Below are 125,202 nucleotides of genomic sequence, written 5' to 3'. Positions count from 1 at the left end.
TGGCTGATAATCTGAGGCACTTCAAGATAAGGGTGGAAGAGGACCTCAAGAGTTCAGTCAGCCAGTTTTCTTTCATCAGGGAGATTAGTTAGACATGCACTTCTCTGGGGAGATGTTTGCTTACCTTGTTCTTCAGATTTCCTGGTGCTGGAGATTTCCATGGTCCTCTGCAGAACAGGACTGCTTACTGAAAAGGGAGCTGGGCCCTACCATTCCCCAGTGACTGTTGCAAGTATAGGGGAGATCATAACCTGTATTAATGCGGATTTAGAGGTCTGTCTGATGCTGAGATCCTTATGGAACTCAGTGTGCCCCATTCTACACAGACACTTGGCTACACAGTTTCTTTATTTATTAAAAAAAAACCAACTATATTATTTGTGAGTACTTTCACACAGGATGAGCCAGGGTGTTCCTCACTGGTTTTTTCACTGGGTCAGTGGGCACATGGAAGTCTCTCTCCACATCTGTGATGCTGTAGGTAGAGAGGAAAAATGGAAGAACAAGCTCATCTCGTGTATTTCTTCAGCAGCTTTACAGAAAAAAGCAGTTTAGCTAAGGAATACAATTCAGGGCAGAGTTGCCTGAAGTGATAATTGATACTTCTGTGAAAACATAAGAGCATCTCTCAGTGCTGATCACAAGACTAAACTGTTAATGAAATTTTAAGAAGGAAATAGAGAACAAAAGCAGAAACATCCCTGCCATATGTCTGTATACACACACACACAGAGTAAATATATATATATATATATATACACAGAGTAGATACACACACACACACACACACACACACACACACACACACACACACACACACACACACACACACACATACACACACACACACATTTTGTATGTAATTGCTGCATGCCCAAATGTCAAGTGCCATGTGCAGGCCTGGCCTCACAGTGTCAAAAAGGTGTGATAAAAGTGGAATCAGTACCAAGAAGAGAGGCAAGGAGCAAAATATTTTCTGCAATAGGACACACTAACTTTAAAAAGTGATATCTGGGGTGGTGGGTGTGATGGCAATCTTTGAAATCACCAGCAGAGCTGAGAAAATTAGAAGAGACCAACTATTCACTGTCTGTCAGCAGACAGGAAATATGGGAACATCAAGAAAATGATGACATGACAAGTTCAGAAGAGTCTCCTTTTAAGGCTCCTTTTAACACCCTGTGTATAATTACCCTGTGAAACTTATTGCTTGAGGATGCTGTGGGTGCCAAAAGTTTAGATTATTGTAAAAGAAATTTTTAAAAATTGCAGAAAAGGCTACTAAGCACTCCTTGGCTCAGGAAGAAGCCCTACAGCCAAGGACTGCCGGAGGTCAGGAAATTCAACACTGAGATGTTGCCTTCCTCTGCATAGATTTGTATGTTTTTCAGGAAGGAATTTGCAGATATCTCTGTATCCTTAAATGCCCTTTATTAACTTGTCAATCATATGCAGTCTTAGGAGAGAACTTTTCTAGAAATACAGAGGGGGTAAGAAAGTCGTGAGGAGGCTAGGGAATCATCTCTGTCTGTTTCTCTGCCCTGAAATAACCCTTGACAAACTTGTGGGGCCATGCTGAGGTGAGGGAGGACTGCTGCCCATTCTGCTTCACCAGCTCCCAGCTATGCCAATTACATTAGCTGCTGCCCTGAGGGTTTCTCCTCATCTGATCATGCTGTCTTACAGTTCTGACCTGGTTTTGACATTTGAAAGAGCAAGCAAAACCTTCCTCGCATGTGACAGGTGGTTTAGCTGCCACCAGCTTCCTTACTGTTTAATGACTGTGCTCAAATGCCCAGCCAAGGCAGTGTTGGATATCCCTGAGTAAGCGAAGGATTGCAGAGGTGATGTGAGGTCAGGCTGCCTTATTTCAGCAGTGCCAAGAAATCACATCCACCCTCAGCACTCTTCCGTGTGGCCACAGGCCCCCTCTGTGTGTCTCATTTATAAGTTGTTCTGCAATGTGGTCTAGTCCTGTGTTCCTCCAGTTGTGGCTCATCAGACATTAAATCACAGCAAAATTCCTGTCTGGGACATCCTGCCTCATGTGAATACCTCAGCCCAGAAACATGTACATGTGTACAAACCAAGAGCATTGGGACCTAGAAAACACATTTTTGCACATCAAAGTTGAGCCCACGTATTTTTCTGCTGTAAATAACAACCACTGTGGTACACACAGTGCCTGTTAGGTTTGGACTTGTTTTTCCTAAAAGGTCATGCTATCCTTCAGTCTTGAGAAGCTCAAGAGCGTGGGTGGGAGCACAGTACACACCTGTGAGGCAACAATTCCTTTGTGTCAAAACTGGTGCTTACAGCCCCTCCTCTCTGTGATGGCAGTCTGTGCATAACCCTCCTGTCTCACATTCTCCATGCATGAAATGAGGCCAGCAATGTTTATCCACCCACTGCAAGGCTTCATAGAACAAATCATTACTACTCTATGGAGATAGGAAACCAGGAAGAAATCCCACTGAAAAAATTAATACTGTTGGGAGCAAGTGAATGCAGAGAAATCAGGGAGGCGTGGGGGTGCAGCTCTTACAGCACAAAGCAAATGATTCTCCTCTGAGAACAGCATGAATATGGAAACCATGCAACAGATGCACTATACTGAGCATCAAATATATGCAAATTATTCTGATCATCTTTTTGGTGCATTTTCTCACTATTCATGGGCGGATTTGTACTGAACATCCTAGAGAGAAGCTGCTTTTGGGGAGAGTGAATGTTGCATACAGAGGGTGAGAGCTTGCAGGGTGTGATGTGCTCGTGGTGCCCAGAGCTGTGGGGAGCCCCTAAACAGCAGGATAGAAATTGGTTTCAGAATCCTCTGGGGCAAGGCAAAGGGGTGAGCTCCAGCCAGGCATATAAGAGCATTGCCATGAAAATGGGGGTAGTTTTTCTTTCTTTCTGTTAATCTGAGTTTACTATCCACTGCTTTGGATTTCTGCTGGTGGCCAATGCTATTTAAAGACTTGGCTTTCATCCAAACTCCTCCATTGCATGCTTCACACAAGAAGCACAGACAGAAAAATAGCAATTTCTCCATTAGTTTATTGAACAGGTCTGCTGCTGCTGAACACAAAAGGCACTATTTCAGTTTCTGCATGCAGTCCTGTTTATAAGCAAGCTGCTTTCCTGAGGGCCAGCTTTTTCAGAGGAACAACTTGATCATTTGTGGGTGTCTTTACTACCTGGAATCTGACCTAGGCAGACAGAGGCTCAGGGCATGATTTTTATTTGGAATTTTTTTTTTTTTTTTAGAGCATTTCGCATGAAAAGTGCAAACATAAAGGCCAAGTCTTCTGATTTTTGTAGCCCACTGAAAATTAAAGACCAGGAAAATTATTTTCATAATTTCCTTGATTTCTGATTATTTTCTCCATTCCTGAACACAGCCATGATGTTTGGTAATTATATTGACCAAATATGTTTCTTCATTCATAGTTTCTCTTCTGGAGTAATGCAGTCATAACATATTATTACTTATTTCCATAGATAGGGAAACAAAACTGTGGAGATCATGGATACATGGATATTCAGGATGGATAGTGAGATCTTGCCATGATAATAATATTTCAGTGGTGCAGATGATGAAGTTTGGTCTGCAGAGAGGTACAAAGTTTGTTTTCACAGTGTGGCATTTGGCCCAAGTTACAAAATGTTAATCTTGAAAGAGAAGCATGAAAAAGGGCTGAGTTTTGGACTGACAGTGGGGAACTCCCATGTCAGCCTGCTGGAGCTGGGCTGCTTTCTAGGGTGTTCAGGGCTAAGCCTGTAAGTATGTTTTTAGGAACCAAAGTACTTTTCTTCCCAGCAGAGGCAGGAGCTTCCTGTGATGCTCAGATCTTGTTCTTGGCACTCAATTTGGATTTCCATTTTTTGGTTTCAGTCCCTTTATTCATAATATGTACATGTGGGCAGTTACAGACCACACAGAAATACCCTGAAGAGTCATTGCCTCAAGGAAGAGGACTCAGTATTACAAAGCATATAGGAATTGCACCCTCTTGTTCAAGCCCAGTGACAGACATGTGATCAGCACCAGGCACTGTTACAGCCTTTTTTCACAGTCAGTGCAATTCCAGTCATATTCAGAGTTCTGAAGTCTTTATTTGGTTTTTTATATGATTAACGTGAAGGACCTGCTAGTTTAAAAACGAACTAAGACTAGCTATAAATTTACCAGCAAAGCACACAGGAGAGAATGACAGGTTTGTATTATCACCACAACATTTAAACAATATATTATAATCTATATATCTATCTCAAAGACTAAACATTATATAAAAATGCACCCAATGTTAGCTACTGTTAGCTTATATAAAAAAAAATTATGTGAAAAACATGAAAGCTACAGATTGTATATACTGCACACCTGGACTTGCATATTGAACTCATGCAGAAAGTACTTTAGTCTTTTAATACAAATGTTCAATAGACATCTGAGAACTAAAGACTATTGAATACATGAGTTCTGGTTTTGCCTAGTGTGTGAAACAGTAGTAATATTGAGCAGGCTGTAGTTGTTATATTTTTTAGTCATGTAGTTTGCAAGACAGAAGCTGGGGTTTTCAATACAATGTTTTCTTTTCCATGCTCTGGCAAGTGACATCATGGCTTTGTTTTGACTTAGTGCAAACACCAATTCTTATGTTAATAGTATATAGTAGGAGGAAATGAAACATTCATGTGATTGCAGAAGTGAAATGCAAAAAAGAAAGTAATTATTTTTTAATACATGGGCACAGCATGACCCCACAGTAAGGTCACACTGCCTGCTCTGGCTCCAGTCTGTGGTCCCGAAAGGTCTCAGGAAGCTGATTTTGGAACCTGGCACAAACTGGCTCTGTCATGTGCTACTTGGGGAAAAGTTCAGACATACAAATCTGGGCTTATAAACAGAGGCAGCAAGAACTCAGATGCAGTTCTGACAGAGGAGATTTATTATAATCTTTTTATCTGTCCCACTGCCCTTTTGCCTGCCCTTTTGTCCGAACTTTTCAAGGTTCATGTTTGCAAGAACCTCTTCAAGTATGAAATAAGGTTGGGAGTGGGGTAGAGAGTATCTCTATTTGTGGGTGTGTTCTGTGATGGAAAACATTTCAGAGTATGCTCCAGAAGATTTTAAAATTGAGACGTTCTGGAGCCAAGCTGGACCAAGCTTTAAGTATGAATAAAACCAACCAATCTCAGTCATCAAAAATGCAGAGTGACGACAACTGTGCCTTGCACCATTGACTCCTCACCCCAATGGTCACAGTCAACTCAAATCAGCAGAGCAGAGCCTCTGTGAGCTCAGAGCACTGTTGGAAGACACATCTTTGTATTTACTGTGCCAGTGTCACAGGATGTCTCTAGGTGTAATGTACACTAGACAGGATAAGCTGCTTCATAAATTCAACCACATCTTTCGCAGTGCTGGTGCACATGGAGTATTTTGAGATTACTGTGTCTAGCCTAATATTGGAAAATCAGACCCTTGGTTCAGGATGAGCAGTTGGTGTCCTTACAAGAATATTTTGCTCTTGATTTTCATTCAAGGCTTTCCCTCCCCCATTTTTATGACAATAAAAGTTTTGGTCTGAGAACACAACAAAGTAATAATTGGCCTCCCACCACCACCCTCTGAAACTAAAATGGCTTTTCAAGAATTTTCACAGTACATTGCTCACAAGGCTGAGGGAGATCAGCTAAAACTTGGAGGCAAACCCAAGTTCTTAGTGAGCTTGTAATTCATTAACATTTATATGGCCATTTGTTTCTGTGCATTCCAAGTAAACAAAACAGGGAAATTAAAGGAGAAAGAACTGAATGTCAGTGAGAAACTCCAGTGCTTGATGCCATCTTGTCAGCAAATGGCAAATTTGCTCCAAACCTTGCAAATGCACTCTGGGGTTGCTGGAACTGTTGAGAGAGTGGATGGGTGCTGCAGCCTGCCTGAACAATTGTTTTCCAGAGAACTGGTGTATTCTGCAGTGGATTTAGAAGATTTATTACGAAAAAAACAACACGCTAGTCAGTTGAGCTTTCTGGGTATAATGATTTTGACCAAGAATGTTAATTAATGAAAATGCAATAATGTTGTTCACTGTTTCTAAGGCAAAACAGTAAAACAAAACATCTGTGGAACTGGCAGGACAGCTTTGATTGTAAGTATTCTGATTCTGATTTTCCTGCTGCAAAAAGTGCTGCACTTCTGACAGCATGCCAAGAATTCATTCCTAATGCCATCCTCCTGCAACACGTAAAGGAAGTTTCGAAGGCCTTACTGCTGCAGCAGCTTTGTCTCCTATCACAATTGTTAGGGGATGACAGCACAATGCAGAATTTAAGAAAATTCTTAGAATGCTTTCTGGGCTGGTTTCCAGAAACCTGTGTTCATCTAAGTTTAGAGGGCTTTGGGGACATAACTAATCTGATTCTTGAAACCTGTGAAGTCAGGTGTGTTAACTTTTACATGGAAAGGACAGACACATAACTTTGTGCTAACATGGTCAGATGAGCTCAGTTTGGGAGCTAATTCCTTCTGCACTGGTGACGTGGACAGTGGTTAAACAAAAATCTTTTTTGCTGATTAGAGACTTGCTGAGCTAATTGAACAAGCTCTGTTCAGATAAACCAGACGGAGCTGCAGGAGTCTGCACACCACTGTTATTTTCCCCACCTAGTCTTTTAATCACACCATTTAAATGCCTCTACCATGTACTGGATAGTCTGGAGTGAGTAAGATCATCTACACTGTACATTTCATTGCTCACACTTTCACCTCTCCCATTCCTTTCAGATGCTGTATACTTACTGATCAAAAGCCATTTTCTGGGGTTCCCCTATTTCTGGAACTGCTTTTGTACATCAGGGTTTTGAAACAGAGAACAGACTGTTTATAATCCCCAAAATTCAATGTTACAATGGAGTCTGCAGTGAAAATCAACATCAGAAAAAAGTGCTGTTATTTACATATTGCTGAGATACATTTGGGAAAAGGTTGTGTAGCTTCTATAGTTACCTCATTTTCATACACATACAATTACCTCCATTAGAGAAGCCTTTCAGGTAGGGACTGTTATTTAAGATATACAAACAATAAAACCAGTGGATCTTTTGGAATCACATAAATCCAGGATGCGCAAGAACCACAAGAGCTGGGCTAGTTTCCTATAAAATTTACAGATATAACAAATCCACAAAGTTTAACTCCATCCAGGGGGAGGTATATAATCTATTGCTAAGTCCTGTGCTGGGTATCCTGAGGTGTGACTGCATAGTGCTATGACCTTCCAGGATCCCTCAACAACTCCCCCAGGAAGTAGAGACAATCACTCAATCCCCAGACAGCTTCCTTAGAACATTTCTTCTCTCAGAATCCTGAAAGTGTCAGAAGTAGCTTTCACCTGTAATGCTTTCCTCTAGAACAAGCTACCTAGATGTCTTAGTCCTCATGGCAACTATCACTGAGCTAGCAAACCATCTGTTTTCAAAGCATCACTTATTCTTTTCACCTTCAAAAATCCCTCGTGTCATTTCAGACAGTCTAGCACAAGTAAAACCTTCTGCACAATTTATATAGGCCTGTTCTCCTCATATCTCTTGTCTCAACATTCATTTGCACTATCATCTCTTGTTCATCTTTGTTACTCTTAATTGCTTTTTTGTCTTTCTTCTCCCTATCTTCTTGCTGGCTTTGCATTTGAAATGCAAAGCAAGGAAGTTTGTAGGCTGGTTCTTTGATTAGGCAGAACTGGATTCCCCATGGCCTTAGAGCTGAAAGAAGGCCAACCCGTCTCTGGCATGAATTGAAGTCTGCATTTTCAGCTGTGTTGCAGGAGGCCATCCAAAGTTCTTCAAAGAGGTTCCAGCTGGCAGCCTGCAGGCTGAAAGGTGGCTCTGCCTTGCCTCTGTTGTCTGGCCTTGAAGGTCAGAAAAAATTGTCAGCACACTGTGTGAAGTCTGGGCACTAATGCCACCTCCTGTTCTTACTGCAAGCCAGACAGGAGGCCAGAGGTATTAGGATGGGGTGTTAAAGGCAGGATGCATACTGCAACCCCTCAGGAGTATTTGCTCTGCCAGATACTTGCAGCTAAGTCCTGTGAGATGTTGAGACAGTCCAATATTTCAATGCTTCCATCAGGATGAACCCACTTTAAGTCATGCAATGCTGCTTCTTCTGCTACACTGCTGCTGCTGCCAGTGTGAAGCCAGTTCAGCTGCATCACTTGGCAGAAACCTGGGGTTTGATGGTGCATTCTGTAGTTAGTGAGTTGAACCCACTCATAAGTCAGATGAGAGCAATCAGCAGCCTGAGCAAAGGGCCAGAACTGTGCCTGGGAATGGGAGGGGCATATGGGAAGGTAAGGGAGCATCTGCCTTTTTGGCAGAGAGGTGCCACATCAGCGCTGCCTTGTTGCAGAACAAAGACCCTTTTTACAGCTGTGAGGCACACTGCTCTGCTCCCTGGTGCTGCCTCCTAAGGCATGAGCGTGTCCAAAAGCTGGCATCCACTGAACCAAGTGTAGGGAAGAATAACTCTGGGAAATGGAGGGACATGAGCATGTCAGCTGCCCTATTTCATGGAAACCCAAGATGTCTATAACTGTCATCTGTGCTTCTTCAGCCTCTGAAAGACAATTGTTCTCTCACTCTGCCAGGCTTTGTTACTAGGAGCAGTGGAGATGTGAGTTGCTACGTGGTTGTTGTGACAGACAGCTACCACAAGGACAAAATCCTACAGCTGTTTATCCCTGCTGTGCAGAATAACCTGTCTTGCTCAACGTTAACAGCAATCAGCACATCTCAGCCAAACACTGTGTTAGTTCTGGTGTTGTCATCCTGTGGATCAGCAGGGCTGCAAAGCAGAATACTTCTTCAGAAAGCATCCTGCCTTTTCAGAACTTTTTTTCCCTAAAGTTATTTAATACTTCATTTGACAAAATTTTATAAAGTATATTTTTAAATTTCAAAGGAAGGATATGGCATTTGGATACTGATAGTAAAAGCAAGGTTACCCAAAGCCAGACTGAAGTAACCAGAAGAAAAGCTGTATTATTTGGGTAATGATTTAATGCAAAGCATTCTGTAAACACTAGAGGAAAACCATCAAAACCTGGGCATCTGGAAAGAGAATAGTGAGGTTCCTTTAAGAAGTAATAGCACTGAAAGCTTGAAATTTTGCTACATAGGAAGTTCAGTATTCTGATCAACCTAAATCCTGCATTGTGAAGGACATGACTTGGGGTCACCTGCCAGTACATCTCCCTGACCATTGTCTTGTTTGAGTCATGTTTCTTTTACTGTAGAACTACTTCAACTGCAACTCTGCTTTCACAGGATAGTCCAGTGCAAATAGGTATCTCCCCCAGCAGAAAATTCCACAAATATATGCTTCCCCCAACAAATATTCCCTACTATCCCCAGATATTGAGTACTGCCAGCAAGGGGTGTACTGAAAATGGCAGAAAACACACCATTTGTGAGATGGTTTTTGGTGTCATGTCAACCTCTCTGTCATTCATTCAACATTGAATCATCTCCCTCGTGGGAAAGGTTAGGCTGTATCTTACACCATATTTTGTGTGATTTTTACTAGGACATAGAAAAATATTTGCTCTTCTTTGTGTTGCATCTACCAGCATTTAAATTGACATTGTTTCTTCTAATTGCTACTTGCTTAGTGCAGTGCAATGTTGGACAAAAGCCTCTGTGAAGCAATTGTGACTGATCTTTATTTAGCAAGGACCTGGAGGATCACCCTTTGAGGTTGGAAAGCATTTTGTAGTAGTGAAAAGCCTCCTATGGTGCCTTCCTATCTGAGCTTTATCAGCTTTTCATTTGTTCATTCAAATAACATCAAGCCCAACACTGTCACGTACATAGGAGTTATTATCTCTGTATGGAGTCTCAGAAAAGAAGACAAATCAATTTCCCAGGACCTGCTGCAAGATTGCAACACTTTCAGAAAATTTTGTTTGGTTTACAAGTTTACATTTACTAGAACTGCTTTGCTGGGACCTTATGCTGTGTGACTCTCATCCACTCAAAGCCTGGAACTGCCCTCTGTTCCTTCACCCTTTACCCATTAAAAACAAATAACATGACCCTTTTATATCCACAAAACAATGACACAGTAAAGAACTTTGGCTCCTACCAATGCCAGAGTCCAAATCAGATTATAAAAAAATACTTATTAAAAAAAAGACTACAAAATAACATTTACTGTTACTTCTAATTTCACTTTCCTTTCTCCCTGGTCTCTGCACAGTAGATTATGTTACTAAGTTAGAAACTTCAGTTGTCTTCTCATTGTACATATGCTAGCAGCTGGGGGAGGAAATGTCATTGAATAATTACAGACAAAAAGGGCTGGAGAGATCCTTGAGAGTCCATCCCAATGCTTTGTCCAGGTAATCCAGATTGTAATTATGTCTCAAAAACAGCTGCTTAACAGTTTTTAAAAGTTGTTGATGATGAAGGTACTGCAAACTCTGCAGTTATCCTCATCTAGCACTGTCCACACCATTAGAAAGTCTGTTGTATGTCTAATATAAGTGGTGGAGAACAGAGAATTAAATTCCTCTTTATGGACAACTTTCAGTCTTGAAGATTATGTTATATTAATCTTTTTTAAAGACTCTTTCTTTCACTTTTTCATTACAGATTGTGTTTTGTATTCCTAGCCTTATTTCCCTAGCTCTTCTGTTCAGCTGTCCTGAAATGCACCACGCATAACTGGATGTGGTGCTCCAGGCTGAGGCTTTGCCCCTGGAAAACACAATGGAAGTACTATTTGTTATGTCTTACAGTTTTACATGTGGCAATAGCACACTGAGTATCTACTTTCTCAACAAAGTCATCTGCTGTATGATTGAGGGTCAGATGAAATGTTCTTCAGAGACAAAGTGCAAACAATTGAAGGTGAGGAGGCTGTGCCAGGGCAGGGAGCTCTTGACTCCCATGTCCTAGGCTTGCTTTCATCACTCAGCCAATGGAACATGAAAAATGCAAATCAGTTATGTAACTAATAATTGTGAAAGTTTCCAAGGGAAAAAGGTACCTCTCCCGTGGTTACAGCTAGCAACAAAATGACAAGGCAGTTAGAAAAATACCTGTAGCCATCTGTGTCTCTCCACTAACCATTCATATAAACAGTAGGAGATTTGGCAGACCTGTCTTCACCACTGCAGAGACCAGAAGTGAAATGATTTTCCATTTTAAGCAGCAGTGGAAGTAGCAAAACAGGAATGAATGCACAAAAAGCAGAGGTCCCCAGAAAAATGGTTTGAGGGCTGTCTTCTTTTGCTTAAAAAAAAGAAACAAAAAATGTGTAAGGAAATTTAGGAGCAGTAAGTTTAGGGGTCTGGGAATTAATTAATTAAATTGTAGCCCTGGGCAGCCCCTTGGGAAAGAATTGGCGCTTGGATAAAGCTGTTGTAAGACTGTGTAATCAGTAGCACATGTGGAAAGATGCTGAGCACCTAAGTCAGTGCTGGTATGACGCAGATACCAGGTTCAAGGCATCTTGCCAAAAGTAGTCCACTGTCTGTTGACAAAAGCATTACATACCTCATACGTGTTATGAATCGGGTTAAGAATACAACAGAATACTTTATTCAGAGGACCCATGCAAAAGTCACCAGTAGCAACAAAAGTAAACCTGAATTCTTCTGTATTCAAAAGTACACAGTTGAGAAGTAGCAACTAGGTTGTTAATAAACTAAGAAATGTGATTGGGTGCAAGATATAACATGTGAGCAGGAGCTGATTTTCATCAGAGGTAATAAAACCCATCTGCCTACAGAAGGAGTTGCCCAACTCAAGATCAGAGTGGAACTAAGGTCCTTCTTAAAAGGAGGCAGAAACTTGAGAAGTCAGAAAACCAAAGTGGCTGCACCAAAGTGCAAAATCACTGAATGTTAGAATCAGTCCAAATGATCTCTGTGCAAAAAGAGAGAAGGGAGCCGTTCAAAGTTTATCTGAAGTAAGATCGTACCTGCTGTACATATAAAACCGGTAAAGTACTAGCCGGGTACTAGGAGTTTCAGGAGGGGGTTAGAATGTGAATACCAGTTCTGAGGTGGGATTTTGTAGCTAGGTTCTATGAGGCCCACCTGCAAAGACAGTTTGCAACATTGTGATTAGAGCATGAGCTTTGTAGGCTACCCATCCTTCAAGGATGGAAATGTAACATTTGTGGGAAGTCTGTAATGGACTCGGATTGCTCTAGAGAACTATCTTCATTGTATGAAGCTCTTGTGGCATACCGGAACCCAAATTTTGGATTCCTTATGCTTTATTGAGGATTGCATGCAAAGCCACATCCAGCTTCTTAATGAGGGCTGAGTGGGTGTCACTGTCTTTCTCTACAAGCCAGTAAGCATAAGTAAAGGTTCTCAGCCTCCAGCCTTGCCCCGAGATGGGCGCGGGGAGCAGTCCGGCAGGGTGTTTTGCCCTTTGCGGGGTAAGGCATGCCATCAGCCTGCAAGGCAGCGGACTGACAGCGGCAGCAGGGCTGCACCGTGGGGGTAGGTCCCTACAAGCACTCCTGGCAGCTCTTCAGTCAGAAACAGAAAGCACCGAGTTGCCAGAACACTCTGCCTTTAGGGGCAGCAAAAGAGCTGATTCCACTATTTCCCAGGAAGCCCTGGGCTCTGGACCAGACTACTTCTGGTTCTCATCCAGTGTTCATGCACGGGTCACTGCCACCCGTACAGCGGCTGAGACCAGAGACCTGCCCTTTTGGATAGCGCCTCTCCTTCTGGACAGGCACTGCATGGGGTTGAACAAAGCCGTGTAAAGCATATATACTGAATCCACCATTTCTGCCCTGGTAACGCAAAAAAACATAGTTAGAATGGCACAGAACTGTGTAATACTACTACAACTGCTGAATCACCCGTGTAACCGTTCTGCCAAAAATGTTGAAGAGGGTAATTTAAAGAGCAAAGTAGCTGTTTAAGCCCACCCAGCCCCTTTCTGTTCCTCCACACAGCAGGTAGATAAAGGCTCCTGTGCCGCCTCAGGAAAGCTCAGCCCCGGTACTGCTGCGGTGTCGCTGCCCCCACAGGATCGTAAACCGAGGGACAAAATCAGTGTCCTTATAGATAATGGCGAGGAGAAACTCTAAGGGCCAAGTGACCTGCTCGTTAACCGGGGAGCGCTGAAACGCCCGACGCAGCCGCTCCATTCTCCTGGGCCAGGAATGCTAATGGAAAATGCCGGCCTGTTCCGCCAGCCCAGCAGCCCTCCAAGGCCAGTGGTGAGGGGAGACCTCTGACGGCAAGGTCAGCGTGGTTAATATTTTCCCCGGATAATTACAGCCGGCTAGGCCTCCCCCCCCCCCCCCTTCAAACCCACTGCGGCTTTGCACGCACCCCTTCCACACCCCGCTCCCGGCTCGGCCTCTCGGGCCAGCCCGCCCCGGGGCGGAGCCCCGCCTTCCCCAAAAGCCGCCGCGGCCGCGGGGAGTGACGCTGGGGTTTGGGAGCGGCGGGGTCGGCGCGATAGGACGTGGGGGTCGGGCAGGGCTTGGCGGTGAGTGAGGAGGTGGCGGCTGCTACTCTCAGGTCTCGGAGGGTGGGAGACTATTTTTCTTGTGTAATAGTCGTAGTTGTTGCCACCCTAGACCCAAATCCGCTTTAAATAGTTAAAACTGCTATAAGCTCGAGTATACTGTGTGCTTAATACGCTAGCGATGTTTTCAACCAACATGTAATTCGATGTGGGAATTTTCAAGCCTGCTCCTCGTCGGGGAAATATCGAGTTCTTTAAGTGATTCGTTCTTTCATGGAACCCGGGCTTTTGGGTTTAGTCCAGTCATGCTGTGGTTAAAAGAAAGAGGATTCTCTTCCGACCACTGCAGAAAGTGCGTGGATGAATCTCTGTATTAATTCAACCCCATGTTCTGTAGGGTCGAGTATCCCCTCTGTCATCGTTGATGTTCAGGGTATGGCAACGTGTATTTTGTAAAGGCAGTATCTTTCTAGTAAAAGTGGAGACCTTGATTTTTTTCTATAATGATGGCTGGATTCTCTTTTTAAGTAGTTTGCCACTCACTCAGCTGTTACAGAATTGTTCTGAGGAGACACTTATTATTTTTATTGATATAGGGAAGAAGTTCTGACAAAGAAGCAAACCAAGAATTTGGAATCTAAGCGGGAAATGAGACACCTGAGGTCATGGGGAGAAATTACTGGATGGTGTGTCTTTTTGGTTTTTTTTTTCCCTAAGAAAAATTCTACCTCTTTGCTTTATCTTTTTCTTCTTCTTCATACTTCTTCCTAAAGTATGGATATCTTGAAGAAGGGGGCTGAAGGTTAGAAGTTGAAAGATTCATATGGTTAGTTTAGCATACTGGCAGGAGTTAAGATTTGAAAGCCTTTCAGATATACAGACCTTGACCTTCACCTTGGGATCTGTCAAAAGAAGAGTGTGCTATAAAATTTTTGCATTAGACTATCCTATTTATATATTTAAGTTTCAACTTATATTTGTAAATCTGTGTGCAAATTAAAAACTTTATTTGATTGTGCTCAGAATAACCATAGAAAAAGTGAGTAGCCTTCAATGCCTAGGCAGAGTGAAATATGAAATGAACAGAAAAAGGATCTATTTTTGTTTTATTAGATTTGTGATATATGAAATCTTGTTTGAGTATGTTTAGGGGGCTTAACTGTCAGTTTTGATGAGTTTCTCAGGAGCTGTTTAGCAGATAGTGGGCAAACTGAGCTTGGCTTGGTCTCTGTTAATTAAATGATCTGCCATTAATCATGGCAGAACAGGATTATGAGGAACTTGGAGCTGGAACTGGTCTCCCTTTGATACAGTGTAAATCCATGTGGCTCTGTCTCCTTTGTATTGAAAAACTGGCATGGTCTAAGCCTGTGTGTCCAGACCTCTGTACTGCACTCTTTTTGGCAGTATAGTAGGGTGACCTTAGTTGCCTTTTTTTTTTTAATGATCTTTGCAGCAGTATAAAGAATAACAAGGATTTCTGTGCATGTAGGTGTTGAATATGCAAAATTTTGTGATTTTTAGCTTCTTTCTTTTCCTCGTGTGACAGAAGAGCCAGGTAACTAAATCATGAAGTAAATTTGATAAAAGGAAAACTAGAGCTGCAGAAATTGTTCAGGCCTGCTGAGTGTCTGCAACTCTGAAAATTCATTTAGGTGCTGGGTTATTGGCATTGCTAGAGGAAGCGACTAAAGAAGGTTCAGCTGTACAAAAGGCAGGGCTAAGTAACAGGTATTTGTGATATTTTCCAGTTAGGCACCACTGGTGATAAAGCAGGGAAGAATAACAGGGAGTGCTAATGGTGGTATTTTCAAATACAACTTTCCCTTAAAATTAATGGCAAAAACGGCTGTAGAATGCAGTGTTTAGGGGGATATCACAGAAAATGGGGAATGAGAACTACTTATATTGAATATTGTGAGGAAAAGATGTTGAGAGACATGCTTGCTTTTGGGAAGGGCAACCTTGTGCTGGCTGGACTAGTTTGGTTTTTGAAGTTCTTATCTCTTTTCTAATATAATTGGATTAATTTAACATCTTGCAAAGCATGTTCTATTGTTAATTGCAAATTGTGGTTACTCTGTCAAATTCAATAATTGACACAATTTTCACGTAGCATTCACAAGAATTAATATTGTGAACATGGGTAGCAGAAATAGGTCTGAATGGAAGCAAAATGGTGTATACACCCTTATTTTCTGTCCAAGTGTACTAGCTTAGCTCATGCTAAATAATGTTTGTGTCTGGAAAAAAGGAAGTTCTGTAATGACTGTGGGCTGTAGTCAGACTAGTTTAGCTTAGTAAAAATCCTTGGAGGCTATTCACTGCATGCTCCTTAACATTATGCCTGGGAGATGACCTGCTTTAACCTTTTCATGGTGAGGGAAGTGGTGACCCAAACACATAGCAGGCACTGATTTGAACTCAGATGATTTTCTGTGATATTCCTGTCTTTCTTCTGATTGTCAGGTGTATTAAATGTGGTTTTTTTACTCTTACTTTTTTTTACTCTTTACTCATGTTTGAAAAGCCTGTTCTAAATGGATCAGGCACAAAGTTTTAGCACTAAGTGTTAGCATGGATATTTATGACATGTACTTACAGTAGTGTTCAATCTTCCTCTTTCACAGAAAGAGGAGCCAATAATGCCAGCACTGAACTGGAAGCCCTTCATCTACGGAGGTTTAGCATCAATCACTGCAGAATGTGGTAAGCATTTGCTTTAATTGTTGATGTGATTTTCTTTACTTGGATAGTCTCTAGGTAAAACAAGTTTGGTTCCATGCTGCCACTGACACAGTGGTATATGGTGGTCTGCAGCATAGAGTTGTTTGCTTAATACTGAAGGGTTTCTCTTATCTCTGTTGCAATGTCAGAACACTCGTGTCTGTAAACTCTCATCCCTGGTGAGTCTTGTTTACTATACATATTTTGCCTCTGTGTTTTATTATTTGGTGGTGTTTGATCTGTTCCTAGACAGTGGTCATAAGTAGATATAGCTTCTGCTTTGCTGCAGTAGACTAGTTACACTCTTAACTTGCAGATTTTTCTTTAGCTTTACTCAGTATGTATGCTGCAGTTTAAATAATCTTTTCTTGAATGTAAGTGGTTGCTTAGATTTGAATATCTAAATTCAATAGTGAGCAACACAGAATAATTGCTGTAGTGAGACAGCACATCTGATGTTTTAGGCCTCCTCTAAAGACAAACCTTGAATATCAGCATTTTTGCAGAGTTGTATTTGAAATGCATGTCTATGAAAGTAAAGGAAATCTGGATTTTCATTGTAGCAGGACATGGTTAGGCATGTGGTGGGCTTGCATGAAAGGTCTGTCTAGTAAAATAGAGGCAGTATAAAATTACACTTAAAACTACTATTTTTTGTTTTCATAGAGTAGTTTGGGTTGGAAGGTCATCTGTTCTAACCCCCCTGCTCTGAGCAGGGACATCTTCAATTAGATCAGGTTGCTCAAAGCCTCGTCCAATCCGAGTTTGAATGATTGCAGGGATGGGAAGGGTTTCTACTTAGGAAATTTGTACCAACTTGAGTTTGAAACCCGTCATTATTTCACTTGACTGAACATGGCCAATAATGCCAAAAGGTTAAGGAAGACATACAATTCATGAAAGCTTTGCTTGTCTGGTAAGCCTCATTTAAACAGATGTAGTTAATCCTGACTCCTGTTTGTACTTAGGTGAGAATGGAATGTTGATGTGGTCTTTTCCTGGATGGATACAGTTTCTGAACCCTTTCATAAGGGGAGCATTGAGAATATGAATTGAACATAACATAGCAGTAGGCTACAGGAAAGCAGTAACAGAAATAGGTACTGCTGCTATTCTTTTTCAGATACTGGGCAGAAGCTGCATAGTGTGTCCTACAGAATTTATTTGCCTTCAGTGATGTCCTCTTCAAAGGTGTTGGTAGGATACATGTGCAAACTCAGTGCTTGATTGGGATTGCTAAGTCCTGTTCAGTGTGGCTGCTTACAACCAGGCAATGCTCTGTTGCCTGAAAATACAGTGAATGTGAACACAGGAGCAGGCAGGGCCCTTGTCAGGCCTTTGGAAGAAACAAGGTGTTAGAATGTGAATCACTTCTTTTAAAGAAAGTCTTGGTAGGAAAAGCTTCTTTCCCATGGGAGTACTTTTACATATTATGATACATAATAAATGTTGCTGTTTCCTGTGTGATGTTCTCTGTTGTCTTTGGTTAGATAGGTACTTTGTTAATTTTCTCACTGTTTTTTTTCCTTTTAAGGTACTTTCCCCATTGATCTGACCAAAACACGCCTCCAGGTTCAAGGTCAAGTTAACGATGCCAAATATAAAGAGATCCGCTACCGTGGAATGGTGCATGCACTGGTCAGAATATGCAGAGAAGAAGGGTTGAAAGCCTTATACTCTGGGTAAGATTAATTGAGCTGCAGCAATGGCTTATGAACAGTCTATTGATGTAATTATAAGCCCATTGTATGTGAATTTTTGGGCTTCAGGATTGCAAGGTATTTGGCTAGCCTTAATCTGGAAGTTGGTGGACCCAGCTTTGATACCTTCAGTGCTGCACACTGCCACAGCATTTCATGTTTCAAAAAAAAAAACCCCCTCAAACAACAAAACCTACATGAAACAAAATACCTAAGCATAAGGTTGTTCTCTATAGTGCTGTTATAGTTTTTCCATCTCTCAGAATAAAAATTGGATTTACCTTTGCCTATAAATGAGCATGCTTTACTTCAAAGCATGCAGGATGGTGGGGGAACTACATTTTGGATATGACTGCCAGCTATTTTATAGATTACAAGTTGAAGCATGGTCTAATAGTAATAATCCTTTCATGTTCTTGCAGGCTCTATTTAAAAAGAAAAACAAAAACCAAAACCTAAGAAGCTCCAAAGCTTGTTTTGTTTATAATGAGTTTAAATTGTTAATTTAAATGAACAAACCTTTCTTTGCTAGCTATCCCTGCACTAGGAAGAATTTTCTGATGAGTTTTTGAGATCTTGAGCATAAACATAACTGCTGCTTGTTTTCACAGGATTGCACCTGCAATGCTACGACAAGCTTCATATGGAACTATAAAAATAGGCACTTACCAGAGCTTAAAAAGAATGTTTGTTGAGCATCCAGAAGGTGAGTGGTCATTGTCTATTTAATTGAGGACTGATTTGCTTGAAGCTGATTGTTTCCATTTGGCATATTACTGTAGCATTTGAACAAGTCTACCAAGAAGACATTCCTTACACCAGCTACAACAAAGTTACTCAGCAAGAGTAACTCATCTGAGCAGGTTTCCTGGCTTCTGTAACCAGCACTCTCTGGTTAAATGAGTGGAGGCATCATTCTGTCCTAATGCATATTAAGTTTTGTAAATCTGCAGCTAAAATCTTTGTTTGTGAAACAGATGAAACCCTCATGATGAATGTTCTGTGTGGTGTTCTTTCGGGAGTAATCTCGTCATCTATTGCCAACCCTACAGATGTCTTAAAGGTAATTATGTAGAGCTTGTCTTAGTTTTTGTTCTCTCCTGAAGTAGAAGCAGTCTCCTGATGAATCTAGGATTTGTTTTGTAACCCTATTTATTATCATCTCTTAACTTCTAAAGAATCAGCAACATCCTCAATTCTTGGAACCTGCTTCTGGTCCATAATAATCATTTGGAAGTATGCGTGAGGAAGGTGAAGGCTGGGGAGGTAGTTAGACCCACATGTTTGAGTGTGGGGGGAGAATAACTTCTCTGTGGTGTTTGTGTGGAAGCCACACTGCCTACTTCATCTGTACTTCTTGGTAACACTGTTACACTTGGATGTTGCTAGAGCTCAAAATAAGTGAAGATTAGTTCAGAGAGGAGCTCCAGTGAATGCTACTTGTACCATATGATTCCTTAACACTAGAGAGGCTTTGCAGACCTATCTTCCAAGGAAATGGCATTCCAGCATCAGTCCTTTAAAGTGAATTTGTGAAACAATCACCTCTTTAAGAATCTGTTAGCTTAATCATAGTCACTTACTTGAAAGGGTTGATGGGTTTATCTTATAAAACAGGAGCTTCTGACTTAAAAAGCTTCTCCTAATGAAAAAGTCAAGAAAACTCTGTTCTCCTGAAACTACTAAAAAGCTCTGTCCTTCATAGTGCTAGTGTGGTTATGTAGTGGCATTTCAAACATTAGCTTGTATTTCAAGTGTGGCTTCAATTAGTTACTTCCTAAAATTATATCCACTTACCAAGTCACTTGTTGACAAACTTATATATGAAAGTTACCTTGATAGGTCCCTAAGGATGTTCTTATAAATCTACAGGATTGAAGACCATGGTTCTCAGTGGCTGAAACATTAATCTGTTTAACCTTTCATTTCAACATATTCCTGTGAGAACACTGTAAAGAACATCCTGCAGAACCCATCTGCCTGTCTTATCTAAATGGAGCAGTGTACCCATACAGAAATAGAAGTGACTTAATGCAGCTAAGAATTCTACCACATACTACTTCAAAATTAGCAGCTGCATTTGGATAGTTAAGGCAAAAGATTGCACTTTTATATAGTTATGATAATGTCAGCTCTTGCTTTTATACTTGAAGATAAATTGACTTTACTACTTGCAGTTGTAACTTAATAGTTGAATCTAGTTTTATTGTTTTTTTGGTTGTATTTATCTTTTAATTGTAACTTCAAATGAATCTCAGATCAGAATGCAAGCTCAAGGTAGAACGATTCAAGGAGGAATGATGGGCAACTTCATACAGATCTACCAAAAGGAAGGCACTAAAGGATTATGGAAGGCAAGTTTTTTTTTAACTGTATCTTACACTTCAACTACACTTCCTTGTTCAGTTGAATGTCATGTATTCCACCTTGTTCTTAGCTGAAATATGGAGGATGTAATGTCTGTCATTTGCCATGACTGCTTCACCGCTGGTGTCTCAGTGCTTTTTGGTGAAGGGTTACAGCCACCCTTGTGGGTGAGGATTAGCTGCCGCTTAGGAGAGGGAGGACAAATATAGGGCTCAATTAAGGTGACTGGCTCTAGGAACAGTTAAACAACCCTTTGCCTGACGCCTCTCAATCTGTATGCTCTGTCTGTTTTAAAACATATGCTAAAGAACATTTGCAAGGGAAGGAGCTGCTGAGCATCCCTTCTAGCTCAGGAACTCTCATATTCAGTCTTACGGTTTGTCTCTTGGGCCAGTGATAGTCAATGACTGTGTAACAACTGAAGAACCAAAACAGACAATTGTTTTGAAACAGCTGGAAAATAGGAATGTTTTTCCATTAGTGTGCTTTTCTCACAAAATTTCTTGATCTCCAATTTTTTTGTTCATCCTCCTTATTTCATCAGTTTTTCAGCTAGCAGCAAAGGAAATTTTGATGTTTTAGCTGACTGTTGATGCAAGAATTGAGATGTTAAGCAGAGATAGAAAATAACTTAAAGGATCTGCAGTTGCCATTCTGTGTGGAAAAGTGATTTATGTTGTTTCAGATTTGTGGTTTTGGAGCACTTAGATGTAAGACTTGTACTAATTAGCCTTATTTGAATTTTCAGTGTTCTTAACACATTTGTGATGTTTTTGCTTTGTATTGTAAGAGCTTGGCTTTTCTAACAGTGCACGAAGGTTGACTTCAAACTTCAGCTATATCCTTTCTTCTGCCAGGGAGTATCATTGACAGCACAGAGAGCTGCTATTGTTGTTGGAGTAGAGCTGCCAGTGTATGACCTTACCAAGAAGCACTTAATTATGTCTGGACATATGGGAGATACAGTATATACTCACTTCCTGTAAGTTTGTATAACTGGTTGTATATCTCATGATTAGTTAGCTCTTGCTACAGGGGAGAGGAGTACTTCGGTTTTTTTATCATCTGTCTAGATGTGTACATATACTTCTGATGTGTTTATAATTTTTAGTGTAATAGCATCTCAAATGGTAGCATGGAAGCTAATTTTATTTAGCATTTGAATTTAGCTTTCTTTTGAAATGTGGAAATTTGTTTTGTGGGTGGTCTGAATCATTCAACTGTGCAAACTGAGGTTAGAAGAAATTTACAGTCAAATATTATTCCCTGGGGCATGAACATCTTTCCAAGCATAATGTATATAAGGGCTGTATAGCAAATTTTCAAAATTATGTTTTTATAGTACGGGAAAAGTAACTTTTCACATCCATTAGCTGATTTAATTCTTTTAGTAAAAGCATTAAACAGTCATTATTACTGTGTTTCCTGGGAAGGGGGATTTCTTGTACATCTGTGTGGTAGATCAGGTTTCATTAAACCCTTCTTTTACTAGTTCCAGTTTTCTTTGTGGGTTAGCTGGAGCCCTTGCATCCAACCCTGTTGATGTTGTAAGAACACGTATGATGAATCAGAAAAGCCATGGGGGACACTCAGCCTACAAGGGCACTGTGGATTGCTTGTTACAGGTAAGTAGCTCATGTATCATCGTAAATAGAAATTGCTGCCACTAAGCAATGGCTTTGCTGTGGAGCTCAAAATTGTTCTGTTTTCCCTAGTAACTTAGACAAGCTTTTGCCATAATATTTAAAAGGACCGTGCTGTCAGTAATGCACTCAGGTGTGAAAAGTATCTACTGTTTTGAGAGACAGGCAGGAAGAAAGTTAGTGTCTGCTGCAGAACTTTCTTTGGGCGCTTGGATGAGGAGAGAGGCTCTCAGCAGCACTGTCTTGCTCAACTTTATACTATGTCAGGCTGACAGGAAATTATAATTTCATAGGTCAGTTCTTGAAGAACAAGATTTTCTGAAACAGATGGTTTTCTATGTTGCTTACTGCATAATGGAAAGCCTAGTCCAGCCAGAGGCAAGGTCAGCCTCTGATTTTGATTACTTTGATTTGGTTTCTGAAGTCTCTAACTTTGATGTGAGGTGGGACCATGATGGCCTTGTACATGGAGAAGAATGGATAGTAAGCTGTTGCTGTCCAACTGGTGACTGAACAGTCCAAGTCCAGGAGAATTTGAGGTCCATAAAGCAAACAAATATTTCAAGGGACTGCCAAATGTTAGCTACAGGTTTACATGCAGCAAATTTCTAGAGGCTGTCAAATGTCAACTGCAAGTTTGCATCTAATAAAATGTATATCTTTGTCCTGACAGACAATAAATTTAAGTTAAGGTTACAGGACTCAGCCTTGTTAGCTGAGGTGCTGTCTAGATTTTTCATAAAAAAAGAATTACATAAGTGTGTTGTGGCTTTTTTTTTTTCCCTAGACATGGAAGAATGAAGGCTTTTTTGCTCTGTATAAAGGTTTTTGGCCAAACTGGTTAAGACTTGGTCCTTGGAATATCATTGTATCCTTTCCAGAAGTGTGCAAAGTGACTAATTTAGCCATACAACAGCAAGTATTGTTTTTTACAGAATTACTCAGTGTGGGAGGTGTCATATCAGCACAGATATTCCCTTTTTTTATGAATGGAAAATTGTGCCGTTGACAGGGGTTTTTTTTAGTCAATTGCTTCCAGTCAGATGGAATTTGATTCACACAGAGTCAACACTAAAATATGATCTTGCAAAATAATTTTATGTTCTTCCAATTTCATCCCTGCCCATTTTCTTTGTTATGAGCCAAGTTTTAGTCAAAGTTGACCAGGTGAATTAGGAGTGGGGGCTATTTCCAGAACTGGGGAAACTCTTGGCATTTACTGATGCAATCTTTTTGTTTATCTTAGTCTCACAATTTTAGCTTTGTTTCAGGAGCTAGCTGATCAGAGCCCTGGGAAGTGGGTTGGTAGAAGTGTTTTTTACAATAAACAAACCTTCTTAGCCCTTCAAAGCTAAGTGATTAAAGAGTCTCAAGGGCTTTTGCAATATTTTTATGGCAGCTTTTGCAGGAGTGCCTCCTCAGTCCTGGGTTTAAGATCCTGAGGAAGATGGATGGGAAACTATTTTGTATCACCAGCCTTTAAGCAAGTTTCATTGTTCTGCCTAATATTGTGTAAAAATGTGGCCAACCTGCAGCATGGCAAAGGAAGGAACAAGAAATGGACCACAGTTGCACACAGATGCAGCTAACCTTCAGTAATGAAGGGACCAATTTTCACTGCATGAACAGGAAAGAGTTTTCCTTAATCAGCTGTGCCAGTTCTTTCTGACATATGAACAGCTGAAGAAATTGGATGCCTGACATGCAGAGCTGTGTACAGAATTCTGTTAACGTACTGTCTGAGTTTAGAGCAATGTGCAAGTTGTCTTGAGTGTTTGCTCTTTCTTGTCTGAGCTGCTGGCCAAAGGAAAAGGTCACTGCAAGACTGAATGAGAAGAACCTGGAAGTGATTTCAAGGCAAACTGGCTCCTGTAACCATGATTTGTGCACGTGATTCAGTGGATGATGTGCACTGTTTTTCAGACTGAACCAAACATGGTGGAATACCTTCTGTCAACTGTCTCAATGCTCTTGAATGTAAAGATCCGCAATGCAACTTGGTGCATCTGAGTCTCAAAGCACAGTGTTTTATAAGAGTCAAAGGAAAAGGTTTTTTCTCTGTATTTCCATAGATTTCCATAAATGAAGGAAAAGAAACTTTTTTCCTTTACAGAAATATTTATTTCTGTAAGGGAAGATAAGCAGAACTGAGGAATTGGGCTTCTCCTGCTTTCAGAAATGTATACAATTTGATTGTAATAACTTAAAGCTTCCAGTTAACTGGAAGTGTCAAAAGACATCTTTGCTGGCTTTCAGGTTGGCAAAATAACTACTGCAGTATAAAATCTGTTTCTGGTTTTGAAGCTTTCCTGTGTTCTAAGTCCTGAGATGTCTGCATAATTTTCTGGGCATAATCCAGCTTCATTAGCAAGTGTGGTTGCTACAGTTGACAGTTTTGCATAGCTTGAAGAAAGTGTTTTGGGTTTTTTTTTTCTTCCATCTATAATTCTTGATTTCAGCATAAGTGCTTCTTCAACATATTCATATGGAAATTGCTAGTAGGAATGAAGTTCAAACAAGTTCATGCCCATCTGCTGATCTTGCAGAGAAACTTTCCATGCTTCTTCCATCCTTGGGAAGAACTATGGGTTACTGGCTGTTTTACACTGAGCAGTCAGGCTCTGTCATGTGAGTGCCTATGTGGACAAGAGCCAAACCCTCCAAAAGTAAATCTACTGTAAAGACTGCTTTCCTCCTTTAAAAAGACCCCCAAGTCCAGGACTAGTGAACACTTTCAGATACCAAAGATGCTCAAGTTGCTGTTACATGCAAGGAAACACTTGATGTAGAAATCAACCACAGCTTCTATAAGCATTACCTTTAGGCTTAAAGGTATTAAAAAACTTCAGGGCCATTAACTCAATAGTTACATTGAGCGGCTCAAGTGCTGTTGTTGAATTCCAGGAAAAAGGAGTATGTGAGATGCAAATTGTCGGATGTATCTTCTGTGTTTACAGAGGGCAGCAAAGCAGGATCCATAGCTTTGGATTTTTGTGGCCTTGTGTTAATCTTTGACACATTTTTTTGTAGAATCATGCATTCCACTTAAAGAAGTTTCATTGAGATATCAAAATTGCTGTTATCACTTAAAATTACTAATTTTGAATTCACAAATAGAATTTTTAAATGCACAAGGCACTTTCTTTCCTAAGGTAAAACATTTTCTATATCTAGGGGTATGCTGATGTGCAGTGTTTCCCCTTACAACTGTTTCTGTGCTTTAATAAAAAAAGTGTAAATATTTTTGTACGCTGTATAAGTAAAGTATATGTTTTCCAAGACTATTAAAAGCATTAACATGTAAAGTCTGATGACTTGGAACTGCTTTCAGTTTTGAAGTTTCAAATACTTCAAGAAGTTTGCCAGTTTGGAGTGACAGTAAGTGCACTGTACCAGTTCATCTGTGACGAAGCTGCAGTGGTATAACTGGACAAGATGCACTGGAATTGAATGCTACATCCCAAAGGCACCAAAACAGTGAAAGAGGAGTTCAGGATCTCAGCTGAAGCTGTGAGCCAGATTGTGCCCAGGTGGCTGAGAAGGCCAATGGCCTCCTGGCCTGCATCAGCAGCAGTGCGGCCAGCAGAACCAGGGCAGGGATTTCTGCCTGCACCTGGCACTAGTCAAGCTGCATTTCAAGACTCTGTCCAGTTCTGGGCCCCACAGTTTGGGAAGGATGCTGAGGTGCTGGAGCGTGTCTGGGAAAGGGCACTGGAGCTGGGGAAGGGGCTGGGAGAGCTGGAGGTGCTCAAGCTAGGGAAAAGGAGGCTTAGGAGGACCTTTACCACTTCTAAAACTGCCTGAAATGCGGGTATGGCCAGGTCAGATTGCTCTCTTCTCCCTGGAAACCAGCACCAGAAGAAGAGGCCAAGGCCTTAAGCTGCAGCAGGGGAGGTTTAGGCTGGACATCAGGGGCAGTTTCTTCTCAGAAAGGCTGGAGTCACCGTCCCTGGAGGTCTTTAAGGGATGACTGGACGTGGCACTCATTGCCCTGGTCTCTCTGACGTGGTGGTGTGTGGCTGGCCTGGACGAGCCGAGGGCTTTTCCAGGCCAGTCCGTGACCCCGTGGATCCTCCCAGGCGCCAGGGGGCGCCATGCCGCCCGCCCGCCCCTCGTGACGCACTTCTCTGCCCCGTGCCCATGACGCGGCTGCCACGCGACGCGGCGCGGCGCGCTCCGAGCCTCCCCCGGAAGCGCCGCCCCGCTCCCGGCGTTCCGCTGCGCTCCGGGCGCCGCTCCCGGCCCGCCCCGGCCCGGCCGCCCGTCCCGTCGCCGGCAGCATGCTGGAGCCGCCGCCCGCGGAGCCGCCGCCCGCGGGCAGGGACGTGCGGGACCGCCTCAGTCTCTGGGACCGCCGCCCGCAGCCCACCGCGCCGCTCAGCGACCGGCAGACCGACTCGGTGCTGGAGCTGAAGGCGGCGGCCGAGAACCTGCCGGTGCCTGCCGAGGTGAGGCGGCGGCGCTGCCCGGCCCGGAGGGGCGGAAGGCGGGAGCGAGGGCGGGAGTGGCCTGTGCCACGTCGCCAGGCCGGCGGCGGTGACGGCCCAGACCGGCTGGGCCTGCGGGGCCGCTGCCGCTCCCGGGCTTCAGGGGGCTCAGCCGCGTCCCCAGCCTCCCCCCCGCCCTCGGGAGGGCTCGCTCTCTGGGAGCCTTCCCGAGGAGCCTCCTGCCGCCCGCCCGCCCTGCCTGGCAGGGGTTTGCGAGGCAGCGGTGGGAGCTTTCCCCTGAGAATCCACGGGCTTTCTCTGCCCGCCCTCGCTGCTTCCCTCGGACCACCGGCATTTGCCCTGCTGAAGTTGTGAACTTTAGTCGTGAAGTTCATTCTTTTGGTCTTAAATTGATCCTTACTAATGCATAGCTGCTGGCGCCAACGTTGTTTCCTGGTACGAATTGCAGGCTCTCGATTGAACTGAGGAAAGCCAGAAATAGGGATAAAAAGCTTAATAATTTGCCAGTACCATAGAGGACGTGGTTTCCCACCGTGTAAAATTCCAAACTCTGAAAAGGTGATTATTTATGAATGCTCCCTTGTTTGAAAGGGAGGTAGAACAGAGTGCTTGCATTCCTAAGTGCACTTTTCAGGAGAGGGTTTGTATTTAAACAGGGTCGTAGTGCAAGATACAGTGCCATAAAATCAAGAAAGCTTGCTCTCGGCAAGTTTCTGAAAGCTCAGAACTGCAAAAGGGAGAGTGTAAAGCAATTCCTTCCTCAAATGCACCTGTTTCATTTAATCCTTCCTGGTTGCTTTTTTTTGTGTGAGCAGAATGCAAAAAGTAAATATTGGCAGGCATCCAAAGTGATTATAGAAGGATGTCCTGATAACAGAGGATGTTTTTAAGGGTCTAAACCAGCTTTGCAACAAGGCAGGTTCTGTATTTGCCAGTGAGAACAGCAGCAAAGCCAAGATATTGAGTTCATCAGAGACCTGGGACAGTGTTGTCTCAGCTGTCCTGAAACAGCAGGCTCTGATGGATTCACCCTTCCTTCTCTATTAGACACCAGAGAAACCGTGGCTGCCCTGCTGGGGTCAGCCCTTTTTTGGGGGCAGGGTGGAGAGGTGAGTTGGACAATGTATGGCAATTGTTTTTTCTCAAATAGTTGAGATATTGATGGCTCTTTTTCTGTTGGACTAATATTACCAGGCAGGGGATTTTTACTATGCGAGTTGTTTTCTAGAGAGATACCAATTTGTACTTAAGCAGTGTTTTCTGGTTTTACCCTGCCGATGTTCTCAGGAAACATACAATTCATCATCATGTAATTGAAGAGGGTATTATATTACTTAAGTATATATAATAGTATTTTTCTTCTTGAATTAATTTCTTCCATATAGGCTAATTAATAGTCTCTGATCATGCCTAAATACAACTTATCTCAAGTTATTTTTTTCCATGTTTTTCTTGCTTAAACAAAATAATTGTGGCTAAAAAATAATTCCTGTTCAGCAGAGCTATTCCTTGTCTTCTGAATAAATTATGGCAGCAGTCTTGAATTTTCCTTGAATGTCTGGCAAAAAAACCCCTGACAGTTCCTGTGTGGTGTTTCTAAATATATGGATGTTGTAGTTGTTGGTGTGTTGGACTCAGTGATCTCAGAGGTTTTTTCTAAACTTAATGTTTCAGTGATTATCATATTGATAGGTAAAATGTCCATTGCATTTATTTCTTCAAAAGTAGATGCCTGTAATTTTCTCACCTTACTGCTTTGTATTGCTTTATAGTTGAGCTGCACATATGAAGGGATTCTCAGTGAGTTATCTGACCAAAGTTTGTGGTGTTTTGTGAGCAGCTGCCCATCGAGGACTTGTGCAGCCTGACATCCCAGTCGCTGCCTATTCTGCTGACAGCTGCGGTGCCAGAATCCACAGAGGATGTCCTTTTGAAGGGGTTTGCAACACTAGGGATGGAGGATGAAAGAATTGAAACAGCACAGCAGGTAAGTGAATGATCTACCAAAATGCAGTGATCTTCAGAGAATTCTGTTAGTTTCTGTGTGTCTTGCCTAGCTTTTGGTGGGTTTGCTAAACCTTTTGGGCTATTTTCAAGATGTATAAGGGGGAACTTGGGGGGAAAACAACACTAAAGTCTTAGCTCTGAAGTGATAGGTACTTTTTGCATTTGGAGTGGAATCTAATGTGAGAATAAGGCACCCTGTCAGTAAAGTGGTGTTGCTCTTGAAGTAGAAGAACGCACACTATCTGATGTGCAAATAAAGCCAGATGAAATCCAGATGTTCTTGTGCAAATAAAGCCAGATGAAATCCAGTCTTTACCATTTTAACTCAGTGAAGGAATAGAGTGGAGTATTTCAGTTGGAAGGGACCCTCAGTGAGGAATTAGTTTCCTAAATTAATAACTGAATTCTGAAACAGCTCTGTTTTCAACAAAAGCTCATCTTCATTTCATAGATCATAGATTTGATTTTTTTTTAATTGATTGCATGTGATAATCTATATTGTTCACACCATAAAATCTCTTCTAGTTCTTCTCCTGGTTTGCTCAGGTGCAAACACAGATGGATCAAGATGAAGGTGCCAAGTATAGGTACGTGCTCTTCCTCAGTTCTTTTCACTATAAGCAGTTCCACCCTTGAAGGACTTCATCTTGTCCATTAATGTTACCACGTGTTCACATTCAGCTGGCAGGGAGTGGGGGAATGTGTTGGAGCAGCTGAGGCTTTCCAAGGCTGTGTGCCTCACTCCCAAAGGCCATTGCCCAAGTGGCAGAGCAGTTAAGGGAATGCAGATTTCCTTCTGAAGTGCCCAGTGTATTTAGACAAATGGAGATTAGTTCTGGCTTACAGACAGGGCTGTAGACAAAAACAGTCTAAGAGCTTTCCTATGATTTTTCAATTGCTGTCATCTTCTGAGGGCAAGACTGTGTAACCAGATGTGGCTGGTGGTCATTTCTGTTCTCACCATTTGGCTCATCAGTGACTGTGGTTGTCATTCTGTATCTGCATTCCCTGCATTCCTTGACACTTTGCTCGCCTCTCGTTTTGAGTCTTGCCATTCTCATCTGGTTTTGTGTAACTGACTTTTCCATCAGGTTCAGAAGAACCCCTTCCCATTGACTTTGACAGTTACTCCTTGGGAATCTGAAGTTCAGCTGAATGGCTTAGCTAGATCTGCTTGTGGCTTTTATAGAAACTAGCTTCAGTTTTGAGACTTCTCAAACTTGCCCTTGGCCACAAGGAGATGTTGCTGTAGTCCCTCTTCTGTTTTTCCTCTGCTTTTCTTTGGGCTCTTTCTTTCTCTTTTGCTCTGACATTTGAGGACGTGATTTTTCCTAAAAGCAGAGGGTGAGGCATATACTGATCCTGTGACCTGATCATTAAGAACCTAAAAGGAGTAGCAGGCTTGCCCTTTGTCAGTTGGCATGTTTGTAATGGTGCACACAGGTGCTTAAGTGTGCCATGGATGCACAGGGCTTTGTAGGATGGCCAGTACGCTGTTGTCTGCAGGAAGCCAAAGGTGCAGAAGGAGAATGAATAATTTCTTTGCCTGTTGCACATGGATACAGGGAATTGCATTACTTGCAGCTTTGTACATGGTAAAGTAGACCTCTGAAGTTTTAGCTGACATCCAAGAGTAATTAATTTTTAATATGCTTTAGATAAGCCGAATGCTTGGCATAACATCTAGTTATTATTTAGAGTTTTTGTCGGCATTGAGCCTTGGACAAATCTGGTGACGTTAGACACCGGATCTATTTCATATAAGCCTCTTTCAATCCTCACAGTAAGTTTTGAATCCTCCAAATAATTTCAGCTACTTCAGGAGAGCAAAAGTAATTTTTAAAGGGAAATAGAAGAGACCCAAATTAACACACCTGCAAGGCAGGTAGAATTTGGCTGCTGCAGAAGTCAGTGTGTTTGTGCTGCCCATTTAGACAGTATTCACATGCTCCAGACCAGCTGTGGTGCAAGCTGCTGCTTTCTAGGTAGGCTTGCTATAAGGAATGTCAGGGAAATGGAATGGCTATTCCAGACCCTTCAGCTCTGTTATTTCTGAGATAATGAAACATCTGCTTATTGTGCACTCTTGTTTGATGCAAGTGATCTCCTATTTCTAAAAGGAGAAAAGTGGTGGCAGTGTCCCTGCAGGCAGCTGGATTTGCAAATACAGAAAGGGAAATTTTACTTCTGTTATCTGTTGATTCTCTTTTTTCTAGACAGATGAAGGATTACTTGTCTGGCTTTCAGGAGCAGTGTGATGCTATCTTGAATGATGTGAATAGTGCCCTTCAGCACCTGGAGTCACTGCAAAAACAGTATCTTTTTGTGTCCACAAAGACAGGAACTCTGCATGAGGCCTGTGAACAGCTTTTGAAAGAGCAGGTAATCTTTGATGGAAGGATTACTGGGAACTGCTAAGACATCTTAAATGACAATTTCTTTTTTGTGGGCTGGGAAAACATGTGAGGTGTGGTAACAATACATCCATTTGCTTTGGACTTAATTTTTTGGTAGTGTTTCACCTAAAACTGGGGTGTCAGGCTCTGCAGTCAAATATTCAGTATGTGTCAATATATGCTTTAATGAAGAAAGTTAGCTGAGGAGAGTTTTTGTAACTGATGCCTGACAAGTGCAAACTGTAGTGGAATTAATAATTCATATTTGCAGAAATATTTTGAGCTGCTTTCTGCAAGATCCTTAAAGTTGGGAGCTTATTTCCCAGATACTTTTTTTTTACTGATGAACTGCTGCAACAGTGATACAATGAATGTTTTTTTTCATAGTCAGACTGGGTAAGAGACAACTTTTTAAAACTCCAGTCCTGAGATACAGGATTTTTACAATTCTCTGTAATACTGATGGCCGCACTGCTGTCGTTATGCAGCATTGCCTGTGAGATAGTGACAAACCTGTAGTATATATTATTTCAAATACACTACTGAAAATAATGTGTCAGTGTCTGGCAGAAGAGCAAGAGAGCACTGCTGTATTCTGCATCTTTTGTTGTACTTAATTAGTTGCAAGTTACTTGGAGCTATTGAACAATGGTGTGTGCTGAAAGCTGAAAGGGAGGCTTAATAATTTTATACACACACACGTGTGTGTATATATGCATATATATTTAAACCACTTGCTAGGTTGATGATTTTCTTTTATTTATTGTTTCTTTAATAGTCCGAACTTGTTGACCTGGCTGAAAACATCCAGCAGAAACTTTCTTACTTTAACGAGCTGGAAAATATCAACACTGTAAGTATTATTTCATTGTTAATAGTCTTAGAAAACGAAAGCTTACCAGTCTGTTGAACTTAGTCACCAACAGTAATGTGCTTAGGTTCCTTACAATGATGCTTTGTCTTGTTTTCCAAAGAAATTGAATTCCCCTACGCTGTCCGTGAACAGTGAAGGATTCATTCCCATGCTGGCTAAGCTTGATGATTGTATTGCATATATTTCATCACATGTAAGTCATTCTGTATTTTTGGTTAAAATGTTACAACTGTGTAATTTTTTTTTCCCCCCCTATAAAAAGTTTTCTGTGCCAAATACAGGAAGAAGTTAAGGATGGTGCTTTATAAATGTAAGAAATTTTTAGTGAATATACTTATTATTCTGCTTAATTTTTTGTAAAATACTGCTTTTAGTTTGTACAAGCTGGCTAGTTACGTATTTTAAGTTTTGATAAATTTTTGACTATTACTATTTCTATTTTAAATGGATGTTTTTCTTTCTTTCAGCCAAATTTTAAAGACTATCCTGTATATTTGACGAAGTTTAAACAATGCCTTTCTAAAGCTATGCACCTTATCAAGACATACACTGTGAATACACTACAGAACCTCACAACCCAGTTAATGAAAAGGGTAAGGTGAACCAGCAAGTGGGAAGTGGAGCTGTACTAAAGAGTCTATTATAACATCAAAGACTTCTCTTTTTATTTTTTTTTTAAGGTGGGATGTGTCAGCAGATTTTTGTGAAAATAGGTCAGTGCAAACACTATGGTGTTTGTGTAGGTTGTCCAATACTCAGCCAAGTATGACAGAGACCTAGTGATCCAAAAGATTTAATAGTAGTAATAATTAAAAAATGATGGAAATTGAAGAAGATGAAGTCAGTGAATTGAAGTAGATGAGCAGTAAGCTAGTGAAAGCCAGGGATGGATGAAGGACTGTGTTAGAGACACCAGATGGCCAGACAGTTGCTTTCCTGAACCAGAGTGTGCAGCGGAGCTCTGAACTGTCTCTTGGTGTGTTGCCAAATGGGGAAGGTACACAAGAGAAAGAGGTACTGTGCTGTTTTATTTTGGAGGTAGATTGCTTTGGAGACAGAGAGAGATTAAAACGAATACTTGAAAAAAGTGTACAGGAGCTGGATGGTAATTGTAAAGCACAACTCCGAGTTCATACCATGATCATTTTAATATTACATTCTGGTAAGTATTCTTGGGTGCTCTTGGTCATGTAAATGTTCATTTATTCTGCAGTGTGTTGTGTAGCTGCAGATAACAACTGTGCCAGTTTCCCATTAGTTTTGCCAGTATTTTTTGCTTCAGTTTAAAGTTTTGACAGTGATGCTAGAGTGTCCCAGGGAAGAGACACCCTGTCCAGGTGTTTACTCCCTCTCACTCCAGGGAGATGTAGGCATAAATGTGAGCAGGGAGGTTTTTTTGGTCTCATTAAAATGTTGATAGTCTCATGCTGCAATATTCTGGCAGAGCAGAAGGGAGAGAGGAATGTCTCTTCCTATGCACTTAGATTCCTTCTCCAAATAATTGTTTTGTACCTTGTGCTCAGTTCTATTACAGGCAGACTTGGTGTCCTGAGGGATAATAAGTGAAACTAAAGATGCTAGAATTGAGAACTGGCACACCAAAAAGAAGGGAATTTTAGGCAGTGTTCATGGAAACTTGTGTAAGAGTAGTGGAGTGAAGATCTTGGTTAAGTGGCATTGAACATTTTTTGTGTTTGGTACAAAACTAGGTTTTATTAAGAAAAAAAGGTATCATAGCTTGTTTTGATGCCAGTGGATTGCTCTAACTGAGCTGAATTTAAACAAAATTGAACATCTCTGATAATGAGCATGTCTACAGAAAGAAGTGCATAACCTAATTTCTGAATTTGAGTTGCTGCTTAGGAGTTTTAAGTCAGGAAGGATGCATCTTTTAAGAGTTGGATGACCTTTTCCTTCCCATATGCATGGGGATTTTTTGGATATTTTTATTCTTTGAAACATTAAATGGCTCCTGCTACAAGTGCAGTACTGGATCAGTGTTTTTTAGTTGTGATCAAGTATTGAGGTTTCCTATTGTAACAGAACAAGACTGTCAGGACTGGAAAGGGGCTGAGATCTGGATGTTCTTTGGTGATGCACACATGTGAGTGGAGGTTTTAATGCACTTTTATGGAGGGATGATGAGGTTGCTTACAGGGATGAAAATAGGAGGTGAGGGTGGTGGAGTTTACCTGTCCACATGATGTTTCTAAAGAAGACCATCTCTTCTCTCTCACTTCAGTAGGAATAAGAGGAGGAAAGCTTGGTGCTTAAACTGAGTCTCTGCTCTGCTTTGTTAGTGCTAGAATTTGTCTTAAGTTCAGGCTGTCTGCCCCACTGGGCTGAGGAGCTGTAGGGGGAGCTGCCTCAAGATTTGATATTCTGGTTGTAGCTTGAATGCAAGCTGAAACTTAGCTTCTCTGCCTTGGGACCGGCAGATAAAAGGGCAATTTGTTCCATTTTAGTACTACATATTAAGGACCAACAATCACTACTTCTCTGGCAGGTCCAGAGAAAATTTTTGTCTCTAATGGAGAATGTCATAATTACTGAAAATTAATTCCTTTTCCTGTAGAGGCTTTTGGGTGAAACGCTTGGTTTGGGTTTTGTTCTTCCATCTGACTTTAAATTCTGAAGCCAGCATGCCTTTGTTGGTAGGAAGTGGCAAAGAGCTGTTTCACTGGAAGCATAAGCATAAACAGCCAATACCCTGTTTTAGAGCCTAATTATCTCAGCCATTATATACTAGAAGCCAAATATAGTATTTTGCTTTTTAACCAATTACTCATCTCTTCTTTCAGGATCCTTCAGCTGTGCCAAATTCTGACAATGCCTTCACGCTGTTTTATGTGAAATTCAGAGCAGCTGCTCCCAAAGTCAGAGTAAGTAGCTGGTAACTAACTTTCAAAAAGGAAGTTATGAAAATGAGGCTTGAATTTATTAGTGTGAATGCAGAGATTGCACATTGTGCAAGTGTGAATGTCCAAAGATTACATATTGTATCCATGGAAAAATACTACGAACTGTTTTCCAATTACTACAAAAAAGTAATTTACTGATAATACTTCTTTCTCTGTTTTTTTTTGAGTAGACTCTTATTGAACAAGTAGAGCAAAGATCTGAAAAAATGCCAGAGTGAGTATGTCTACATAATTTATCTTCAACAGTTTTAAGTTTTGAAAATATTTACTTTTGTTTAAGTACTGTTAAACACATTATTTGTTTAAAAGAAAGTTTTAAAAATTGAAATTTGAAATTACATAGACCTAAAGAGGGTATTAGAATGCATTTTATGTGTGCCAGAAAATGATCTTCAGGATGCAGTTACTGTTTTAATTTCTTGGCTAGGTATCAGCAAGTTCTCAATGAAATCCATCAATGTTACCTCGACCAGCGGGAGCTTTTGCTTGGTCCAAGTATCGCTAGCACAGTTACAGAATTAACCAGCCAGAATAACAGAGATCATTGTGCTCTGGTAGGTAAAGTAGTCATGAGTTGTGAAGGTTTTGTCATGTTTTAATCCTCTCTCCTCCAGGAAAAATGAACTTAACTTAATTAAATCATTTACATGCAGCATTGTTACTGTTGTCTGTGAGTTTGAATCATTAACATTCTACTAATATTTTCAAGACATACATGTTTTGTTTCTGTAAAGACTCCACCCTGTTACAAACCTCACAGAGGGGGAAGGATAAAAAAGAAGCATAAAATGTGGTTACTTCAATTTCAGAAACAAAAAAGGGACAGAAGTTGTACAGTGAGCTTTTATTTGGCTAGTAACATCTTTTCAGCCTGTAGTCTTAGGGTTCATCTCATTGCTTTTGAATTTTACAAACCTTCAGTTTAATTGTAGCTGTAATAATCACAACACAGTATATCATACATAGTAATCATACCTCTAATATCTCTTTTGATACTGATGCAAGGAAAAGAATTAATAATCAAGTATTTGTATTTCTGTGAATACAGGTACGAAGTGGTTGTGCCTTTATGGTCCATGTATGCCAGGATGAACACCAGCTTTACAATGAGTTCTTCACAAAACCAACACCAAAACTGGAGTAGGTGGTAGATGCTGGTTTTGTTTTAATGGATGTTGTATTTAGTGTGTTGTGATGTAGAAGACAATATTTTGTGGCAAACAGAACTGTGTTCAAATGGTTTGGTAAGAACTAGCAAGATAAAAAAACACCTCAATCACTTCTAGTGTCAGAATTTGATGTTCTTGTGTTTTCTTCTTTCTGCAAGCAAAGCTGATAGTTCCCCTTCTCCATAAATAATCTTTGCAAATGCTCTGTAGATAGTCTGAAAGAGGTAAAGATATTCAGGTTCTTTGAAAATAGCTGTAGAAGTCTACAGCTCTCAGCTGTTTTTGTGCAGCCTGTTTTGCACAGCCTGTTGCACTAGTGCTTTTGCTTCAGTCTGAAATTAGGCTGATGAGCTCCAGCTATTTTTCTGGAAGGATTTAATGAGCTGCCCTTACTGTCAAGGAATATTTGCATGTTGCCTGTATTTGGGCTGAACAGAAGGCAGGGTAGTGGATGCCTGACAAGAACAGTGTCCCAGTCTCCTGAGCCTAAATCTAAAAGAGGGACAGGATGATGCTTCACACAGTAATTGCAATGTAAAAGTATTGTTGAGTTTTTTACAACAGACCTGTAATGGTAAAGCATTTGAATAGATTATGCCCCTCCTCCAGTTTTCTGGTATGTTTTAGTACTGATACTTGATTTTGAAATTTGGGTAGGTCATGTTCCCTTTCTGTAAAGTTCCTAACTTAAGTGTGTTCCTATTAGTGTAAGTCTAACTTATTAATGACTAAGCAATACACTGGTTTTGAGTGTTGCAATGTTTTAAATTGAGAGCAGCTGAAGTTATACAAGTGTGTAACCTGAAAAAAAGAGTGCCCAGTACCCTCCCCATCCTTCAAAGCTAAAGGGAAACCAAAACTGCATAAAGCTTCAATAGAGATAAACCATAGTGCCAGAGTAGGCCCAGTGTTTTCTGAAGAATTGTGGTCTTGTGTGGGGCAGGCTCAGAATTGAGGTAACTAAAATAAATTTGCTTCAGAATCAGCTTAGCTATCTCAGTCCAAATCCTGGACTAAACATCCCTGATTGAAATCAAGTATAAAATGTTGTTCAGCCAGAAATGTTGTCACTAGTGCTATTCACACCAAGAATGATAGTAGACTTCTGTTTTTTTTTTAATTTTGATGGAATGGAATGTAATTACCTCCTTTCCTAAGAACTTCCCTTTTTTTTTTTGCCTACATCTAAATAAATATTTTTTAAAAAATGTTTCATATAGTAGCTACTTTATTAGGTTTCTCTTAGTGTAAAACATGACCTCATTTTCTTTTTTGCAGTGCTAAGGTGCTCTGAAGAAATTACAGCCAGGTGTCTATGTAGAGATAAGAGTTTACCAAAATTCTACCCAAGAGTAGAGATCTGAGATTGAGTATTGTACTTAATAATAAGGCTGATGAAACTTTCTCTTTTGTTTCTGCTTTTAAAATGGAGAGTTAATGTTTTATCAGGTTGCTTATAGTGCTATAGGATGCAAAGGAAGAGGCTTTAAAGTGTTTCTTCTGAGTATTCTTTCATGAGCATTTTTGTTCTCTGTCTGAGGAATGGAAGTGTCATTGCCCTATTAACAGACATTTTTTGTGAATTAAAAAAAACCCAAATTGTGCAGCAAACTCAATATCTTTATCACACTGTGATTATTTCTTGTTCTTGATGTTTATATTTCCAACTCTAACCGGGAAATTACTTGAATTTTCAGCTTCTAGCAATAGCATTAGTGCATATTATGTGATTAGTGAGGGGAGCATTGAGAATGGCAAAAATATATAGAGTGAGTGCTTTGGTGTCTTAACCAAGATATGCATCACTTTGAGCATGAAAGAAAAAAATGCATTGAGGTTGGATTTCTTCAATGGTTTTTTCTTCAATGGATACAGTGGTGTGCCACTGCAGTGATATCATAACTACAGTTAGATTGGAAAGTGTGCTCTGAGATGTTGGTAGCTATGACAGAAAACATTACCAAGCTTCTCCTCCTGCATCCCTCCTTGTGTGCTCCTGACACTGTTGAATCCTTGCAATCAGATGAGCCTTTTCTCAAGGGAAAATTTGGCTTATGATTCTGAGCTCAGCAGGAGCATTTTTTTACACAGAAGCCAAATAAACCAGGTTGCAGTGTCTTCCCTTTGTGACAGGTTGAGTTGTTGGTTGGTTTGTATAGATTTTTTTTTTTGTTTATTTGGGTTTTTAAAATTTTATTTTAAATTTAATTAAAAGCTGTAACACCATTTTTAAGCAGTTGATATGTTACATCTTTTAAAAGGAAAACTTTTCCTACTTTGTAGGAAATAGTGGTTTTATGTTTTAAACAGTCTTGTCTGAAGTCTTCTATGACACTTTTTTTCTCTCCCCCCTTTCAAAAATCTTTGCCACAAAATAGTCTATGTTTGTCATAAAATTTTCTTTTGCTTTTTGGGGATCCTGAAAGTATTTTGCTTTGTTTTTTCTTTCTTCTTAGTGAACTCTTGGAGAAGTTGTGTCTTTCATTGTATGATGTCCTGAGGCCAATGATCATCCATGTCATTCACTTAGAGACACTTTCTGAGCTCTGTGGGATTCTCAAAAATGAGATGCTAGAGGATCATGTACAGAACAATGGTAACTCATAGACTGAAGATTATTGTTTTTAAGTGTCTTCTTAACTGATAAAATTGTTTAATTGCATAGTCAGAAATTCTAGATGCTTATTTCTTTCTAGTGGATATTAACCTAATCTCATATTTGACATGTTTATGTAAAATTATTTATGCTTTTTCATTTATAGTGAAGGTCTGCATATTTGGGTCTGTGCATAGCATCATTTTAAGTAATGTACTGATGTTAGTCATGTTTTCTCTAGATTGTACTAATGCTAGCAAGCATCCACCCCATATGTATACATGCTCCAGGGTTGATCTAATTAACTTTGTAAATTAACGAACTACGTTACTTGGCCCTGCTACTGCATCATCCATGTAGAGCTTTCTGCATAATGATCATAAAGGAATGCAAACTGATTTTTTTTTCAATTCTCCTTAATGTCACATTTCCCAGATTAGAAATTGTAACTTTGGCAGAGGAGTAAAGTAGCAGTGTAGATTTTGGAGTTTTTTAAGTATGCAGAGCCTAAAGTCTCATAGGAGTGAGCCGACCTGGTGTCTCATAATATGACCAGTGGAATTATGGAATCTTTTCACAGTCTTTATTGCACCAGGCAGTAAATAGAAATCATCCTTGATACTTGGTACTTGGTGATATACTTGGTATATCACCCAGTGTAGCTCCTTGTCTCTGAAGCTGTGCCAGTAATCATGAAGAATTTTTCACTTTCCTGGAAGTATAATTGGAACACTGTTGGGAATGGGAAAAAACTTGCTGATGTAATCTTTTGGCTTATCATAAGAAGTGTCTTACTATTACTTAAATTTGGGCTGATAAAATAATTCACAAGTTTGATGTGAGCTACATTGGTTTATCTGTTTTTATCAGCTCCCAACAGTCACACCACGGGTATTGGCTGTGATGGATCCAAAGCCACCTTGCTCTGTTGTTCCCATCAAAATTCCACTGAATGTACCCAGGTCTGAAATAATTAGAACCCTTAATTCTAGCAAGGCATCTGAGGTCATCAGTGTGAGGTTGCATTTTCATAGCATAATGAAAATCTGGGGAGCCAAAGCAACCGCAGCATCGGGTTCAGTAACTCCTTGTTTGTCACAAATTTGTCTGCATGCTGCTGTTCCAAAAATACCCTGACTCCATCCGCAGCAAGCCAGGTTTTTATGGTCCTGTATGTGATACTTCAAACTTGTGTTTCTATAAGCTTGTTTTGTCATTAACAAGTTTGTGCCTGTTCTTACCTTTGTCAGCTGAGCAACTGGGTGCATTTGCAGCTGGTGTCAAGCAGATGTTGGAAGATGTGCAGGAGCGCCTTGTCTATAGGACGCACATTTACATTCAGACTGACATCACCGGCTACAAGCCCGCACCGGGCGATCTTGCCTATCCTGACAAGCTGGAAATGATGGAGGTACAACCTCAGCTTTTTCACTGTCCTTGACTTTGTACATGCAGTGTAGGTGCAGTACAGTGCCTTGCAGCTTGGGTTTCCCTGTCCTTAGGTGTATTTAGTGTTACTGGCATTTTTAAATTGACACCTGCTGACTAAATTATGGCCCTGAACTAGATGTCAATGTTTTATGTCAAACTTAGTGACAATGGCAGTAGTTCTCACAGTTAACAGTTTTATCAAAACTTGAAGCTTCTGAATTTTTATTTACATTTACATTACCTATTTAAGTAATAGGTATTACCCAATGTATTTTCTAGTTGAGCTGGAATTGAAGAGATGCTTTAGACAGTCCCAGTTAGCTGCAAGTTTGTTTTAAGAATTACTGGTCAACTAGCTTTTGGTAGGCATGTGTGTACCCTGTGCTCAGGCAGTGTGAGAGGGAAACTTGCTTTAGATAATTTAACATGTTAGCAATGGCTTCCAGAAGCCCTTTTTAAATTCTTATCAGTATTAGCCATTTTTTTTAGTTATTCCAAGCCCTTTGACTCAATGTTCCTTTTGGAATGTATCCTACTTACTTTGAAAGGTTAATGCTATATTGATGAAAGTTTCAGAATGAAACAACTCACAGAAATAAATGAATGCCCAATGAGAAACCTTTAATGAGTTTTTGACTAGAACAAGCTACAACTGCATGAAGACTACATGGAAGCAGTAAAGCATAGTAAAGGTCCCCCTCCAAATAACTCTTGCCATTCATTTTGTAATGGGAGGCCCAAGCTGTCAAAGGACTGAGGTGACTGAGGTGGCCTTTCCAACATGGACTGGCAAGATCCAAATTTTATTGCTACATTATTCTGCTTTCCACCTAGCTGCCAGAATAGCTGGTGGTGTTTAGAAAATTGTAGGACTTAGTTCCAGCTGACCAGTTGGTAGAGAAGCTGCTGTTTGATTTCAGAATCAGAACATTACTTATAAAAAGTAGAGAAGCTACTTATCTGTCTGTCTGTCTGTCTTATCTCTCTCTTCACCCTCCCTCCCTCCCTAAAGTATATGTATTTTCCTGTGGGCTGAAAGACATTAATATTGTGTGACTGTACCTTACTGGGCTCAAGTCTTGCCTGCAAATGGAAGAAACACTGTGAGAAAGTTACCAGTAGTGAGCTCATGTTGCTATGATATTGTCTTTATACACATACATCTAAAGCTTTTATTGTACTACAGTTTGTACTTTGACAATTTTGTGGGATAGCCGTGGGGTTTTAAACCCTGAAGCTAGTGAGTCTGTTGAGTACCTGCTCTTTGTACTGCAAGTTTAAGGACTAATAAGCATCTTCAGGCAATTGATTCTCTTCTTTGGTCTGTATGAGGCCTTATTTTCTAACAAAGGTCCTGTGGCCCTTCAGTTAAGGAAGAGAAAGTTCATTCCAAATTGAGAAATTATGCTGCTCTTCCTATGTCCTCATAAGACTTCAGTTTTTGCCTGGTTTGAGATTCATTTTGCTACTTGATTGCTTTTAAACCTCAAAACCTTGCTATTTAGAGAGACCTTCTGTCTTAGTAAATGAATTATTAAAATGTTAAAAGCAGGGGGCAGAAATGTTTCTTGTGCTCTTCTGCTCAAATATTAATGCAGTTCTTTGCCCATTCTTGCTGCCTCTTGTTGCTTTGAAGCCGACCAAGTAGTGGAAAAGGTTGAAGTGTGGAAATGTTGAGTAATGTTAGGGGAAGGCTTTTGGTTGAACTCCCACAGGGAATAAACTAGAGAGTACTTTTGGGCCATATGCGCATATCATTTATAGAAATAAAGCCATAAAAAGTGGTCTGTTTAAAATCCAAGTAAGTGTTGAACTGGGTTTCCCTATTTTGAACTTTTCTTTCGAGGTGACTTTATAGGTCATTATTGAGAGATCAGTAAAACAGGCAAAATGGAAAGAGCAGTGCTTTACACAGATACGTATTTGAGAATCTTTATCGTATGCAATATTTCTGCCACTGTTTTGGAAACATGTGCCTATTTCTTCTAAATGTCTTTGAAACACTGGAAGCTGAGTGTAGCTGATTTCTTTTGCAATTTAGCATGATTTTACCTGTTGTAACCAAAGCAGTGTTATGTGATATTAAAATATTATTGTGTATCTTTCTTTGCAGCAAATTGCACAGAGTTTGAAAGAGGAACAGAAGAAGCTGCCATCTGAAGCTTCATTTTCAGATGTCCGGCTAGAAGATCCCGAGTCCTGCAGCTTAGTTAAATCTGGTATGAAATACATCTCATATTGTCAAATTAATGCATAAATCTCATGGAATGTGAGCATTCACGTGAACCATCTGTGAGAAAGTTGCATGGGTTATTTTCTTAGACAAATTCATAAGCAATTTTTAGAGGTGAGCTTTGTCTCAAAAGTTTTCGTTTTGTATTTTAGATGAGAAACAGCCTGATCTTGTTCTTTTGGTGTTATTTCTTTGTGCTTCGAGTACAGTCTGTTATATGAAGCAACTATTTTTGCAACCAACAGCTTCTATTGTACTTTGTATATACCTGAGCTTTTGTATTCTCCACTGAAAAGTGTCCCTGCCATCAAGATATGTACTTGAGGATACCTTTGTTTCTTAGCTGTGCTAAGATGGGAAAGGTGATTTGGTGTGTCAGGCATGTCTCTTAAATTATACGTATTTAAAATAATTCTGAATTTACTCCTTGACATTTTAAACATGTGACCCATGTGTCTGTACAGGAAATTGGAATAAAATTTCATAAAATGTGGCTGTTTTGATGCCAATCATTTGAGTGTTAGAAATATTTAAATCACTGTTGAAGATCCATGGAGAATTTCTCCTTTTATTTTATTATTGTTCAGACTGGTACAATGTTGTAATTTACACAGCAGCATCTTTCTCAGCTCTTTATCACTCATTTCTTGTATTCCTTTTGATTACATGGTAGTTTCTTGCTTTTGGCTTGGAAAGTCTGCAGAGGTGTTTCTAGCTGGACTCCACAAATCCCATTGAGAATGGAGTTCATCGTACTTCACCCCTGGTGTATGGAATTTGCGAGTTCTTTAAATCTCACCTATACTCAGAAGATGGAAGGAACCTATATAGTATAATTTGAAGATATGTGTCTGAGATAATTTGGATTATTTGTCCTTCAGAGGTGCCTCTCTCCCATTTCAGGACCTGTAGGAGTAGCTGAAGTGACTAATAAATAGCCTAGGAACCTCAAACTGATATCATAAGACTTCACAGGCTTTCTAATTACTGTGACAATAAATTTATAGTTGCAAGAGGTAGAAAGATTTTACTGGGTTATTTCAGATGATTTCTTCACTGATCGCAAAATCACAAGTGCATTTTCCATCAGCAGGTGAAACTACAAAAATTTTACTTTTTTAAAATGGTTGGTATTTGAAATCAGAGTTCTGATGCTATTGACTCAGCTGTTTCCCAGCTTGATTTAAGGACAAAATGAAAACAGACTTCTGTCTGTCAGGTGTTGTGAAAATCCATTTTGAGCATACTGTGGTATTATGAAGGTCACCTGGGAGGAGCACTTTTTTATGTTTACACCAACCTTGACAAAATTGGTTTTGCAGTTATTTTTACAGTTTATAAATTATGTTTAAACCCTATATTTTTTGCAATTGTTCAATCCATGTTGTATTATTCCCAGCAGAAAGGAAAGAGTGAATAAATAGAATGGTTTTTTTCCTAATCATTTTCTGTAATTCCATGATCTCTAACCATTTCTTTTTCCTCTTTTCTCCTGTGCTATTTTTTTTTCAGTAACTGATCATTTCAGCTGTTTAGCTGAGTGGGAAGTATGTGTCATTGGAGACATGCCTGTAACACTAACTCATTTAAAAAGGTCAAGCTGGGCTGCTCCTGAAAGCAAATTCATGTCTTTCACAGGCTTGTACTCGATTCACATCAGAAATCTAGTACTGACCTGCTCAGAAGGAAAAAAAAATTAACCTGTTTGGGTAAAATAAAATGTCATACTTCTGTGTTGAGAGTATAAAATGGAATTTTTTATTACAGTCAATATTACACTCTCCTTTGATTGGAAGGACAGATGGGCAAGCTTTTCATGTATGTATTTTGCTTTTAAACAGGTTCAGCTGAATCCCTTAATCCCAGACATCAGAGCACAATTTCACCTGCAGATCTGCATGGAATGTGGTATCCTACTGTCAGAAGGACTCTAGTGTGTCTCTCTAAACTGTACAGATGTATAGATGTATGCAAAAATTTCTTTATCTAATTTTTAAGATGAAGTTATAAAGTGTGTAGAGCATTTATGTGTAAATATGGTCTTTCTGGTGCTATCTTTATGTAAAACAAACTGAGAAATTTAAGTCATCATTTCCAAGACAATTTTATATTTGTAGAATTAGAAAAATGGCACTGATTTGTACATCTATTGCTTTTGCTGTTACAGAAATAATTCAGTGTCTGATGTTCAAGATACTGGTCTCACCAAAGCTGAGGAGTGAATAGGACCAGAAAAAATTGAAAGTTCTGGGTCAATTACAGGGAACAGTTTTATTGCTGAAAGTACTGGGTGAATGTGTTTGTGTGATGTGTCTGGTCTTAAAAATGGTGACTGTGCTTCTTCTACATTTTGAAAATGTTCTGAATTTTTTTTGTGGCACATCTCTTCATGTTCCAAAACGTAGAAGCACATTTCCGAAGTTTAAGACAGTGAAAATCTTCATGTCTATCAGAAACAAAAGCAATATTTACTTAACACATATTTTAAGACTTTCCCATTAGAATCTGTTTTGTGTCTCTCACTTAACAGCATATAAGGCTGCTAAGTCTCCAAGGAAACTAATGCAAGTGTTTTTGCTTTCTGCATGTGTTGTATCTTTATTAGACAGATTTAATGGATTCCAAAATATCTTTGATGTGTGTTACACAAAACTCCTGCCAAGATGCTATTACTAAAAAAGAAGCCAGAAAATACTAATGCTTTATTGCTTGAAATATCAATCCCACTAAAATAGATGATTATTTGCCCTTGTTTTCAGCTATTCCTGTGTAAATGAGGTGATTTCTGCGTTGTTTGTAAGGCTTGTTTACAGTGTATCTGCACAGAGGTTAATTTAGTTTTCCCCTGAGACACTGTAGGAGAACTGGCTCCCTTTGCCTGCACCCTGTAGATAGGGAACGCATGAATGAAGTGGTGCTGGCAGGTCTGCGGCAGTCAGGGCTCTGTTGCAGTGCTGGTGGGAGCGAGCTGTGTTCCTATGGATGGCTCAGCTGTAGGATCATATTGCTGTCACTTAAGGACTTGCTCCGTGTCCCCTGGGCCATGGCAGCTGTCATGTTTGTTTACTAAGCTGTCACAAATGTGAGGTAATTTGAGTCTGCCTGAGGTTAAGCTCACTGGAATGATCTCGTGTCTGTTGCAGGTGTAGCTTGCACGCACAGGTAGTTGCCCTGACACGCAAAGAGTGCCTGGTCAGGTTACCCAGCACACACCATTCATGCTGTTGGCTCTGAATGTGTGAGGTGTCACTGACCATGTCGCTACCCAGGTGCCAATTCAGACTTGCAGGGTGAGCAGGGCAGGCTTGTGTTGGTACCTGCTTCCAGCCTGAGTGGTTGTAGCAAGCTTTTGTATGTGAATGCTCCATCCTGTGTCCCTGCACTTAGCCAACATGTTTGTAGCTAGTTGATCTGGAGTTTAATAAGCTGGTAAACACATCGTTCACGAAGTGCAACTCTTAAAATTCTGCCTGAGCTTTGCTAACACCTCTCTTGTTGGTCTTTTTTTCCTTTTCCTGTTCCCTGCAGAGGGCAGTGTTTCAGGGATTATCACAAGAGGCCTTATCTGCGTGCATCCAGTCGCTGCTGGGAGCTGCTGATTCCATCAGCAAAAACAAGGTCAGAATCTGTGCTTTGGGTATGATTTCCACAGCCCCCAGCCCCTTGTATATCTAAAGTCACGAAGCAGTGGTTCAGAATTCAGTTAAAATCTTAGTCAAAGCATGTTGCTCTGCCCCCAGAGACTTGATGGATTTGTCAGTTCTTAGTTATAGTTAATGTACTACAGGGCAAAGATGATGATTCACATGGTAGCCTGTCTGAAAAGGTGGAACACAGATCATAGTAATCATGTTACAGGCTGCTCTAACTCATGGGAATTCCGTGACGTGATGCCTAAAGGGAAATTTTTGCTAGGGGACTTTGTATTTATTTTCACTGCCTGTTACTCTTTTCTCTTTTTCTCTGCCTCCATTGTTCGAATTTTAAAAAATCTTTCTAACTTATGTTCAGTGGGAAGAAGTTTTAAGTATTCTCTGCTCAGAACTATATTATCAAAAGGTTTGATCTGGTGTGTTGCTCAGAATTCAAGGCAGATTCATCAAGTCATTTACACTTTAACTGTGTTTAAGTAGTTGGAGTAAACTTTTTTTTTTCCTGTCACAGTTCCTTTAAATCTTGTAGTAATTTGCTGACTCCTAACAGCCAGGAAGTGAATTAAAAAAGAAAAGTCTTAGAAGGCTAAAATTGTTGGATTTTTATAAGCAGTAAATATTTAGTAATGAAAAAGGTTTTAGTTCTGATTGGAAGTTATTTGTTTTAAAGTGTCTCTTTTGAGTGTCCTTTAAAAAAATCTGTTAAACATAGCATCTTTAAAAAGAAATGCAAGCTACATTTCCCTTTAGCTTGAGCAGATAACTATTTCCTGTGTAACTGATTCAGAATTCTACAGTTAAATACCAATTCCAGCACTATGTACCTGGCCAGCATTGATTTAAAAGTATTGCAGAGAATGAAACTTGTTCTGCAATGAACCCTAAATAGGTTGGCCCAGAACTAGGATCTCTACCACTTTGTTCTTGATGCATGTTATTTTAATGTTATCTGGTAAAATGATGCATATAAGAATTAAAAAAAACCCGAAATCAACCCCAAACAACTCAGGAAGCCCTTTCCACCACTCATTTTTAGTGAAATTTCTATTTGTTGAAACTGCAGATTTAAATATGATTTCTTCTTTTCTGTTTTATTTAACATTATATCAAGGAAAGTCCTCCTCCAGCTTGCAAAAGCAAATTTGAGTTCTAGAGTCCTCCTCCTTTTACCTCAATGGGCCATGAACTTTAAAGATTAAAACCAGCACGCGGTATAAAGCATGTAGTTAAAATAACAAGCAGTGCAAAACGCATCATTCAGGTGGAGTGAACTTGGCCTTCTTTTACTCTTTGTATCTTTGCTGTACTGTTTAGAAATTAACTAAGCTTAGTGTTTAATGACGTGAGAAAAATGTGTTGTAAGACCTTTGCAGGGCAGCACAGTTAATCAAGCTTATCACAGGAACATTGACTTTTTTTAGTCATTGTAATGATGAAAACAAATGTAGAACCTCATGTTTTTCAACTATAAATTATATGAATTACATGAAATAATTCCTCTCTCTGAAGAAGAATAAATTTGTATCTTTCAAATAGTAGATACCTTTACTTAATGAGGACATTTAGTAATATGGCTGTGTAATCCAATTCTTCTAAGAAATGGGAATAAAGTATCCCATTAAAGTAGAAGTAATGCTTCTGTAGTGCAGTGTATTAGGAATAGTACAGAAGTGGGATTTGTTGATCCCAGAGTGTAGTTAATCACACTACAGACTAATGGAAAAAGCTTGTTAAATAATAAAAGAGGAAACATTGAAACTTTGCTCCTCATTTAATTGTTTGGGGGTTTTTTTTAACATGTAATGCATGTTCTTTCTCTTGTGCTGTAGACCCAGGTCGATGGACAGCTTTTCTTAATAAAACACCTTCTGATTCTTCGTGAACAAATTGCTCCTTTCCACACTGATTTCACCATTAAGGAAATTTCCCTGGACCTTAAGAAAACTAGAGGTACTAAACAGCTGCTGGCTACAGAATGGGATGGGATTGTCCTCCCTTTGTGCCAGCAAAAGTTTTGGGTTTATTTTATGTTCACTTGCAATGACCTGTATGCTTTTTCTCATCTCTTGCTTTGTTCCTAGCTTTTCTGAAAAAAACCAAAACCATTCTCCTACTCAGGGCAATTCAAAATGTATCTAATAAATTCTTTATTTTTGTATGAAATGTGTTTGCCTGCTTTCACTGCTGACCTAACTCATTTATCCAGTCTTTTTTAAGAACAGCTAAATAATCTACATTTCTATTGCACAGAACTGTCTTTCCTCTTTTCCTGCCTGTTAAAGGAATATCTTTCCTTACTGCTGCTTAGCAGGGGAATTTAACAATACATAGTCAACTTAGCTAGAGCAAATGAAGATTTCCAGGACCTTTCTGTGAGGTTTTTGTTTGAAGAAGTATTTCTTATTTTACAAGTTCAATGAACAGTATCGGTATTATGTGAGCATGTCTCTCATAGGAAAATAGAAGTAGTGGCCATGGTCATGGTATTTGAAATTGTACTATTATTCCCTTATAAGATTCAGGAAAAAAGCTCTTAACACAAAATTGAACTGTCATGCACTTTCCAAGTTGTGAGGATAATGGGAAAAATTATTGGAAGCATGTCAAGTTTCTCTCCTTCCTTTCCAGAAGAGAAAGCTGAAGAAATAACTTCTCTTTCTTGCTAAAATGCTGCAGTCTTATCTCTAAAGCATGCATTTCTTACACTAACCATTTCCTTGTTGCATTTGAACATCAATGAAACCTCCTACCTGTTGAGTGGTTTCTAGTTGACTGGAGGTTAAAGGGCAAATACATCCTTTTGGTGTCTTGTCCTGGCTGACACACAAGTTTGTTCTCCATATTCATTTAATGGAATAAATTTTTGTGCCAGCCAGTGCTTTGCAGGTGGTAGTGGTAAGTAATGGAAAACACTTTCTTTATATTGGGTGGTGGTGGCAGTGGTGTTGAAAAGATATATGTTGTGCTTTATTCTTACTGTGGTGTAGCATAGGCCAGTAGGGCTCTTATATTTGGGATGAGTTATTGAGGAAAAATAATATGGCTAATAGTTTTACTGTGTTCTAGCCAAACTTCCTGCACACAGGTTTAAGATTTGGTTTGGTATTTACAGATGAAGCAGTACTGCTTACTGTAAAAGTCATGCTTTTGCCCAATTTCTTTGAAGTAGTATAATGTTAAGGTTCATGTAACTGAAATATTAGGTGGGAAAAAGGACTAGCTCCTACTCTTCTAATCAAGAATTTGGGAAATCTTTGGAATATCTCAACTTGCTAGTAAAAAATTCAAAGAACAAAAATAATCTGACTCCATGTTCACCTTTCACTGCATAAGAGTGCAGATTCTTATTTCAGTGCAAAATTTACAAACGTATATATTTGACATTCTCTCTTTATTTAATGTCTCAGAAAACACTTCTTTTATGTCTTTTTTCCCTCCTCCTGTTTTATACAGAGTGCAGAATTCCTTTTGAAGTGAAAAAAAAGGCAGATAGATGTGTAGGATGATAAATGGCTGACAGTAGGGTAAAAGCTATACTGTAACTAATAATTTTCTTTTTCCCAATTTGACTATATTTCAGTGTGACAGCATCCTGTTGAGACTATAGGTGTAATTTCAGTATCTTGTGTTATTTACAGACATTATTGCTTTTCCTTCTTGAGGCTTGTGTAGAGAACATAAACATGAGTGTTTATCAACCTTGATGTTTTGTTGTTTTGTCCTAACTAAAACAGCTAAGCACAGAAGAAAAAAGTGCCAATTAAAAGTTATTTCATGCAACTGTAGTTGGTTTTCCCAGGCAATGTGTGCAAAATTTTTGTTTGTAAATGCCTAAACAGCTTATGTAAGTCTTCCACTTGTAGATTACAGTAAGAAGAAAAGGAGAGCTCACAGAATTTTCATGGTTATAGTACTGCAGTTAATATCAGCAACTTGTTAGTTTCTTGTAATGTATTTATCTGTTTAGACTGTGCATCTGTTAGGTACAGGTGTCCCATAGGTGCCACTGAAAAGTAGTGAATTAAGCTTTGTGTGCTTCTGTGCATGTGCACTTGTGCATCCACTCTGAGCAGTGCTAGAGTCATTAATGTTGCAGTCATAATAATTCATGCTGGGCCATTTTTATGCATAAATGAGTGATTGTAGTTTGTAGTTCCTGGAGCTGAGTGTCATTGACTTACAGTGTGAGTGACTTTCTGATTCACAGATGCAGCATTTAAAATCCTGAATCCTAAGGCAGTTTCAAGATTTTTTAGATTGAACAGCAACAACGCCTTGATACAGTTCTTACTGGAGGTAATTGCATTAAGAAAAGTTGGGTCATTAAGTGTGTGGTGATCTCTGGCAATTAAAAAGAAGAGAATTGTTCTCTGTTCAAGGGTACTCCAGAAATCAGAGAACATTATATCGACTCCAAGAAGGACGTAGATCGTCATCTGAAATCAGCTTGTGAGCAGTTTATTCAGCAGCAAACCAAACAGTTCATAGACCAGCTGGAGGAGTTCATGACAAAGGTACAAATGTATTGTATGTTTGTTAACCTAACTGAAGTACTGCTAGGATAAGGGAATTGGTATTTAAATTGGGTATATGACAATCTGCTAGTGCTGTGTGATTAGTTGAAGATAATATGCTTTCCTTTAACTTCCAACAGCAATTTTCCAGGCATTTTTGAGATTAATGGGGTTAAAGGAACGTGTCATAGGTTGTTTTTACAAGCAACTCTTGTGTTCTTTGATCAAGAGGCTTTAATTTTTCCTTGAATTGTAACAAGTGTGTGAAGGTTGGCGGGAGCTTTTCTTTCTGCAGGAACTACTTTGATTGCATTTGTAAGTCTTGAAAAACAGTCTTGGGTCATGTGTGTTCTTGAGGGAGGTGTTAGAGTATTAGATGTCTTGTTACAAAGCATTTCTTTCTAGAACCTGCTCTAGAGGCCAGGATTTCTAGTGAGAAAACCTCTCAACAGGATCTATTCTGAACCCTAGGTCCTGAGAATTAGTGACATGACGTCTCAGAAACTGGGGCTACAGCTTTGCATGGACTGCAGATATCCCAGCTGCTGATTTTTTAAGAATTTAGAAGATTACAGTGTTAAATTTACTCATGCCTATCATGCTGGGGTGGGGGTCAGTGGCATGCCTCAAATATAGATGGGTAACTGGTGAGATTGATAGATTGTCTGAGTGATCTCAGTGATTCATTGGGAATGTGGGGAATTTGACTAAGCTGTTTAAGGATAAGTCTCTTTTGAGGTTTTGTATCCTTAGGTGCCTAAGCATCTTTGTAAATTTAATCCCATTTTGAATTTCACTTTCAAGAATTGATCATGGTTGTAATTTTGAATTGCATTTCTGTCAAGCTGCTTCCCCTGTGTGTTGTTAAGTTAGGTCATAGAAGAGACAGATCAGTGGAGATTCTGTACACTGTGGTATCTCAAAGAGTTGTGAGCTCAACTGAAAGAAACATAATTTTGTTGATTTTACTTTTTTTAGGTAGCTGCTTTAAAAACAATGGCCACTCAAGGAGGTCCCAGTTACAGCCTTTCACAGCAGCCTTGGGCACAACCAGGTATTTACTTTGGTTTATATTCATGTTACTATTAGGAATCTGAAGAGGTGGTCAGAATAACTTGGATTGAGAGACTGTAATTGATTTGGAAAAATTCTACATATAAGAACTGTCTGTTTTTTTCTTGCAAATCCTGGCTTCCATTTGAGCCTGTGTGCTATTTGAAGTGTCTTAAGCCAGCTCTAAAAACCTGTCAAACTTCAGAATATGTGTTTAATTGGTGCAGTAGATGAATGCCTTGAGTATTTTTCAAGCTGTGATTGTTCTTGCATGTAAATAGCATTTCTGCAACTGCATACAGAATGTGCTTAAGGAATTAATTACGTCATGATAAAGCTTTTACTTGTGTAGGAAAGAATGAATCTTCATTGAAGCCCTTATTGTCTGTACATTTGGTATTTACTTTGTTTTCAGTTTTCCTGTCACCATGCAAAAATGGAATCTGGGTTTGTTTCCCTCTTTTTTAAAAATTCAAATGTGAACACTTCATAGGAACATTTGAAGCAGTTTTAGATGCTCCTTAGTCGTTTTACTCTTCACTTTACAAAGTTGTGCTTATAGATGAAAAACTCTGATTATTCTAAATCATACACTGGAACCTTCTGTTGCATCATATTCTTAAGATGCAAAGCCAGCTATGTTCATACATAATTCAGTGCTGCTCCATGGGTCAGACACTCTCAAGGGCTAACTTGACGTTCTACTTAATATCTCCCACTTCTTCAGAGTTTTTTTAATGTTTGTTTGGAGATAATTATGTGTATAGAAGCAAATCGAAGCAGAGCTTCTGCTGTTTCCTGGAGTCATTTGTCTGGGAAGTGGGACTAGGCAGAAAATTTAAATGCAGCAGAAGTTGAGGGGGGTAAAAACCCACACAGGATTTTAATTTCAGTACTTTAAAACTACAAAATGTATTTTTCCTTTGGCCTTTAGGCAATGATCTTGTAAAATCATTAAGATTCTTAGCAATAAAGAAAGAAGGTCTTGTCTGACGGAGGATTCCTGTCTGGTTAATTCAAAATCCAGATTTCTGTGCAGCCTTTCCTCTCACAGACATGGCCTATAACCAGTAAGGAGGATTTGTGATTCTCTTCTCTTTGTTAGCACTGTTTCCCAGCTTTTCCAGTTAGGTTTTCTGGGAGGGAGCCTAAGTCGAACTTAGTTGCTATTGGAGGGCTGTGATTTCAGAAACCTCAGGAGGATGTGGTAGCTTTCAAAAATGGGTTGGGTGCATTTTCTGCAGGGAAAGGAAGCAGTGTCTGGCAGGCTGTGGTCCTGTGATGGGTTTGACACTGCACAGCCCAGCGCCTCCTCTTTCCCTTCCACTCAAACCTCTGGTAATGATCCACCCCAGGAGAGTGGAGGTAATATTCTGGAGTGTAGGTTTCAGCAAGCAGAACTCCATTTTAGCCTGTTAAACATATTTTCTTTTACTTTCAGCAAAGATCAACGATCTGGTCTCTTCCACTTACAAGACAATAAAAACAAAGCTGCCATCAACTTTACGAAGCATGTCCTTATACTTGTCCAATAAAGATACAGAATTAATTCTGTTTAAGCCAGTCAGGGTGAGTATTGCTGCCATGTTTTCCTGTAGATGTTTCATGGTGATATCTTTAGCTTAAAAAAGCCAAATCCAAACAGCTGTACTGCTCTTGCTTGTACAGCGCAACACATGGATACTACAGGGAAGTAACTGCTGCTCTTTATTGTGTACATCTTCCACCTGGCACCAAATGAGCTGCCATAAGGAATATTAACTCTGTCCCACACCAGCCAGTCAATTTCGGTCAGTTGTGCGTGGGCAAGAGCACCAGAGGCAGAGAGGGTGATACAGATTGAGTGGAAAACCTGCTGGAAACAGCCAGGAGAGCAAGCTTGAGTTTTAAGCTTCCAGGTTAAGTCTTTAGGACTCCATGTTTCACTTTAGCACATCTAACTGAAGGTTTTATCTCATAACTAATGTGGATTCCTGTAGCTGTTTTGGGGCTTGTTTTAGAAAAAAGCTCTTGAAGCTTGACTGCTTCTCCCTACCTGGTCACTTCAGTAGTTATTCCATGTGCATTGTGTTTGTTCTGGTTTAAGGTGGGTGTTGTGTTTTTTAATATTGATTTTTTTCTTCTTTCCTTTAAAAGAATAACATTCAGCAAATGTTCCAGAAACTCCATGCTCTGTTAAAGGAAGAATTCAGTAATGAAGACCTCCAGATCATAGCTTGTCCTTCAATGGAACAGGTATATATTGAAGCTCCCTATTTTATCAGTTGCTCTTTCATGTGACTGGCTTTTATAAACATCGATTTTTTTCATTTTTTGTATTTCCAGTGTTCAGTATCATTATTTATTTCTTATCCCCCTTAATCCTGGATGATTAAACTTTGGGCTTTATCTGATCTTAAGAATCTCAGCTAGGAGAGGATTTTGTTTGGTTGGGGTTTTTAAATGAATGTCTAATAGATTTTCTTAAACCAAGGTGGTGATTGATGTTGCTGGGGATTGAGTTGTACAGCATTGTAGAAGAGTCTTGCCATTTCCTGGCATTGTCTTCATGGAAAGGTATCAAAGCCAGTGAATATGCCTTAAAAAAACTGCATTTTAAGGCAATCTTTTTTTTTGACAAATACAAAAAGCAGCAGCTTTTACATTTAGGAAACACGAGAATGAATTACTAGAGTGCATTTAAAGTGATTTGTAGTGAGAAAATGTGCAAGTGTTTATAGAAGCGTAACCCTACATGGTCTGTAGTCTCAGAGATAATTTGGGTTAAGAATTCCCTCTATTAGGATTCTCTATCAGAAACCAAGTAGGCTTTTAAAAATGTCACTTTGACCCTAGTAGTCGAGGGAAGGTAGGTAGAATCTTGATTATCACAGGATGATTTAAACAGGTAATCTAGTTTATGGATTAGAGGATGTTGCCTGCAGTGCGTGTGGCCACTGGCATGTGTGATAACTGTCCTGGAGCACTGTCCTAGAGTGGGAGTGATGTACCATAAGGAGGTGAGGTTAGCCTGGAGGAGATGGCTTCCTCTAATTATCTGATAAACCTTAGGATCACTTATCCTACAAACTGAAGTGTGTGGGAAACCATATTGTAATCTGTGGGAAACAAGTACTATGAAGGATCCCAAGTGTGTTTCAGACATTTGAGGTGAATGGTAACATTTTTTGTCAATGTGCCTATTTTTTGGAATTTCTTGTCAACACATGAAGTTACCTTGACAAGTTTATCACAGTAGTTTTTGACTGCTGAAAAGAGTGTTCAGCATGGTCATCAGTTGCATTTTAAAAAGCCTATGAGTAGGCATTTGACTGGAAATTTTGGCTGTTGTTTTATAGCTGTCTTCTGATTAATGTATTTCCTAGGAATCCTGTTTAAAGGTTCAAATATGGCACATCACTTCTAAAACTTGGCTTCTCTGTCTAACGTAGGCTTTCATTTTGTCTTTCAGGTGAACTTACTGCTGTCGATGTCCAAGTAGCCGAACAGTGAGGCTGCTTGGAATAAGCTTCAGCCAAATGCCAGGGAGTGAAGGGAATGCAGAGACATTTGCTTGAAGTAAACAAAGGATCCCTGTGCAGTCCAGTCTGCTTCAAAACTATCCAGGCTGCTTAACCCTGTTTTAGGGAAAAAACCCAAAATGAACAGGTTTATTGATTTGGTAAAGGTCTTCCTGTTCATTGGCTTGAGCAGTGGGCAGAAGAAAATGAAACAAAAACCCCTTTGCTGATCACTCTTATGGAAGCTCAGTTACTGCCTTTTCTAGATATTTTCAGAATTGAAAACCTTTTTTTGTTTGTTTTTTTAATGTAAAAACCATTCTTGCTTTCCCTTAATGAGTTGATATATGCAATGGAAAGTCACACTTTCAAACAAATGCTGGAAATACAGTGCAGGGAATCAAATGAGAACAGCAATAGATATTTGTGAGACTTGGGAGATGACCATATTGGTATGACAATTTGACTTAAGCAGGTGTGCTCTGAGTTTTTCTTTAACTTCTCTGAAAATCCTGGTAATCCACCACATGCTTGAAAGTAATTCAGAGGTTGTTGCTTGGGAAAACTTAATTTTCCACAAGTGAAGTGTTTCTTGAGACACTGTATGGTCTGTCTTTCTTACACTCTTGTGACTGGGAGCTGTGAGGCCTGATCTGAAGTGTCATACTCTAGTCTTTCTCCATGTGAAGGGTCTCAGATCCTCGGGGTTTGCAGTGAAAGCTGTGCAACATAATTTCTGTTGTTTCTGAGCAAACTACATGTTTTCAGATGCTTTACAGCACTGCTTAGCTTTGAGGGTTTCAGCTATCTAATTTTAGGGCAGAGTTGGTTTTTTTTGCCTTTCTCAAGATCAGATGGTGGTGTCACATTGTTTAAAGTGGGAATGGTGTCTGGAGCTTGCACAGCCTTTGTGCTCTGGAGAAAATGCTAATCAGGGGATGTGGGGATGCCTGAAACTGATGTGCAAGTCTGTCAAATCTGCATTGTAAAGAGAGGATAAGTACTCAGTAACTGGTAAACAGTGCACACTGTGGAGTGAGCATTAATTGGACATTACTGTGGAAAGCTGGATGCTAAATGCCTGGCTCTTAATGGAATGAACACTTCAGGGTCTGTCAGTGTGTAAATCTTCATTGTGCAGCACTGTAAAATGAAAATGTAGTGGGTTATGTGACAGTTTTAATCTTATTTATAAAGCCTATTCTGTACTTTTGAATATGAAGAAATTTCCTTGCACATCAGTGATATTTTGATTTAATAATTTTCCTGATATAAATAACAAGACTAGAGTATAAGATGGTAGGATTGAAAGCTACCACAAGAAGTGTTACAGCAGTGGTGCTGAAATACATAAATGGTACTAATAGGACCTTACATGACTCCTTAAAAATTAAGTAAAGGAACTAACAAGGAGAAAAACTTGCCCTCTCCCTTTACTTATGTAGAAATACAGTCTGTAAAATAATGTCCAGTGCATTGTAATATATGTATATTTGTTTTTTACAAGGTTTTTCAGAAGGACTGCATGGTCACTGTACAGAGTTATGACTAACTTAATGCGGACATTGTACAGCAGAGTTGTGAAGGGTAAACCATGGCAGTAGTCGCTCTTGTGCTTGGGATCTTTTTCTCTCTTAGAGTACCCAGACAGCTCTAGGACAGCTGGTGGAAGGATTAGAAGAGCAATCAGTTTATACAGCCTGTTTGCTAAATGAACATTTGTTTAAACATGTACAGTTTCAGATATTTACGTTTACAAATAGTGTAAATAGTTTCAAAAGATTAATTTAAGATGCTTTATATTATCTGACTAGAAACTTGCTGTTTTTAATTTTTTTAAATAAAAATGTTGCCTCCTATTTTGGTCCAAGAGTAAAGCTTTATTCTGTATCCTGAGGCTTGTCTGTCAAGATAACTGCAATACAGAGACAATAAACATCCTAATAAGCACAGGTTGTGCATTGCTGAAAAGTGTTCTGTTTATAGCAGTAAGAGAATTGAGTTTATTCGACACAGATATACCTGAGTGCTGAATGTACAGCTAATTGTTAAATATATGCCTCTTTATGGTTATAATAAAAGTAAATTTGTATTTTCTTTACTGACAAGCAGTCTTGTGTGACTAAATGGTCTCTTTCCTTGCAGTTTTGTTAGAAGGAGGAAACCACAACTGTGAACCACAACTGTAATATAAGAACATATTTTAGCTAAGTTGGTTTTTACTAGGAGAGCTTGGGAGGCAGTGGCAGAAAACCCAAGTGTTGCTGTGTTTGATGACTGTTCTTGCCTGGTTACACACAGACTCATCTACCCAGAGTTTCTCAAGGGCTCTTCTGGCCCTTGGTGGTGTAAAACACATCATGCAGGAGCTTGTGGTTTGTCCCCTGTAATGTCAGCATGAAGCTTCCCTTCACCCTCTGGCTTTCACAATGTCATTTGAATGGAACTGTCAAAGTAAAAGCTCTCCTTCCCTGTACAATTTGGCTTCTGTCTGAGAGGTATGGGGCAGTGATGTGTGACTAGAGCTTCCTGGTCACTTGGAGGCTCCTCTAGGGGTCTGGCCCTTTGGATTGCTTCCAAATGAGATGAATGCCTGGGCAGCTTTTGGACAACAGTGATGCCTGCAGCAAAATCTTACGCTGTGCCATGTGTTTTCCAAGCAAAACCTAGTAGTTCTTTTCTCAAACTGCATATTTGGTATTGACAAAGTGATGTGGGTGTGAAAAGGGTGAAAAGTCTGTGCTGCTGAAGCAAATCCATGTGACTGCAGGTGGATCCACCTCCGTCCACAAATGCTGTTTTCTCCTACTCTACTGCAATTTCATCCCCATTGAGCCCTAGAACCAAGCCAATATGTGGAGCAAGTCAGGTCCTTATATCAAAGACCTCTAAATAGCACAAAAGGAAAAAAGAATCAGTTGGTTCCTTTCAGTGGAGGCCAACCATGCCACTAAGCCATGGGCATTGCCATCAGATGGATCTGGAAACCCAAGAGACACCTCGTGTTCCCTCTCTTGGATTGCCCCTGGTCCCCCTGCCAGGCTGCTCTTTGCCATCCCCTCTGCACCAGCCCAGGTGTCTGGCTGAGAGCCAGAGCAAGCTGGTCAGGCACACTTGGCAGTTCCCAAATCTCCAGTTCCTCAGCTGCAGTGTGGAAGCCATGTGCTTAAGGCACTGTGCATTTTGTGTGTAACCCTGCTGGTCACCTTGGGATCCATCACGTGCTGTCAGCTGAGGCAAACCTGCTCACAAGGACTTGGTGTACAGATGGGCATTGTGAGCTTGAAGAAAGGAGCTTTGTTTCCATTGCAGAGTGGCTCTTACCACCCTGATAAGGGAAAAGTTGGTTTGAAATGCTGGTGTGATTCTTGCTGTGAGCACTGATTTCTTGCGTTTCAGTATTTCATGGAGGTAGGAGATAACAAAATGCAAGGAGTGATATCACTGAGAATGATTGTCAAAAGTATTGCAACTCTGGTTATTGCAGAGCAGGCTCATGAGCTGAATGTTTTTAGACTGAAGGAGAAGCTCCTCTTTGCTTTCCAGCCCCTAAGTGGGTGGCTTTCTCTGGATCTTTCAGCTCCAAAGAGAGCCCTTGCAGAGAGAAGGATGTTAGTGCTGAACTCTCTGAGGGGGGGCTGAGTGGGAGAGCATCCTGCATCTCTTGTAACCCAACCTTCCACTGTGCAGCTTGCCATGGGTGCCCTTTGCCTTCATGCTCGTGGAGCACACTGACCCTACAGCTTCCCCTGAGAGCTGATCCTCTTCCAGAACAAGGGGACTGAGGAGCAAAGAACGGAACTCATGACTTGAGCCAGCTCAGGTGGGGGTGGGCTGCCCAGAAGTAGTGGGACAAGGAAGATGACTTCCTTATCTAACGGAGCAGATGGTCCTGAGAAGAAGTGTGAATTTTGGGAGTCAAAGAGCAGTAGCCAGAGCTTTATGGTTCTGCACGCTTGGGGCCTTGGCTCACTGCCACCCTCCTGAGCGGCCACTGCAGAGGCTGTTTCCATTAGTGATGAGCCTGTGACCACTTACAGGGCATTGCTGTGGGGGCTGGCAACATTTGGTCTGTGCCTGCACCAGGGAAGACAACTTGAATCCTTCCCCCCAAGGCCTCAGCCCCCAACCAAACATGGGCGAGATGTGATCTCAGGGCTGACCAGTTGTGTTTGCCTCTAGTAAGGGGCAGGGTTACACGCCAGTAGGCTGGTACAGTCACTGGCACCATGCAGGGCTCAACCCTGGCCAGAACAGCACTTCCACCTCTAAGGGTCAGAGGTGGGAAACCTGAGTGGGTGACAAAACATACCAAAGGATTTTGGTGTTCTTCTCCCTGATATGTGCTTGTTTCATGTTAAGTGGAATGCTGTTTAGATAAAATCAGAAGCTTTGAGCTTATATTGATATTTAATATTAATGCTTTGAAAAGAGACAGTGTTTCAAAAAGGATTTGTAAGTCTTGCTCTTACTCTTCGATGACAGGATCTCAGCTCCTTTTAATGCTTTCCCAGGAGGGATTTCATTAAGAGTCACATAAGCAGGAAATTTGATTTTGAATGGAACAAGTTATTTTTCTGCATGAAAATATGTGACCAGTCCCATGCAGCAGTCCCAGGTTTATCTCCACTGGGTGGTTTCCTTGCTGCTCTCCAAGGATCTGGTAGGCGGGAGCCAGCCAGGCAGGGATAGCACAGCAAGTGCTCACCAAGAGTTGGGACCCCAAATGGAAACAGGCAGGATTGTTGTGCCTGAGGGACACTAAGTCAGCTTGAACCTTAATGGTGATGGGGCCTTTTTGTTCCATGGTGACGGACTGGAAAGGAGGCCTGTGAGAGTGCTGGCTGAAGTCAGGTCAGATCAGTGCTTCTGGTGGCTCCTTCCCTCCTCAAGTAGGTCCCAGTATGTGGGTCCAGGGTGGCCCTGGGGACAAATACACAGCAGGGTGAATTTAGACCCAACAACTTCCTGGTCCCAGGTACCACAATTTGTCTGCAATTGGACCAGACTTCCATTTTTTTCCATTCAAGAGCTGCTTCTGGGACCTGATGCATCAAGTCAGGGGCTGGTTTTTGGTAAGTTTTTGTCCTTTGGTCAATGCACACCACAGAAATTGGATGGTCCTTTGGAGAACCATGAGTCTCTGAAGGGCAGAAAAACCCCTTGGGAGGAGTATGGGCTGTGTGTAAGTCCCTGTCATGTGAAAGGGGAAGATTAACTTAAACCTTTTGTGTTTGGTTGTTCTGCCAACACCCCAAAAAAGCTGGGACCCATGTGACGGGGACATGTGTCAGTCCAAGGAGAGTGATTTCACCATGGTTGCTGATTCAACAGCAGGACATATTCCTGTATCTCCCTTGGTCTTGGCTATTTTCAGGGGCTTATCAGCTGGAAAGTACCACTGAGTTCCCTCATCTGCAAGGATTTCAGTGGAGCCTGGCCGTGGTGTCTCCCCTCCACCCACACTGTGCTGTGTTGTGTGTGGAAGGTGGGGTAGGCTGACCCTGCTCCATCCAGGGAGTAGCAGCTGGATTTTCTGTAGCAGCTTCCACACTGTAATCTTTTTTACCCCAGTCATCTTTCCACAGTCCCCCTCTTCCTGTTGCACGTCTACAGCTACAAGTCCCTAGAAAGAGGTCTTCCATGCATGTGTGTATGGTTGGGTGTGGGGCTGGCTTTGGGAAATGGCCCTGCCAAACTACACAGGAGAGGGAAAGGCAGCATGTGAGGGGAAACAGCCCATATTTACATGTACAAATACAAATTGATGCTCTCCCTCTTGTGACAGCCTGGGTAGACAGCCGTGGGTGCTGGACCATCCCCCAGCTGTGGCACACAGCAGGGGGAGATTTTATAATTCACAGCATGTGTTGCATTGAGTTTTTCCTGCCCAAGCATGAAGAAGTTGCTTCTCACCAGGCTGCAAGAGTGGCTTGGTCTCCCTCAGTGTTACCTCGTGCTGCAGCTCAGAGAAAACAACAGGAAAAAAAGAAAATCTAACTTTGCATCTGTGATGTGTTACAGCACCAGCCATGGGCAAGCCTGAGCCTGTCCATAAGCAGGACAAGCTGTCAGTTTTCTCTTTTCCTCCCATCAAAACTATCACATTCTATTCACAAATATCAGAGTGGTCACTTAGCACTGCCCTTAATCTGCAGGTGCTGGGTGAGGCTGGGTATGTTGCAGCAGCCAGCCCCAGCTCGGAGGTTGATGCCTTGTGAGGCTACCTGAAACAGAGGCTAGACAGTGTTAAAGGAATAAAGTAGGGATTTATTAAAAGGCCTTTAAAGAATACACCTTGGGCAGTGCAAGAGCCTGGCTGTGGCTCCACCCAAGGTGGATGCTGGGTCACGAGTTTTCACACATTTATAAGTTTTGGCCCATTTACATATTGGGGTTAATGGTCCAATTACAGCTCAAGAGTCTGAAGTCCCATCCTCCCAGATTGCTCTCCTCAGTTCACTGCTGTTTACACTTTTTGGGTCTGAAGCTGCAATGGTGTCCTTGGTTCTCAGGCTGGATAAGGATTGTTTTGTCTGATGAAACTGTGAAGAGAACCTGCGAACACTTTATATGAAGTTCAGAGTTCTACACTAGTGCAGTACAGAACATGAAAAATATGAAAGCTAAACTGAAGGCATCAAGGTGAGGCAGCAGGCAGCACATGGCTGGCACTGGTGGGAAGTGTGCAGTGCTGTGAGAGGCTGGTGGCAGGTCAGGGATGGTTTGGTGCTGCTCAGGATCCCCTCGGATCCAGTCAGGCTCTCACACCTGGCTGCCCTGTGATGGAGGGAACAGCAAGGTGTCTGCAGGCAAACGGCAGCGCTGCAGCAGTCTGATGGAAGCCTTATTGCAAAAGCTATTTAAAATGATTTGTAATAGCTGCTTAGACATTTAAGATGTCCATTAATTAGCCTCAGCACAAGGAGGACTTGTAAAATTGAGATGGGATTTAGTGGTTCCCCCAGATATGAGCTTTCTGAAGGGAAACTTTGGAGACTGGGAATGGGATGTCAAAAATTATTATTTGATGGCTCGGATGCTTGCAGTTTTTACTAAAGTCATCACTCACCTCATATAACAACTTAGACAGCAAGAAATTGGTAACCTCAGTGATTATTTTAGCGAGGAACACTCACTGGAGATGAGAAATGCTCCCCCAGCAATGTTGAACTGAAGCTAACCAGCTCTATTGCAGCTTCCCCTCGCAGGTGCAGGTACAAGCCCACATTTTTCCATTGTGGCCCCCTGGGGCTCCTCGTGAAAGTGTGGTGGGGATGCCTGCCTGGACAGAGGGGATGGGGATGTGATGCCCCAGGCTGTCTTCCCCCTCCACTGGTACCAACCCCAGAGCTCTGCAAGACCATCACACTCTTTCTTTTTGTGCTTTCTACCTTGCCTTAGGTATTTTTGTTTATTTGCTTACTCTTTAATTAAACCCTTTCAAATAACTGAGGAAAACTCGTCCTTCATTTCTGTTTTCACATTCCATGTACAAAGATAACTCTTTTTATTCTGTGTTATTAGCTGCTCTCTGATGATACAATTTGCTAAGGGCCCTCTTTTCATCAGACACAAAAGTAATTTATCCTGCAAGGTACTGACAAGGAGCATAGAAACATTTCTTTGCTAAGGGCTTGGCTCCCAGCACTACAAGGGAGCAGGGCTTAATAATTTCTATTAGAAATAAGCAGCATTACCACCTTCTTTGGTAAGAATGAAGAGCACCTAGGAGAGGGGGAAGCAGAGAGGTCATTGTTCATGCAGCAGCCAATGCTCACTTGCAGAAAGGGGCTGTGCTCGGGCTGTGTCTGTGGCTGGGACTTGAGGAACTCCCCCACAGCAGCTCCCAGGTGGAAGCATTTTGTGGGCTTGAAGTGGGTGACTCCAGCTGTGGCTCTGGCACCAGTTGGATAACCTGGAGGTGCAGGCTTTGGCTCTGCAGAACAGCTAGGAATTCCTTCCTGCTTGTAAGGGATAGAGGGGAACAAGAAAAGCAACGAACTGACTATTTTGTTCCTGCTTTCATTTTCCAGGCTTTTTATGAGGCTAAAAAGACAGTTCCAGGCAGGCAGATTTGCTACCCCTATATTTCAGAGTAGGAGAGCAGTATAACGTGCTTCTATGTCCAAAATAAAAAAGGCAACAAAATCACTGATTGTGTGATAAATCACAGGTAATTTTCTTGCATGCTGGCAGAAACTGCAATGCTGTCTGGCTGGGGAAGGGAGAGGAGAGGCAGGCAGGGAACAGAGGAGCCATGCTGCAGGGGCTTGAGCTGTCAGGGGGATCCCTCCCAGTCCCTGGCTCACTGGGCAGAACTCCAGTCCTTGCTTGCCCTTCCAAGGTCACAGAAGCTGGGACAACAGGGCCTGGGGTGCTGCTTCCCTTGGCAGTTGGTTTGGAGGGGATGTTCCAGGATATCCCATCCCTTGCTGGACTCAGAGGTGATGTCCTTACTCAAGGCTGCCTGAACCCTGCAAGGTTTTGCCTGTGCTGTTAAATAGTTGGCCTGGGACCAGGAGCACTCCCCTGGTGATTCCTGGCTGAGGATCCTGGACCTGACCCTCCTGCTGGGCAGTTTGAATGGAGCAGCCTGGTTTGGAGGGCAGCAGAGGTGAATGGTGTGGAGGTGGGTAGAGTCTGTTCCCCTGCCACTGCCATGGGATGGTCACTCTCCCTTTTTGCCAGGAAGAAGCTTGTGCTACAGCCATGCTCACACAGTATGGAGAGAGTCACATTTTCCTGGGGCTGTTCCTTCTGATCAGCTCCTGTAGGTCTAGACTGTTCTCATCAAGGCATATATATATATATATATATATATACACACATATACATAATGCAGGAAATGTAGGTTATATTTAATTATCTGTGCTCCCACATAAACACAGCTGACATGTTTACACTTCCTTCTTAAGAGCTCAATGGAAAGTTGTAGCTGTTTTTCATATGAAAATGTGGACAACTTGGGAATTTGGCCTTCTTTGAACATCCTGTGAAGCACTGAGAAAGTGGGGGGAAAGAGAAAAAAAAGGCTTTATGCAAAACAATTTTTAAAAAAGTAGCTCCTGTCTCTTCTTTAAAAAGAAAACCCTGAGAAACTACATTAGAAGTCAAGACACACTCAGTTTTTAAGACAACATTAATATGAAGAATCTTCAAGAGAAATTGGAAAATTTGCATTTTGGAAAGTAAAATAGCCTGCACTTGCAAAGCATGTGCAATGGCACATTCCCAGCCAGCTCTCCTCCTTCCTGGCTGGGGATTTCCCAAGCAGGGAGTGGGCTGTGAGCAGCCCTAAGGACAAGGACCTGGGGAGATTGGCTGGTAAGAAGCTCAGTGTGGCCCAGCAATGTGCACTCGCTGCCCAGAAAGCCAAACCTGTCCTGGGCTGCATCCAAAGCAGTGGGGGCAGCAGGGTGAGGGAGGGGATTTTCCCCTCTGCTCTGCTCTGTGAGACCCCACCTGCAGTGCTGCATCCAGCTCTGGGGTGCTCAGAGCAGGAAAGACATGGACCTGCTCCAGAGAAGTGCCACAAAGGTGGTCAGAGGGCTGGAGCATCTCTGCTATGAAGAGAGGCTGAGAGAGCCTGGGCAAGAGAAGGCTCCAGGGACACCTTACAGCACCTTCCAGTACCTAAAGGGGGCTCAGAAGAGCTGGAGAGGGACTTTTGGCAAAGGCATGAGGTGATATGAGGAGGGGGAATGGCTTTAAGGTGTCAGAGAGTTTAGACTGGGTTTTAGGAAGCAATTCTTTACTGAGAGGGTGATGAAGCACTTGGAACAGATTGTCCAGAGAAGCTGTGGATGCCCCACCACTGGAAATGTTCAAGACCAGGCTGGATGAGGCTATGAGCAGCCTGATCCAGTGGAAGGTGTCCCTGCCCATGGTGAAGGGATGGAACTGGATGATTGGAATTTCATGATCATTAATGTCCCTTCCAACCCAAACCACGCTGCCATTCTGTGGTTCTGTCATAATGGCTCAAAAGCCCTGCAAGTCTGGTTTAGCCTTAAGGGCCTTTTCCCTCTCTGTGGTGTTTGTAGTAGCCATTCTGGTGCCTTCTACTGTGATCAGTCCTGTCACCTAAATCCAGCCCATCTTGCCCCAGGTTTCTTCCCAGATGGGTTTTTCTTATCTGTCAACCAGTCCAAGGCTGGGTGGGCTGACAGAACAAACCCTGGTACTACCAGGACCAAGGAATGGCATCTGTGCATTTTGCATCTTACTGCAGCTTTATTTGCAGGCATTGTGGGTTTGTGCTGGCTGAGTTCCACAGGCTGCTGCCCCTGCTGCTGGTACAAAAGCTGTGCTCTGCCTACGACCCACATCTGCCTTTCTGGTGGTGAGAAGAGTTGTTATTTATTGTTCATTCCTCCTCAACACCTCCCATGGAGAGACACAGACAAAGACCCTCCAGTTCTGACCTGAAGGAAATGCAAAGTTTGTAACAGGAGCCAAAGGGGCTGATTTTGCACCCACTGTCAGTGCAGCAGGGCTGTGCAGAGGTGTGAGCCATGCTGGTGTGGGTCACCAGCGCTGAGCTGGCACAGGGCACACTGCACAGCTCCCACCCCAAACCTCACCACTAAACACCAGGTGAAGGCACTGCTGAAATCCTCAGCCACTCTGGAAATCCTCAGTCACTTACCTGTCCTCAGCTTCAGTCCCTGGAGTGGGCAGGGGCATGGCCAGAGCTGCCAGGCTGGGGTGGAAATGGGGATTCTGCCTTGGTGGCTGAGAGCCTCCCCACTCAGATGAGCAGGGGCTTGGTGGCTGCAGTGTCAGTGGGTCTGCCCCTGGATTTCTCTTGAATTTCTGTTTTTCTCTCTGGATCTGTGAAACCAGCTGGTCTTTTTTTTTATGTGCACACACATCTTTTTTGCCAAAAGTGTTCACACAGCTCAAGAAACACTTTGTGCTTGAGCCACTGATGCCTGCTCTTTTCTTTTGTCATCAAAAGGGTTCTGGTTTTCTGATGGTCAAGCTTAAGGCTCTTAAAAGGGGAGAGCCTCTGCCCTTTGAAGCAATTTTTGCTCTGTCATTAGAAAAAAGACACTTCCCTTTTCCCCTTGCAGGTGTGGGAGCATCAAATCACTTCCACAGAGCATTTTTCTGGAAGCCACGTGGCTTTTCTGAAAGGCATCTCTCCAAAGAGCTGGCAAATCCTGCACTGCCTGGCTCTAGAGGCTGCAGCACGAATTTACTAGGACCAGAGAGGAGAAGACAACATATTCTGTGTGACCCTGTGGCTCTGAGTAGTGCCCCTGGGTAGAAATGAGAAACCCTCTCCTGTTTTTTTTTTCCTCTAGGTGAATTAATTTCATGCTCCCCAAAGGTGATGGAGAGAGGCTCAGTCTGGCTCCTTTTGCCTACAAATGGCAGTGGCAACTGTCCAGCCTCTTCCCCCAAACAAGGACACCCCCAGCAGAGAGAGGAGCCCCTGTGCTGCTCTGATTCACCCAGCACTGATCTCCTGCCAGGCACTGCTGCAAGGTGCTGCTTCCCAGGGAAAGCGAAAGTGCTCCTCCAAACAGCCAGAGCTGGGTCTCACCTTGCCTGGGCAGAAGGCAGGGGCTGTTCCATCATCCATGTGTTCCCCTCCCATGGAGAGAGGCTCCTTGCCTGACTCTGGCCTTGGGCTCCCTTGGGCAAGCTTTTTGTGAGGAGGAGTTCCCAGGTAGCTCCTGTTGGTTCAACACAACTTTGTGTGCCAAGGTTTTCCCAGATAAAGGTTTTGCCATCCATTGCTTCCCCTCTGCACCCTCTCCTGGGGCCCCAGGGCTTCTGCTCACCTCCTTGGGCTGGGCCCATCTTAGGCTGGTTTGGTACAGGCAGAGACACATCCCAGCAAGTGCCATCACCCCCATCCTGTCTGTGCAAGGGCAGAGCTAGAAGTGCTGCTCAGGCACAGTACTGTTTATCCCCAGCTGCTCTCCAGTGACACCCCAAGAGCCTGGGAAGTGCCATTTCTCCCCCTCTCCCTGGCAGCTGGCACTTCAAATTTAAGCTGTTAAATTAGCCAGAACATTGTCCCATGTCTAAATATTCAGAAAAAATATTAATGTCTAAATATTGAGAAATAAACTCAAAATAGCAGCAAGCAGGGAGAGGAGAAATTTGCTGATGATATTAAGGGTGGATGAGGCAAAGGGCTGTCTGTGAATAGTTTCAGAAAGACCCTGGTGGCACTGAACAGGAGAGTAATAAAATCACAGATAAAATCTGATGTAGATAAATGTAAAGTGATGTGCATGGGAAAAGACAACCCTAGCTTTACATACAAAATAATGGGCTCCAAGCTGGCTATTTCCACTTGGAAGCAAAGTCCTCAGGGTGTAATAGATAACTCTATGCAAATGTCAGCTCAAGACTCAGTAGCAATCAAAAAAGCAAACAGAAAACTGGAAATTGTTAGGAAAGGAGGAGAGAGCAAAACAGGGGAAATCATTATGGTGCTGTATAACTCCATGGACTCCCTTCTCTTGAATGCCATTGTGCAGTCCTGATTCACTGATCTCAAATATGATACAGAAGAAATAGAAAAGTTACAGAGGAAGGCAATTGAAGATGATCAAAAGCACAAAAGGGCCTCCATTCAGGGAATGACTGAATAGATTAAGACTTTTTATCTTGGAGGAAAAAATGACTGAAGAAGAAATATGACCGAGTTTTGTGAAAGGAAGAGCGATGTGACTGGGGAACAGCTGTTCATGTTATTCAGGGCTCTTCAAAGGAAGAGAGAGAACATCAAAGAAAACTATCAAGTGACAAGTTCAAAATAAACAAAGGAGAGTTTTAGCTGTGGCACTCCTTGCCATAGGGTACAGTGGATGTTTAAAGTTTGTGTTGGTTCAATAGGGTGTCAGCTGATCGATAGAAGAGGAATCCATCAAGGGCTGTTAAATGCACAGATGGCATCGACAGTCCAGGAGGTTCCTGAGTCACAGACCACTGGGGAAATGGAAAGTGTTCTGGGAAGTAAAAACAAAGGTTTGCTCTATTTTTGTATTACTTCCTGAGCATCTGCTGGGTCTCATCCAGGGCAGAATGCTGGGCCCGGTGTATTTTGGGAGCTGACCATTTTCAGTCATCCCTCTGTCCTGCATTTCACACCAGGCCATGTATCTCACTAAGGGGAAGGCTGAAATGAAGCCTGAGGTGTCTGGTGCTCCTGTCTGTCTCCTCACATCAGGCACAATTTTCACCTTAAAAAGTCTTCCACCAGGACCCACAGGCCGGTTGCTTCCCATTTTCCTTTAGCTCCCAAAGAAAAATTCTTCACCTGTATGGACAAGGCTTCACAGCTGGAGGCCAAGTTGTTCTGGAATGCAACAGGTAACCAAGGGATGGGGATGCAACCTTGTTCTCCATGCAGACCTCTCATGTGCATCTCATTGTCTGGCCTGGGTCACCCTGGGTTTATTGTTCCAAGGCATCACTGAAAGAGAATGCCTGGGTATGAGCAACAAGAGATGGAGGAAAAAAAAGTGCAGCAGTGGCTCTAATGGTCAATTCAAATCTGAGTGATTTGCTAAATTTTCCCCCAGTAAATTAAAAACAAACACTTGGACACTGCACTGACACAATATGCAAGTGACCCTTCTGGCTGAAGTCTCAGTGCCCCAATGACAGGGACATTTGTGTTCCTGTGCACTTTTCCAAGGCTGCCTTAAAAGCCTTGGCAGTTTACAAGCTGGTGCCCACAACCCAGTAAATTCACACTGCACCTCCTTCCCAGCTAGAAATGAGCATGAGGGATAGTGGCTATTACAAGATAATCACACCCAGGGAGAAATTCCTGAGCTCAAGTATCTCTGTTCCCCAGATCAGGGTAACCTCATTGCACTTGGCTAGCCACTGGCAAAGCTTAGCCAGCCAGGCTGGCTTGACCCTCTCAGATTTTAGGAGCCCACCCTCTCTCTGGAGGCACCCAAGCAGCCTTGTGTTGACATCACATGCTCAGTAATGTGAAGGTGAGGCTTATTTTCTGAAAACCCACCATTTTCACCTATAAAGCCTAAATGAAAGTAAATGAAAGCCCAAACTCTATTTTTATTGACACCTGTGCTATTTTGCAGCAGCTCCAAAGGAGTAATGATGATATACATTGGAACAGGAGGACAATCAGACATCTGTCCTCTTGATTGATCTGCAGGAGAGGGAACACAAAAAGGTCCATTATACACACTGAAGGAATTACTCTAATGATGACTGTTACAGGGGAAAAAAAATCCCTGCCCACATTTCTTGACCCCAGATTTCTATTAGGAAGGAGACCCTGCTCTGCTTGGCTCTGGATGGATGTGCTGCATGTGTTGCTGGGGTGGCATCTGGGACTCCTGTGGCTCCTGTGACAGCCTTATTTTAATATATTTGTGCTGAATAAACCAGCACATTTCCTGTGAAGAAAGGTGGGTGTTTCTGTGTGAGGGGACTTGGCATCTCTGAATAGTGAGCAGCCACTTCCTCAAAGCTGTAGTGTTCAACCCGGCAATCAACCCTATTAGCACTAAAAGGAGCTGTCTAAATGCCAAGCCAGGTTCAATAAATAAGCACTAACACATTTAGAAATGGCTCAGAAAGGAGAATTAAAAGTTTTGCTGCTAATTATGTTTCTTACTTTGGATTTTCTGTCAGTTCTAGCTCTTCCATTCCAATGAGACAATCATTTGCTGCCAAGATAAAGGAAATGAGATGATGTGGAAGTGGGCAAAGCTTCTCATCCATAATAGAAAGCTAACAGGGACTTCAGCTCCTCTGGAAACACCATGAGGATGGGGTCAGCAGACCTATAAGCAGAGGTGCCTCCCAGCCTCCTGTTCCCCCGATCTGCTGACAGCCCGGGCTCCCACCAGAGCCAGGACACCCCGGGAGGCAAAGGAGGGACGGGCAGGCTCCTCTGGGCAGCTGAAGGTGTGCAGCCCGGGAGGCAGCAAGCAGAGCAGGGAGCCCAGCACGCTGGAGGCACATCTCAGAAACAGCCTCAGAATCTGTGTCGGGTTTAACAAGCAGCCCTGCTCCTGGAGAGCCAGCTGCCTTCCCCACTGCCTGAGTGGGATCGCTGGTGCTTTGATGTGGTAATGGCATCTAACTGATACTGATGGCAAAGGCTAATCCACTCTGCCCTGTAATGTTCCCAGTCAATCACACAATATTCTGTTATTGGAAAAACTCATTTTTGCCTCTCTGATGGTAATCAGTGTGTGCCCTGAAGCAGGAGCCTTGATAGCCTGTGTAATTTGCAGCCTAGCTAACTGTAACTGTGGATGTTAATCCTATTGATACAAATGCCTGGCAAGCAAAAGTAGGGCTGCTGGGACAAGCTGCAGGGCAGGGCAAGGCGTAGAGCCAGATTTCCAGGAATTCTCCCTCTGCAGATTTCAAGCTGTTGCACCCCAGTGATGGGAGACTGAGAGGTTTGGGGTGGGCAAAGAGAAGTGGCACAGGCACTCTCCTGCTGCCTGGTATTTGTTCTGGAATATGCTGGAGCACACTTCACCCCAGTGCACGTCCTCTGCTTTGGACAGTCACTCTCTACCTGACAAATGCCATCCAGAGGGACCTCGGCAGGCTTGGGAGGTGGCTCCATGAGAAACTCCTGCAGTTCAGCAAGGCCAGTGCAAGGTCCCACACGTGGGTCAGGGCAGCCCTAAGGGCAAACACAGGGTGGGCAGGAAGTGGACTGAGAGCAGCCCTGGGGAGAAGGACTTGGGGTGTTGGTTGAGAGGAGAAGCTCAACACGACCCAGCAATGTGCACTGGCAGCCCAGAAAGACAAACACACCCTGTGTGAGCTGAACCAGGGCCCAAGGCCAACACCCTGGGTGAGTTAGCCTGAGCTAGGAGCCTAATACTGTCAACAGCAAGAAACAGACACCTCCAGCAAGCAAGTCAGAGTAGGAGGCACAGAGCCTGGGGAGAAAGAGATGTGGACACAACTCTCTAGTTACCCCCCCTAAAAGCACCTCACCAGGGTGCAGTGAGACCTAGACATGTTAAATGGCATTTTCTGGAGGGCCCAAGCCCTGAAGTGGTGCTCAGCTTCTCTCCTTGGCTGCTCAGTACTAAAAAAACCCTCCTGTGGCACTCACATTCCCTGAACATGATTCCTTTGCCCAGGGTTTTTCTCCTGGGAAGCTGAAAGGCAGCAAGAGGCCTCAGAGAAAAGAAAAACAATTCTTATCTCATTTGCTTCCCCTCTGTTGTGCTCATGTGGAATGTGGTTGGAGATTGTTTACCCCAGGTGATTGCTTGATTGGACTCCCGTGTGAGTTGTTTTGTCTCACTGGCCAAGGTGTGTTGGGACTCTGGAAAGAGTCACAAGTTTTCATTATTATCTTTTTAGCATTCAGTAAGTATTTTTTCTGTATTCTTTAGTATAGTATAGTATAGTATAGTATAGTATAGTATAGTATAGTATAGTATAGTATAGTATAGTATAGTATAGTATAGTATAGTATTCTTTAATGTAATATAGCATAATAAAGTAATGAATTAGCCTTCTGACAACATGGAGTCAGATGCATCGTTCTTCCCTGCCAAGGGGCTCGCCATGCATTTACAGCACCCTCCCAACTGCCTGGGGTGGGACTGAACTGGGAGTGGAGGTTATGTGTTTAGAGAGGCCCCAAATCTGCTCCCATCACAGGCAGGTGCTCAGAACAGCCTTGCCCTGGGGATGGGTACCCGTGCCTGGGGTCACTCACTCCACCTATTTCACCAAGGGCCAGGAGGAAGAGAGCTCACTCCTTTCCAACTGCAGGAAAGCCCCAGTTCCCAGGAATTCATGACTTCAGGTGAAAACTTACCTAAGAAGGCTCTCAGGCCTCAAAGAAGAGAAAGGTCTAATGCCACTGAGCATCCTTGCCTTGCAGGAGCTGTAACCTGCCAGTGACAATGGTCCCATCAGTGCAGGTGGGACACAGTGACACAGACACCCAGCTGTCCAGTAACATTTCCAGACAGGGACTTCCCTGGGCTTGTTCCCTTCCCAACAGCCCTGCAACACCCAGCACCTCCACCCTGATGTGCTACTGCTGGCACCATGCCTTGTCCTGCAGGATTAAAGAAATAGCAGCATTTCCCTGGTCTTATTCCAGGTTTAGCTAACATCAGCTGAAACACAAAACTTCCCCAAATCCAAACCAAGGAAAGCTGAGCTCTGTGACTGTTTCATCAGATTGATACCTCTGGAAAGCATAAACTACATGGAGTTTTCTGTGCCTTGTTTTCCTGCTTTTCATCTCTAGGAATGTCTCCTACTTGGGTAAGAAACACCAGACACACTAAGAGCACACACTTGTGGGTGCATGCAGCACTAACCACACCAACACACCCTCTCTGTTTTGTGACACCCATCAGGTTTGAGTTTTAGAGCAAGGCTGTGACAGCTTGGCCATGCCACACGTTTCTACAGCTGCAGGGACCCTGATGGTAGCCAAGAGACCCCACTTGTGGTTGTGGTTCCTGCTGCAGGGTCTAAGATCAGCAGCAAGGATAGGCTGGCAGAGGATGGAAATATATTTAATTGTATCCATAAATATAGATGGAAAAGAACAGACACACATTTGGGCACATTTATTTTCTTCTAGACCTGAGAAAGGGTTGGTACAGCCAAGAACATATTTTCCTACCCAACTGCACACTACAATTGGTCTAATAAAAAATGTATTTCATTTGCCTACAAAAAATCACTCTTCTGGGCACATTACAGCCATAAAGGATGCTGCTTTCTATTCCTGGCTCCTTTTGAAAGGCCAAGTTTGCTGCTGTATTATTGAGTTCAGCAGACACATGGCACAGCCCAGTGAGCACTGCTGCAGGAGTCTCCCCATTAGAGCTCTCCAGGCTTGATCCTTCACACACATAAATGGATTTTACACTCACGATGCTCTTGGGACACCCAGGCAGCTGCTTCAGGTTTTTTGCCAGTTTAAGTAAGATTATTATCAGGCCCAAGAGCTTTTGTGCCCTGCAACAGCCCACGTGTTGCAGGCACTTTTACCTCGGTGAGCTCGTATCTGTGGCAAAGAGCATGAGTTGGGTACACAGCTGGGGTGATGCCTGCACCACTGATGGCCAGCTGTGGGCATGGATAGCCAAATCTAGATGGAAACGGGCAAAATTGGTCCAGGATCTGGCTGTGATGCACATGCCAGCAAGTAGCTTCTGGTCCTTTTGACATCCCTGAGACCATGTGATGGTTTGGTCAAAATGATGTATTAAAACCAGAACCTTATATGCCCTGCCTTGGTATTCTGTGGGCTTAAGGCTGCTCCTGCCACCCACTGCCTCTGAGCTCTTATTCTCCTCTGCTATTACTGAAACAGCCCAAACATCATGTTTTAGTTATAAAGTGAATTTAGTGGATGGAAGGGAGGGAGGAAAGGGGGATTAAATTTACTGCTTCAGTGACTACAGATCTGAAATAAATCTCCAATTCAATGATAGATCAATAACATCAAGATTGGGTTTAAATTATTAATAAACTATGAGAAACAAGGATAATTATTCTATGAGTCACAGCTCTCTAATGCACTGCACATTTTTTTCCCTGAGACATCTGCATTGAAGCACGACCTGCCTATCTTTTGGCAGAATGCTGTAGCCAAGAAGTTAATGCTTTTTGTTTTGCCAGCTAAGCATTTCATAAACCCTCCTGGGCTCAGACAGCCTGGTGACAAGGTTGTGCTTCACTCATGGAGAAACCCTTAGGCCAGGAACCCCTAAAACACTGAGGTGTCTCATGAGCCCCTGGCAATCAATGAGATTGATTTGAATCACATTTGTGAATGGTTCAAAAGGCCCCCAAATGTCCTTTGAAACCTGGATGTCTGGAGATGGAGAAGTTGTGCCAGCCTGGAAGGAGATGCTGGCCTTGAAGCTCACCTCACTGGTGGCAAGGAGGAGGCACAACCTGAGGGCTGCATAAGGCAGGGAGGAGAGGAAGAGCTGTTGCACATTTATGGCAGACTTTCAGCACCATTGGACTTCTGGTGAATTTCAAGTGAATTGACTTCCCCTTTTCAGGCAAAAAGAAAGGGAACCATCAGCCTGAGGAGGCCTGTTAAAATCAAGAAGCTGAAGACTGGAACATTCCTCCATTCTGGCTCACAGCCATCTCTGCTGGCTGAGACAGCCCATGCTGGCACACCTAGGCTGGAGGTGCTGGGCACCTCTGGGCATCCTCCCACCTCAGCAGCTCTCATCCCTCTGCTGTGGCATCATGGCTTGGGTGGTGATGGAGAGCAGCCTCCAGGGGGATGCCACAACAAAATCTGCTAATCCTTGTTCTTTGACAGGGTGGACTGGGGTCACATTTCCTCAGAGAGCTCTTGAGGATGTTCTTCAGCTGCTGGGCTATCAGGTGAGGGGCTTAGCACTGCCCTGGCTTACCAGGAGGGTTCCCTGCTTAAGAGGAGAGGAACAGAACTCAGGACACAAGGTCATGCAAGGCACTCATCCTTGTGAAATGAGCTCTGCAGGAAGCAGAGGAGAGAATTGCCCTCACAGAGCTAAGGTCAGCCCAGAGGAGAAGGGTAACAGCTGGCACACCAGAATGGACCAGGAGTGTTGGTGGCAGCTGGGCAGACTCTTCTGTGGTCTCACTGCTTTCCTTGCCACTGGACAAAACAAGGTTTTATCAGTCCTAAAATCACCCTCCTGCTGATCTCAGCTCACACAGCTCTGCAAATGGCAGTAGGGGACTCCCATCCTGATGACCATATGGTATCCCTCTGCACACACTTGGACTGGGACCCTGCTGGGACACCCCTCTTTTTCCACAGCATGTCCAGCAGCAGCTGAGGCTTTCCATACACCCTTCCACTCTCTCCTTTCACCTGAAGCTGTCAGGGTACAAGATCATTCTGAGCCTACAACACAGACCCATCAAGGTGTCCAGCCACTACTATCTGTGTAATGGAGGGATAATTTGTTTACAGTCCCTATGATATACTAATTTAAAGACACCAGTGGCCTTGGCAATTGAAAGAAACAAACCACAAAATGATGAAAATGAGATACTGAACAAACTTTGCTCGTGACTTGACTGTGATCTGATTCAAGGTAAGGAGTGAAAGTGTTTAAAATTTTATTTATTTATTTATATCCATTAGTAATTCAACAAGGTCTTTTCACATCACTGCTTTCTTATTAGTTACCTATGAATTGTAAAGGATTCTGGGCACAGCACACACAAATTAATGCATCTGTGGATGAAAACTTATGAGGAATAGGGGGCTGCTTCCATTGTGTGTTTGCTCTGCCAGTTCTCCTGAGGCAGTAAAATGCCATCATCTCTGCCTTGCACGTGAGGGGCCCAGTAAAGGACTATCTGCAGGTTAACTGGGACCAGTATCAAGCCCAAGTCCCATGGAAATGCATGCTCCTGGGACCAGGCTGTAGGTGGGAGAGTTGGGATGCTCCCTGGCTCAAGCTGGTGTTTGCCTGAGAAGGAGAGGTGCTCAGAGTGAGCAACCTGCCTGCCCATGAAGGGCAGGGTGCAGCCTCAGTGATGCATGGGCAGCTCTCTGCATGCACCCCAAACCCCTGCCAGGCCCTTAGGGCCAGCCCAGGCCAGCCCTGCAGGGAGCTGACTGCAGGCTGCCCTCTCACAAACCTTCACATGGGGAAAATTGCTTTTTATTTTTGCATTGGTGTAGCAACTTTAGCCAGGAAACCTTTAAGACTGATTTCCCTCGACTTGCCATTAGAGGTTTTACTTCGGTCCATAACATTTTCAAATCTGGGGAAGAAATAGAGTCTGCACTCTTTCAGAGTGGAAGTTATGAATTTAGAACAGTTATTTATATAAGTGTTGGACATTTAAATTTATTAAAAGCTATAGCATATTTACAATTTCTATGAATGCAATTTATAAAATATAATCCAAAAAACACCTTGCAGCGTGTTCCTGTAACAATTTAACAGCTTTCCCTAAAACAGCTGCTTGCATCTGTTTCCCTTGGTGCCAAGGGAAGAAAGAAGTTAAAAAAAAATCATTTGGATAGTCCTGTGAAGATTGTTATTAATGAACTGAGTGCTGTTGAAAGAAAAAGAGTTTGGTCTTTGTTTGCCTCTTCACAAGGGTGTCTATTCAATTTCTTTTCCTTGCCTTCACTGTGCAAGGAAGGTTAGCTGTGTCTCTGTGTTTGCGGCGGGCGGCCGGGGGGAGGGAGCCGCATCTCCAGATGGTGTAAATCCGTGCTCCTGCAGCAGCGCCCGCGCTGGGAAAGGTGGCACTGTGCTGATTTACTGTGCCTGGGGAATAAGACCTACTTTTTTTCTTCAGCTGGAAGAAAAGCCTGTAAAATAAAAATCACACATCTCAGTTGATTTGAGAGATGCTGTGTGAGATTTATCTGTCTAGCAAAATAAAAGAAAAAATTAAAAATCCCCTCTGCAGAGGCTGGCAGCATCCCTTTCAATGCAGCTGATGTTGAGGGGCCCAAAGACAACCCCTTGGACAGACATAACTTGCAGTTTATTAACAGCAAGGGCACAGCAGAGGCTGCCAGGCTGTGAGTGTCTCAGGCACACCGTAAATTTCCAGTTGCTCACTGTTCCTGCTGCTTGCCTGTGTCTGGCATAAATACAGCCTAACGTGACTGAATGGTACAGAAAAATGTTACCAATTACTCTGCTTACCTGCATTCCTTTGGCACAGGTCCTGTGGGCTGAGCTGATGGAGAATGTGTCGCTGGTGCTGGACAGGAGAGAGAAAGAGTTTTCTTTAAAAATAAGAAAAAGATCCTCTTTTTGTGTAGAACAGCGGGTTGGTTGGTTTTTCCTGCCTTGAGATTTCTTACCATTTCATTATTTTGTATTTCAGATAAAACCTTCTCATCTTAACGAGGAACATTTTCCCCCACTGGTTTTAATGGTATAATAAATTGAGGGAGAGCAAAGAAAAAGCTCCTGAAAATGAACCATAAAAAAAGTTGCTGGAGACTGAGGGCAGGCTTTGCAGAAGAAGAGGCAAGAGTAACAAGCTAATTAATTTGCCTTTCTGCTCAGGTTTCCTCTGTAAACAGCTTGGCTCTCCTCATTTTAGAGACTCTTTGGAAGGGCATATTCCCATGGGTGCTTTACCTTCCCTGTGGCTGCAGAGGAGCAATGGGGTGAAGAGGACTGGGATGCCCCTCCCTGGGAAGGCCATGGTGCTGCAGGAATGAGGAGTGATCCCAAAATGGTGATTTTGGCCCAGACATGTCGAACAAGCAGGTGTGGTGCCATGAGGGATTTGCTGCCAGAACAGCACCTTCCTCCTCCAGGCTTGCCTTAATCCAGTGGGCACAGGCTGCACATTTCCCTCTTTGGGCTGAGCACAGCTGGGGGCTGGTACAGCCCACGCCTGCTGGGTCAGCTGTACATCTCACCTTGTCTCACGTGCTCTGCCAGGTCACACAGCTCTTGTGCAGCCTACCTCAGTGTCTCCATAGCAAGTGGTCTCATTTCCAAAACATCAGAGGGGACAGAGGGAAGAGATTTAGGGCAGGAATATGTAGAAGGAGGTGGGAGAGAGGAGAGGTGCCTGTGGACACACAGGGGTCTGGGGAAGGAGGGTGGACAAGGAGGCATTTGGGAAGGACAGTAGGGTGGCAGAAGAGATGGTAGAAAAGAAAATGTGGAAGAGTAAGACACATGGTAAAAAAAGAGAGGTATAGATAGCTATAACAGGGAGCCAGAAAAAGCTTTGAAATGCAGGTTAGTGCTCAGATTACAGAAGCCACTCTTATGAAAGACAAAAAAGAATGAAAGGCAATCAAAAGAAGCCAAAAAATCCCCGTGAACCACTGTAGTGTACAAATTCTTGAAGACATATTAAATGTTGACACTGGGTCCCTAATGAGGCATTCCCATATTTGACTTTCCTTGGTAAACCTTCCTGTGTCTACATACTATCTCTCTCCTGAAACAAACTTCATATATCACCTGAATTTCAATTGTGATACGCAAATCCAAGAAACAACTGCCTAGGATAGCACTGAGAGGTCTCTGCATGTATTTGCTTCCTGTCTTTTGTGGTAGTTTCAGACTCTCAGCCTCTTGCCAGGACAGATTTATCATCAAGGATGCAGCTCACATGTATTCCTGATAAGAAGACTTGATTTCCATGTGGAAAGCTCTTTCAAACATTAACCTAACGTGTGTGAAGAGTTTATTTTTCTCATTTTGAGGAGCTGGCAAATTTGCATTGAGAAAAATGCAAAAGTGAGCAGAAAACACTTCTGTTGATAACCCCCAAGGAGGACCAATGCATGAATTCCTTAGGAAATAGGTAACCCTTTACTTCAAGGAGTACCCTGGCTCTTTCATGCTGCCTGTGCCAGGGGGTCTCCTGTAGCAGGCAGAATCCCTGCTCATACTACGTTCCAAGAAGAAAAAGTCCGATATTTCCACCAAAAAAAATGTTTAGACCTAGGATAATGCCAAGCTGCCCCACCTGGACCCCAGTTTGTGATCCAGTCTGTGTTGCAGAAAGCCAGACTCTCCCTGGGTAAGCAACCAGCTGCAGTTCTCCAGGGCTGCTGTGTTGTCCCCTCCCAGTGGCTTTCGATGGAGCCACTTGTCCCTTCCTCACCCACTCACAGGGGACAGCTGGGACCCCATCCTGGCTGGGTTACTTAATAAGCTGTCAAGTGCTGTTAAAAGAAGGATATATGTATATCTACCTGTGTCTATCTACCTGTGTATCTATTTATCTACCTGAATTAAACAGAGCTTGAAGAGTCTTACAAGAGAGATAACTGTCTAATATTAATTTGCTGGTATTTACATGCAATAGAGCAACTCTGATCCAGACAAAATGAAAACAGGTGGTTCTATCCTACGAAGACATGCTGAGAGAGTTGGGGTTGTGCAGTATGGAAAAGAGAAGGGACACGACATTAGAGACTTTCAGTACTTAAAGGAGGCTTATAACAAAGCAGGAGAATGACTTTTTCAATAGTCAGATACTGACAGGACAAGGGGGAATGGTTTTAAATTGAAAGAGGAGAGACTTATCTTAGGTGTTAGGAGGAAATTCCTGTAAGAGTGATGAGACACTGGCACAGGTTGTCCAGAGAAGCTGTTGATGCCCCATCCCTGAATTGTTCAAGGCAGGGTTGGATAGAGCTCTGAGCAACCTGGCTAGTGGAAGGTGTCCCTGCCCATGGCAGAGGGTTGGAATGAGATGATCTTAATGTCCCTTCCAGCCCAAACCATTCTATGATGATTCATTCTATGATTCTATGATATGCAGGGAGCAACTTAGGAAAACTCCAGAACAGCTGCCTTCTTCTCTCTTCTTCCCTGTAACAGATTGCTCAAAAATACCTGTCAATATCTTTTCCTTCTTCAGAGGCCTTTCAGGAAACTCGATTGCAATTTTTGCTTGTTTAGCAGGAAGGGATAAGGAGGATTCTTCAGGCTCCACATCCCAGATAAAACCTCTGCTGGTTCTCCTAGTTGTCTCTTTGTAGAAGAGAGCAAGATTACTCTGCTCAATATAATCTTGCATTCTCTGCATTTTGAAGGCTTCTTTAGAAGCCACATATTCCTCTTCCAGCCTTTTCAAATTTTCCACTGTGAGAGCAGAACTGGGATATGATGACCAAATCCGAAGGGGAAATGTTTTTGGTTGGAACTGGTTACTGCAAGACCCTGACAGCTTGTGTCCATTAAACATATCTGCAATGCATTAAGGAGATGAGAATCTTTAGCAACAGGCAAAGTCAATTCATCATTCTTGCAACAAAGAAAGAAAGAAAAGAGAAATCCCATTAGTCATTTACTCCTGATGGGCATATTGATTGATGTAGTTAAAATGTTCACACTAAGATAACCTTATTAGATTGAAAATCACTTTCTTTTCAAGAGGATCTACTAGGCACCATTTCAACAAAGCACTTAAACAAATACCTGATATTGAGGGCATGCTCAAGTCCTATTGATAGGATTTTCTTAAATTGTTCCCACCTAACATTTCAGCCCAAAACTTAAGATAGCTACAAAAGATGACATAATGCTTATCTGTGTTTCAGCTATGCCCAAAGTTGAGCAACCAAATATCTCATATCATAACACACTACCCTCTTCCCCACTAAGGCTGTACTAAAGATTGCATCAGTGCTTTCATTATTAACCCAGTTTGCTTTGGTTGTAAAATGCTGTACAGCTGAAACTTACTGTGTGCAGGCTGGAATAGAGTGCACTTTATATTCATTACTACTACTCAGACAAATTGTTTTGGACAGTTTTTGCTACACGCTGATGGAGAAAAAAATAAAAATGTACAGTGGAATCTATTGAATCTGTTTAATTGGACCTGCTGGTGGCCATCCGACCATGCCAATTAAATAAAGACAAACAAAAGCAGCTCTCAGAGGACCTGCAGTGAATAAACCCAGGGTAAATACCGCATGGTTTTTCTTATTGCATTATTCTGTATAGTTGTGTGTCTGAAACATAAACTAGCCATAAAAAGCAACTCACCCTCCTGTTTGCAATATCTGCTTAATTGTGTCTGCATCTTCCGTTCTCCCACTCAATCTGTTTAATGTCAAAAGATAAAGGAGGGAAAAATAATAAGGTTAGTTTGGCAGAACTAGTGCTTTGCAACGTCCTCTTTCCTGGCCTGCCCCCCCTGTCAATTCCCATCAGGCATGATGCTCCTCTGCTCTGACTGCAGACTGGGATGGCTGTTTCCAGGCGTTTCATCAATGCAGAAGAACCAAAACATTCCATTGCCCTCGGCAGAGAGGTCTCTGCCAGCACTGTGGGAGCCCACAGACACTCAGGCACTGCAGGTGCCCTTGGGATGGCTCAGTGGGCTGGGTTTCCACAGTGGAATAATTTCTGAGAAGGGAGCAGGTGAGGGCGGAGCAGGACCAGCACAGCAGTGTCCAAGGTGACGATGCTGCCCAGGAGAGGTCCCAGCCAGGGCAGTTTCTGGGGTGCTCTGGCAAGGATCCTCTGTTACCATTGCTTGCATTCTGAAGGCTGTAAGTCTGAGACATGGTGTTTAGCATGCTGGAATTCACAAGGCCAAACTGGTTAGTTTGTGTGACACAAGTGCCTGACACAATGAGCTCAAGTGCTACAGAGAAGCACATGTGTGGGGTATCAGCATTTTCACCTTTGTCAATCAAACTTGTACAATATCTCATTAAAATAAATCACTGAGTTAGTTGGTCTGGCAAAAGCCATATTCCCTAACTTTGTGTTGAATTCACATTAAGGATAGTCTTTAATTCTCCTCTGATCTTTCTCTTAGGATAATTTTCTTTTCAGTTTTCTGGAACTTTCCTTCTGATCCAGGTAACGGTGAAAACCAATTGCAAATGACCCAGAAAGACCCTCAAATGTTTCTCTTACTGCTCTTTGGTCTAGATTAGCTGGCAAATCCTGACTGTGAAGAACCTAGCTTTACACTGCATCTTTCATTGCTAGGACACAAAGCATCTTATTATCACAAAGCATCTTATTAGTAATCAAATTATGTTGCTTAATTTTAATCTCCTTAGGGAGCTTAAAATTGGAAAAGTCTGTCATTTCTGCCTTTCATGAACAATTCTGCCCTTTCTCTTGTAACAGACTTTTAGACCCCTTTGTTTCTTAATCATACTTTAGGACACCTCTGTGTCATTAGCTCTGCTGATCTTTGTACTGCTGTCACTCTACTTTCCCTGTTGAGTTTTTATGGTCACAGGGCTGTAGATCAAGCAGGGCTGGAAGGTGCCTCTGGAGGCCACCAGGGTCCAGGGCTCTCTTCAAAGCAAGTCTACTAGATCGTAGTCCTTGGGTTTTTGCCTAGTCAAATTTCAAGTATTTCCAAAAGCTAAGATCCTACAACCTTTCCAACTCCAATATTTAACCACCCTTATGCTGAAAATACTTTGGCTAATATTTAATTGGAATTCCCATACTCCAGTATGTGTCTGTTGTCCCTTATCCCACCAAAGTGCAGCTCTGAGAAGTCTGTTTTGTCCTCACCCTCTCATTTAGCAGCTTCAGGCAGCAATGAGAGGTACTTGAGTATTTTCTCCTCCAAGCTGAACAGACCCTTTTCTCCCAACCTCCTGTTGTGCACATAAGCTCCAGCCTCTACATGTCTTGGTGACATTTTGCTCCAGTACATTGTCTCTCACACTGGGGAGCCCCAGACAAGACACAGCATTCCAGATGTGCCTCACCACTGCCAAGCAGAGGGTAATAATTGTGTTTCTCCACCTTGTGCTTGGAAGTCACATTTAACCAGGCTGTTTCGGCTGTGTCTTCATTCAGGTCAGGGCCATCTGTGTCCCTGCTGCAATGCCCTGTAATTGCCATTTGCCTGGGATTGCAGTGCATGGATCTGGGCAAGCTCACAGTCTGCTCTGGGGCAAAGCTGGTGGCACTTTCACAATGCCTGTGTGGCCAGGGCTGTCCTGGCCTCGTGTTTGTGCACAGTGTTTGACCCATGTGTGTCCCTGCACACCACCATCACTTAACACTGACTGCTCTCCTTGAACCCTTCCTCTTCATGAATGTTTTAAAGGATGTCTTATAATGTATTATTAGTAAGGCTTTTAAAATGTTTTCTCTTCCAACCCTGAAAATGGGGAATTGAAATAAGTAAAAACACAACTGAGCTGAGCCTTTCTGAAACCCAGTGGAAGAGCACAAGCCCTGAACCAGAGGGTTTAGCTCCCTGCCTGTCCCCATACAGCAGCAGCAGCAGCAGCAGTGCCTAAGGGCAGAATCTCATCCTTCATACACAGCTTTTCTACATTGCCTTGTCACCCTTCCTATCCTGACTTTCTCCAAAACAAAAGAGAAAAATCACCTCATACAGGAAGTGTGGCGAACTGCTCTTCCAGTGGGAGAAAACTGTTTTGAATGGATTATCCCATTCTCTCTGTGTCACTCCATGCAAAAACATATCCCCGACCCTATGGGATTCATAGATCAGGAGGTTAAAGCCCTCAGGACAGACAATTTCTGTCTCTGTTCTTGTACTGTACCTGCCAGACTGAGGCTTCATGTCCACCAGGACTGTCTCACCAAATAATCTGAATTACAGCAGCTTTTGGAGTTCCCTCTCTTGGCACTTGACACATCAAAGCTGCACAACTCCCAGATCAGCAGCTTCCACACAGTTTGAAGGAATGCAGCACTTGAGTGTTCATGTTGAACTTTTCAAAGAAACTGAAGAGGATCAAATGAAGTATTTTATTGAATTCTAAATTTGGAGTGGGGTTTTTTGGTTTGCATACTTCTTTTCATCAGAAGAAATGTTTGAAACAAAAAGCCCATGGCAAATTAGAGGGATGGAATGCCACATTTTGGAAGTGCCAAAATTAAATATTCCTGTTTTGGAAGTTTGCCTCACCCTCTCCATCATGAGCCATTCTGGGATTTTGATATCAAACTGTCACATTTTTCTCTTGACCTGATGCATATTTTTGTTACAAAGTCCAATATATTTGCAAAAATGCAAATAGAACATTTTGCTAATCTGGCACACGAAGAAGAGTGCTCTTGGTTTTGTAAGCTCACAGTTCATGGGGACTGGCATTAAATAGAAGAATCAGTTCCATCAAAGAGGCAGGCTTGAAAATCTCATGATGATGATAAGCTGCCCACTGCAATGTCACAGGAAATTGTCACTAAGTATTCACAAATACATCTGCAGCACTGCAACACATCTTCTCCAAAGCCATATCTGTCCCTGACATCAGAGTTTGTCATAAAAAGCAAGAGAATTCAAACCAACATTTACTGGCTGTTTCCTCTGTGAAGCTTCACTTTCTCTATAGCCCTTCTGTTCTCATAATAATATGCTGAAATCTAGTCAGAATATTTGAATCTTAGAGAAAAAAAAACGCAGCTGAAGTAGCTGGAAGGCGAAGGGCTTGGGAGGCAATTTCCTCTGATTCATCAGGAGACAAAGGCAGAGCGATGGCTGTGTTTGTGGTAATAACCGTGGAATTGCCTCCCTGGCGCCGCTGCCCCGATATTTCTTTAGCTCTTGTTGTCATGCCTCATCTCACAGCCCGCCACTCCTGTGCTCTCAGACACAGCCAGGGGAGGCCAGAGCAGCACCTCCTGCCCTCTCCATCTCACTTCCCTGAGCAAGGTGAGGCTGGCAAACTGAGCTGCCCAGCCCCAAGTGGTATTCCCACCACAACTGCCAGCCTCACCATCAAAGCTTTGTTTTCCTTACTCTGAGCTCTCCCATTGTCCCCCATTAGAAATCAAGCTGGCTTGACCCTTTCTATGACCACATCTCTTGGGTTGGGGTCCCCCACTGGGGGAAGGATGGCCAGGAAAATACCGTCTAGCTCTTTCACTGACAGCACCTGGTGGGACCTGGTATCCCAGGCATCTCTGCAGGGTGCTGCAAAAGAGACAACTCCTTCCCTGGAGGATCATCTCATGGGAAATGGTTTTATTTGCACATCTCTAACTCCACAGGCAGAGGCAGAAGACACAGAGTGCAATGCCATCAAATGAGAATTAAACTCTATGTCATACTGCAAAGTGTCAAGTAAATTAATTCCTACTGCAAGACCCCTGCACATATCCCAAAAGGTCGAGGAGTGCTGTGTACCCAAGACTAGAGAGACATCCGTACACAGATGGAATTTCTGCACCACAGCAGGTCTGGAGAGAATACCATGTAAATCAGAGTTTAATCAGCCTCTGCTTTCCATTGCAATCTTCAAGATATTTGTGCTGGTAGAGGGAATCTTTCCCTCTAAAGGAAAGATGGATCCTATGGGATTTGTAATCTCCTAGTTTATAGCCCTCTGCAATGAGAGGCACCAGACAGTGCCTTTGTCTGGATGTGACATTCTGGCAGGACTTTCCAGCGCAATAGCTGATGTCAGGAGCGGTCAGACCCACAGACCAGCAGGGACTGGGGTCTCCTGTAAAGCATCACTGCAGTCTCCCCATTTTGTTGGGGCAGAGACACCTGCTGGCACCACAGGTGCTGTGGTGCTCAGAGCTACAGCCCAACACCACCCACCAAGGGAGGCTGGGGTAGTGGACTTCACCTTTCCTTAAGAGCCAGAGAGGCAGATATGTTTGTGCATGTGTACATATGGGTGTGCAAATATTTACAGACCCAAGGAGGGTAATGTGCACATTATGCACTCAGTACTGTTGTTACTATTGCACACATTATGTACACTCAAATATGTAACATAATGCAGCAGAATATAAATCTCTTTAAAAAACCCCAATGCATTTATGCACTTTGTTTGCCAAACAAGCCTATTGAAAGCAAGCAGGTTGTTTCTTCTATTTCTGCCATTGCAGCTGTATCCAGAGTAGGTCTCCAAATTCTGAGTTATAACCACAACTCTTGTAGAGAAAACAATCTCCTAAAATAACTCTGTTTCTGTACTTTGCACTTTGAAAGATGTTTGGAAAGCAAATGGTCACTGTAAATCACACAGAAGATTCTGGAGTGCTTTTCTGTTGTTCAGCTCTCGTGCCTGTTGCATCCTGCCAGTCCTGTAAGCACTGGCAGAGCCAGCAATACTCATCTCAGCAGTGTCTTTCCATTTGAAGGGGTGCATCCAAAAGCCTGGGTCTCATCGTAGAAGTGACACTGGCTCCAGCTGAGTGACTGATTACCTCTCTGTAACATGCAGTGGCCATTAGTAGGCTTATAGAAATATATGGCAAATATGTGATGATCCAGGCCCCAGAGAATTCACTCAGCCTCAAGGTTTCAGAGATCATGCTAGTTCTGCAGGTGCAGGGATGAGAACCAGCTACTTCTGCTTGCAACCAGTAACACCCACAATTAGGAATGGAACTCATTTATTCTGGTAAGTCAGAAAAAATTACATTTGTAACTTGTAAGCATAAACAGCTTAAGAGGGGTATGCAGAATCAGTCTACCAACCTCTGCTGCTGGGATTTAAAACCTGACTTTGGTAGATGCCATTGCCTGGGCCACAGAGCAGACAGGACACACAGCTGAGGAGCTGAGTCCATGAATGCTCTTCAGAAAGCCTGGCACTTCCAGAGCACAGCAATTACACTGCACAGCAAAGCAAGGCAGCTCCAGCCATAAATCATGGTTGTTAGTGTGTGTACCGGGACTTGTGGCGTGAGACACGAGGAGTGGTCTGAAGTTAGACTGTCTGAGAGCACAGAAATCCCCGACTAACTGCCAGTGGTTCTGTCTCTTCCATGCTCTGGAAGAGTAAAGGACTCATCTGACAGCAGCACCAGGGATTTATTGGGTTTGGCTCTGGGTAACACAGAGCTGAAGTTACTGCTGGCTGTGCTTTTGATTTCTAACACTGCAGCAAACTGCAGGTAGAAACATTTTTCCTCATATTGGCTCACAGGACCTGATCCATGCAAAGGACTTTCGGCAGAACAGTCTCTCCTGCTCCATGTCCTGCAGTACAAAAGGGGAGCCCCAGCTCCACTGCCTTTTGCCCTGCCCTCTGCAGCAGCCAAATATTTTAGTGGAGAGGAGAAGGAGCATTTCTAAGAGGTGGCAAATAATGCATAACTAATCCACTGGCCCCTAAACATAGCGCTAAAAGTCATAGTCACAATGCACCCAGTCAAACAACAGTGGTGAAATTTGCAGTGATACCAAGTAACTACAACTGCTGTAGGTTTAGAGCTGAAAAAAAATCACAGCTATACAGAGCCAGTTGTATTGAGAAAGAGAGCTGAGGAGTTCTCTGGTGTCTCCTCCTTACCCTGACGGAATAAACTATCCTTATGCTATTCAACACAGCCTCTTATTTATGCTGCACATCCAGATATCTCAGTGTTATATTAAGTCAAAAGCAAAAATACAGGTACTCACAGGACTCTCTTGTATTAAAATGACAAGTTCTGAAGTAGAAATTTATGATGAAGAAAATAAAGAGATAAAGGAATGTGAATATTCTTTATGAAGAGAACTTGGAGAATGAGAAAGATGCCAAGGGACAATGTTGTCAGCAGTGACCCTGCTGAGGCACAGTCCCACCAGATGAGGTAAAAAACTCTTGCCTGTGCCCTGTTCATGCGCTCCTTGGCAAGAAGCTACCTGCCAGGATATGTTGTCTCCATGTGCCATTTCTAGGGCCTGCCAGCCTGAGGGTCTGAGGCAGTATCTGCATCCAGAGAGGAGTAGATGCAGGCTACTGACTCCAGCTCCCACAAGGATTGGCTCAATATATATTTGAGAATGTTTTCCTTAATGTTCCCTTTCTATTTTTAATTTTTATTGAGGTATGTTACAATGTGATCTGGCCAATTGTTGCTCCTACATCTCAGGGAGGTCTCATCTCAGGGATGCTTGGGGGTCTGAGGGAGGAGGTTGACTCTATCTCTCCACATCCCATTACCCACTCTTCTGTCTCTACCCCTGCCTGCTGCAGGGAAGTGATGGCCCTTGGGACATCCCGCAGCTTTCTCCTCCTCCTTCCTTCCTAACTTCCATACAGGATGGGTTTTTTTCCACCAGGGGTTGGTTTTCATCTCCCACATGAAAGTGAAACCAGGTAAGAAGAACAGCAAATTTGGGTTCAACAAGGGTACAAGGGGGATAAATGGTAGAGCAGCATCCAAGAGCCCCAAAACAAGCTTTGTCCCCATCCAACCCTGCACAGGTGTCACAGAACATGCATACCTCTTTGGGCAGGAATACCCAGGAGACTCCTTGTCACAAGGACCAGGCAGAGATCTGATTGCTGGGAGGTGCCTGGGGCACCCTCTTTGTCCTCAGTGTCCCTGGGTGTTGTTGGGACTCTTCTTCTCACTGTTTTGCTGGGCTGTTGGCCCCCACCCCTGCACATTCCATTGGGGATTCATTGGGGTTCTGTTGGGGTTCTGTTGGGATTCTATGGGGGTTCTGTTGCTATAGTTCTCACATTGCCACGCCACATTTCTCAGTCAAGGAGGTGAGGGCTCCTGCCAGCTTGCAGCTCTTCCTGGATATTTTGGTGGGGCTGTGGGAGATTGGCCAGGGCTGGGGAATGGAGGGGACAGGACTTGCAGTGGTGGAGGATATGTGAGATCACATCCAGGGATGTCACACCTGCCTGGCAAGCTGGAAGTGAGAGGCCAGCCTGCACACTTGTCTGGAGCAAGGATCATACTGCTGAGGCACAGTCCCACCAGATGAAGGTGGGACTGAGGCACCCTGTCCCTGGCAAGCCCTGAGGGCAGGTGGGTGAAATGCCCTTCTGTGCTTCTCCAGAAGGAGAGCCTGGGTATCTCATCATCTAAGTCATGGTGGACAGGTTCCACCCAAGTGTTCCTTGATGTTTTTTTTTTTTTTCCTGTGTGCTGCATCTTGAGCCTTCTCTGGCACGAGCTGCCCCCATGGGCCACAGCACACCAGCATGCTCACCCCATCCATCTGCCAGTGCTGGGGCATGGAGTGTGCCAGTAACCCCTGCTGTCCTCAAAAGGGCTCTCCAGCCTGTTGAGTTTAGGTTTTTTTTGTATGTGCCTTGTTTTTCTACCACCCAGAGGTGAAATAAGGTTGCTGCTTATTCTGGCAGCTGAGTGTCTGAGCTGAAAGGTCTTGGGGAAGTTGCAAAGGCTAATGACTTGGGCAAAAACTGCTTCTATGTTTCTCTCAGATATTCCTTGAAAGGAAAGGAAAGCCAAGTTTAAAGGGAGCGTTTGCCTGAGTCCAGCTGTGAGATGTTCTGGTGCTGTCAGGAAGTTGTGGCTCCATCTCTGCTTCCTCCAGCTGTGCTTTACCCTCTGCAGTCAGTTCCTTTAAGTCCCTCCATCAGACTCTGTGGGGTATTTTCCACTCTGGTGACTATGTTCATTGTGGACCCAGGGGTTGGTCTCACAAGACTCAGAGAGGAATTTTCCTTGTGCTCAGCAGTGTTTTGGTCTTTTAAAAAATGTTTTAAAGGAACAAATGAAAATGGGTGAAACAAAAATCCCCATGACCAGGTCAGTGGTCTCACAGCTGGGCTGCCTGCTGAGCCCTCTGCTTTCTGTGTCCTTCAGCTCAATGATGCTGCAGCCCCATTTTCCTCTTCGTGGGACAAGCCATTAAAATTGAGCCAAAATGCCACTGAGTTTGATGTGTGGTCCTGGAAGTAACAATTGATCTGGTGAGACTGGAGGAGTTTTCCTCCTCCTGGATCCTGCTGCAAAAGGTGGAGAGAAAACACCGAGATGATGGTCAAAGATGATGTCTGGGGCCAGGGGCAGTGCTCACCTCCTATTCAGAGAGTCATGATGTCAACTTTCACCCTGTGTCCCCAGTGTTTCCTTAAGGGCATAGAAGTTTCTTATGCAGTGGTACTGTCATACATGGGCTGAGGCACAGATTCCCACTGCAAAACAAGGAGTGGTTTTGTGGAGGCAGGGGACATTCCCTAATATACAGTTATTTAAATCAAAATCGTTTATTTTACAGAACATACCTCTAATACACTATAGATTTTATAATTCACTTTAATTTCTCACCAGGAAAAAGTCAATTCCTGCATGGCAGGGAAGCCAGAGGTAAGAATACTTTAGTCTGCTCAGCAAAGAGGGACCTATTTTTAATCCAAAGGCCCTCTGTTAGCTCTTGCCTATTTAGTGTGAAAACAGGATTTACTACACGTACAACTTAATCCCCTTTTTATATTTGCATAGGGATCCCGCAGCATATGTATGAAGAGTTCTTGAGATAAGAGAGGGAAGGCCTTGGGAGTCAAAGTCGTTGTTTTTGCATGAAGTATTTAATGCTAAACATAAATATTGAGAGGGCTGAGTTCCCGTGCACTTGCAGACTTCACTCTTGTGCTCCTGAGTATTTTCACTTTATATCCAATTATTCAGAGCCTGGTTGTAAGTGAATGTAGGAAAAATAGAGGAAGCCTTTACAGATGCTTACGGGGCTTCATTTTCCTGTTAAAAGGAGAGACAAGACAGAAGCAAAGGTGGTGTACTTCTCATCTCCCTCAAAAGAGTGTGGCTAAGGAGGGAATGTGCCAGGCAGCAGCAATCTAGCCCTAGGGAAGGGACTTTCTCCAGTGGTGACCTGGAAGGGAATTGAAGTTGGAGTTCCTGCAGCGCACGTTCATTAACTCCGCTCATTGTAATTCCCATGATTTACGTTCTCACAATCATGATTAGCTGGAGAAAAAAAAACGATCTACATGCAGGGTTGACTTTAGAAAGTGACATTCTTTGTCCAAATCCAATCAAGCCCCACAGCATGCAGTCCTTTGGATTTAGCATTAATTTTAATATGTATGTCCCTGAAAATAACCCTCCTGGCTTTGGAAACCTCAGAGATGAAGAGATTCTCGGGCAAATACTGGGCAGAAAATTATGTCTGAGAGCTGTCATTGCTTTCTCCAAAGGCAGTTTTGTTGGAGTGAAGAATGGGATGCACTGGCATTAAATTAATTTTTAAAATGTAGTCAGAGACAACTTGGTGGGGAAATTTACTTCTCCAGACATAAAATGGGGTCCAGAGGAACTCCACCAGAATGGTTTGTGGAGTTGCTGTGATCTCAGCAGTGCAATGCAGTGAGCAGCAGACTTTTGCCTTACTGTAGGCAGTGAATTCAGATTAATTTTTGCTCTTTTGCTTCTAATGGCTGTGATAAGACTGGCAAAATGTCTCTACCTTTGGATGTAAAATCCCTCTCGCATTTGGTGGTGTTGTGACTTTAACAGGCCAAGGTTTTATGCTGAAGCCTCCTTGTTGCTGCCTCTTAAAGCTTTCTAAGATAGTCAAGTAACAGTCTGATTTTTGCCTGCTGACATGCTTGGGCTCCTCTTTTCAATCAAAGAACAGAAAGCAGCAAACTGCATGGGCAAAATAAAAAAAATAGGGTAAAATAGGAGGGTAAATCCCTAGGCAGCTTCTCTCCATCATCCCTTTCTATATCATCTTGCTGTATCAAACTTCAAAACAAATCTTGCCTAATGAGCAGGAAGAGTCTGTGGCCAGTCATCCAGGCAAATGGCTCGTGGGTACAGGGGAGGAGGAAATCAGAAGAAATCTCTTACTTAACTGCAGGAGTCTGAGAAAATGAGCTCGCACCCAAAACTTGTGTGGGTTCAATCAGACAGACAGATGAGCAAGAACATTTTTATTAACATGCTACATACCTAATAACGTTTTTGAAACCTTTAGCCAGCCACAGTACACCAGTGACAGCTTTCCTATGCTCTAGAGTAGTTCTCCCAGTCTCCAATTTCTCTCCTGTGAACAGAAAGCTGTAGTGCTGATTGCAAAGGACAGATACCTAATTACAGGGCTCGTTATTAGCAGAGTCTGGAAATCAGAAGTCTGCAGCTCATGTGGTGTAGAGAACGATGAAGCATCTCAAATCACTAATGTGATTCAAAGTAGAATCTCGGAATCTGCACTTTTTTTCCCCTAATAAATGTGTGGGAAAGCCTATTTGCAGCAAGATTTGGATGGCTTTCCCTTTCCTTTTCTTGACTTTTTGCCAAAAGTAAATTTTGAACATTTTCCTGACATCTTTATCCCATCAGTCTGTCAGTCAGTCTCACAATGTCCTTCATGCAAACCTATCAGGGCACTCTATAATCTAGTGTTTAATAAGTGTCTTGGAGGAAAACAATGTCTGACAACACCTCAAAGACTTGAAATCCTGCTGCATGCAATCTACTGGGGCATGCTGTCTCTTTGCTACCCTTGGAGCACATTCCTGGCTGATCACAGCGCTGCAGGCTTGTCCTCAGGTGTGGCTGGTGCAGATGACCTTGGGAAAGGATGGGAGTGGAACCATTTCCAGTTGGCACACACATCTGTCCCTGCTAAGAGTCTGCTTTATAGTCACACTCAAACCAGATATATTGTTTAAACTAAAACGGTGAGAGAGAAAAGAAAGTATTCTGTTGAAACAGAACATTCAACAGTAAAGTTGTGAAGTGAAGGAAAACAGGCACTTCTTACTGTGTTACTGAAGGCTTTGTATAAATAACAAGCCATTAAACTTTATGACCAAGTTCTTGGAGTAGTTCTGTTTGGTTGTTTTTATGCTGCAGTTGCCTCCACAAGTTTTGGACTGTTTCTAAATCCTCTTCCCTCCTGCATTTTCCTTTCTTCCCCCTGCCCAATTTTGTGAGATATTTGGTCCTTTGAATAAATCACACCTCTTCATTTTTCATGGGCTGGCTGTCAAGTCCAGCGTCTGTCTCTTAAAGACATTCTGTCAGGTGCAGCTGATCTAATTTGGTGATGGTGTAGAGCACATCTGAGCTTGTATCTTTCCAGTGCATGTTGCTGGAATTTTCCTGTGCTGGTGCTCACTAAGTTAGTGAGTGTTGTGTCTTCATAGCATGAAATACTTGACTCCAAAATCCTTGTTTTGTTACAGATGGTATACATGGAGAGAAAACTTGGTATTTCTTAATGATTTTCATCTGGTGGAAAAATATAGAAAAAAAGAGTCATTTCTAAGTCCAGGGTTCTACATTTTCACAAGAAAAAATACAGATCCTTCAACGCTTCTTCCTTCTCACATCCTCTTTTGGGACTAATATCTTAGACTAGTTCTAAACTTTGAACAAACCCCGGAGGAGACACAGCGAGTAATCAACAGCCAAACATAAAGTCATTAGGTACAAAAGTATTAAAAAAAAAAGATTAAGACCATGGAGAAAAAAGAATAAGATCACATTTTTGAAATTGGATGGAAGAAACTGGATGGTGATGTGCAAATGCATGAAGGAACACAGAGCAATTTAATTTAGAAGAATGCGGTAGTTGAACCTACCTAAATATTGCAAATCTTAGTCCTTGTAAGTTTTGGGGAAAACCCAGGGCTGGGTCTCAGAAGAGGAATAATGTGATCATGGTGTTGCTAATAAGCTGGTGACTGTGGAGTTCTGAAGGAGCTGCAAATGATATAAAGAGTTTACCAGAAGAATTGAATAGGGGAAGAAAGCTGTGAGTAGAGAGGGAGAGGGAGCTATAAAATTATGTTTCAAGGATTCTGGTTCTCTTTGATATAATATGTCAAAAGCTAGAAATACCCAGTCATGGGCTGTAAACAGCTTTGACAACCTGATTGATGTGTGCATTAACTGAATTCATGACATAAAATATATGAGCCTTCAAGTGCTTATTTTTCCCCATGAAAATGATTACCACGAGCACTTTGCACAGTGACATGTATGTGAACTGGCCCTGTGATTTCTCAGACACAGTACAAAAGGTGTCAGTATAAGGAAGAGCTGCTATCTCTATCATTTATTTTAAATGTATTTGCAAATGACAAGGCATTTAAAAGAACTATCTTTTTAATAAACTACTTGCTCCAACCATATTTTAGTTATTTTGCTAACCACATCTGCTTTTCTTTACTTAGGAAGTTTTGCAGTCATTCTCTTGTTTGGGAAAAAAAAAAAAAAAAAGTTGTGGGATGTGACTTCTCAGGTATTGATGTTTCATATGCATAATATGGAAGGAATGCTGCTTCAGTTTCTGTGAGTTCCTGTGCTTCCAGTTCTATGTTCTCCTCAGGAAGAACACAGGTATCCCACAGAATGATAACAGCTTCACTTGGCATTACCATTCACCTGAATCTCAGAAGCAGTTTCTTTAGCAGGCCTCCCAGGAGATCTGCAGCTCAGCCCTTGCCATCACCCACATGTGGCTGTGCGTTGGTGGCAACTGTGCATCAAGGATGATGGGTTGCAACAACAAGGCAAGAAATTTCTGATCTCGTTTGCTCAAGTGTGTTTATTGCATCTAAATTTTTGCCTTTAAACAATGCTGCCTGGGGCTTCCCCAAAAGAGGAAATATGGGGGATATGTGTAGAAGTAAATGGAGATGGCTGGCTATGGTTTCTTAAGGCTCTGTGTTTGGTGGGGTGGAGCTGATGCAAAGAGAAGGAAAAAACAAAGACAAATAATTAGGCAGATGCCTCATTATTTGCAAGAGATAATCCACTGTCATCAGAAAGAAAGTAACTTCTCTGAGGGGTGGGAAGGAAATTTGACCTCTATAAAGATCCACAACCCAATCTTTTTTTTTTAACTTTATTTTTAGGAAGCTTTACGACCGTTGAAGGTGAGAAGTTAGCAAGGCTGAACCCAGGCAATGAGATTGCAGAGTACAGCAGATAATGGTATCTTTGATCAATCAGGCAAAGCAGATAAAGATGCACTGCAAAAACTGGCCTGTGAGTCACAGAAATATCTCTTTTTCTGTCATTCAGCAATTCTTGGGATGAGACTAGGAGAAATTAATCAGCATTGAGGTGGAAGGTGAGGGAGATACGGACTGGTGGCATGTACCTTGTCTGTAAGATGATGGCAGGCTTTGGCTTAGTTATTTCAGATGAGGCTTCCCAGGTCACTGGAGTGCCCCTTTCTGCCTCAAAAAGGTGGTGTTGGGATGCTGTCTTCTTATTAGTGTCAGGTAGAAATCTTTGCTAGAAATAGAAGGACAGTCTCCAGGTACTTTGTTAGATATAGAAGATGTGACAATCCCAGCAGCAAATAATACAAAGTATTTCATGGCTCTGGAAAGGCTTGAGTGTCTCATAAAGGAGAGCTGACAGAGATTCAGCAGCCAGAACAACTGCATTTTTCTATGCAGCTCAAACTTGTGAATAAACATGCAATCAGACACACTTTTAGAGGAGCAATCGTGCAGCTTTCTGCAAGCTACTAATGGCAACTTGGCTTTAGACAGAAATTAGTTGCACATTTTTGTTTTTCTATTCTAAATACAGGAATCAGTGTCCTTGGCATTCGTCCATTCAGCAATGATACTTGGTCTGTGATAACCTGCAATGCACTGACAAGCAAAACCAGTAAATCATATTCCTGACATCCTGTCTATGCAGAAAGTGACTTTGGTAAGATAGGAAGGGTAACACAAGCATGATGTGTAACTTCAGTGTTTGTGTTAAGCAAAACAGCTCTTCAGTTAACGGGCTGGCTGCCATAGACTGTATGTTTGTGTTGTACAGACAGCTCAGATGGATTATGGCTTCTGCCAAAATGCTCAGGTTAAATACCATGTAAAATATTTTAATGGGCATCACATATATCTGCCACCTCATCCCTGCATACAGAGCTGTCCTTTCCCTAAGCAGAACAGGTTGAGCTTGGCTTCTTGCACAGCCAACTCTGCTCAGACCAGAAGTGCTCAGACCTGGTGGTGTCTGCTCAGACAGGGCTGGCAGCTCAGCCACAGAACATGAAATGGGCTGTAAGAGACACCTTGCAGAAGAGACAGTGACCTTCACACTGTAAATCAGAGATGCCAGTCTTGTGTATATGTGAGTGACCTCATTGGACACCACAACAGAAACCTTGCACAAGGGGTGGCTGCACTGTGGAAGAGCTGGTCCTAAAAGGACCCTGGAGGAGAGCCAAGGGCCTGTGAAAGCTGGTAGCACCCAGCTGACGTGCTGCAGCAGTCACAGCACCTTGCACTTGACCGCAGAGGAAGGGTCACCTACACCTTCGCTCTTCCCATCAGCATCTGACTGCAGCTCACATTTAGCAATGCAGATCATGGTTACAGCTTTTGTGGGGAGTGTCTCTGCCCAGCTCATCACACGACTTGCCACACCCAATCCTTTTGCTTAGACTTTGCTTGCTGAATCATTGACATTACTGTAATACAAATATCTTTGTGCAATTTGTGCCTTTGCCTAGGTGGGAACTGTGCTTTGACTGAGGTGTGAGGGGTTTTTTACCTTCTGGATGGTTAAGAGTGAAGGCTCTATAACAAGTAAGGAACAACAATAGTAATAAAAAGCAGTATAATATTTTTAAAGCCCAATAACTCTGCACTTGCTCCTGCTGGGATACACCTTGCTATGAAGCTTATGTCACTAATGGGACTGTTCATTTCAGTGAGGCAAAGCAGCAGGGACATTATAATTAATAATGCTTAACAGGAAACAAGTTTTTGTGCTTGGGGCAGAAGGGCAAAAACTGTTCTCTATTATTTTTTGAAGAGTTAATTGGTAGTAGGCAAAGATGTGCTGCGTTGAGCCAGCAGGTGCTGCTTTATGACTACATTAATGTTAATGATATCCTCTGGACATGTATGAAGACAGGTTAACCTATTTCTCTCTCATTGCATTTCTCTGGGTGGATGTGTGTTCTGGTTCCAGCTATTTTTTAAGTGCCACTGCAGAGCACTTGGACAGACCCTAAATTTGCACAGGGTTTTGGAGGCAATTTTGGGAAACCGGGTAACTTTTGTAACCTCCATTCTCCTCAGGACGGACTTTGCAGGTTTAAAGTTGAGGGAAATGGGTAAAAGGGGCTGCTTCTCCAGCATAAAATCATTCCTAGGGGTTACATAACATTTCTAAATTTGCCTGTTTAATTCTTCCTGGGTGTGCTTAACAACAGTACCTGGGTTCTAACTGTTTATTCTCTTGTTTCATTGTTTAAACCTCTTTTCTCCTGGCACAGCATTAAAAGAGCACTCTGGCACCAATTTAAACCCTGGGAAGAGCAGATGTTAAAACTGTGTTCCTCTAAGCAAAGTGTGCCATGGCCCATGAAAGCATGATATGTGCTAGAAAAGGTAAACCAGTGCTCCACAGAGCTTGAAATGGTCTCGTTTCAGTACCACTCCACATTTAAATTTAGTTATGAGCCTATATTATCTTTTTTTTTAATGTTCTTTTTGCATTTCTAGTTTGGCAAAATTAAACTGTCTAGCGCTAAGCTTCAGACATCCTTCAAGATATTTATATCTTCTATAAGATGCTTGCTTTGCACAAGCCCATCAGCTCTAGTAAAAATCTGTGTGACACAGATTTTGTAGCAGGCAAAACTGCTGTGGAAGGATAGTCCTGGGAGCTGAGTGCAGAGCTCTTTGCAGAAACCCGGTGACAGCGCTACCTTTTGAGAAACCCACTGGGTAAAGATTGATTCTGAAAGCCAAATCTGATTTTTAACAGGATTTATCAGATGGGTCCTGTGCCTTGTTGGAAGCCTGCTCCTGCAGGTCTAGTGGTAAAGAAACATGGGAGAACAAATCTTGCATGCCTACAAGGACTGAGAGAGATGTACCCAGCAGCGTTTGCCCATTGGAACAGGGGTACAACCCGAGTAAGCTATTTCAAAATTTCTTGGAAAGTAACACATGAGTAGTCAGAAAGGGCAGCGGGGGAGAGTCTGTATAAGATCTTAGGATGGTTACAGCACTGGTGCCACAACCAGAGGTTCAGCTACTTAGGTCATGGGAGTCTCTGAGAAACCTGATCACTTGGGAGCTGGTGGGGCTCATCTGCCAGAGAAGGAGAAGAGCATCTTTGCCCATAGACTTGCCAGGCTGGTGAAGATGGCTTTAAACTAATGTTGCCAGGGGAGGGAAACCTCAATCCATCCCACTCCTACCAGTGTGATGCCAGTGCCAGCCAGAGATGCTCAGAGCCTGGAGAGGGGTCACAGGCTGGCAGAGAGCCCCTGAAGAGCAGCACAGTGTGATTCCAGCCACTCCAGACAGTAAATCAGATTAATGGGGGACCCAGCTGAAATGACTCTATTGAATGCAAGCAGAATGGGGAATAAACCAGAGGAATTAGAGAACTGTGCATGCCTGCAGGGCTATGATGGGTGGGCTCTGTGACTGGAGAGTTGGAATGAAGGGATACAGGCTCTTTAGGAAGGACAGAGTGTGGAAACAAGGAGGAAGTGTCACCCTCCATGTCAATGACCAGCAGGAGTGCATGGAGTTCCACCTGGGGATGGATCAGGTGCCACCTTGGACCTTATGGGTTTGGATTAAAGGGAGAGCAGGGACAAGTGACATCATAGTAGGGGTCTGCTATGGGCTGCCTGACCAGGAAGTGAATTTGTTCCTCTGTAGCCAGGTAGGAGTGATCTCAGCTCCACAAGCCCTGGTCCTTATAGGGAACTTCACCCACCCTGGTGTCTCCTGGAGGAGCAACACAACAGGGCATAAACCATCCAGGACATTCCTGGAATGCCCTGATAATAACTTCCTTCTCCAAGTGATACAAGAGCCAGTGGGGAGAGGTGCTGATGTTGGACCTTGTTTTAACCAGCAAGAGTATCTGACGAGGAATGTGAACCTCAAGGGCAGCCTTAGCCACAGTGACCACAAAATTATGGAGTTCAAATATTTAGGGCACTGAGGAGAGCACACAACAAACTCATCTGGACTTTGGAAAAGCAGGCTTTGATCTCTTCAGGGATCTGCTTGATAGAATTCCCTGGAAGGACGATGGGCCCAGAGAAGCTGGTTAATAATTAAGGATCACCACCTCCAAGCTCAGGAATGATGCATCCCTACAAAGAGGAAGCCAAGCAAAAATGCTGGAAGGACTGTGTGCATGAGCAAGGATCTTCTGGACAAACTTAAAAACAAGATCTGGCTTTCCAGGTTCCTTGATAGTTCCTTGGATATTTTATGTGTGTTTTGTGATTCTTCATGTAATGTTGTTTACAGTAAAGGGTGTAGAAAGTCCTAATGGAAAATTATTTTTTTTAGGTGATTTCTTCCTCTTCTGTTGAGCTTTTAAAAAAAATGAAATGCTTAGACTCCAGTTGAACAGATCCTTATTAAAGTAGGAGCTGGTCTGATAATGACTTAAATTGGTGCTACGTGGCCATCACATGTTATTTGATAAGCATTCCATTATAATTAAGAAGTGGCTAATAGACAATTAATATACAGGATTACACACTTAGCTAATTAGATGATTTAAAATTTTTTGTTAGATTAAAATGTACAGGACCCCATAAATCACTGTTAGGGATTGCTTAATAAGCCTGAACCCTTAATTTTCTCCCTGTCAATCAGGAATGGAGCCACTGACTTTGCCTCTCACCCAGAGACTTGTCACATGGAAGAGCTGCTCTGTGTTTAGAATGAGCTGAAATGTCTCCAACTCCCAAACCCTGCACCTGTTTGCAGAACCTCAGAGCTCAGGTGCAGTCAGCAGAGACCTCATCAGAGCAGTGGTGAGGGCTGAAGCATCACTTGGCTGGCAAGTCACTGGGGGCCCGAGTCTGTTTCCTGAGCACCGTGCCTGTTGCTGTTTGTGGCCATCAGAGATCAGGGACAGCGTGTCCAGCCCCCCCTCTCAGGGGGTCCCATGTGGGATACCCCACACTCACACCTGGCACACTGAGGTGACTGTCCCCTTCCAAATTGTCCCTGTGTACAGGGAGGGCAGAGAGCTCCTCCAGGGGCAATGCCAGCTCTGCCCCTCTGCTCTGAGAAGAGAAACAAGGGCACCGCTGATCATTTCTGCTAGTATTAACTCAGCAGTGAGCAATGGGCTCTTTCAGCAGCATGGAGTGCTCTGTAAATTTTGATCTGTTCAGACAGAACTAGGAGAGTGACATGGTAATTGGGCTGGTTTTTGTTGGCAAGGTTCACAGAGGCACAACACAGAGGAACAGCGTTGACAGGACACGGCTTAGAGTTGACCAAGAGACTGCAGATGGGTTTTGATGATTTTTAAAAAACATTCATAGCTAAAGTACAAAGCAAGCAAAGTGAGAATGAGATCAAAGGTGGAACAACACAAAGCCTGACATGTCTGTAAGATGTCACTTACTAGCAATAGTAAAATGTTTTGCTTCACCCTGTAAACCATGTGTGTATTACAGTCAGGGGGATAAATAAGAGTGGTGTGTAGGGCTTCTTTCTGTCATGCTTTCATGTTCAAGGCACTTCACACAGAAGAACTAAATTCTCTTGACAGCTTACACCAGAAAGTCAGAATCCCAAACTCACTGAGAACCTGAGGAAATGATGACTTACCCAATGTCTAAAATAAAATTATGATCAGAGGGAAGATATGAAAGCAGATATTTCCCCCTTTCATTTCAGCTCTCAGCTGACCCAGTGCTGACAGGAGAATGCAGGGTTGGTGATTTGCACAACACTGAATGTTGTGAGAGTTACACTGAGGCACACTGGCAGCAGCACTGTGAAAGTGTCCCTGGAAAGACAATTAGTCCAAATAGGTGATGACATAGGTGGGCCACTCAAGCCATTTATCTGCCTTAAAAAAAAACCTGGAGTTTTTTCATTACTGAGTTTCACACTGTTGGCTGTCTCTTCCTGGGCAGAATACAATGCTGAGATATTACCAGACATTTCACAGCCTCAGACGCTGAGAAAACATAATTTTTACTCCCTACCCAGCAATTGAGCTCAGGAGATGATTCAAGAGCACTCAGATATGCAAGAGTCTTTTTTTAGTGACTAGGTGGGATCCACATCCAGGCTTAATGCCCTGTACAACAGTGGATGAGTGTGTGGTGAGACCAGCCTGCACTGGCATGGACAGAGGCTGGCATTTCAGAAGCACAGATGTGTTTGGCATGGCAGAAAGTGGCAGCAGACACTTTTGCTTCTATTAAATAAAGATTTGGGAATATAGCATGCTTTTTACTGAAAACCCCCCACTCAATTTATTTTCACTTTAGACATTTTACCAGATCTTCCAATCCAAAAGCAAAGGGTGGAAAGGGCTGACATTTACTGCTGGTACATACCACTGTCTAACAGAAAGGAGGCTGGTATGGGGTCTTCAGGGCCCTTCTTGCAAAATCTTCATGGCAGTAGTTCATACCTTGCTTTTCCCCTGGCTTTCAACCCGTCACTGGATGGTGACCTCTTGCACCCCAGCACGGAGCATGGAGAATGTTATATGAGTGTGTCTGGGATCACACACTCCTCACTGGATCCTTTCTAGAACCTGACAATCCCCAAGAAGAAGGACAGCAAGTCAGCTGAGCAGCCTGGCATAAGGTGTGCACGTGTAGGATGGAGAAAAAAGGCTTTGGTTCCAAATAATATTTAATTCCTAGGAGAATTTCATCTTTGAGAAATTGAGTGGTCTGAAGCTGTGGACAAAACACTCAGCTGGCAAGTTAGTTCAAACCCTTCTTACAGAGCATGGTTACTTGTCTCTTGGCAGGGAGGGGAACACACTCAGCATTATTTCTGCCTTTGTAATCTTGTGAATGACATCTCAGTCCTTTTGAGAGTCCAGCTCAGAAATCAGTGTAGCTGCTATAAAAAATTCTGCTGTGAACTCTTGCAGTATTTCCAGTTCTGATGTGTGCATGAACACATCTGATGATATTCACTAAATTTGATCCAAACGTATTGGCATTTGAATTCATAATTTTCAGTAGAAAATTGACCTGGCAGAAAAACTTTCCAAAACTTAAAGGAAAATCCTGCATGAGAAAAGCAAAGGTAGCCTCACTATAAAGTTAGTTCTCCATGGTTCTGGATTAAGCAGCTGCACTTCTTTATATTAATTCAGTTTCTAGTCAGCTCTTGGGTCTTTAAATGTTCAACAGAGGTCACTTTCAGAGTCCACAGCCACAGTTCTGCAGAAGTTCAGATTGGACAGTCACCCCTCTGAAAAGTGTCTGCATTGGGTAGCACCCTTAAAATCCCATCTGATGGCAGACCAAAAATGATAAAATGATAAAATATTTTCTCTTTGAGGACGTTTTTCTGTTTTCCTGTACAGGATCCTGGAGCTCAAATGAAGAAGAATACTCCCTGGGGAGTTGCCATAGTAACCTGGGATGTGTTTTTGTTGTCTAAGATTAAATATAAGCAAGGGAGCAATAACAGAGAAGGATTTTATATCTAAGTTTATAATTTTCATATAACACCAAAACTGAACTATACCTCCAAGTTCCTAAAGCAATAGCAGGCACCTTGAGGGTGATGTCAACTTAGTAGCTTTCACAAAAAGATAAATGAAATGCTGTATTTGTTATTCAAGAATCTTGATTAGAAAAATAAAAATCCACTTCTGAAAGATGTAGCAAATAAGAAAGACTTAATTGGAAATGTAAAGATGTGGAAGTCTGATGGCTGATGCAAATAATATCTAAACCTGCCTGTGTGAATGCCTTCTATATTCTATTTTCTTCTTACTAGCATTCAGTTATAGTCTGCTCTTAAACTTGTAGTCAAAGAACTACTTCATGTTGTCCTCAGAAAATAATTTCAACTCTCACAGTGCATACAAGGAAGGGATTTTTGAATGTATCAATATCAGTTCAGCAACAAACAGAACTCAAACTTTCAGAATAAAAGCAAAATTTGTTTTAGAGGGTGTGATGGAGAAAGAATCTGTCCAAACTGTCCTCAGTTACGAGCATCAAAGGGAGGTTGGGAATTCTGGGTTCAGGAAAGGGCGTGGGAGCCGAGCTAGCAGAAAGGTCATTTCCATGAGAAATAACCCAGAAGAGCAACGCTGGGAGAAGTCAAAGCCAGTCTTGGGAGGACAGCGCGGAAGGAGCGCAGAAGGGAGCTGTGCAAGGAGGGTGTGCAGGAGCTGCCAGACCCTGGAGGGTCGGGGGGCAGGTGGCTGCTTCTGGGCCAAGGTCCCTGCCAGTGCTCACATCAGCCTCAGTCCCCTGTCCCTGCTGTGCACCCCTCCACCTCTGGACACCCCAGCAACTCAGCTCGGCTCTGGGGAGAGGGAAGGAGCGCCGCTGGCCAGGCTGAGGAGGTGAGCATTGCTGGGTCTGTAATGGTGTGCTCCCAGACTGCCCAGCCTGTCTTGGCTTGGTGTGGCTTCCCCACAGCTGGCTGCCTTGCCCATCCACCCAGCTGCCCAGCATTTCCTGGGATTATTCAGAGATGGGGGAAAAAATTATAGGGGAGGCATTGAGATCTTGAAGATCTCCCGAAATCTTGGGTCAATGTCTCCCTGGCAGTGCAAAAGAGCTGACAGAGCCTCTGTCAAGTTTAATTGTCCCCGAGGTAATGTCCTTCCAAGCTGTATATATTATACATTTCTGTTTATCCTGAAAATGTGCAATCTAAACACTTTCTCTGTAAGTGACTTTAAGAACTGTAGCTGCTTGTCCATGATAGGCACGTGGGTCTGGGCTTCTGTTGCTGCATGTGTTCTGCATCTTCCCTGGATAATTAGGGGTCTGTTCCCTCTGTGGCTGATTTGCCTTCTTCCCCTTGATCCCTCACCAGGCCCCCATTTTGGGGCTTTTGGGGGAAAAAATGGGACTGGGCACCCCAATGGGATGTGTTGGAAAGGGTGTAAGGGAGGGAGCAATGCATGGCTCTGGATGTAGTGTGAGTGGGGAAAAAAAGTCCAAAACAGAGCTTTTGGGAAATATCTTTTTAGTAGAAGAATGATGTTATGAAAACACAAGTGGGACATGAGATAAAGCAGCAGATGACGTGGAAAACAGCCCTGAAATCCAGACAGTAAACAGGTTGCAATAAAATCAAATGTTAATGCAAACAGATCTATATTGCAATAGCCCTCTCCTAAATGCAGGAATTTGAGGTTTTAAATGAAGCAGTAATTTTATGAGTGGTTGGACAAGCTTGGGAAGAGGGTGCAGGATGCATCTCTGGATGTTGGCTCTAAGAAGTAACTTGGAGGAGCCCGGACATGCAGTGCTGTTTGGTGCAAATCACAGGGAAAGGGAAGAGCACAGGTTTGGAAAAGGAGAGGGCAACAGTAGGACAGGGGGCACACACTGTCATGGCAGAGCTGGAGGCCATGAGGGGCTTGTGTGCGGTGGTCACCCTCTGCTTAATGCTTGGGGTGGAGATGTGAGGGCAAGATTCATGAAGGTAAAACTCTCCTCACAGACAGAAAGGCAGAACTGAGCTTTCCAAGGGACAGCAGGGAAGCTGGGAGACCTCAGCAAGGGGAGAGGAATACACCTGAGTGAAATTTGACAAGTAACTTTATTTATATCTTTATTTTACCTAGAAAAAAGCACATTTGTGCTGTTAGAAATTCTGTGCAGAAACCCTGTGAATTCCAACAATTTCATTATAAAAAATAGTTCAACCTCAGATCAACTAACTTTATCATGAAAATCTCATAAATTAAATTTTGGTTAAAGCTACAGAAAACAAGCTTTTCTTTGGCACACAACAATAATTTTTGATTGTCTAGTTGAATCCTAATTTGCCCCAGTTCTCTCATGGTTAGAAGGTGATTTAAGCTGCAATATTTAGGGTAGAGGAAAGGAGGGGAGAGTGTTCAACAGATAAGTCTGAGGTTTCTGTGTCTGAAATGAGAAGCATTAGAGGTTTGGCCCTGCAGTATGGATTTTAGAGATGAGTTTTCTGATGATGTGAAAAAGAGGCAGATGGACTGTAGGAAAAAGATAAGCAATCACTATTGCAGGGCTAGAATGCAAGAAAAATAACAGAGCAATCAAAGGTTATAAAGAGCAAGAGTGACGGGAGAAATGAGAATGAAAGGTGGAGAATTATCTCCACCTGTGGGGGTTGTGACAGTTTTTGGACTGTGGTGATGGGAGCTTGTCAAAAAACCACGCAAAGAGCAACAAAGCTCTGATGTCCCAAAGCTTTGGTTTGCGCATATTGTGGATTTTAAGATCAAAAAGCAAAATTGTCGCTGCATTTTTGTGGCATCTTGTTAACATAGGCTACTCAGCATTAGCAAGAAAAACCTGCTCTCGAGGCCAGATTTTTTTCTATGAACCATAAAAAATGTTTTATTTTGAAAAGTTTGTTTGAGCCTCATAACAATTTTTAATGTGTTTGTGCATCAGTCATTTGGGAGCAGGCTATTCTGAAGCAGAAAATATCTTGCATTTTGCTCCCTTACGAGTTTGTAAAAATGAGGTGGCGAGTTAAAATGAAGTCCAGATTTTTATAAGAAAGCTTTTAGTGCTGCCATAGAGCTGCTTTATCTACCAATGCAAATTTTCTCAGCTTCTATCAACAAGGAATCTGGTGGATTCTTTACCTTTCAGCATCAAAGGGGTAACGTGTTTAACTGGGAGAACTGATTTATTTGCTTGTCCTGTCATTGATGTAGTTTAATTCTGATTTGGAATTTTGGCAGTAAATCTATGTATTTGTGTTAGCTGTTCTTTCAGTCCTAATCGAGCTTCTCCAGCCCAGCTGTGTCACCTACTCCTTGGCAGTGGTCAGTGGCCTCTTGCAGAAGCCCTGGGAGAAGCCTTTTCCCACAGTCCTCCTCAATTTGCTGAAGAAGGGCCATGTCTGCCTTTGATCAGAGGAACCAGAGCATGCAGCACACAGAGCCTGAGACAGACTGCATCATCCCTCGGGTGAAGGCAAGGCATGAGATGTTTGCCTTTACTGATGGGAGGTGGGTGAGTGACATCTACTGCCAGCCACCCTTTTCTTCACACCGGAAACTCTTCAGCAAGAAGGCACAGAATGAGTGGAGCATCTGGGAGGAGAACAGAGCACTCTGGCAGGAAAACCAAGTCCTCTGGATCAAAAACAGGATGCTCTGGGAAGAAAACAAGGCCCTACAATATCTCCAGTCACAGAACAAATCTGTCCAGGTAATTTACACTGATGCTATTCAGCGAAGCCTCAAGAGCAAAAATAGACCATTCCCACTCTTCCAAGAGAGGAGCACAGGCTTTCAGCTCAGCCTGGGCAACAAAGCTTTCCAGGCAGCCCAGGAAAAGAATAAGATATTTGAGGATTTCCAGCAGGAGAAAAAAGCACTCCCTGTTACCTGGAAAGGCCAAAAAGCCATCACAGTCCATGAAGAGAGCAAAGATGCCCGCTCAGCTCTTCAGAAGAACATTGACACCATCCCAGCTGTGGTAAAGGACAACGCTGGCCCAGTCCCCCAGCAGAAACATGAAGGTAAAAGGAAGAGCACTACTTCAACTCAGAATAAGATTGAGTCTGTCCCAAGTACGCTGGGAGAGCATGAAATCCTCAGGGTTCTCCAGGACTTATGTGAGCTCCTCCACACCTTCCTGAAAATGAGCCATCCTCCTGGGGAGAAACAGTGCTGTCACAACCTCCATGACGTGAACAGATCCTTCCAAGAGGATTACAATAAGCTGAAGCTGCAGCTGAATGCTGTGAAAAACACTGTGTCAGACATTACAGCTCAAATGGATATGCTGGAAAAGGAGATCGTTGCCATCACTTCCCCAGTGTTCGAGGAGGCAGGCCAGAAGCTGGGAACTGAGCATCAGCTTGGAGACATGTGAAGCTTGGGACTTAGAACTGCTAGTTCATTTCCCAGCAAGCCTCTCTCCTTTTTTCAGGAAACCTAATAAAATCCCAATAGAGCCTGAAGATATCTGGGGAACATCGTGTCTCTCTGAGACTTTCTTGCAGTACTTAGATATATTTCACCTCCTGGTTATATGGTGTAGGTGGCTGCCATGGATTTGCCTAGTGCCAGAAATCATGTTTTTCAGCCTTTTTTTAAAAAATTTCTGATAACAAGGCCTAGATTTCCAGAAGGTTATTGCTTGAGGATCTCAGTTCTGATTACAGTGTGCCAGCTTGTAGTCCAAGGACACACTCACAACCTCTGCTAAAAAAGCTTTGATTGATAAAGGAGGATCCCTCCTCCCAGACATCATGTTGGGGGCAACAGGAGAGAATGGAGCAGGCAGCAGGACTTGTCCTGCACAGAGCAGTGAGGTCCCTCTTGATTTCTGGGATAGTCAGATGAAGCAGGTTTCTACCTGCCCCAGAGCTAGAGCATAGGTTGCCGAAAGCAGCATTTTGATGGCAGTTCCATGGCTTAAGCCAGTATTTGGAAGGGCATCTACTCACACTATAATGGACAGGCCAGTCTGCAGTGATCTGCTGACACAGAAGATGAGAGAGAGCCTGTTGATCAGGAGCTCAGGTTTGGAATTCTGGTCTGGTCTCAGTTGAGTGGCCAGAGAGGCTGGAAATGCATTTCCTGTGTCTTGGACAGTCCAGATCCAGTGCACTTTGTCACCATCTTTCAGGCAGAATATGGGAGCCTTCAAGAAATCTGACAGGACAGATGCAGGGAGCCTTCTGCAGAGCAATTGTAGGAGCATTACTGAAAAGCAAAGGAGAGGTTACAGTGAGGTTTATCTGCTGCAACAGGACCCCAAAAGCAGGCTGTCACTCTAGTTTAAAAGCCTCTAAGTGATTTGCCATGGAATTACCTAAAGCATGAACTATCTTTCACCTTGTATTTCACTCAGACAACACCATGCCAAGTGCAAGTGATGACTGTTTATTTCAGAGGCTTGAAACAACAGGTATTTTCCTCTGCTGCTCAGGCTTTGGGATGCTGAGGCAAATCCTTCGGGCATGAAGTTAAATGGCTGGCTCTCACTGGTGTGGGTAGGGCTGCATCTGTAAAAATCAGGTGAGAAGAAGAGGAACAGTGTTCATTAAGAGGTGGATGTGCAGACAGCAAGTTGCTCCTGCCTAATGACTGGGTTACAGCTATTAATAGACTAATGCCTCAGCACTGTGCTGGGGAACATGTTCATGTTCTCTGCCTTCAGACACGCTGCTTTTCTCTCTGCCATCTCCCTCACCATGTTTGGTAACATGTCCAATGTTACCAAACATTGATCATAATGTTTGGTAAGAGGGAGAAACAGGACTATGAAGACCCTAATGCAGAGGTTCAGAGGAGGGCAGCAGAAGCAAAAAGCTCTGACCATGTGTTCATATCTTAACAAACTTATTTGTGCTCAATTAGAAGAAATAAACTGCTCTTTTGTCAGTGGTCAGAATACTGACTCCTGCCATGTCCCTATACGTGGGCAAGAAAGACACTTGGGAGCGCAAATTTCCACCAGGTGTTTGGGAGGAGTCATCTCATCTGATGTCAGGTGTCCATCCAGGACAGGACATCCAGATCTCAGCCAGTCTCCCTGGGCTTCCTTTCTGTCCTGTAGGAAGGAATGGGCATGTTCAGGCTGTGATTAATCTCACTCCCATTAGACTAAAAGTAGGCTGTGTCACCAGCTGGAGTCCCTTGTTTCTCTCTGTTGCCTCTATAATTACTTTGAGGACAATTAACTCTAACTTAGACATTTGGTTTGGAGCTCTCTGAGTAAGAAACTTGGCAGTTCCAGACAAAAGAAATGTTTCATCGAGTGGTGAAGTGGCACAAGCTTGGGAGTGTGTCCCAGTCCCTGGCTTTGCTTTCTGTGCAATGCCTTCATTAAGCAGCTGATTCAGATCTCTCTATTGTGTGGAGAAATTATTACTTTGTGAATCAAATTGAGATAGTTTGGGCAGAGCTTAAATATCATGCACAAGTGTAGGATCCTGAGGGGAGCACACTACTTCTCCTGAATGCTAATGATGTTTCTGGAAGGAAACATTAGGTTTTGTGAGTCCTTTGCACTTTGATCACTTCTCTGGATCTTTGATCTTCCTGGTTATGAAAAAGTCTGCACCTGGTAAGTATTTTTTGGCATCTCTCACAGAGAAGTTGAATTTATCATTCCTTCATGTTTTCTCAAGTCTGTCAAGTGAGATGACAATGTCCATAAAAGACTGCCCAGCACTTAACCTTGCAGAGGACTCTGTGCTGTTCAAACTCTCTGTCCTGGTTTAGGGCAAATTTGGGAGGAAACCTCCAAAGGGGTCCCTCTAGAAATCAAATTCAAGCAGCCCTGCCCCCCTCCCCCCCCATTCAGGGGACAGAAATCTCCTTTGAGCAAAGTGGAAAAAACTTTATTTCACAAGCAAAGTACTCACAAACATGGAAAGATGAAAATGGAACCTCTCACTGTTCTGAAGAGATAGCAAATTCAGAGAGTCTTTTTCTTGAGGTGTGGCATGGCTCCCTCAGTCTCTTATCAGTCCCTCTGGCATGGGAATGTTCTGTCCCAGGACCCAGTGGGCCACAGGTGTGAGCTCCCGGTGTTTTTCTGGGTTTTCAGTCCAGAGCAGGTTTGAACAGTTCCAAGAAAAGAAAAAAAAAAAACAAAAAACCCACAGTTGGGGCAGCTTCTCTGCCTCAGCCAGCTAAACAAAACAACCCACAAAAAAGCAAAGGAGAGCTCTCTCCTGCTGTCTGTCAGTGCTGCAGACAACACAGTCCAGGAGAAGGATGCAGGCGAGCAAGTGCAGTCCCTGATAACAAATCCACACTTCTTCTCTCCCCTCTTCGCTCTCAGAACCAGACTGAAAGGTGCAGAACTTAATATCCAGAATAGACAGAGCAAACAGTTGGGGATACAAGCACCATAACATCACCCTAGGACACTCTCATAATCCCAGAAGGTACCAGATCTCCAGACCCTGCTTGTTTGGTCGCAAACCAGAGCGAGTGGGTGACAACAGTGGAGGATCATTTCTGGGGGTGTTGGAAAGGCAGATGATCACAGGTATTGCTTGATCTGTTAGTGCTAAGGGCACAGATGTGAGAGGTCTGACTGAGCAGCCTGCAGAGTGCCACAGGACTGCATGGGGAGGGTCCTGAGCACTGCCCATTTTCTGCATTGTTCCATGTCCCCAGCCAGTGCCACTCACCAGCTCAGTGGTGCCATCCTACAGGTTTCCATCTCTGGAGTGTGTGCGGGTGAGAATTGTTGGACTGACAGCTTTTGCACGCTGTTTCAGTACAAATGGAAGAAAAGTGCAACAGCAGGCATTTACAGGAAGAACTTATAAGTAAACATCAAATTTAGGCAGGTCTGGGAAGAAACTGAGTAAATTTAATACATTTTTCTACTCTGCTCACTGCTTTACAAGTTCCTGGAAATTGGTAGCTATTCTGGCTTGAAATGGATGGATGTCATTCTTATAGTGCATAATTTACCTTTTGCAGGGAGACAAACTTTTTGTCTCTCTCCTTATTGGTGCTGATTAGGTCCTTATTTTTCACTACTGATTTATCAGTACTATTTTTAGAAATCTGGATTTTTGGCAAGGTCACCGTCAGCTTCTTACTTCCCCGTGAATTGGATTATTGCCTCTAGCTGGCTCTGTGGAAATGCTGACTGTCCTGTTCTCATTTTTTACTAGACAGTCTAATACATCTGGGTTTGTACTGTCTTCATACAACACCCACCCTGGCCTTTTGTCCTCATCTCAGCAGCCCCACCACATCCTCTCATCCTTAAACTACAATTTCAGAATTTTTTCTAAGTGTCATGAGCTGCCTTGAGCCCTGGCTTGCCCCTGTTAACTGCTGAAGACAGTTTTCCCAGAGTTATGCCTGTGATTTCATGAAGCTGAGGATGTACTACAAAAGCTGTTGTGCTGGCCAAAAGCCATCCTCTCCACAGTGGTGCAGACTGTTTGTTGGTGCTCCCAGCAGCCCAGTTTGTTCTTTCCCAGCCAGCTCCCAGCCAATTCCAGTTTAGATCTGAATTAGACATAAGTATATATTTAAATGCAGGATAAAATGAAAGTCTTTCACTCAACCTTTGTGCTGAACCTGAACTAGCCATCCTCTTTTTTTGACATCCAATTTGGGCACTATTTGAGACTACTCAAAATATTCTTGCTGTGAAGTGCAAAGAAGAGGGGAAGTAGCTCCTCAGATAAGTTGCATAAAGAATTTCTTTCTTACAGTGGCTGTTGGCTGGTTTTAAATCAGAAAGCTTTAAAACTTTACCACATTTTCCAAAGTGGAATTCATCTCAGCTGGGTGGAGACACTAGAAATGAAAGTAGTAACTGAGACCCATGGTCAGCTGAGGTCACTTCTGCAGCTGGTGCAGGTAGGCAGGATTGCCAGAGGGTCCAGGTCTTTCCCTGCTGACTGCAGAGAGCCTGGAGTGGCCAAGGTTAGGTGGGGAGAGTCGAGGCCTGAGACAGGGTCACATCAGCTGATGAGTGGCTGACAGAAGCTTTAGATGGAGCTAAGGGAAAAAAATGTGAATTTATGACAATAAGGGGCAGGCAATTTAGAAGGACCTCTGATGTGTTGTGAGGTTATACAGGGAGAAATTAAAAGGGTCAATCCCAAATACAACTTATTCTGATTACTGTTGTAAAAAATGTTTCTATAAAGTCGTCAGCAAGAAAAGGAAGGCTAAGGAGAATCTTGACTCTTAAGTGGATGTGGGAGGAAACACTTCAGGTACTTAGTCCCTTCTTTCCTCAGGCTTTAAGAGTAAGACCAGCTGTTCCCAGGGTACCCAGCCCTCTGAGGTGGAGGACAGGAGCAGGGAGCAGAACGAAGCCCGGAGGGTCCGAGGGTGGATGCTCAGTGACCTGCCTCCTCAGCCAGACACACACAGGGCTGGGAGGCCCCTGGGGCTCCACCCAGAGGTGCTGAGGGAGCTGGTGGCAGGGCTCACCAAGGCACTCCCCACCATTTACCAGCAGTCCTGGCTAAATGTGAGTCAACTCTCTAAGCTCCAGTCAACTGGATGAGGGTCTGGAGAGCTACAGGGCTGTCAGCCTAACCTCGGTACTGGAAAAGGTTATGGAGCAGATCCTCTTGGGTGTCATCACGTGGCACATGCAGAACAACCAGGGGATCAGGCCCAGCCAGGATGGGTTTGTGAAAAGCACATCCTGCTTGAGCAGCCTGATCTCCTTCTGTGACAAGGTGACCTGGCTAACAGCTGAGGGAAAGGCTGTTGTCTCTGTTGACCATGTGGTGGTGAATGAGGTACATCCAGTTGGTGGCCAGTCACTGGGGAGGTCCCCAGGGCTCAGTGTTGGGGCTGCTCCTGTTTAACACCTTCACTGATGATCTGGATGAGGTGGCAGAGTGCATCCTCAGTCAGTTTGTGGATGATACCGAGCTGAGTGGGAGTGTTGATCTGCTGAAAGGCAGGAAAGCCCTGCAGAAGGATCTGAACAGGCTGCATCAATGGTCAATTGTGTGAGGTTCAGCAAGGAAAATTCTGGGTCCTACACTTGGGTCAGAGCAACCCCATGCTGCCCTACAGCCATTCACGCAGCCTCAGAGTCAGGGATTAGACACTCAGCAAGTTTTTTGCATTGCATCTGAGGCTTCTGTCCTGTGCCACTTGAATCCTGTGCCAAAATCCAGCTGAGCTGAGCATCAGCAGGGCGGAGGGTCGAAGGTACATCTCACAAATAGTATGAGCAAATCTCTCCTACTTTGTTGCAAATACATACCTTTTGGTTTTTCAGCTTTTCTATGTCTCTGATTTAGTAGATTTTTTTTTTAAATGCTTTTGGTGCAAAAGGTAAAATCACAAAACTTTCAAATCATCAGAAAAATATAATTGGCAGAAATGTTTCCTAAATGCAAATTGAACATCTTCCTTTTGATCGTGGGCTCTGCCAAAGCTCTAACATACATCTTTGATCTTATGGCACTGTCTGGAGAAATTATGGTACTCTAATATGGAATAATAGATTCTCATCAAGACTTCTAGCTTTAGGAAATTGTTTAATCTCCATTCTCAGTGGCTGTTTCTTTGATGCAGCTGTGGCTGAAGGGTCCCAAGTGCTGAAAAAACAGCTCACCAGCTCAGAACAAAGCTGATTATGTAAATTGTGCATTAAGATTCAGTTTCAATTTGATTTTATTCTGTAAATAAATATCCCATTAACATCCATCTGTTAAAAGTCAGGTAAAACACTTTCAAAACCTCCATTGCTATGGCAGATGTGACTGTACGATAAATAGCGATGGTGTGGTGGCATGAGGATGTCAAAGTATAAACTGTGAAGCACATTTTAAGAAGTAATGAAGGTGATAACATTTAATTATAATAAAAGAGACCTTGTCTGATTGAGACAGACAGGGCTTCCATTTGTGTTGTTCTGTTTGCATTATGCAAAATGCTTTCTCTGATCACCATCTCCAAGAACATTAATAATTATATCTCATTAATTCACTTAAAACACAAAAACATTTCAGCTGATGAAGGTCATTACTGAATTATGTCCAAGCCTTTTGCTTAATATCTTCTTATTTCAACAGCTAGCTTGAGAGCAGTCATTTTCCCTTTGTCTAGCTGGTACTTCACCGCCAAGGCTGTTAATAGATTGTACTGATCAGGAGCAGAATGATGAACCCTGTCAGGTTTCCTAAATTAGTCTTCAAAGTGAATGAGAAGGTTCAACTGCTCTTAACCCATAGCTATTTTTAACTATTTTAAAAGTCAGAAATTTCATATGCACTGCAAAAGAGCACTTGACAAGGAAGCAACCAGGGGATTGGAGCAAATTTCACTTATACTGGAAGTATAAAACTGTGTGTGTCTGTCAGCTGGAGGTTATATATATATAACCTCCCTATATATTCTTAAACATTCTGAAGGAGGAATGGTAACAGTGCTAATTTAATTCCATAAAGAGAATAGAAAATTATTTTCTATGTCACACACTGTAGGGAATGGTTAGAGGTAGTGCATTGCTGTACCAAGATGGAACAAGCAAGGAGAAATTACAATTCTTCATGGTACAATCAGGCTTGAGCACAATCTTCCAGTGAAATTACAATTCTTCATGGTACATTCAGACTTGAGCACAATCTTCCAGTGCTCTGCTATTCTACCTAAGCTCCTTGTTTATGGAAATCTGCATCATATGTGCAAATCCTCCCTGCTTGGCAGAAGCTGGCCTTAGGCACAAAACGACATGCCTGTAAATACCTAATTGTTGATACAACACAATGCCATATGCCACACTAAAGCTGGCAGTCTAATTCCTGGTAAAACCAGTACTACATTGAAACCTTTTTATCAGAGAAAAAAAAGCAGAGTCTGGTACCAAGTTTCAAGAATGATTTATTGCTCAGTTTAAGTGCATTTGCAAGTCCAAGACAGCTCAGTGGTCCTCCAGGCATCAGATATCATGAGGTATGTCATCATTCCTGTCCAATTTTCCAAAGGAATTGTGAGGTCATGGGGATTGCAGATGCAACTGAAGAATACATATCATAGGCTCTTCTCATGCACCAGTACACAGAAATTCTGTTTTGGCTGTACATTTTTTCAGCTATCTTAGGCTTTTATCATCAGCTGGATTTTACAGTGGTGTGGGTGTTGGGCAAGGAGCAGAGGACCATGCAGATTTCATCACTTCCCACAGGTGAAGTTGGATTAGAAAAGGGAGGTTATCCCACCCCATCAGGCCAGACCTAGAGCTTTGACTGGGCATAAGGATCTCTAAATGGCCCTGAGCTTTGCTGCATTTCAGCAATTCAGGAAGTTATTGGAAAGGGGCAATGAACCATAGAATCATTTAGGCTGGAAAGGACTTCTAAGGTCATTGAGTCCAATCAAGGCCACTATGGATCTCTCTTGAATATCCACCCATCTCTCCCCTTCTTCACTACACCTATAGCCATGTCTCAGACAGAAACAGCTTCTCCATCACCTGTCCTCTGAGACTCTCAGGCTGCAAAGGTACTGGAAGTCTGGAGAAATGGGACTGCAATGAGGGAAGGTTCATTGAACATCATCACTGCTGCCAGCAAAGCTCTGCTCAGGTGTGGTCTGAGACACCCTGAGGGGTTTCTTGGCTCTTATACCTGCATGAAATACAACATACCAACACAATCCTGCTCAAGAAGGTTTGGCAGTCCATTTGTGACATTATTCAGGCTGATGAGCTCTGCTAAGATGGCAGTGGGGGAAGCAGGAATGACACTGCTGGAGAACATCTCTGGAGCTTTAGCATGTTCCTGACCAAGACTGTCCAGGAAAGTACTCTTCCTGGCACTGACACCAACTATTCTGCAAGTGGAAAAAGATCAGATTCTTCAAGGGAGCATGGATGCACACAGTCCATGAAGCTGCTCCAGGCAAAGATACAGTCACAGACAAAGCATTTGTTGCACAATCTGTACTCTTTTACAACATATCATGTGGTCTGGTTCTCAAGATTCAGACACAAAACTTAACTTGTCTTTAAAAAAAGGAAAAAATGTCTCTCTCCTCTTACTCTTGACAACCCATGTCACAGCTTGGCTATGCCCCTCTGCTCATGATATGATATAGTGATTATCCATTTTCTCACCATATTCCTCATCTCTCCCCACATCCTGTCCACTTCCATCCCTTAAATCTCAAAAGCCAGACCTTGAACAAGTTACCTTAAGTCATGTAACACACATGTTGAAATTGATACTTTTCTGAAGAATGAGGTTCCTGGGGACTCCTGGATATGTCACTGTCGTTGCTGGTATTTGAAAATGGGCTTGGATTTCACATAATTTCAGGAAGATAGTTGAATCCAAAACTGATCAGAGCTATTTCTGTTATTCTTTTTTTTTTTTTTTTTTTTTTTGGCAGGGAATAAAAAACTTGCTGGAGCTGATGGGTTTTCCATCTTGCAGCAGGCAGAGAGCAGTCAGACTTCTGGGGCTGGGTGGGCTTGCTGAATGCCCCCCTTCACCCCACACTCCCAAGGGGACATTTCCAATTCATTATGCATTCCCTATCCAGAATGGAAATCTTTTTAAAAGAGGATTTTTAGAAGACACATGTTATTCTAATCAGATGCCTCTGTGAACTCTGCAGCAGAGAGGCCAGGGACTGTTGGCAAGCTTTATTGAGTATGACTTAAATGCATCAGATTAGAAAGCACTCAATTTAGCTGGTTGTTTTTCCTGATTTGCTTGGCTACTCCATCTTGCCCTCCCCCTCCTTTATTGTGATGGAGATGCCACGAGGCTGGCATGCAGAAAAGGCTTCATGTCAGCATATTCAGGGTCCTAAAGACAAGATGCATCTACAATTGCATAGCACAGTGATCAAAAGTATTCCAGAGCTTCCTAATTAACCTATCTAATTTATCTTCCCTCCGTGTGGTAAATTGCAAGTTAAATACAAGAGCGGGGTAACTCAAGGCCTCATTTTCAGAAGGTCAGCCTTGCAATTTGCATGGACTCCTTCCACCTGGGATTGAAAAGCAAGCTCAGATGAAAGTGTTGCTACCTTCAGTGACTTGCAGGGCTAAATGGGAGTGGGAAGAGATGCAAGCACACAGAGAAGTATTTTGCAACTGCAAACATGGAGATACAAATTTTACAGGCAAAAGGGAGGGCCAGGCCTTGACCTGTTTGAAATGCTTCCTCTTAATAATTTAGCTTTGAGATTTCTACCACTGCAACTTGTGGCAAATCTGCAGGGTGAGTGTAGCCACAGGGCTGTCACTCCGACACAGTGGAAATTCATGTAGATGTAGCTCAGAAGTGCATTGGTGTAGAGGGCTGTGCTGTTCTAATAAGACCTGTTACCTTCTTTTAAACTTCCTTAGCTCCCAGCAGGACAGACTTGCTCAGGTATGGAGCTGTACTAATTTTTTGGAATTGAAAAAGCAGCCAGGTATGGCTGAAGTCCCTTGTGTTGGCTGTACCCGGCTGAGTGCTCCATGAAAAGGGAGACATCATGTCAGAAGAGTTCCTATATTGTGATTTACTATGGGTTGCAAAGAGTCTTTCCCCTGAAGACAAAACACATATCAGTTCTGGCCTTGTGAGAAGTGATTTGCAGGATGTGTGAGAAAGGCATGGATTTAGGCAAAGGAACTGATGACAAGCCTCTTTCCCAGGATTTGCACCCTCCTGCTATGTCAGCTCTCAGATTTCAAAACTTTACCTCATCCAGCCCCTCCTTTGAGACCCTGACTGTCCCACCAGAGCAGCATCCAGCCACAGCTTTGTGCTGCTCCACTACTTTGCTGGATAGGAACACACATGGTTTTCAAGAGAGAAAGAAAGCAAAGGAAGGGAGAGCGACAGGGAGAGAATTGTGGGCCCTCCCTAGGGCTTGCTTCCAGCCCGATGGCTATGACAGAGGGACAGCCAGCACCCACTTGCTCTGGGAGACATGGAGTGAAGGCAGAGACCAAAAGGCAGCTGCCTGGTGACTTTTTTTTTTTTTTTTACAGTGCTTTAATAAAAGTTATCCCCAGTAACAGCGTCCAGGAAAGGGATTTGAGCACATGCAAAACAGTCTGAAGACCTATCTGTTTTACCTTAGGGCTTGACATGCCCTGGGAAACAGCCAGCTCGTTGACAACTTCTTGGTCTGCAGAAAGGGACCTAGCTGCCTGCTGCACTCTGCCTTGGGAATGAGCCTTGGGGCTTGGGCACTGCAGCCTCTCAGAGCTTGAGCATCGCTTGGGGTGACCTTTTTGCTGGGGGATTGTTCATCTGCAGCCACAGCTTTCCTTTCTGCCTGGCCTCTGACCCTCCCTTAATAAGCTAACCAATATGTGTGCCATGTAAATACTCCAGGAAACACTATGGTTGGGGTTTTCCCAGTCATTTGAACTCTCTAGCTTCCTCAGCACCAAAGCTTCACCATCCCACACCTATTTTACCAGGTTGTGCTGGCACTAATGCAGGCAGCAAGAGTGGAAACAAGGCACTCATGCAAATGCATGTATCAGAGGTAATATGAAGGGGAAGAGGCACAGCCCATGCTTTGCTAATTATTTTTCTGGATCACCCATTTCTAACATAATTCCAACTTATTACACATAAATATATAAAATATATATAAGCCTTACATACATATGTGTATGTGCATGTGCACACACACACACATGTGTTTATGTATGGAATTCAATATAATTAATTTCCATATCCTTTAAAGGTGTCCAGGAATAGACAAACAAACAAACAAACAAACGAATAAATAAATAATGCCTGTACAAGGTGGGGGAGAGTTGATGTTTACAAAGTAGAGCTGTGTGCACAGGCATGCAGCAGTAAGAGTGGCAACAGAGAGTCTTGAACACCCAGTCCCAATAATACTTACACAGCACTTTGAAGCTTCCCAGTGAGCTGAAAGCACAAATAAATCCCAGGAACTGAACAGCTCAGTAGTGCTACCTGCTTCTTTCCTATAAATTGCAAAGGCAGAAATGCTGCCACTATCCTCAAACAGGCTTCATTTTTTCCACTGAGGAAAGAAGTCAATGACCTGAGCTCAAAGCTGGAAACACATGCTTCTCAAGTTTTAAGGAAAAGATTGGCTTACCCTTGAGGACCCATAATGACTCTGGACCCATAATGACTCTGGTCTCCAGCATGCAAGGGGGATTGCTGCCACAGCTTCCTACACTGGGGGTCTGTGGCAGGATCCCCCAAGTGCTTATTTCCTTGGAAATAGAGGCAGCCACAACAATTGCTTTAGATCTAAACATCTACATTTTAAACTATAAAGCTGGTAGAAAGTTCTCTGATTCCTCATGCTAAAACTTTTGCTGCTGCAAAGTCCAAGTTTTCTACATAAAAAAAGCTGACAACAGCAAAAAATTGAAGGGGTTCACTATCTCACACACTACCATTAGTTTCCCTCCTCTCTAGGAAGAGATAGCTTTAGCACAGATACAGTTTCCCATCCTGAAAGTGTTTACAAGACATTTTATTAATATTCCATTGAATAATAAATGCATGTTTGTGTACTCTGCTGATACAGGATTTGAAGCAAACAAGTTCAGTCCACAGAAAATTCAGTGAGTGAAATCAAAGTGAAAAAAAAAAAAAAGAAAGATGACTGGTTTTGTGCTGTCTGTGACAAGGACTAAACCCAAACTCTTTGGGATGACATTTCACTATTATAATATTTGCAGGAGAGCTAGCAAGAAAATGGTCATGAGACAGTGACACAGTTTGCTCCATCCCTTTTAGCTCTATGTGCATAGAGAGGCAAGAGCTCTGCACAACCCCACAGTTCCCTGATGCATGTGAGACTGATACTTCTGCTGATGCTGAAAAGTGTTTCTTTGTGATCCAAGTTTGTAGTGTCATTTCCTCATGTGAAATTTGCTTTTAGGTAGAAAATGTTGGAGAAATTAAGTTGCAAGCATCCAAGCTTGAAGCAATACTCCAAATGGCACTAAAGGCTCTTTGCAGAATTATACGTTTCAGAGCAATCTACTCTAGTTTTAAAGGCAGATGCCAAAAAGCCATCTTTGCTGAATTTTTCACTTCTTTAGCACCTCAGATAAATTATAACATTTTTGCACTTCTTTCTCCTCAGAGTAGATCTTTAATTTTAAATTTCATGGTATGTTGGAAAGAAAAAAATCCCCAAAGAAATGACAGAATAAATCCAATGGGAAAAATAAAATCATGGATGGTCCCTCCAGTGACTTCTGAGTGGTTCCCTTGATTTTATGGGTTTCACACAGTTTTGAAATGGTCATAGCTACCTTGCTGTATTACAGTCACTAAAGTTCAGGCATGAAGGTTTGGCTCTGAGTTTTCACTTTAGTCCTTTTAAATCCAGAACAAAACAAATAAACAAAAAAAAGAAACCATAAAAAATAGAAATAAGAAAAAAAGGAGAAAAGCTCAGGTAATAACATTTCCTGGACTTCAGCCTGTCAAAGCACACAGCTCCCACACTGGAGTCTCACACACTGTCTGAGTGAGCAGTGATAGTGGAGGCAGAACACTGAGCATAAAATTAACAAATCACAGGGCTGAAGTTTTCTTTTTATACAAAGCATGACCAGTACTCAGAAAGAGGGCACCATAAGTGACAATCCTCCTGGATGCCTTCACTCTTATTTTCTCACTGGTGACCTTGGAAAGCGATTGGATGTTCTCCTAAAGTGCTGCCACAGCTCAGCAAGAAGTTTTGAGGTCAGTGCCAGAGTAATGAGTGAAATCAAATGGACCCCTAATTTTGTCAAGGAGCTTATACTAGAAGATTATTTCCTTCCTTTCCCAAAAAATTTATGAATTTTGGACCTGTAGTGGCTGGCACCAGCAGTTAAAGTCTTTGTCACAGGGAGTTTCTTCCCTGGCTAACTACTGTGATCCAGCTCTTTATGAGGGACCAGAGCCAATCTGCCTCATGGGAGAAGTTTTCTCTCCATAACTAGTGCAGAGCTGTAGAAGGGTGAGAGGATATTCCAGTTGTCAGACTCCAGGAGCAGCACTAAGTGTCTCTTTGAGGCTATGTCCTTTAAGATGCACACAGATTTAACCATGCTGCCCCCATGCATTTTCAATCATGCAAGGTTAGCGAGATGTGTTCCGAGCAGAGGATTTGGGTGATGCTGTATCTGTGGGACAAGGGGGGCATTTTCCTGCCTTATCCTCTGCACCCACAGGGTGTTATAAGGCAGGCACCAGCAACCTCACTTGGAACTGTGGAATAGAAACCATCATGATCTGTTAATGAAACACCATCTCTCTTGCTGTTTCCTTGGGCCCCTGGGCATTCCTGGTGCCATCAGCAGGGAAGACTGATGTAGGTCTATACCCCAGCTTCACTACAGGAGACTCTTGGGAGGACCGACCAAGTCTGTGTGCATTCAAACAGGAAGTTTCCTGTGGAGGTTTCAAATTCAGATATGATCAGTGGTATCTGCAGTGAAGGCAAACAGGCACCTTCTGTGTGCAAGGCCTCTCCTAGCCCAGAGCTCCAAAAGCAGTCAGGTGGGACAGATGCTAAATGCACCCATTTCTCCCTACGGACAGCTAAAGTGAGCTGAGAGAGAGCCCTGCTCTGTTGGCACCCAAGGTAGGTGAAACAAATCCCTGTCCCTTTCAGCCCAGTTAGCAGCACTCAGTCCCTCCAGATCAGCTTCACTGATGGACAGCTGTGATGTCCATCAGCCCCAGAGGGGGGGGTGAAAGCACTGGTTACTTCCTAGCGAAGAGAAAACCTCTGTAAGGAGGGCATGAGTATGTGTGCAAGAGTAGTGATAAAATCCTGTGTATTACTGGGTTTATACTGAGTGCCTAATTAGGAGCACAATGCTGCTGGAGGGCAGGGTGCACTACCTCGGCTCAAGCTCCAAAGGAGGGGGGTAGGTGACTCCAAATGTTGAAATAACTGAATTGTGACATGATGTGTCACTAGCAGCCAATGGACAAAGCAGGTCTGAGATCCCTCCCTTGCTCTTTGGTGGAAAGGGGGTGGTCAGGCTCTAGCCTTTCATCCGGGCAGACAATATTCTGTACATAAACCATGTTTCTTTTCCAGGACAGTCATAGCTGTGGCCTGAATGCATCATTCACTGCCCTCATGTGCACACCTTGCAAGTGCTTCATACCAAAGACAAAGCTATTCAGGGTAGTCAAACCAAGGAAATAATCACTGCCTGTAAAATTACTGCAAGCTGATTTTCTCATTAAAATTTCCTTAATGCCTATGATTTTTTTTCCCTGACTGTGCTAAATCCCATACTTTTAAAAGCATCTCATTCCATTATATTTCCATTAACTCTAGCCACCATATTAATAGCCTGAAAATACAGGTTGGTACATTTGTGCTGCTAATGAGCATTGCCCTCCCCTTCTCAAAACACAGCTACGCTGTGAAAAATAAATATTACTGCTAATGCTTTGTAGTCCTCCCATGGACATGTTTTAAAGACATCAGCAGGGTTTCCAGTTGATCACAAAGGTTTCATCTGTGTTTGATTTGGAAACCAAGATGCAGAGGCTTATTATTGTCACTATTTGAGCACAGTCACAGCTGGGCTAACAAAAAAAGTGTCACATCAATGCAGGCTGCTACTCTGTCATCTTCTCCGGGCTTTGTGAAGGGTTTGTTCACAGGCAGAGACTCATTCTGGTGCTCCTCAACAGGCCCTGCTGACCCCTACAGTGACAGTCCCCTGCCCTGTGGTGACTGCTCTTCTCCAGGGGGCTTCTCTTCTCCACCTTGTACTCCAAAACTGGCCTTTTCCTGCTGAAACCTAGCAGCCCCATATGGAGACACTGGTGAGCACAGTGGCTTGAAAAACTGAGAGAAGGAAATGTATCAAGGATGTGCCATGCTGTGAGGAGGAAGCGCTGACACCAGTGGGAGCTGGAAAATGCCCTCTGCTCTGTATGGTCCTTCCCTGGTAGCTGCCTTGCACACCTGCCTCTGTTCTTGCCAAGGTGCCAGCCAGGAGAGGATGCACAGGGCTCTCACTAAGGATGGAGGAGGACACCAGAGAGGGGAGTGTTTCACCACGTACCAGCACTGAGCCTCTTCTGGATCTTCACCCCACTGGCTGCCAGCTGTGTTGTGGGGCTGCCCCTGCCCCTGCCCCCACAGGACATTGGCCATTTCAGGCTCTGCCATGGGCTGTGAGCTCCTTGTTACAGAACACATAATTGCATCCCTACAGAGCGCTGCTGAGAAAGCTGCCTTCACAGCCTGTCCTGCTGACATTAAAGGCAGCTTTTAGGGATGTTAGGATTTGGCTGAATTGGGAGCCTCAGAGATGTCAGGATCACCCCTGGTCATGCAAATGATGCAGAATATAATCCCATTGAAAAATTGCTGCTAATGACTAGAGAACCAAGGAGCAGAGGGGCTGAAGTGCCCTGGCATGCTGGTGTTCTCCCTGACAGCATGCTGGCTTGCTGATGATTCACTCCTGTGTGCATGGAAACAAAAGTTTATGGATTGCTTCAGGGTCTTACAAAACACCATCTAACCCCCAAGGGCTGGAAAATGATCCTTATGGTTGGCCTCCCTGGTGGTGTTGGTAGTCTTGGGGTGCTAATGAAGCAATCAGAGAGCTCTGCCACACCAGTCACTGTGCAAGCTGCAGCAGTGTTTGCTTTCTTATGGTTTTCTAATTAGAGGGAGCGAAAAAGCAATATCCATGCCTGCCATCTCCTGAGAGAAGATTGAATTTTAACATGTAACTTCAGGAAAAGATAGAGTTATCTTTTCTCAGGACCCAAACTAATCTCCCCTTTCCACAGGAGAGGATTAGGGTTAGGGTGCTAGGATTTGCAGTTTTAATCAGAGGAGACTTGACAACTTTCATTGTCTGCTCCAGATTACTCTGGCGTCTCCATATCCTCCCATCCCTTTGAATAATGAGGAGCTGTGGACTGAATCCTATCTTAGTGATACTGCTGGACTTTTATGGCTTTGTGAAAATTGGCAGTAACTTAGCCTGCTGCCTCTCCTTTCAGAGAAAAATGAAGGTTTTGTTGGCATTGAGCTCTTGCCCTCCTCCCTTCAGTGACCCAAAAGATCTGGAAAACTTAATAAACCTTTTTCTGCTGAGGGGGGAGAACAGCAGGTCCAGTCCTGCCTGATTTGATGGAGGATTGATGGAGAGGAGAGGAGAGGTCTGTCTCTCTGACCTCACTATGGGTTTAAGCCCACAACCTCAGGAAGACCAAGGGTTAAGAGGGAAAAAATATTAGTATTCTTCAGTACTGAATGATTCAAGAAATTGATGAATCATTATAAATGCTTTGTTCTGTTTTATGTGCAATAGTGATGTTGTCAGTATAGGCCAATGTATTTTGGCAAAGAGCTATTTATTTACACAAAATGAAAACAAAATCTCATCCCCCTTATTGAAGTAGAAACAAACATACCTGGCCTTTTCCTGCCTCAGAAATCCATTCTGCTGAGATCTGTGACCAAACCCAATCTCATCTCTGTCTTTGCATGGCCAGTCTGCCCCCACTGTACTGACTTCACTGCTGCCAGCACCCTCACAGGGCAAATCTAAGGGATCAGCTCTTCATTGTGCAATCAGAAAACCCAATGACCTGCATTGCCCAGCAATGACCAGACTTTAGGATGATGATAATTGTCTTGGTTGAGGAGCTAACATAATGTCCAGCTACCTGATCACAGAAAGGAATTAATTTTTCTTGTAGCTGGGATGGCTGGGAAAATTCATTTAGGTTAGTGGCAGAGATTTTTTTTTCTTTTTAATAAAAAAAATGTATTTTTTACTAGCTTCTATTATTTTATTTTCCCCTGAAGAAGACATTTTGTGATCATGTATTGATTTTGACTCTGTTTTCCCATTCTGTTTCAGTGAAGTTTGAGGTGGACCGTCTGGTTAAATCCTTGAGGAGGGAAACAAAGAGGCAGAAATACAGAAAGACCTGAAAAGCCTGACCTTTTCAATCTTCCAAGGGACCTTTTCAATCTCCTTTGACATAATCCTCTTCTGTGAAAACCATCAGAAGCTATGGGATTTCTTCTAATGGGGAAATTAAAGCAGATTTCATAACTTCAAAAGTTATCATGACACCAAAGCGCATTGCCACCCTCCAGCTGCCCCCTGTGCCTTACCCAGCCAGGTGATTTAACCTGACCTTCAGCTGGCCTTGAGCCTTATCTCCCCTCTGCTGGCCACCACTTCACCTCCTCCTGCTCAAGAGCATTTCAGCTTACGTGTGGCAGGTCTGTCCCAAAGATGCCACTAAGCATCCCTGTGGCAGCAGCTCTCGGGCTACAGAGAGCAACAGACAAATTTCCCAGACCTTTCTGGGGAAAGGTTGTGAAAAGATGGGAGAAAAGAATGAGAAACAATTCTTAACTTGCTGCACCTGTTGTTGTGAACATGTGGAATGTGTTATGGAGATTTGTTTGCCAAAGGGTGGTTTCTTAATTAGCCAGTGGTGATGGTGTTTTAATTAAAGGAGCAATCAATTCCAGCTGTATCATAACTGTCTATGAAAGCAATGGGTCATCCCCAGAAGAGGGTTGAAGAGAGGAGGATGTAGGGAATGTCTCTGGTTTAGGGAACAGCTTGCCTTTAGGTTCTTGGAGACAAGGCACGTGCAGCAGGACCCAGCAGCTGAGGAAACTCATGGCTCCAGTTATCTGGATTGAGGCATGGTGAATAAAAGATATTTTCACTTTGAACTGGGTGTGAGGGCATCTGATGTATCACATGAAAACCTCCTACTTGCTAGGGAAAATAACCCTGAACAATTTCTCAGGAGCAGCAGTGATCCAGAAAGGGAGAAAGCATGTGCATAGTAAAAAGAAAGTAATTACTCCCCCAGTACTGGTGTATTTATATGGGTTACACACAGATGTGCTTATGCTGAGGCTGGATACTCTCGGCCTAGGGATACAAGAATCTCCATCCACTGGTGCATGGAGGCTGCGCTGCATTCCTTGAAGTGTCCTCACATGGGTCAAAGGGACCCTAAATCTGGAATTGTACTTCTGTGAGAAAACACCATAATTTGCACAAGGTTCCCTTGTAATTGTTTTGGATTAGTCTCAGTCATGTCAGTAATCTTGCTGGCATGATAAATGACCTTTTTTCTATTTCACCTCTACTGCTTGATGTGGGACTGCTCAGCTTTCAGTCAAAGCTGGTATTTTTATAAACAAATTTGAAAGCAAATTGAGTTTGCATTCAGTCTCTTTGTCTATAATGTAGTTTTCATTGATGCAATAAGTTTGCAGAATTAATTTTTTCTGAGAGTCTTTATTTGTTAACAAGAGCAAGGCTATTCCAGTGAAGCATTTCTACGACAGTATTTTAAATACAGAGACATTTTAATCTCTCAGATGCTCTCATTAAACTTAGTGGCTTAAAATACTTGACTCCATCTGGGCAGTTGCAGGCATAAAGAATTTATCATTTGTTAGAAATCACTCATATCCTTTCTGAATCCACCCTTGGTGTGCCTGTAGCTCTGGGAAAAGCAATTCTTTTTTTTTTTTTTTTCTACAGATGTCTGCAGCCTCCTGCATTACCCTGTCACTTCCAGAAAATAGGATTTCTCACCTACAGATGGTGAGGAGAGAGGAGGGTAGCCGTGAACATTAGGTTGAAATTACTTGTCAAGTTTGATCAATTCACAGAAAGACAAAAATCCCTTTTGAAAAGGCACAGTTGATTTTTGAAGATTAGTGGCGGTGTCCTCACAGCTCCTTTGTTTGGGTAAATTATAAAAGGGTGCAGTTTATTACCTAAATGAAGGATACATTTGCATGTAGATGGTACATATATTATTTAATTCTGCACCGGATGGTGCAATAAACAACCCCTCTCCTACACACACACACACAAATATACACACACATTCACCTACCCAGGACTTATGGTACTGGGGGTGGTTCTTTACTTTGTGCTTTCTTTTCCCTTTTATTG

General features: G+C 42.8%; 3 protein-coding genes across 7 annotated transcripts; all 3 read left to right on the top strand.

Moving 5' to 3' along the window:
* Positions 1–13,261: 13,261 nt before the first annotated feature.
* SLC25A30 (solute carrier family 25 member 30) lies at positions 13,262–25,254 on the top strand. 4 transcript variants are annotated; one of them, XM_050980042.1, is made up of 11 exons: positions 13,262–13,280; positions 14,106–14,195; positions 16,140–16,218; positions 17,771–17,918; positions 18,548–18,642; positions 18,914–18,999; positions 20,195–20,290; positions 21,161–21,285; positions 21,796–21,928; positions 22,734–22,814; positions 23,606–25,254. In XM_050980042.1, the coding sequence occupies exons 2-11, from the start codon at positions 14,175–14,177 to the stop codon at positions 23,645–23,647; spliced, it is 906 nt and encodes a 301-aa protein (XP_050835999.1). In that variant the 5' UTR covers positions 13,262–13,280; positions 14,106–14,174; the 3' UTR covers positions 23,648–25,254. The 4 variants fall into 4 exon arrangements, with proteins under 4 accessions (XP_050835999.1, XP_009101203.1, XP_050836002.1 ...); XM_009102955.4 differs by lacking the exon at positions 13,262–13,280 and adding an exon at positions 13,392–13,530; XM_050980045.1 differs by lacking the exon at positions 13,262–13,280 and adding an exon at positions 13,392–13,530 and having other exon boundaries at positions 20,195–20,294; positions 21,165–21,285.
* Positions 25,255–26,107: 853 nt separating this feature from the next.
* Positions 26,108–56,842, top strand: COG3 (component of oligomeric golgi complex 3). 2 transcript variants are annotated; one of them, XM_050980033.1, is made up of 24 exons: positions 26,304–26,394; positions 26,843–26,952; positions 28,235–28,381; positions 28,927–28,988; positions 30,618–30,783; positions 31,576–31,650; positions 31,772–31,864; positions 32,139–32,264; positions 34,473–34,553; positions 34,763–34,806; positions 35,020–35,146; positions 35,641–35,732; positions 38,218–38,357; positions 39,608–39,768; positions 41,902–42,007; positions 43,863–43,987; positions 45,550–45,639; positions 47,504–47,624; positions 49,882–49,970; positions 50,054–50,188; positions 51,167–51,242; positions 52,683–52,810; positions 53,378–53,476; positions 54,693–56,842. In XM_050980033.1, the coding sequence occupies exons 3-24, from the start codon at positions 28,349–28,351 to the stop codon at positions 54,720–54,722; spliced, it is 2,199 nt and encodes a 732-aa protein (XP_050835990.1). In that variant the 5' UTR covers positions 26,304–26,394; positions 26,843–26,952; positions 28,235–28,348; the 3' UTR covers positions 54,723–56,842. The 2 variants fall into 2 exon arrangements, with proteins under 2 accessions (XP_030090171.2, XP_050835990.1); XM_030234311.2 differs by lacking the exon at positions 26,843–26,952 and having other exon boundaries at positions 26,108–26,394.
* Positions 56,843–101,961: 45,119 nt separating this feature from the next.
* On the top strand, positions 101,962–105,773 carry CBY2 (chibby family member 2). Its single transcript, XM_009102954.4, has 2 exons — positions 101,962–102,185; positions 104,554–105,773. The coding sequence occupies exon 2, from the start codon at positions 104,689–104,691 to the stop codon at positions 105,670–105,672; it is 984 nt and encodes a 327-aa protein (XP_009101202.3). The 5' UTR covers positions 101,962–102,185; positions 104,554–104,688; the 3' UTR covers positions 105,673–105,773.
* Positions 105,774–125,202: the final 19,429 nt, after the last annotated feature.

The sequence above is a fragment of the Serinus canaria genome, chromosome 1, assembly GCF_022539315.1.
Source record: "Serinus canaria isolate serCan28SL12 chromosome 1, serCan2020, whole genome shotgun sequence".
NCBI lineage: Eukaryota > Metazoa > Chordata > Aves > Passeriformes > Fringillidae > Serinus > Serinus canaria.
The sequence above is the reverse complement of the archived record's forward strand: the minus strand, read 5'-3'. Positions and strand labels throughout refer to the sequence as shown.

What these genes read in the sequence shown, in the direction of transcription:
- COG3 (XM_030234311.2), top strand. Translation starts at nt 26,227, where the DNA reads ATGCTGGAGCCGCCGCCCGCGGAGCCGCCGCCCGCGGGCAGGGACGTG. An exon ending in GGACCTTAAGAAAACTAGAG is followed by an intron (nt 47,625 to 49,881) that starts GTACTAAACAGC and finishes TCTGATTCACAG; the next exon opens with ATGCAGCATTTAAAATCCTG. An exon ending in GCAGCCTTGGGCACAACCAG is followed by an intron (nt 51,243 to 52,682) that starts GTATTTACTTTG and finishes TTTTACTTTCAG; the next exon opens with CAAAGATCAACGATCTGGTC.
- SLC25A30 (XM_050980042.1), top strand. Translation starts at nt 14,175, where the DNA reads ATGGGGAGAAATTACTGGATG. An exon ending in GCACTAAAGGATTATGGAAG is followed by an intron (nt 20,291 to 21,160) that starts GCAAGTTTTTTT and finishes TTCTTCTGCCAG; the next exon opens with GGAGTATCATTGACAGCACA. An exon ending in ACAGTATATACTCACTTCCT is followed by an intron (nt 21,286 to 21,795) that starts GTAAGTTTGTAT and finishes TTCTTTTACTAG; the next exon opens with TTCCAGTTTTCTTTGTGGGT.
- CBY2 (XM_009102954.4), top strand. Translation starts at nt 104,689, where the DNA reads ATGTCTGCCTTTGATCAGAGGAACCAGAGCATGCAGCACACAGAGCCT.